This window comes from Dryobates pubescens, chromosome Z, assembly GCF_014839835.1.
Source record: "Dryobates pubescens isolate bDryPub1 chromosome Z, bDryPub1.pri, whole genome shotgun sequence".
Taxonomy (NCBI): Eukaryota; Metazoa; Chordata; class Aves; order Piciformes; family Picidae; genus Dryobates; species Dryobates pubescens.
Genome location: NC_071657.1, coordinates 16132505 through 16244650, shown reverse-complemented (window position 1 = coordinate 16244650; position 112146 = coordinate 16132505). Strand labels below are relative to the sequence as shown.

The 112146-nt window shown below is 40.9% G+C and overlaps 1 protein-coding gene across 1 annotated transcript; it reads left to right on the top strand.

Annotated features, from left to right (window-relative positions):
* Positions 1–42801: 42801 nt before the first annotated feature.
* CEP120 (centrosomal protein 120) lies at positions 42802–87631 on the top strand. Its single transcript, XM_009900659.2, has 21 exons — positions 42802–43046; positions 44554–44710; positions 45639–45753; positions 46239–46380; positions 48373–48521; positions 49701–49898; positions 52349–52576; positions 52848–53055; positions 53572–53685; positions 54916–55096; positions 59940–60089; positions 61295–61477; positions 63656–63752; positions 63842–63991; positions 64631–64720; positions 65199–65291; positions 66894–67055; positions 73616–73738; positions 75464–75562; positions 85716–85861; positions 86563–87631. Exons 1-21 carry the CDS (start codon positions 42995–42997, stop codon positions 86801–86803), a joined length of 3078 nt encoding a protein of 1025 aa, XP_009898961.2. The 5' UTR covers positions 42802–42994; the 3' UTR covers positions 86804–87631.
* Positions 87632–112146: the final 24515 nt, after the last annotated feature.

Sequence of the window (112146 nt, the reverse complement as noted above, 5' to 3'; positions counted from 1 at the left end):
CCCTCTTCCAGATCACCTATAAAGATATTAAAGAGCATGGGGCCCAGTACTGATCCCTGGGGGACACCACTACTGACTGGCTGCCAGCTGGATGTGGCACCATTCACCACAACTCTCTGGGCTCAGCCCTCCAGCCAGTTCGTAACCCAGCGCAGAGTGCTCCTGTCCAAGCCATGAGGCTGACAGCTTGGCTGTGGGGGACAGTGTCAAAGGCCTTGCTGAAGTCCAGGTAGACTACATTCACAGCCTTCCCCACATCCACCAGGCAGGTCACCTGATCATAGAAGGAGATCAGGTTGGTCAGGCAGGACCTGCCCTTCCTGAAACCATGGTTGCTGGGCCTGATCCCTTGGCCATCCTGTAAGTGCTGAGTGATTGCACTCAAGATGACCTGTTCCATAATCTTGCCTGACACTGAGGTCAGGCTGACAGGTCTGTAATTCCCTGGCTTGTCCAACCGGCCCTTCTTGTGGATGGGCATCATGTTGGCCAGCTTCCAGTCTTCTGGGACCTCTCCAGTGAGCCAGGACTGTTGAAAAATGATGGAGAGCAGCTTGGCCAGCTTATCTGTCAGCTCTCTCAGCACCCTAGGATGGATCCCATCCAGTCTCATGGACTTGTGGGGATCCAAGTGGCTAAGGAGGTCTCTAGCTACTTCCTCCTGGATCACAGGTGAACTATACTGCTCCCTCCCTCTGTCTGCCAGCTCAGGATTTTTGGTTCTCTCCTGGGGTGAGACATCTTTTGAGTTTTATGATCTGATCCACTCTACAGCAGTAAATCCTGCAGAAATAATTCCACAATTTTCCTTCCTGTTGTAGTTTCAGTAGCATTTATATCTATCTGTCAATAATACTGTCTTTTTCAGCAATTTCAATGTAAATGTGCTGAGTTATCTTCGCACTGTAGTTTTTTTACTATTGTTTCTATTACAGTAATTTCAGGTTTGTAGATCATTGTGGCAAAAAAGAATTCACAAACAAACAAACAAAATGAAACAAAACAAAATCCCCCAAACTAACCAAGCAAACAAACAAACAAAAAAGGCAAACCAGAAATTTCATTAATTCCATAAATAAAGCCCTACCCCAACAGCTAAGTAATTACAGTATGAACAATACTGCCAAAGTTGAATAACGTTGCTTACCCAGTGTATTTTTTATATTCAGGCAAAGGATATAAGAACTGAACTTTTATTCTCCATCTGAGCAGTATCCTATTCAAAAGAATCACTTAACTCCTTCCACCTTCTTAGAAAAAAATACACCAGTATTTTATTCAACTTTATTTAACACTGATTTTAATTTCTGATAGCTTTACTCCTTGTTTTTGTAACCTGTACTCATATAATTTGTTGAAATCATAAACTAATTAAATCTTGAAATCATCAGTTTTAAATTACCAATAAGTGTATTGTAGAAACCTGACAAGTAGAGTTGAAAAAGTAAATCACTAAGAAGCCCTTAGAGATCATAAGTTCTATCTCCCTGTTTCAAGACTGTAATACATTAGTGCAAGCATACGCTTGTCTAATCTTTTCTTAAAAGATTTCCAATGGCCATGTTATTGGGAATAGAGGCCAAAAGTTACTCCTGCCTTTTGTACTATGTCAGTCTTTAAATTTGACACTATAGAAAAAAGTAGAGATAATCAAGGAAAAGCTTCACATATTCTTTGGGGATGATATTGATGTTATGTTGCTTTCCTGCTCTGCCAGAAAGGACAGGCCTATATGTGTGGAAAAAAAGCATGTAATCAATAGTTGCAACTGACCTTGCATAGTCAACAACAGGCAGATGGAACTAAGTAAGATAACCCTTGATCTGAAAGGAACTAATTAAGTTCCTAATCTAAACTCTTTTAAAGTCAGTGGAGAAACTGTTGAAAGTTGAAATGTTGTCAAGCATTGGAGTATACAGAAATTTAGTAATTTCATATTTAGATGTCAGCACCCAAGAGAGCACCCAACATTTTGATCCATTATCTTAACTCTACCAAGTCTTGTGCTAAACCACATGCCTTAGCATCGCATCTACGTGTCTTTTAAACACCTCCAGGGACAGGGATTCAAAAACTTCTCTGGGGAGCCTATTCCAGTGTTTGACAATGCTTTCACTGAAGAAGTTTCTATCCAATCTAAACTTCTTCTGGTACAACTTGAGGTGATTTCCTTCATTTTATCACTTCTTACTAGGCAGAAGAGACCAACACCAACTGTCCTGGTTTTGCTGAGCCAGAGACATAGATCAGTCATAGGCTGCAGGACATTAGCAGTTCTGAGTTCGCCAGAACAGCTGACTCAAGTTATCAAATTTAGTGTAGAGGAGGAAGTTTATTGTGGAATAGAGGGTCTTTTGCCCAAGTAGCCTGTTTGAGCTCATGTCATCCTTCTGAGGACTGCCTTCTTGTATAATGTGCTTGCTGTACCTTTGCTGGGCTGGGTGTAGCTTTTTTATACTTTGTATTGACATTGGTATTGGTTCATTAAATTTGGTTTCATGTCAACCTGTGCATCTACTCTTGCTTTTCTGATTATTCTTCTTTGCTGGTGAGGGGGGGTCAGCAGGTGATCGTGCAACTGCTATAGTTTAGCCCCAGATACAAGCAAACATAAGACATAACTGTATGGTTGTAAAAACCTAATTACAAAAGCACATACAATCCAAGATATTCCAGAAGAGTAAGTAATAGAAGCACACAAGTATGTGTAAACTCAGCAATCCAGAAGAAACACAAAAGGATGAGACAAAGTGCTGCCTATCAACTTCTTTTTACCTTGCCATGGTAAAAAAACCCAAAGGGTGTGTTTGGGGTTAATATCCAGGGAAAATCAGAAAAAATAATTATGTTCAATTCCCTAATAATTTAATCTACCTTCCACTTGAAAAATAATTTTATTCATGTAAAATTATTTGGGGGTCTGGGGGGGGTGTGGGTGGGAAGGAGAGAATATATATGGTCATTTTTTTCTGAAATGGAATGAAAATTGTCATCAGGTATGATTTACTCTCTCAGTATATCAGTTTTTGTGATCTAAAGAACATATATTTCTCTACCATGTAGAATGACTAAGCGCCAATTGTGAAATTATATGCATTCTCACTATTGAGAAGAAGTCATGCAAAAAAATTTAAGACCTGAACACTCTCAAGCATAAGAATAGCTTTTCTTCCACGTGAATTATCCTTTTGACTTTGCTAGGACTGCTTATGTTTTTCAGGCTCAGCAGGATGAGGATTATAATTTTTATCAAATTTTAAAATTCACTGAAGATAAAACCAAGGCAGAAATTTCTAAGTGTCAGGAAATAGCAAAAGCTTGTCAAATTATCCCCAGAATACAATACAGTGAAAACCCACTGAAAATAAACCAGTATCCAGTAAAATGAAGCATACTTAAATTACTGCATTTTCAGTTTTAGTATCATAAGTCAACATTTTCCAGTTTATGTTTTGTTGTCAAAGCATGCTTCTCATTAACATACAGTTCAGCCTTTGATTCCGAGGTATGCAAGTGATCTTGCATAACACTTTAAGCAGAGTTAGAATGCATAGAATACATAGAATAAACCAGGTTGGAAGAGACCTTCAAGATCATCGCATCCAACCCATCAACCAATCCAACACCACCCAAACAACTAACCCACGGCACCAAGCACCCCATCAAGTCTCCTGAAAACCTCCAGTGATGGCGACTCCACCACCTCCCCAGGCAGCCCATTCCAATGAGCAATCACTCTTTCTGTATAGAACTTTTTCCTAACATCTAGCCTGAACCTCCCCTGGCACAGCCTGAGACTGTGTCCTCTTGTTCTGGTACCGGCCGCCTGGGAGAAAAGACCAACATCCGTCTGTCTACAACCTCCCTTCAGGTAATTGTAGACAGTAATAAGGTCACCCCTGAGTCTCCTCTTCTCCAGGCTAAGCAACCCCAGCTCCCTCAGCCTCTCCTCGTAGGGCTTGTGTTCCAAACCCCTCACCAACTTTGTTGCTCTTCTCTGGACACGTTCACCACCCATCAGTGCCAATGGGAAATGTATTATTGACTTCTGTCCCAAGACCTATGTGGAGTCCTAACTACATGTAAATGAAAGGCAAATTATCCTATCCAAGAGATCCATTCTTAATGTGAGGGTGAATCACTTTTTAAAACAGTTAAAGCAAAGGTACCTAGTTCTGACCCTCTATAATCCTGCATGTTTCTCCCGATAATAAACACGATCAGTAAGAGAGTTTTCTTGACATTCCTTGTGTGAATAAAGTAGGAAAGAATGAATCAGGCTGCAAGATTTCTGCTTTTTAAAAAAAGTATTCATAGTACCTTTTTAGTATTTTCTGTGAATTTCTGTATATCTAAAACTGCTAATCAAAGTAAAATAATTTTTAAAAAATAGGAAAGAGATCTGTTTCTATGATTTAACACTCTTATTTCAGCAGTACAAGTTGCCAGTCACATTTGAACATGACTTTAGGTGTTTTAATTTACACTGCTATACCATTGCCATGGATTGAGTTGAATCTGCTGCTGATATTCAATACCATGCTGCTGTCATGCCAGCTTCAAAATGAAAGTGCTGGCTGGAGCGAACTATTATTGGGCTTGAAGTTCAGATTGTAACCTAGAGGCTTCATGTTCTGGTTGCTGCTTTTGGTTTCTGGGTTTGCGGCTTTTCCACTGTGTGGGTTGTGGGTTGGGAGGTGAGGGAGGGTACCGTCTTCTGCTGCTTCTGCATTTTGGTGCACTTTTCTGAGAATAGTCTAAGATAATTGTGCATTTTATCATTTCCTCAAACTTTCTTTTTATCTCAACCCAGTGGGTTTTTTGTGTGCTACTTTCCCTCACATCTGTGTTGGGGGGAGGGGACAACAATGGGCAGGGAGGGGAGGAGGGTAGGTGAGAGTGGGCTGTGTTGACCTAGGACAGTCCATATTTGGCATCCCAATGTACACCTCAAAAAGCAGTCTGTCTTAGCTACAACAGGCAATTTTGCCAGGAGACAAAATGGTTGAGATAACAAGAAGCAAGAAGTGATGTGCTGGGGTCCTGCACATGCTCACTGTGGAGAATGGCTCATGCTCACTTAGGGCAATGGCTTAGAGCTGTGCTGGTTACTAGTGTGCCAGGTTTTATTCATAGCAATACAGCACTCTCCCAATAATACCACTAAGAGATCTGCCCCAGGCCTGTATAATTATGAGTGGCAGGGTGTGTGTGAGAGTATGGACAATTGCCTAAGCTGGTGGTCACCTCCAGTGTTTTGGAATTTCACCCCTGAGCAAGTGCAAATCCTGACAAACTAGTGAAATGTTTGGACAAAGTCTGTTGCCAGCTCAGAAGTTCCCAAGAGACAGAAATCACTGTAATGTGTTGGGTCCTGGTCCCCAACCCATTACACCTATCAAGCCTCATCACTGTTCAGAGTGCTCATGGGAAAAAGAAGATCTCTGAGCCTACAGAGAAACCAACAGGCATGGCAGTTGCACCAGAGAACCAGCCTGTGCCAGTATCAGCTGCCTCTGTACAGAAAAAGAAGTATACAAGGAGAGCAGTGTGTCTTGCAAAGGATAAATATGAATGAAGATCACCACAGGAAAAAGAGAAAGACCCTGGGATGCTTGCTCAGTCTTCATCTTTGGCTGTGGAATATGGCCAAGGAGAAATGCTGGATGAAATTACTATCGGGCCCCAGCAGTGTGAGGGAAGCTTCTCTTCCTCCGTACAAGCCTGTGTTTCACCTGTGGAGGAACTGTCTCAGGAGCACCATCAACTCAAAAAGAACATGTTCTGTTCCCCATCTGTATGGTCCCTTGTTTCAGCCATGAGGACCAGGTGCTCTCCTGTCCAAGGGAAAGAATCTGGGAACTACACACCATGGTGTACCCTGTGGTTTTACTTATGTGACCATGGGGAGAAAATGAGGAAGTGGCATGGAAAATCCACTTCAGTCCTAGCTACTCAAGTACATGAATTTCAAGGAAATTCTCTCCTGAAGAACATTACCCCAGTTTCCAGTGGAAAGTCACCCAATAAAAGCAGAAGAACTGATACTACTTCTGATCCTCCTGAAGGGAGTCCCAAATCATCTTCAGAAGATGCACGTGAGTTCACTCAGAACTAGAGATGCCCCACCTCCAACCAGATGGAGGAGAGTGACAGCTGGGTTTATTGGACCATACGGATCCAACGGCTTGGCAAGTTGAACCCAGAAGAGTATAAAGCTTTAGTAGATACAGGTGCATAGTGCACTCTCATGCCATTGAACCACAGATGAAACCCATCTGTGTTCTGGTGTGACAGGGATACCAACACCTGGATGTATTGGAAGGAGAGCACGGGAATGCAAGCCAGAGTTTGCTTTCACTTAGAGAGGTGGAAGGAGTCACTGGAATCAACTGCCCCAGGGGTGGAAACAGCTCCAGCATTTGGATCCAGACTGTACTGGAACAGGGTGGATCTCCAGAGCATTTTTGGTGAGAAGTCTTCTGTATACTGCAAAGTGATCTCATTTTGAGTGAGAATGGACAGTAACTGATGTATGCTGTGTGTTCTTTGATGTTAATTGCTGCTGGGCATGATGTAGATGGTATAGAGTAAGGGGTGGGTTACGTCTAAATCTGCTGCTGTTATTCAAAACCATCCTGCTTCATACCAGGTTCAAAATGAAAGCGCTGCCTGGAGCAAAGTATTATGGGGCTTGAAGTTCAGATTGTAACATGAAAGGTTTTCTGTTCTCCTTGCTGCTTTTGGAGTGTTGGGCTTTTCTGCTGGGCAGGCTGGGGATGGGAAGTGGGAGAGGTCACTGGCTTCTGATGCTGCTTTTGCTTTGCACTGCACTTTTATGCAAACAGGCTAAGGTGATTTGTGCACCTTACAATCTCATTAAACTCTCTTTTTATCTCAGCTCATAGGTGTTTTGGGGTTACGTTCCCTCAGTTCTGTGTTGGAGGAGGGCAGGTGTGAGAGTGGGCTGCACTAACCCAGAACAATCATTCATTTAACATTTTACCATTGAACACTTAGTCCAAGAAAAGGACAAGCACCATAATATCCTAGAAACTTTCAGAATACCTAGTAATGGAAGCTTCTAGAATTTGAAATAAATATATTAAATTCCAAGATATATACTTTTTACAAAGTAAGGCCTTATTGATTTTCTGCAGAGATATGTTTGGTTCTTGGAAGTATTAACAATACAGCAGAAGGTATTAACTTGAGAATTCAGACAGTATATTTATACACCCGTGAGGTGGAAAAATATGGAAGTCATCTCACAACTCGGTATATAACTAAAATACATATGTCTTGGGAGCTGTGCCCTTTGCAATCTAGTTATTGTGGTTGCATTCCAGTATAATCCAAATTGATTCATTCTATTTTTTTCAAGGTTATTTAGAGGATGCAAACAAAACAACAAAAAAAAAACCAACCAAGCACTGCTAAATTTTCCTTATTCAGAACAGTAAATAAATCTTATTGATTTTTACATGCCACTTTTAAAACCTAGTACCATTTAGATTTAAGGCAGTGGTGAAACTAAAATCTCTCATGTCAGTAGTGTGCTAAAGAGATGGGCAAAGAAAAAATAAGAAGTAAATATTCCAAAATAAATCATTAGGTCTTTGGATATAGCCCAACTTAGACAAATTAAAAATGTTTCTCTGATACTGCAATAAAAGGAAGAGCAGAATCATAAAAACATAGAATCATAGAATTGTTTAGGTTGGAAAAGACCTTTAAGATCATACAGACCAACCATGAGCCTAGCACTGCCAGGTCCACCCCTTAGACATGCCACTTAGCACATCTATATGTCTTTTAAATACCTCCAGGTATGGTGACTCAATCACTTCCCTAGGCATCATGTTCCAATGCTTTAAACCCTTTCAGTGAAGAAATTGTTCTGAATATCAAATCCAAACCTGCCCTTCTGCAACTTGCAATGATATCCGCTTGTTCTGTCACTTATAACTTAGGAGAAATGGCCAACATCTACCTCACTACTGTACAACCCCCTTTCAGGTAGTTGTAAAGAGAGGTAAGGTCTCCCCTTAGCCTCCTTTAATCCAGTTCCCTCAGCCCTTCCTGACAGGGCTTGTTCTCTAGACCCTCTTCCAGCTTCATTGCCCATCTCTGGACTTACTCCAATATGTCTTTCTTGTGTGAGCCCCAAAACATAGCATGGTACTCAAGGTGTGGTCTCACTAGTGCTCAGTACAGGGGGACCCCCATATCCTTAGTCCTTCTGGCCATACTTTCTGATACAGGCCAAGATGCTTTTGGCCTTCTTGGCCACCTGAGCACACTGCTGGCTCATATTCAGCTGGCTGTCTACCAACACCCCCAGGTCCTTCCCCAGCAAGCAGCTTTCCAGCCACTCTTCCGCAAGCCAGTAGTGTTGCAGGGGTTGTTGTGACCTAAGTTCAGGGATCCAGCACTTGACTTAGTTGAACTTCATTCACAGTATCACAGTATAACCAAGGTTGGAAGAGACCCCAAGAATCATCAAGTCCAACCTGTCCCAACAGACCCCACAACTAGACCATGGCACCAAGTGCCACGTCCAATCTCCTCTTGAACACCTCCAGGGACGGTGACTCCACCACCTTCCTGGGCAGCACATTCCAATGACAAACGACTCTTGGTGAAGAACTTTCTCCTCACCTCAAGTCTAAACCTCCCCTGGCACAGCTTGAGACTGTGTCCCCTTGTTCTGGTGCTGGTTGCCTGGGAGAAGAGACCAACCCCTTCCTGGCTACAACCACCTTTCAGGTAGTTGTAGAGGGCAATGAGGTCACACCTGAGCCTTCTCTTCTCCAGGCTAAACAATCCCAGTTCCCTCAGCCTCTCCTCATAGGGCTTGTGCTCAAGGCCTCTCCCCAGCCTTGTTGCCCTTCTCTGGACATGTTCAAGTGTCTCAATGTCCTTCTTAAACTGAGGGGCCCAGAACTGGTGCGGCCTAACCAATGCAGAGTACAGGGGCACAATGACCTCCCTGCTCCTGCTGGCCACACTGTTCCTGATGCAGGCCAGGATGCCATTGGCCCTCTTGGCCACCTGGGCACACTGCCGGCTCATGTTTAGGCAGCTGTCAATCAGTACCCCCAGGTCCCTCTCTGTTTGGGAGCTCTCCAGCCAAACCAACCCCAGCCTGCAGCTCTGCATGGTGTTGCCGTGGCCAAAGTGGAGCACCTGGCACTTGGACTTGTTAAATGCCAACCCATTGGACTCTGCCCATCTGTCCAGTCAGTCGAGGTCCCTCTACAGAGCCTTTCTACCCTCTAACTGACCAACATCTGTTCCTAATTTGGTGTCATCTGCAAACTTGCTGATGACTGACTCAACCCCCTCATCCAGATCATCAATGAAGATGTTAAAGAGGATGGGGCCCAGCACTGATCCCTGGGGGACGCCACTGGTGACTGGCCGCCAGCTGGATGTGGCACCATTCACCACCACTCTCTGGGCTCGGCCCTCCAGCCACTTCCTAACCCAGCACAGAGTGCTGCGGTCCAAGCCACGAGCTGACAGCTTAGGCAGCAGTTTACTGTGGGGGACAGTGTCAAAGGCCTTGCTGAAGTCCAGGTAGACCACATCCACAGGCCTCCCCACGTCCACCAGCATATCATATCATATGCTTACTGCAGAAGGGGTTGGACTAGATGACCTTTGGCAGTCCCTTCCAAACCAAGCCATTCTATGATTCTATGATATCATATCTTTAATATGATAAAGGTGTTAAAGATATCATGCCCCATTACTGAGCCCTGGAGAATGCAACTTGTGATCAGTTGTCAACTGGATTTTGCTCCATTCACCACCACTCTTTGGGCCCAGCTATCCAAACAGCTTTTTACCCAGCAAAGAGAATGTTCAAAGCCATGATCAGCCAGTTTTTCCAAGAAAATGCCATGGGAAATGATGTCAAAGACTTTACTAAAATCTGGGTAGACAACATCCACAGCCTTTCCCTAATCCTTCTCCTCTCTTTGTCATACAAGGAGGTCAGGCTAATCAAGCAGGCATGTATCTAGTGGAGTGTCACAGTCCAATTAAGGGTGATTTGGCAGAAGTTAAAGCCCATTGCGTTCCAGCAGAGGCTGGTTGCAGCTGAGCTTAACTTGATTGATGTCCAGTTGGACCTTTAATGTGACTAACTTCAGTATCCTCAGGAACAGAATTCAGACTCAAAACAGAGTCAAGTGTCTAAAAGGATTTATTAACAGGCTGCAAAATTGATACCACAGTGGTCGAGTGGTGATGATGCAGTCAGGGAAGGGAGCAGGGCCAGGTGGGATAGCAGCTCTCTCTCAGGTGCACACAAAGGCAGGGAGGCAGGGCACACTGGTGAGCACAGGTCACCAACTCCTTGGGGACAGGCAGGCACACAGGGACAGCAGGCAGCAGTCCCTCCAGGTAGTCTTCCAAGCAGCCAGACACAACAGTCCCCAGGTAGTCTCTTTTATCCTTCCACATCTTGCCGCCAAGCAGTTGCCACCTGTCCTGAGTGGCCAGTAAAGTGCACACCTAAACTATCTCCATGGCCCTCAAACCTTCCTGTCTCTGGGGCTTCAACACCTACCTCAGATGTTTCTGCTGCTTTCACTACCAGGGAGTCCTAAGTCCCACCTAGGAGTCTCCTGAGTTCAAAGCCTCCCACTTGACCCCAGGGGCCAAGTGCCAAGCTCTCCCATGCCAAAACATTATCCCCAAAGACTTCCCCAACAATGTTGAGCCATGTACATATTTCGGTCCCTTACACCACCCTGTTGGCTCAGCATAGGTGGGGCTCACAACAAAAGGTGAGACAAGTACACAGAACAGGAACTATTATACAACATGAAATGCATTATGTACAATTGCAAATGTAGCATCTACTAACAATATAACTCGTTTAACAATTCACACGGTAGCAATAACATTTTTAAAACAGGGATTCATACTGAAGTTCAGGGGCGGAATCAGGGAAGAAACAGGGAAGTCACAGGGATCAGGGGATGGTTGGTTACAGGGAGAACATAAACAGGAATATAAACAAGAACATAAATCAGAAAAAAAAAGGACAATTTCCAAAACACCCCCAACAAAATACAGTAAAGCTACAGTTAGATAAAGAAGAGCAATAAGTACATTTACATACTCCATATTAGCAATAACAACGCAAATAATTTCGGCCTTCATGCTGTCTACAGTCTGCTGTCACAGTGTGCTGGAGAAGAGATCAGCATGCACAACAGGAATGCTAACTTCCACACCCCCTTTGGCTTGACAGATATGTATTTGTTTGATACTTAAATAAACAATAACATGTCACATATTCCATTTATGTCAATAAGCTCTCCCACCCCATCACCCAATATTAGACATATTAAAAAGTCATCTGGAACTCTCTTTTTCCAGTTATGGCCTTGATTTCAACATGCATCTCAGAATCATGGCTGAGCTACAGAGGGTGATAGCACCTGTGCAAGGCTGGAGTTGCACATGCACAAACTCCCATACTCCTTGCTAGTATCTTCTGTGGGATGGGATTGCACATGCACATTCTCAGACCTGAATCACAAGGTGTTACCACTCAAGTGGCAAGAGATGGCCAGTGCTAGCAAGGACAAGACCATCGTGGACCTGTTCCCAGAGCTTTCCAAGACACCAGCAAGTCCACTGATGGTAATGTTTCTCCTCTACAGTACCATAGCCAGACATGAGGGAAAATTTCCTAACTAGGCTGTAACACTGCAATGCTTTCTCACCACCACCACCCACCAGAGAGGAGAGGCCTAGATGAGCACTCATTTGCCCTTCGCAATAACCAGTGAGGTTAGTACTATTGAGCCCCTGAAGTTTCTTCTACCCTACATGGTTGATTCAAAAGACATCAAGGTTATTTTCTTTTCTGTAATTTCTTCACTTTCAGGGAGAGAACCCATATTGTTCGTCACACCACTTTGCGGGGAGATGTTGAGGTGGTCAATCAGAAGCAACTTAGAATGTTAGTTTGTTCGTTGTTAGGTGTCTTGATTCTGCTGTTATCCTTATTTTGGTTACTGGCCTTTCCTGTTGTTTCAGTAATTGTTGTAAATAAGTTGTTTCCACAGTTCCTGTTAACGGTTAATTCTTCACACACGTGTTACAATAAAGTTTTGCTATTTATAAAAAATCCCTTTTTTTATATATGTATATCTCCACTCCTAATAGATCTATTAGTCAAAGACGGGGAAGCAAAGCAAAAAGGCAGCAGAACTATATGATTCTAACAGTTACATGTTTAGCTGGCTTCACAAATCTGACATGTTTGATTCCATCAGGTGAAGTCACAGTGACAGCTTGCATGCATTCACCACGTTTTGGATTAATTGGACCAGACATAGTATAACACAAGGCAAAAACACTAAGGCTGCCAAGACACATAACACATAAAATAAGAGTCACTTTAACCATGGTGCTACTGGTAGTCAGGACCACAAATCAGCATCCCAGACAGTCCATGTCTGAATGGGGACATGGGTTAGTTTTCCGATATTCATGGTCAGTTGTGTAACCGCTTCACCCATGTCACAGATTTCCAAACAACAATTAGAAAAATTCAATTTCCCACATATTCCTCCCTCTTCAGCCAATAAGTAACCCAGAACCATGCAGTGTTGCAGGACTGCAATGCGCATCTCTTGAGATTGTTGATTCAGGAGATCTATAGCAGTGGCAGTTTTGTTGGAAATGATTTCCAGAACTGCTTGCAAGCGCATTATGCAGGTTATAAACTGGTTGCCAATTCATTAGGATTCCAAGTGGCTGGCTTTCAGGTGGCCATCCATAGTTTCCCCATTTTTGTGTTCCACCTATTTCAACCTGGACAGTCCGCTCATGTCATGCAGCAACTTCATTACACAAATTGTCATAGACTCGTACTCCTAAGTGGGGACTCTCAGCTTCCGGAAGAAAGAGAAACAGAGGCCAGATGATTCCAATATAACAAATTCCTGACCAGTTCGCTGGTAGCGTTGTATAGACAGTACCCACAAATCCAGTAGTGCCCCTTCTTAGCCTTAGCTCCTTCAGCAAAGGGTCCAACTGCAGTTTTTGAGTGTTGCAAATAAGTTGTATTATGGTCTGCTAAAAGGCTAAAAAAAGGTGTTATTATTCCTCCTCATCTGACTATGTGTTTGCCTGGTACAATACCAAGCACCCATGTAATTTTTCCATTCACACATTTGCATATAACCTCAGCCATTGGGCGACCAAGCATCAAAGGATTCATTTTTGTTTGACCAAAATCCTAAAAAATTCCTACTATGTCCAGCTTTATTAACCCACTTCCACACTTCAAGACCAAGCCTTTCATTAATCAACTTATAGGCAAGTGTCCAATGACATCAGCTCCTCCCTACACTGACTCCTCCTCCTTGTGTGTTTAAACAAAATTTCCCTACAGCAGGCAATTGAACTGGCCATGTTTCATTACTGTCCCAAGTGATGGTGTTGGTCTCACTGTAATTGCTCATGATCCAGGCAATACCAAAAGACCACAAATTCCCCTGGGTATCACACCACTGCCTACCTTTCAACACATCTATACCAAACTGGTTAATCTGAAAAGTCTCTATGGCCACCATAGTGTTAATGGGGTCCAGTAGCCATAGTGTTACCAGGGTTATAGGCATTGCCTGCGTTTATCCCAGGGGAATCAAAACTATGAGGTTTCTGGATGGAATTGAGATTCCACACTTTTCTGCTTCAGTCTTTATTAGTGCTGTGATCTGTGCTCCAGTATCAATTAAAAAGGTTACTGGTCTTTTCCTTGGTCTTACAGCTACTGTGATTAGAGCTGTTAATGAACATCCATCCTCTGTTTCCCCTCCCCTCTCACTCCCAAGGGATGGAGGGATTAGTTTCCCGATGCCTTCTTTTCTCCAATGGACTTTCCAGTTTCTGGGTTGGGAGCCCATCCATTAGGTCCCAGTGAATGCCCTTATGAAGCCCTAGCCACCACCATCCCTGCAGGTTAGGGACTTCTCTCTGCCAAAACTGTTACGGTGCTGCCCCAAATCCTGGCCTTCCCCAAATGGTGGTCGCTCAGTGCTAGCCTGCTCTGTAGCCCATACAGCCCTAGTTTCAGTTCTTTGGGGCAGACCACCAACAGGATCATATTTCCTTCAGAAATTAATTCCTGGGCTACTTCCCCCTATGTCCACAGCTATCTTCCTGACTGCTGACTATCAGAGGAAGCTATTTCCTCTATCCTTTCTCCCTCAGAGGCATTTAAAATCCTTCCCTGTAATTGTATCCCGATGGGTTTGAGGGAATCTGGAAGTCTGCAGATTAGAGGGGTCATTCTGTCTGGGTCGACAGGCATCATCATCAGAGAGCTCAGCTTGCATTTAAATTTCCACTAGTACATCAGTTGTAAGCCGGCTGCTTACCGCACACTTTCTACCAGCTGATTCACCATGCCTGTTATGGCAGGGGGATCTCCTCTTTCCAAGGGATTTAACCCTCCAGCCCAATGTAAAACCCTCTGTGTCAAAGACCAAGGGGACTGGTGATTACCAGTAGTTAGAAACACTCCTGGACCCCAATATCCCTCTGCCTCCTTATCTGACAAGAGAATTCCACCTCCTCCTATTAGGAAAACCATAAAATACAATTTCTGTTTCCTTTGCAGTTCTTGCAAAGTCTCTTTTTAACTTTGCCAACTCAGTTGCTGTAAATGGCACTTCCTTGGTGACAACCTAAGGGTGTACATCGTCACCGTCCTCATATATGTACTCTGTTTTAACCAGGGAATACCTGTGTGGGGTATTCTAGATGGTTTCTTTGCCTTCTGCAAATCTGCTTGTGGATACATTTGTTTATTTGCCTTCCCTGAAGGCTTCACCTCCCTTTGTGGGTCTGTCTCCCTTAAAAGCTGATTCTTAAGTACCTCTTTAAATATTGCCTTTTGTTCCCTTTCCTCTTTTAACAACTGCTTTCCTCTAATTGCTCCTGCAAGGTCTTTATCACTAATCGATTGCTTTCCAATTGTTCCTGCAATCTCTTCACGCAGTTTGCAGGGAGTCAATTTGACAAAGTCGTTGCTCTCTCTCTTTCATGGCTTCAATTACACTGGCCCCCAACACTGCACAAATTACAGCTTTTCCTTTTCCCAGGTTCACCCGAGCCTCTTTCTGTAATGCCCATATCCTATCCACCACACTCTGGGGTTGAAACCAATGGACTTTGGCCCAATGTTGTCCCTGAACCGAGGGACGGCATTGGTCCATCTCTAAAAGATCGTACAATTTGTCTGTCTCATCAGCTGCCTTCTGGGCGGCCATTGTTTCTAACACAACAGGGGCAAATTCGTCCTGTGGAGTCCACACCTTATTACCCAATAGCCCTTCATCCACAGGAGGCCACACCTTAGTTAAACAGTGTCACACTTCAATTAGGCACCTTCTACTCTGGGGCAAAACTTCCTGAAGGGGCCACACCGTAATTTACCAAGCCCCTTTTCTCCTTCAGGATGACACACCTTAATTATGCACCTTCTGCAATTAGGTGGATTCTACTCCGGGGGCTGGAGGGACACCTTAGCATCCACTGCCCCCTATTCACCCCTCAGGACGTTACACAAGCACTTTATACTGGGGCAATATCACTCCTGGGAGGGAGGAACACCTTAGTACCCAGTGCCCCCTATTCACTTCCAGGAGGGAATAGGCAAATTAGACAGTTTCTATTTCCCAAGGATCCTGTCCGTGATGCCAGTTTAAATGTCACTGTCCAATTAGGGGTGAATTGGCAGAAGTTAAACATGTTCCAGCAGGGGACTGGATGCGGCTGAGCTTAACTTCTGATTGATGCCCAATTGGACCTTTAATGTGACTAACTTCTATATCCTCAGGAACAGAATTAAGACAGAATAGAATAGAATAGAATAGAATAGAATAGAATAGAATAGAATAGAATAGAATAGAATAGAATAGAATAGGATGGGATGGGATGGGATGGGATGGGATGGGATGGGATGGGATGGGATGGGATGGGATGGGATGGGATGGGATGGGATAGAATAGAATAGAATAGAATAGAATAGAATAGAATAGACCAGGTTGGAAGAGACCTTCAAGATCATCGTGTCCAACCTATCATCCAACACTACCTAATCAACTAAACCATGGAACCAAGCACCCCATCAAGTCTCCTGAACACCTCCAATGATGGTGACTCCACCACCTCCTCAGGCAGCCCATTCCAATGGGCAATCACTCTCTCTGTGTAGAACTTCTTGCTAACATCCAGCCTAAACCTCCCCTGGCGCAGCCTGAGACTCTGTCCTCTTGTTCTGGTGCTGGTTGCCTGGGAGAAGAGACCAACATCCACCTGTCTACAACCTCCCTTAAGGTAGTTGTAGAGAGCAATAAGGCCACCCCTGAGTCTCCTCTTCTCCAGGCTAAGCAACCCCAGCTCCCTCAGCCTCTCCTCATAGGGCTTGTGTTCCAAGCCCCTCACCAACTTTGTTGCCCTTCTCTGGACATGCTCCAGCAAGTCAACATCCTTCCTAAACTGAGGGGCCCAGAACTGGACACAGGACTTGAGGTGTGGCCTAACCAATGCAGTGTACACAGGGAGAATGACCTCCCTGCTCCTGCTGGCCACACTGTTCCTGATGCAGGCCAGGATGCCATTGGCCCTCCTGGCCGCCTGCTCACACTGCAGGCTCATGTTCAGCCTACCATCAACCAGCACCCCTAGGTCTCTCTCTGCCCAGCCACTCTCCAGCCACTCTAACCCCAGCCTGTAGCACTGAATGGGGTTGTTGTGGCCAATGTGCAGAACCCGGCACTTGGATGTGTTAAATCTCATGCCGTTGGATTCTGCCCATCTCTCCAGCCTGTCGAGGTCCCTCTGCAGAGCCTCTCTACCCTCCAGGAGATCAACTCCTGCCCCCAGCTTGGTGTCATCTGCAAATTTACTGATGATGGACTCAATGCCCTCATCCAGATCATCGATAAAGATATTGAAGAGCATGGTGCCCAGCACTGATCCCTGGGGCACACCACTAGTGACTGGCCTCCATTTGGATATGGCACCATTCACCACCACTCTCTGGGCTCGGCCCTCCAGCCAGTTCCTAACCCATCACAGTGTGGTCCCATCCAAGCCATGGGCTGACAGCTTGGCTAGCAGTTTGCTGTCCACAGGCCTCCACATCCACCAGGTGGGGTCACCTGGCCTGCATTAGGAATAGTGTGGCCAGCAGGAGCAGGGAGGTCATTGTGCCCCTGTACTCTGCATTGGTTAGGCTGCACCTTGAGTACTGTGTCCAGTTCTGGGCCCCTCAGTTTAAGAAGGACATCGAGACACTTGAACATGTCCAGAGAAGGGCAACAAGGCTGGTGAGAGGCCTTGAGCACAAGCCCTATGAGGAGAGGCTGAGGGAACTGGGATTGTTTAGCCTGGAGAAGAGAAGGCTCAGGTGTGACCTCATTGCCCTCTACAACTACCTGAAAGGTGGTTGTAGCCAGGAAGGGGTTGGTCTCTTCTCCCAGGCAACCAGCACCAGAACAAGGGGACACAGTCTCAAGCTGTGCCAGGGGAGGTTTAGACTTGAGGTGAGGAGAAAGTTCTTCACCAAGAGTCGTTTGTCATTGGAATGTGCTGCCCAGGAAGGTGGTGGAGTCACCGTCCCTGGAGGTGTTCAAGAGGAGATTGGACGTGGCACTTGGTGCCATGGTCTAGTCATGAGGTCTGTGGTGACAGATTGGACTCAATGATCCTCGAGGTCTCTTCCAACCTTAGTTATACTGTGATACACCTGATCATAGAAGGAGATCAGGTTGGTCAGGCAGGACCTGCCCTTCCTAAACCCATGCTGGGCCTGATCCCTTGGCCATCCTGGAAGTGCTGTGTGATTGCACTCAAGATGACCTGTTCCATAATCTTGCCTGGCACTGAGGTCAGGCTGACAGGCCTATAATTCCCTGGCTCATCCAACTGGCCCTTCTTGTGGATGGGTACCATGTTGGCCAGCTTCCAGTCTTCTGGGACATCTCCAGTGAGCCAGGACTGCTGAAAAATGATAAAGAAATACCCAATTTAATGAAATGACAAAATTGATGAAAAACTCCCCTTATTACAATTGGCTGGAATGCAGGAAGGGGCAGATGGACCTTGAAGAAAGGAACATCAAACAGGAACTGGGATTTTCTGTGAAATAATTCTGTCATTCTTAGATAGATAACCTATGTATAGGTAGGAAGCACTGGGGCTTTCTGTGAAATATCAATGTACCTCTGTCATTTTAGATAGGTAACTTTTTGCATGTAAACATGTACTGAAACCTCTATTGGTACACAGGCCTTTGGGAAAGATCCCCGTGTCCAGCGCTGTAATAAATGCATAATATGTGAAACTTACTGAGTTTCTTATCCTTCTCTAAATCAGTACTACTGAGCATAACTCCAGGCAGAATCAAAGTGGAAGGCTATACATGGCACATTTACCTAAGCAAATCCTAAGCTTCTAGCTCATAAGGGACAGCTATGGTTTTTATCCAAAATACTGTTTGTCACCAAAAAAAAGTGAATCTTTTTATAATACAACTAAGAGGGAAAAATTATGCCAGATTGTGTGTTGTGTGCAGTTATTTTTGACAACCACTATAATTGTGAATAGCACTTCTAGCACTGTCAGGCTAATAAACTTTCCAGTGGCATGAAAGAAACATATGCTTGCATACAGTGTACAAGTTAATTTGCAGCTAGCTTTGGACCAGTATACCAGTAGTTGATGTCATGGTAGAGCCAAACAGGCCCTGCACAAACCCAAACAGACCCTGATGTGTTTAGGCATGGTCCCCCCTCCTCTCCTCCTTCCTGCAGAAAGGCAGGGTAATGCAGGAAAAAGAACACAGGGACAGGACCATGCATGTCTGGTAAACAACTCTTCTGGGATAAGGACATGTGTACTGGCCACTGCTCTTGCCTGACCTCTTTCCGCCTTTTATGGCCACAGGCTGGCAGAGCCCCTTTTCATTGGATATGTGCTGGCTTCAGTTGCTCTATCAGCCCAATTGAGTCTTGGGCAAAATATATATACAGGCTGATTTCTAGTCACTTTGCCTTGCTTAAGCTTTGCCTTGCTTAAGCTTTGCCTTGCCTGAGCCTACTTGGACCTGTCTGGCTTGAAGTTGCCTCAAGTTGCATTGCCTCAAGTGCCCAGTCCAGAGCCTGGGATAAAGCCATGAGCTTACACACTGCAAACTACGAGAGAAGTCATGAGCTTAGGAGCCAGAGCCAAGCCTGTTTTCCCTTGTGACCAGAATTCTGCCGTGCCTCAGTTTACTCAGGACAAAGCAAACACCTGTCACGTTGAAAACAGCCCGCGGTCTGCTGAAGCCAGACCAGCCTCAGGACCGCGTGGCCTTCCTGCAACCAGCCAAACTTGGCTCATGAGAGCACCCCAAAGCCTCAACAGCTAATAACAGCAGCACTCCCCACTTGGATGGAACCAGCTGTGAGTAACTAATTCTTTGCATCTTTGGCTTAAAGGTTCTTACCAAGTCTTCCCCCACTGTGGCCAAGTGCCATTTCATTCCTGACTCCTGAGGGTGTTCTCTCTCTCTGATATTCCTATTGGTTTGCATAAAATTGTTAAAATTGTTATAGTTGCATGTACATCCCATTGTAAATATATATTCTAACTGTACACTGAACCTATTTAATAAGTTTTGGCAATTTTCAATGTTAATAAAATTAATATTTTTATTAATATTTGCCATATTGTTTATAAATTAAAACTATATTCCTTAACAGTTGATAAAAGGCTAATCATGTAATGCAGCAAATAATTTTACTATTCCTGCATTTATATACTGCACAAAATTTCAAAAGTGATTTAGCTTGTTAAAAAGAAGGCAGTTGTTTCATAGCTGTACATTCTGTTGCACTACACTCTTCCTCTAATCCACACAGCTATAGTAAGAAGTCTTTGAGACATGTCAAAGTGAGTAACTAAGTCAGGCTTCTGGTTTCTGTGTCTTTATAGACTGGTTTCATTGAACACAAATGTCTTTAGTTCCAAAGGAAGGCCAAGAACAAAATAAATTTTTCTCTTTGGGTATCTCATGGGGGATTTCACTCTGTGTCCATCAGTGGAGTGAAAGTCTTTGATTCTGCCATACTGGTGATGGAAGATGTGCAAAACTTATGAGGATGATGGTGAAATATGCACATAAGGGATTGAAATCTGTGGACACTCCATGCAGCAATATAAAAAAAGCTCAATTAATGAGGCAAACAATAATACTACTTTCTCCACAACTTTGAGTTTCAATGCACCATACAGCCTCCAGTGGCCCACACAGAAATGTTTTCAGCCTCAAGCAGGATCATATTGTGAGACTTCTTTTTAATGCAAATTCAAGATGAAATCACAGAATCACAGAAAACATCCAGTTAGACAATACCTCAAAGATCATCCAGTCCAGCCTTCAACCCAGCCTTGAAGGGTCAATACTAAACCATGTCCCTAAGCACCAGGTCCACATGCTGCTTAAACACCTCCAGGGACAGTGACTCCACCACTGCCCTGGGCAGACCATTCCAATGTTTGATAGCCCTGTCTGTGAAGAATTATTTCCTACTATTCAGTCTGAACCTCTCCTGGTGCAGCTTGGAACCATTTCTTCTAGTCCTGTCACTTGCCACCAAGGAGAAGAGGCTGTCCCCTTCCTTACTCCAATGTCCCTTCAAGTAGTTGTAGAAAGCAATGAAGTCTCCCTTCAGCATCCTCTTCTCCAGACTGAACAGCCCCAGCTCCCTCAGATGCTCCTCATAGGCCATGTGCTCCAGGCTCTTCACAAGCCTCACTGGGCTTTCTTTGGATGCACTCCACTACCTTGATGTCCTTCCTGTAGTGAGGGGCCCAGAACTGAACACAATATTTGAGGTGCGGCCTCACCAGTGCTGAGTACAGGGGGATGATCACCTTCCTGTTCCTGCTGGCCACAGAGTTTTAATACAAGTCAGGATTTCACTGGATTTGTTGGCTACCTGGGCATTCTGCTTACTCATATTTAATCGTCAGCCAGAACCCCCAGCTCCCTCTCAGAGTTGCCACTTTCCAACCATACATCCCCAAGTCTGTAGCTTGCCATGAGATTGTTGCGACCCAGGTGGAGGACTTGGCATTTGGCTTTGTTAAATGTCATACAATTAGCCTTGGCCCATCAGTCTAACCTGTCCAGGTCCCACTGCAAAGCCTCACTACCCTCTAGCAGGTAAATACAGACACCCAGCTTGGTGGCATCTGCAAATTCACTGAGTGTGCACTCAATCCCATCATCCAGATCATTGATAAAGATATCAAAGAGGACAGGCCCCAGTACTGAATGTTGGGGGATGCCACTAGTAACTGGGCACCAGCCAGACTTAAGTCCATTCACCACCACTCTTTGGGCCTGGCCATCCAGCCAGTTTTTCATCCAGTGCAGAGTGCACTTAACCAAGTTTTGTGCCATGAGTTTCTGAAGGTGGATGCTGTAGGAGACAGTGTCAAAGGCTTTACTAAAGTCCAGGTAGAAAGTGTACATGGCACTTCCCTCATCCACTAGGTCAGTCACCTTTTTGTAGAAGCAGATAGGACTAGTTGGATAGGACCTGCTTTTCATAAACCCATGCTGACTGGCCCTGATCATCTGGTTGTCTTGTCAGTGCAGTGTGGTGGCACTCAGGATGACCTGCTCCATAACTTTCCTGGCACTGAGGTCAGACTGACCAGCCTGTAGTTCCCTGGATCATGCTTCTGGCCCACATTTGCCAGTCTCCAGTCAACTGGGACCCTCCCCAGTTAACCAGGACTGTTGACAGATAATGGTGGGTAGCTTGATGAGCATACTTGCCAGTTCCTTAAGATCCCTTGGCTGAATCCCATCCGGTCGCACAGACTTGTGAACATCTAAGTGGCACAATAGGACATTGATCATCTCCTCCTGGATTGTGGCAGCTGCTTTCTGCTCTCTATCCCTATCTTCCAGTTCCAGGAGCTGAACCATCATGGAGCCAGTGGTGTCATTGACAAATACTGAGGCAAAGTAGCTGTTCAGCAGCTCAGCCTCCTTAATGCAACAGTAGGTGTAGGTTCTCCCTAGCTCTTCTTTTATTGTTAACATATTTATAAAAGCTCTTTTTATTATCTTTAATTGCACTGGCCAGACTGAGTTCTAGTTGAACTTTTGCCTTTCTAATTTTCTCCCTACATATCCTTGCAAGAGTCTTGTACTCTTCTTGAGTTGCCTACCGCTCCTTCCATAGACAGTAAACTTTCCTTTTCTTCATGAAGTCTACCCAAAGCTCTCTGCTTATCCAGGCCAGCCTTCTGTCCTGCAGACTCATCTTCTGATCTGCAGGACAGCTTGTTCCTGTGCCTTGTGGGATGTGCAGCCTTCCTGAACTCCCCTGTCCTTTAGGACTGCCTCCAAGTGATACCATCAACCAGTCTCCTAAACAGTCAGCCCTCCAGAAGTCCAAGGATTTCATTCTGTTGTATCTTCTCTTCACTGACAACTGTAAATATTAATGATTATTCATAATGGCATATTCTCTCCCCTCTGAATCAGTTATAACTAGTGCTATAATGTGTTATGATTGTAAGGAAGCTATTAATATTCAATAGGTGGAACAATTAATAACAATATTAATAACTTTATTAACCAAAAAAACCCCGTGGCATACGTGGGGATTTAAACAAAACCAAAATGGCATCGACCACGTGGAAGCTACAGGAACACAGTTTCACTTTCTGCTGGCATTTGCAGCTGGTCACTGAGGCACATTTAGGATTTATCTCCGAAGGCTTTGTAGCCAAAAGCCTTGTAGAAAAGAGGTTCTGCTGCTGCAATTCTTTGCAGTGGCACTTGTCGCTTCTTCCAGTAAAACGAAACCGTCCCGGGGACTCAGATCCTCCTAGGTTTCGTCTCTCCGCGCAGCAAGATGTGTCCTTTCTGCCCTGGGGCGTTACAACACTCTACAGCAAGGGGTCTTTGCAGTCCTGTCTGGGTAAACTGAAACACAGCTCAGATTCCAAGCGAGGCTTGTGATTCCTCCCAGAGCTTGGGCAATTGCAAGGCAAGGCTCTGACTCTTTGGGCTGGTATTTATAGAATTCCTGAGACAATAATGGCCAGTGACAACAAAGATTGAGAGATAAAAACCTGACACTGTAACCTATAGAATGAGTCCTCTTCAAACAAGGCCAAAGACACCCATACCTGGCCCACCTGGACTCCAGGGCATGTTCAGACAAGGCTGGGCAACGTGGGCAGTTTTATGAAAAAACAGACCTGCTGGCTCCTGCCCCATCATCTGGCTCAGTGCATTTTTGAGGCTTTTTGTCCCCTCAGGACATAATGTAACACTTAACATGGGTGAGATGTAAAATAATTTGAATATTATGTTGTGCTACGTTTTCAGAGTAACGTATGCAATCCAATGAAGCCCATTAATAGTCACCAGTAGTATTTCATAGAGTCTGTAGAGCTAATAGGGAATTTATAAAATGCCACTTTGCTGAAAATCAAAGATTATTTCCCAAAAATCTATGAAAAATACGTCTCTCTGTATTTTTAAAATATTTATAATATACCACTTTATATGTCATTTGCATTGCAGTTTTTCTGGCTAACTAAATATCCATCTACAGTGCTAATCAGGAAGGTATTCATTTCACATTCCACATTGTTTTGTAGTATTTATGCACGTTGTTGAATTGCTTCTCGTTTTCACAATGACAGCACTTGGTGAAAGTTTCTGAATGCAAATTTTGTGTTACATTGTAATGTACTGGCAAATACAATAATTTATGTATGGCCTATTGAAAAAGACGATCATACACACAAGCCATAGACTGATCTTTTAAAATCTGTCTCACATGTATCTGAAGACAGTCTGTGCTGTATTGCTTTATGCCATCTGCAACAAATAAAAGAATAACAACATATGTCATGGTTCCCCCCCCAGTATCAATACAGGGAGATGGGACTGAAAGGAGTCCTGTGCAGAAGGACCTGGGGGTATCGGTGGATGAAAAGTTGGACATGACCCAGCAATGTGTGCTTGCAGCCCAGAAGGCCAACTATGCCCTGCACTGCGTGAAAAGAAGTGTGGGCAGCAGGTCAAAGGAAGTGAATCTGCCCTTTGACTCTGCTCTTGTGATGCCAGGAGACACTGGAAGAGTGGAAACTGCATTAAGTGCCTAACAGAAAAAATATTTCCAGCATGAAAAAATAGTACTATTAAACTGTTTGGGTGACTTCAGGGCAAAAATACACATTTTATAATTTCATATAAATAAAACACAGAATTTATATATAGTCATGTATTAATGCAAAAAGAACGAATTTTTAAGTTCTCTTCAAAATAATTCAGCTTTAGCATCTGTTAACTGCCCAAGATTTATCATGAACTCAAATTGCTGATCCCAAATACATCAAAACTCTGTCAGAACCACTGGGACTGCCGTATATTTTATCATTTGCTCAATCATTAGCAAGCTGCACCTTAATTAACTTCATATTGCTCTTCAAAATCAAAGACTAAGAAATTAGTTATATACTGTAAAATATGTTAGTTAATAATCTTTATAATCTTAACACAACTTTGGGCTAAAAATACCAAATCCAGTTGAAATTTCACACTACTTTTAGATTTCTTTAATACCTAAACTAGTAAATTAAAGATATCCATATTGACAATTTTCTCTTAGCTGTCTACGTTTTATGCAATAAACTTTATATTTAATTTTAAAGTATCACTGTTGAGAAATTTTCTTAAGTGTATTTTTTCCTGAGTGATTCAGACATTTTATATCATAAACCTGAGAACCAAAATACAGGTAATGTAGTTCTTGTAGAAGTGGAATGCTTCTTTAGAAGTCTAATTTGGAGACTATTCAACATGGTAGAAAGAAATCAATTAAAATAGTGAACACTAACCTAGGTACTACATCCACATTATAACAACACAGAAACAGGAATATACCTGTGAGCCACTGTGGCTATGTGCCTGCTTGCTGCTCTTGTGACACCCATGGGTTACGTGGGTCTGGTGTCAAGGAGGAAATTCTTCCCCTCAGGAGAGACAGGTATTGGCAAGGCTGGACAGGATGTTTCCTATGCTCCCTGGTCCAGCCACTATGCCATTTGAAGAGGATGAGCAGAACAAGGGCTCATGGTTGTAGCAAGCCATTGAATAATGTTGACACCAGCTCTGGTAAGGGAGCATCGCTTGCAGAAGGAGTGCTTGAGCCTTGTAGTGAAGGGCATCTCTCTGGCTCCTACCAGGGAAAGGCTCTACTACACTCCTCCAGCCTGAAAGCACAGGCAATGTTGCTTTCAGTAAACGAGCTACCTGGGTACTTGTGGCAGAGCAGAAGCCCCTGGCCAAAGTCAGGCTGTGACCCGCCTCTTGACCCTGCTGTGGTGACATAGGGACCTTGCTGCACAGAGTCACAGGGAGAGAACTCAGCAGGATGTCCCAGCTGTGTCCAGTGCACAAGAGTCCCTTGCCCCTGGGCACAGGGACCACCTCAAGGCACACCCCTAAGTCCTTCCTCCTGTGTGGCACATGTCACAGCATTACCACTGAGCAACACAGCACCACCACACCCAGGCAGGATAAAAGGGACATGTTCCTATGCCCCACTGTGGTGGTTTGAAAGGAAAGGCTCTGCTTTCCCTCCCCCACTGAGAAAGAGACCACGGCTAAACCCAGTCGGAGAAATGAGAGTATATTGTACAAGGAAACAGATTCTATGTAACACAACAAATACAGGTATTTTACAATATATACAGGAATATACAGCAAATAAACTCAACCAGAAACCAGACCCCCCACAAAGGGGGCTTCCCCCTGTGCCCCCTTCACCCCCCTACCTCCCTTCTCCCCCAAAGAGGTAGAAGAAGAGACGAGAAGGGAGTTAGTACAGCAAGCGGAGGCCTATGTACAGGGAGTTAGTTCTTATCTTTTGGCAAGAAGCCCAGAAGCAGATCCAGCCGAGAGGGACAGCGAAGGAAGGAAGACTGAGAGAAAGTTCCCAGCTCCCCCGGGTCCAATCTGACCTCCCACAATCCTACCAATGAAATTCGTTTAGAAAACCAAAATATTTTACAAACATTTAGCCAGTGTGCCCCTTTCTTAAAGGCACAGCGTCAAACGGCCACACCCACTGTCAATATGTCAGGCTGAGCCATGAGGACAGAGCTGTCCAGGGCCACCCCACAGCATGGAAGAGTGGGATTTATTTGAGGGTCTGAGCAGGGAAGACTTAAGGCAGGATGAGGCTGTTGGAAGTTCTCTGCTACAGCATCAGCTCCTGGCAGGACCATGTTCAAAGCTGTGTCTGCTGGATGGAAATCCAGTTTTATCCTTCTGTCAGGGGATGGAGACAAGCTACTGGGGAGATGAGAAGTGCCAGGAACATCAGGAGGTGAGCATGGCTGGCAGGCCTTTTTAGATGGATAGTAGTGGCAAAGGTTGCCTCGGTGGAGTGCCAAGACCATGGGAATGCATTCTTGGGACTTCAGGAGTACTGCAGATGTCACTGTCTCCTTTCCTTGTGGAGCGAGTGACAATGGCCCTAAGCAATGGTCTGCAAATATGTTGCCAGAGGTCTCAGAGCCAGCTTCTTCTGCCATGGCTTTGCAGCACCACTAGTGACCCGCCAGGCATGGGAAGGATTCTTGCACCCATGGCCAATCCATCTGAGTGCTTTTGCCATTCTTGAAGCCCCTGTGATGGATCCAAGTTGCAGGAGGGAAGGAACCGGGCAGTGGTGGCATCCCCAATAGATGTGTGTTATAACTTAACAATATTTAATAATTGCAGCACAGGTGCATTCAAAATGGCATTTTGCAGCAAAAAGATCAGCTCCACTCTGAATCATCTGGGTCTTGGGCATGATTAAATCACTTGAAAACAGGACGCATGTGCTTTTTCTCTTGTGGCATCATCACTGGAACTGGAATACGTTGCTGAAGAGTATTTCTCTGTTTTGAAATTTGTGAGCTTCCTCCATGCTTTGCCTTTCAGGTTGCTGCACATGGATGTGCTCCCTCCACAGCAGGCTGCAGGCAGATTTGCTGGAGCTTCTGTCATGTTGCAGTATCATAGTATCACAGTATCACTAAGGTTGGAAGAGACTCCAAGGATCATTGAGTCCAACCTGTCTCCACAGACCTCATGACTAGACCATGGCACCTAGTGCCACGTCCAATCTCCTCTTGAACACCTCCAGGGACGGTGACTCCACCACCTCCCTGGGCAGCACATTCCAATGACGAACAAAAGTGAAGAACTTTCTCCTCACTTTGAGTCTAAACCTCCCCTGGCGCAGCTTGAGACTGTGTCTCCTTGTTCTCGTGCTGGTTGCCTGGGAGAAGAGACCAACCCCTTCCTGGCTACAACCACCTTTCAGGTAGTTGTAGAGGGCAATGAGGTCACCCCTGAGCCTTCTCTTCTCCAGGCTAAACAACCCCAGCGCCCTCAGCCTCTCCTCATAGGGCTTGTGCTCAAGGCCTCTCACCAGCCTGGTTGCCCTTCTCTGGACATGTTCAAGTGTCTTGATGTCCTTCTTAAACTGAGGGGCCCAGAACTGGACACAGTACTCAAGGTGCAGCCTAACCAATGCAGAGTACAGGGGCACAATGACCTCCCTGCTCCTGCTGGCCACACTATTCCTAATGCAGGCCAGGATGCCATTGGCCCTCTTGGCACTCAGCTCCTCTGGGGTTTCGTCTCTCGGCCCAGCAAGACGCGTGTTTGTCCTCTGGGCTTTACAACGCTAAAGCAGTGAGGGGTCTTTGTTGTCCTGTCTGGGTAAACTGAAACACAGTTCAGCTTCCAAGAGAAGCTTGTGCTTCCTTCCAGAGGGTGGATAACTGCAACTGTTCTGTAAGGCTGAATCTGAGTTTGCCTTTTGAAGTGAAATTCACAGCTTGGAACAGTGCAGGGCTTCTTCATCTGAGTGATAGTTCATGCTGTGGACTGTAGGAAATTCTCCTGCCAATCAGGAGTTAGAGGTGGGCAAATCTGCTGTTCTCACAATGGGCAATCAGCTCCAGTACAGCTGGAAGAACAGCATTTTGCTCCACAGCTACATCACCCGGGATAGCCAGTTTAAAGTCTCTTTCCCCAGCAAAGTCCCTTTTGTGTGGCTCGCCAGTCAAAATGAGTGATGAAGTGGGGGACAAAGCAGTTTCACCCAGCTTGGCTTTGCTGCCGCGCTTGCTTTTGGACAATGAATTCCCAGTTTGGGGCAAGCAGCAGTTGCTTGCAGGCTGCAGTGGCAGGCTGAATGGTCTGGGACTTGTTGAAGGTGCTGCAGACATGCATGGCCGGGCAGCTGAATAAAAATCGGCTTGCTGCTGTGGCTCTGTGCCTGGAGTGGTCAGTGGAACCAGCTTAAAATCTATTTCCCATGGTGACTGCTCCACTGGGGAAGATGGTTCACGTCTGAGCAACGCAGGAAATGCACTTTCCCATGGGCTGTGAACAGAATTGTTTTCTGGTTCTGTGAATCCTCTTAAGGAGGCATTCGATTTAATGTGCAGCACTAATAAATCAAAAAGTCTCCTGTTCTGTGCCTCTGTCATTTCTAATTCTCTTTCCAGATGAAAAACCTTTTCATCATGATTTTTAAATTCTTTTAGCATCTGCACAATGCAGGTTCCCATAATAACAGCATGTATGCTGCTGGGTTCACTAGCATTCTTGGCTAACTTCTCAAGAATGAGTTCCAGATTTCTGCATTTTCTTTTGCCCAGTCCAAACATAAGTCTGTAATTACATATCCAAATTTCTGTAAAATATACACGATTAAACACCCTGTTGCTTGTTGAACCATTGTTATTATTAATATTTAATACTTGGCAGACCAAGTAACAAAAATATGAATAACTTTGTTAATAACTTTATTAATGCAACCCCCCCAAAAAAATATTAATAAACATTTACAGATTTGTAGTGTTCAGTTGTGGTTGGTTATTTACACAGGGAATGGACAATTTAAACTGTTTGATTAAAACCAGAAATTCAACAGTAATTTAAATTAGGAAACAGACTACTCGGCAAAACGCCTGCTCACCCATAAGGGGACTCTATGCAACAGAACCTTTCAAGCAGAGACTCAAAAGAAAACTAAATCTGCCAGATTTACTCACAGCTGTGCTGCTTTTAGTACACTATCTGCCTGGGCTGATTTGAAATAGCGCAGGAAAATAAAGCAAAGATGACGTCCACTGTGCTAGATGCTGTTGCCAGGGAAAAACCTCCCAACTTTGTAGCTTTGCTTCTGAGAGGGATGTACTGATAAGAGGGTCATTGCCACCAGGGCTTCTCTGGGCAGCTCCTTCTGTGAGGGGAAGTTCCCTCCTGTGTGGTGCATGCAGGCAGCTGGTGTGGCTGGAGGTGAGCTGCAGCTTAGGGTCATTTGCCGGTTTGCAGGGTGAGACTCATGGGTCTTCACCAGCTCTTGTCCCTGCAGCTTTTGGCTATAAGAGGCTTTTTCAGCTGTAACCTTGACAGCAGCTTTTGTTGACTTTTCAGGTACAGAACAAGGCCTTGTAGCTTATTTTAATGAAGTCCAAAGATAATCAATAACCAATGGTAAAAAAGATTGGAAGATAAAAACACAATACCTTAATCTGTGTAACTGATTTTTGCCAAACATGGTCATACACACAGACAGGCCAATATGTGTGTCACAAGGTCAGACCCATGTGCAACATGTGCACTTAGCTTTCTGGGACCCCAGAGTATGTCCAGGCAAGTCTGGGCCATGTGCAGGTCACTGGACTTACAGACTCCTAGCCCCATTGTCTATCTTGAGCCAAAAAATCCCCCAGAGGGAGGGGGAAGAGGGCGCCCGAGGCTTGACCTACTGGGACATGTTCTGCAACTGTCCTGGGCCTGTTTGGCCCTAACACCACAGTGTGACAACCCAGTGGGCCTGGCAGCTAAGTCTTCTCATGTGCTCTAGTAACAGCCCAGCTTTGGTGTCAGGAATTTTCCCCCCCACGCAGATGTGCACTGGTCCCTGGATATTTTTCCCCTTCTTCTGTAGCACTAAGCACTGCCCCTTGCCAGGGCTCTTCTGGGACATTTTGGTTACATTCCTGCCTACTGTTCTTGCAGTGCCAAGATATCACTAGTGTCCTGGGGCTGCAGTCAGGAAGAATTTCTCCTCCCCCTGGCCCAGGGCACATCAGTCCCTAGGGTGTTTTTTTTTCCCTTCCTCTGCAGCATTGGGCACAGCCCCTTGCCAGGGCCCCTCTGGGCCATTTTGGCTGAGTTCCAGCCTGCTATTCTTGCAAGAACAAAGACACCACAGGTACCTTGCATCTCTCAAGAGATGCCACTTTTCAGCTGTCCCTGGAAGCAATAAAATGTGGTCTTCTTAATGTGTTTGTGTCCTGTGTGTGCTGGCCTCAGCCAAGGAGCCTTGTCCCTCTAGGAGAGATTGGTTGATTACCTGAGCCTGGCCTGCAACAAGGTGTCTCAGCAGCCAGAGTGCAAAGCATGCTAAGCCATTGTCTCCTAGCTACTCAGCCTCAGGGATTCACAAAGAGCTGCCTCCAGCACGTGATGCTCCACACACCTGTGTTTCTTTCCATCCAAGTCTGCTTATACACTTGCATGATGCACTGGGGATGGGGGCAAAGCCCCTCTCACATCATTGTGAGACACTCCCCTTCTGTGCCACTTGCTGCTTGCAGTAGGGCAGGAGAGAGGGGAACAAGGAGGCCAAGATGGAAACAAGGAGGTCTCTCCACAACTTTTCCACCCTGGAGCACTCATGATTGTCTCATGCAATGAACATGAGCCTTAACCCCACTTTTGCAGCTCAATACAAGGCAGCAGCTGATGAAGGGGCTGCCCTGCCTTCTCAGACCAGCTTTTCTTTCCAAGGAACTAGGTCCCAGCTGGATCTACAGCATGGAGCATCAATACAGTGGCATCTGCTGTGGTTTGTTGCTTGAAGCATTGCACTGAAGTGTAGCAGCCCTCTGTGTGCCAGTGGCACTGTTTCCTCTCTCCAGCAGCAGCCCAGGCCTTGGCCATTCCTCAGGAAGATGACTCTGCAGAGGTGTGAGGCTGAACATGGTTACTAGTGATAAGCTGTGAGAGAGCAAGATGAGGTTAGAGAGACAGCATGCTAGTGAGGGATTTCACTCTGCTCCACGATGTACCATATACCATGAAGCAAATTTTGAATATTTGTGCACTAATACCTGCAGTCTGAAGAATAAGGAAGAGGAGCTGGAAGCTTAGTCTCAGAGCTACAACAACACTGGCTTAAGCAAGGCTTGCTGGGCAGAGTCCTAGAACTGGACTGTGGTGATGGACGGTTACAGGACTTTCAGAAAAGACAAGCAAGACATACAAGGAGTGTGCAGCACACCGTATAAAGGTGGAGTTGGATTGTACAGGGCTTGCAGCTGAGGATGACATGGTTGAGAACCTCTGGCTAAGGATTAGGGGAAAAACAGATGTTGTGGAAGTCTGCTTATAGGTAACCCAGCCAGGATGATGACACTGATATATTAGTCTACCACAACAACACACACCTCCTAATCAGTTGTTCTTGTCCTTATGGGTGACTTCAGCTTCCCAGATGCTAAGTGAGAGTGTCATACTGCAGACACAAGGAGATCAAGGAAATTCCCAAATCATGGTGAAGACAACTTTTTGGTATATTTGGTTATATATTACCTTAGTAGGCAGCAGAAAGCTATGTCTTTTCTTTGGTGTCCGGTGATGCAAGGGAATGGCTTCATGTTAAGGGAAGGTCAGGCTGGATATTAGGAAAAAAGGTCCTTCACAGAGAGGGGGTGTGGAGTTGCCAATCAATTCCTAAGATTTTAATTACTTGTTGTACCACCTTGGCTACAAAATGAGGTCCTCTGTCTGAGGAAATAGCAGCAGGTACCCCAAAATGAGGTATTATTTCTTACAACACTGCTTTAGTAACCTCCTGTGCTTTGTTTGTGCAACAGGGATGTGCTTCCAGCCAACCAGAGAAGGCATCAGTGAGTATCAACAGGTACCTGTATTCCCCCTTTCTTGGGAGCTCAGTAAGATCGCTTTGCCGTTGTTGTCCTGGATAATTTCCTTTGCTTATATGTCCCAACCTAACTCCTCTCATTACCATGGGGTTAGCCTTAAGACACACCTCACATTGTCAAGTTACCTGTTCTACTGTGGTGTGTAACTTTCGTGCTGTACACCCCTGAACCAATTTTCCATACAGGGCTTCTGTTCCCCAATGAGTCTTTGCATGTTCCATCTGAACAAAAGCCCAGAGAAGGTTAGTAGGTATGATTAACTTCCCATCCAGTGTTCTTCCCATCCGGTGTTCTGGCCCATCCCTTTCCTATCCTAATCCCTAAGAGGTCTTTGATTAATTTCTGATTCTCTGTGCTATACACAGATTCTGGCTCTTTTTCTCAATCGACAGTTTACCATCTGGGATCAAAACAAACTCTGCCACCTTCCTCCCATCCTTGGCCACCCTTTTACCTGTTTCATCTGCCAGTCAGTAGCCTCTTTCTTGACTGGTATTCCCTTTTTGCTGTGCTTTGCAGTGCATTATGGCTACCTTACTTGGCTTTTGCACTACTTCCAGCAGCCTCAGTATTTCTTCTGCATGTTTAATACCTTTTCCTTGAGGTGACAACAGTCCTCTTTCTTTCCAAATGGCTCCATGAGTATGTACCACCCCCAAGGCATACTTGGAGTCAGTCCATATGTTCACACATTTCCCTTGGGAAGGCTCAAGGGCTCTTGTTAGTGCTCTTATCTCTGCCTTTTGAGCGGAGGTGTTACTTGGTAGGGCTTCTGCCTCGATTACCTCTTCTCCTGTAGTTATAGCACACCCAGCTTTTGTTTCTCCCTGGATCACAAAACAGCTTCTATCAGTGTACCAGTTATGGTCTGCCTTTTCCAGGGGTTCTTCCTTCAGGTCAGGTCTGCTGGAGTAAGTAGCCTTAATTGTTTCCAAACAATCGTGGATAACTGCTTCTCCATCACCTCCCTGAAGAAAAGAGGCTGGATTGACAACAGTATTAACTTTGATTTCTACATCATCCTGTTCTACTAGGATGGCTTGGTATTTGAGAAATCATTGTGGAGACAACCAATGTCCCCCCTTGGCTTTGAGAACAGCAGAGACAGTATGTGATACTAGGACTGTGATCTCCTGTCCCATTGTGAATTTATTAGACTCTTGAATGTTAATTGCAACTGCTGCCACAGCCCTCAGGCATTATGGCCGTCCCTTGCTTACAACTAGCTAACAGCCAGTGAAGGAACAAAGCGAGCATAAGGTGTGACTGTGAGCCCCACCAGGAAAATGGGACAGGGTGGGAGTTACCCAAGTCCCGGGAACTGGACCAAAGTGGGAGTAAGAACATACTCCTGGACATTCCTCCAAAACCACTCTGTTAGGGAGGATGTTGTCAAAATGGGCAGGAGGGTCTTTCCTGCACCCGGGGAAAAGGACTCACCCGTACGGAGATGAAGGAATTCTAAAACGAAGGTAAGGAGGCTGCGATATCAGCCTCCGAAGCTGCTCCGCCCTCATGGCAACTCAGGAACGCGGCGCAGTGCGGCGTGGTGGCTGCCAGGGAACGGAGAGCGGGCAGCACGTGCGCGGGAGTGCAGCGGTTGAGTGGCGGTTTGGCAGATTCGCTGCATTCAGCAGGGTGTCCGCTTTCGGCCAGGGCGGGTTGTTTTCTTCCTTGAGCTTTCAGTTTTGTTTCCACATTTAAACATGTTCCTGCGGGTGGGGGACTTTAACCGGGAGGGGGATCTTCTCCTTGGTGCTGGGGGTGCTGCTAGGAAGAGGCATTGCGGGTTGTTGGCTGGGTGGACGAGCTGGGGAGAGACGAGGCATGACCAGAGACGGTGGCGCGGGAAAGGAGGCTATGCGTGCAGACAGCGCATCTGCTGCCATTGCCCGGTTCCAACCTACAGACGGGTTCACCTCACCCCTCTTTTCAAGTGGCGTGTTGGGCATGGGAGCATGGGCAGTGTCAGTCCTGTGGGACGGGCCCTGGCCGGGATATTCCGCAGGGGGGATTGCGGCGGGGGGGAGGGGCTTTGCTTGTTACCGTACTCCGCTGTATGCTGCCATGGGCCCTTGCGTGTGAGCACAGCGGGCCGAGGGCTGCCGTGAGAAGGAGGGGGAATGCGAGACCGAGGCTGCAGCAGAGGGTCTGCCCGTCTGACCTCCGGCCAAGCCTCGGCGACCACTTGCCTCCCTGCCTTGACGCCCTGCGCCGGTCCCCTAGCCTCCTCTCGGCTGCAGTGAAGATGGGGTTTTCTTGTGGTTGGGCTGCATCGCTCTTAGGATGCTCCATCTGCTGCCGTGTGGCAGGGAATCCTTCCTTGCATGGGAGAAGTAGGGAAAGCCTGGGGTCCTAGACTGTGGGAGTTCAGGGACCATTGGGTTAGAAGGGCAGAGCTGCCTGTCTGCTTCTTTAAGAAGTCCCAGTATTCTGATACAAGCTGGCTTGTATTCTCTGGGAGGTAGCTTTGGTAATGATTGTACTTTATGATAGATTATAAAAACTGTATAATAAAGGGAATTAGAGAGGTTGTCCCAAGGGGACTGAATAGAAGTAAAGCATTTGACGATAAACAGGGTGAAGAGGAAACACCAACGGAGTGGCTACAGAGGCTGAGGTAAAATATTCCACCGGCCAGCAGGTGTTAAAGGCAAATTTTGTTATGCATGCATGTCCAGACATATGAAAGAAATTTTAAAAGATGGAGGACTGGAATGGCTGAGGAATGAATAAATTATGATTGTGGACAGGAAGCAGGTCATTCTAAGAGAGATATCCTAAACAAGTATTCAAGGTTAGCACAGGAGAAAGACAGGGGTGTTGGGGGCTCTACCTCTTGGTGTCAGAACAGAAAAATACTATAGTATTAGGGGCAAAAGGGGAGGGCTGGACAATATACTATATTTAGAGAAGGGAGGCAGGGACTGAAGCCCATAATTGAGTCATGAATTGTTTGAACCCTGTATGTCACCATATAATACCCTCATTTTACCTTTCAAGAAGAGTACTGACAAGGTTTTGAGAAAGTTGGGAAGGATTTGATGGGTCCTCACAGTTTTTGGATGGTAAAAGGTTTAGTGGATATGTGGTAATTGATGGGATAAAAGGGAGACATGCATTTGTAAAATCTGAAGGGAAAGAGGAATGCAAGTCTAGGGCAAAATAGAATCAAAAGAAGTGGCAATAGTACATCTGAATGGACACCAGAAAGGAATGAAGCTAAGGGAAATCACATAGCTGACAGAGAGGCTAAGGTGGCAGCCTTAGAGAAACCTGTTAGAATATGGGTCTTAATACCAAAAACTAAAGGAGTGGAACAATTTCCCATATTTTCTCCTGAAGAAGAGAAAGACACAAAAAAGACTGGGGGAACCAAGACAGCTGAGGGGAAGTGGGTATTGCCAGATGGGAGACAACGGTTAAATAAAGCAGTTTCTCGAGAAGTGCTTTTGCAGCTCCACCAGAGCACACATTGGGGAACATAAGCCTCATGTGATCAGTCTTTGAAAAATTATGGCTGTACTGTAATATAGGCTTTGGCAAAGTGATTGGTGGATTGCTTTATGATATGCCAGAAGGATAGTAAAGAGGGTTATGGGAAAAATGGTTCCTGGAGGAAGACCTCTGGCTTTTCAGGCCATTCAGGATTTTACCTAGTTACCGCCAGTACAGAGATGGAACAAATAGTCCCATGATACAGATTGTATGAAGGAATTGATCTGGACAGGGGAATTCATTTTACCTCCAGGTTAGTGTAGAATCTGACCCGTACACCTCATGATACCCTCAAAGTTCTGGGAGGATTGAGAGGCTGAATCAGACTTTAAAAATAAGCAATATCTAAATTGATGGTTGAAACAAGACTCCCCTGGACAAAATGTTTGCCCCTGGCCTTGTTGAGGATCTGGGCTGTCTCTAAAATTTTAGCCTGGAGAGTGGGTAATGGTGGAAATATGGAAAGAGGATATGTTAAAACCAATCTGGGTGGGACCTTTCCAGACCCTATTGACTATGGAAAACAGCAGTTTGGACAGAAGAAAAAGGGTGGACACATATGGATTAAGGTTAAGGGCCCAGTAAGGCCCCCAGAAGAGTGGACGGTGGAAAGCCAAGGGGAACCTTTAAAACTAATCCTCTGGAAGAAGCCTCTTATATTCATGTTAACAGTTAGAGAAGAGTTTCAGAGGAGCAGGATGCAGATCAAAAGGAAGGGTGGAAGTGCCTGTGGTACCCCAACAAAAGCTGTGGATCTCAAGTGAAAGGTGCTGGCAGAAGCAATGACAGTGCTGGCCCCACTGGACCTGCTTGCCCTATTGGTGCTGCTGGTGGTATAAAGAGACTGGATCTGGCTTTTACTTCACTGATTGAAAGCAGAGTGTTGGTAGCCAGGAGTCAGCTGCACAAAGCCAGACAGGTATTGTTGCTGGGCCCTGCTACAGTTTCCTTTTAGAGGCCTGCAGCCCTGTGGGAAAGACACACAGAATGGCTGCCTTGCAATAATCTAGCTACTCATGGCTATTAAATGGTTTCCTAAGATGGAGTCCCACTCCAAGCAACCCAATCTCTAGCGGTGGAGAGCAAGAAGTCTCTCTGTTGAGCAGAAGAAAGCACCTTTGTTCTATCCCATTTAAATCAGGTGCTATATTAGAACTAACTTAAATACTGGTGGTTGAAGTGGACACTGTCAGCCTATGTTCGAGGTGGGGGAAGCAAAAGAGAATCTTGAAGGGTACTGTTTGTTTTTTTAAAGAGTAGATTTTTGTGTGGTGTTCAAATAAAGAGAACTAAGGTAACAAAGTGAATTGGACAGTGTCTCAATCTAACAGATGGATCCAGGAAATAATGGCCATGTGCCAGTCCAAACCTGGAGGGCATTCAACTTTGCTATGGAAAATGGTGGACTCTTGATGATTTGAAAAGTGTTATGTTAGTAATTGCTGGGTTTATGTTACTGTTAATTGTTTTACCCTGCATTATTCACCTAGTAGGTTGAACTGTAACCATGCTGTCAAGGCCTCTGCTACAGAGGTTCTGAACTTGGAAGTAAGATGCTTGTGCTGCTGCAACAAAATAAGGAAGAATAAAAAAAGAGGGTGGATTGTGATAAACAGAGATATGGGAAGTAATTTTGCTTTAGCTAATTAGGGTATAGGCGAGCAGGAAGAACGTGAGGGTCCACCTGCAGGATGGAAGCCAAGGGCATTTTGTGTAAGGGACAACTGCATAGCAGCACTTGAGGTCAAGAGTTCAACCCTGAGGCTTCATCCACTGGCCACCAGAAAGACTACCACCTGACATGCAGTGGCAGGATCCAATCAAGACGTTGTGTGGGAAGGGGTCCTGTAACGAGAGCAGGTTATAAAGCCCCGCACTGGGGGAAGGAAACGTGTACATGTGGGAAGGCATGTACCCAACACTATAAATAAACCTTTAACAGACTGTCCCTCAATGAAATTTTTAGGAGAGTGAACATGTTTCTCACACCATTGGATGTAAAAGGAAAATAATGATAAGGTCTACATAATTAATTGGATTGCTAATGGGAATATGTTGCTTCTGCTTGCAACTTTCCTTTCTCCTGTGGCCTTACCCAGGGTATCTTTGACTACTGTGTGAGGTAATGGGAAGGAGGAGGTGAGAGGGGCCCCTGGATCCATCCTCAGGGGGGTCTGAGGAGTTTCTGTGTTGTTTTTAAATTGTACATATATGTAGTACATATATTGTGTATTTTGTACATATTCATTGCATTTCATATTTCTAGATTGTAGTTTGCTTGTAAATACAGCTTCATTTGCTTCCAAAACCTTCTGAGCTAGTCTGGCAATTTTGCTGGGGGGCAATTCTCCAAATTAGTTGGGGGGAGTAATTTCAACCCTCTACATTGCTGAACTGTAAACTCCCTGGGACCTATGGTGTTTTCTTCCATGGACCCCTTTCTAAGATCTACACATATTGCCACAACGAAGTCATCACTGCCTTAATGACCAGTCCTAGCACACTTCCAGTATTCTGATCTTCAGAGCTAGAACAATCCTGTTACTTTTTGTAAAAAAACAGATGTTAGATACATACTCTCCATATTTTGTGCTACATACTATATAACAAAGACTAGATTCTAATTTAATCCTCTGTAAGGACTTACTATACAGATATAGAGTTCTTCAAAAGTACATCCTGGAATGTAACTTGTATCACGTGATGTTAGTGTCTCAGCCACCAATATGAACTTGACATTAATTTGGATTTCTTCTATGTACCTGAATGCCCCAGAATATTAGTGAGTTTGTCATGAATTAGTATTCTGCATCTCTCTGTGCAGGATCTTAGAAATGTATTATGATAACCAATGTAATCTCCAAGTTGAAAGGTGACTGAGTGCCATTTTCTATTAATGCCGTTCCCTCAAGGGAAGAACAGCACTTCTTGTCAAAAGTTGTTTATTAAATAGCTACATTTCCTCACCCATTTGTTAACACCTAGTTTTAATCTTGCAACTTTTTATAATTAAACTTACATTGCTACTTATGATAAATCAGAAAAGTTGTTGCACTAAACATATTTTCCTTTTTCTTCACTAATGTCTAAAGAAAATGTACTGTGTAGCCTTAGCACAGACAAGCTGATCCAAACTCCTGTGCAGCATCCACGTATTCTCAGAGTTCATGTTCTCTTGTTGTTCATTAAACATCCTTCTACCTATAAGATGGTTATCCCATCAAGTCTAAATAAATTAATTAGATGCATATGCCCCATTATCAACAGTGGATGGGTTCTGAATTAGGCCATTAGTTTAATTTTGTGTTTATTAGTTCTCTCAAGATGCACAGAATTTCCTCTGAATGAAAGAGTGATGAGAGAAAACTGGTGATATATGAGATCCACTCATTATTAATCACGAGGAAATCCTATTTACTGAAATTATTTCAGTTTAAATTTCAGTCACAGTGTAACCTTTAAGATGTCTTAGCTCTAGCCTGGTACATTAAAACTTTGAAAAACATAAATATCTTTGAGAAGATGAGATCCCTGAAAAAATAGAGCCCATGAAATATGCTCACTTTTACTGAGCTTTTTTTTCTTGGTTGGTTGGTTAAGTTTTCAATAAAATGCTGACTGAAAATTTTCCTCATTCAAAATAATTAGGGTTTGGCAATTCTTGATTCTTCAGTATTAACAATATTTACTGGGTTAGCAGTGATAAACCAAATAAGAATGTACCAGTTTAAGGCATTTTAAAAGGCTGTTAACCATATTCAGTCTCAGAAATTCAATCACAGACATTTTCATAGAGCATCTGACCTGATACTTTTAGTGAAAAGGGCTGGAAAGAAACAGGAACTACCTGTTACATTAGATGAACAGTCCCAGAAGCATCACAAGACAGGTACACTTTAGGGAGGTCTAGATATATTCCAGTATTATTCAGGATGCTCTAATTTTTTGAATCATAGAGTTCTAGATAGTCCTAGCCTTTAAAAGGTAACAAAGTCATTGCTTTTGTACCTAACTTCAGAATCCCCACTGGATACTTTGCATTCATTTTTCATATATGTAACTGCACCTTTCCTTTTCAGATCCAGTTCTTCTAACAGTTGTGGTGAGTTGCCCCTGGCTGGATGCCAGGTGCCCACCAAAGCTGTTTTATCATTCCCTTCTCCAGCTGGACAGAGGAGAGAAAAATTTTACTAAAGGCTTGGGACTCAAGGACAGAGAGAGATCACTCACCAATTACCATCACTGACAAAAGAAACTAAGCTTGGAGAAAATGAATTTAATTTAATACCAAAGAATTCAGAGTAGGATAATGAAAAATAAATCCAAATCTGAGAACATCTTTCCCCCACTCCTCCATTCTTCCCAGGCCCAATTTCACTCCCAGGTTTTTCTACCTCCTCCCACAAGCAGCACAGACAGATGGGAAATGGTGGTTGTGGTTGGTTCATCAGACATTGTCTCAGACACTCCTTCCTCCTCAGGGGGAGGACTCCTCACATGCCAGCAAGGGGTGCTTCCCACAAGAGACAGTCCTCCACAAACTTCTCCAACATAAGTCCTTCCCAAAGGTTGCAGTTCTTCCAGAACTGCTGCTGGCATAGAGTCCTTCAGAAGCAGACTGTTCCTGCAGCGTGGGGCCCCCACAAGGTCACAAATTCTGCCAGAAGCCTGCTCCATTGTGAGTTCATCTTTTTTCACAGACCCACTGGGCCTATCAGAAGTCTGCTCCCCATGCAGCTTTCCCATGATGTTACAGTCTTCTTCACACGTGGGGTCCTTCACGGGCTGTAGGTGGTTATCTAATCCACTATTCACCTCCATGAGCTGTACAGGGATGGCCTGCCTTGCCATTGTCTTCACTATGGGCTGCAGGGGAACCTCTGCTCAAGTGCCTGAAGCACTTTCTCCCCATCCTCCACTCATCTTGGTGTCTGCAGAGCTGTCTCTCACATGTTCTCGCTGCTTTCTCCAGCACAGTTGTGCAGCTTTCCCCATCCACTTCTTAAATACATTATTTCCAGTGGTGCTATCACCATGGCCTTGGCCAGTGGTGGGTCTGTCCTGGAGTCAGCTGTCACAGGAAGACACAGGGGAAGCTTCTGGCAACTTCTCATAGAAGTCAGGCTTTGTAGCCCCGATACCAACATTTTGCCACACAAACACAACAATTTTCTAGTTTTCATTGATAGCACTATTCATCACTACACTTCATGTGACTTAGGCATTACAACAAATGTTGCAGTGACATCTGCGCCATCTGGCTACATGTACTGCAGGTCAGTGTTCTCCATCTTTAAAAAGAACCTTCTTAGGTTGACTCTGTTTAAAAGGTGGGTTTGCTTTTCCTGAACACACCAGGTCATGCACAGAGGATCAAAGATTCCAGTTCTAAATTTTGCCTCAATGAAAGTATTTTATATCCTTCTCTCATATTCAACCTCCACGTAACGTATGTTATTACTGCAGTCCTTTTTTATGGTAAGAGAAACAAAATATTTAAGGATGCTTCCAAAGTATTCCAGAGTGCAACCAAATGACCACAACCAGAGTGACTCAAGTTATCTTTTTGGAACACACATTACACTTCCACAATTTAAATCCCTACTACAAAGAGATACAGCTACCATGAAGCAGGATGCTGGAACTTAAAGGGTAATTTAACCCTGTTTGAACTGTCTATCACCTATTCTCAGCTATGCACATGAAGATGCTATTCTAGCTTGCTAGAGGTAGCAAGAGGGCATCTCTGGAGGTAACATAATATGTTGTGAAACCTCATGGCATTGTAGTAATGCCATACTACTACCAACTGACTGCTCAACTGATCCGTAGTGGGAAATACAATGTTCCCAACTTGAGCAAACTATAGAAGGCACGCCTGATGAGAAAGGAAATATTGCCTTGAGTGGGGTTAACCATCAAGTTATCACAGAACAGTTAGCAATCTCATCACCCTCCAATCTTATTTGAAAGCTCAATCCCTGGCATTTAACATAAATACACATTATTAAATAATAATTCCAAAGTAATATTGTCTGTATATATTCTTATTTGGGAGAGGGATGAATATGTAAGACATGCTAGGTCTAATATTCAGTGTCTTAAATTGGCTTGGCTACTAGAATGATGAAGGGCATGCAGGGATAGATACTTAATGTGTTGATAAACAGAATGGTCAAAACCTATTGATTTTTAAAAAGTCTTTATTTACTGATACAGTAGGTCATTCTGCATACAAACTGCAGCACTCTCAGACGGATTAAACTCATGTAAATCACCAGATAAAGGTATTTCCAGGAATCACACCTGGAGAAAGCAATCCACCTCTGGGTCATCTTTGAAAAATACCTACAACCTGGTTTGCAGAAGGTGTGTCAGAAATTTACAAACTTGGACTATAGAGTCTTACCATACCAAATGCAGTGTTACATAATAGCAATGCCACTACAAGAATCACCAGCCACAACCTAATTCAACCTGATTCAACTAAAAAATAAGATGCATTTAACAGTGTAGAACCACTCCTGCATAACAGCCTTGCCCTCTTCTGATGTCTGTAAATCGTAACTCCATCACCACTTGTAAGATGTTACTAAAACACAAGCATTTTGTGTCAGTGCAGTTTTTGCTTCCCTATCTTACGTAGACAAAAATTTCTACGTTAAAATTTACCTTTTTCACAAATTACAAATTTCTTTAAAAAAAAAAAGACGATTGTAAACATAAATTGGGGGGGGTTTGCCTCACAGTCAAGGCAAACGTAATTAGTGATGCCAGAGGTTACTATACCTGGAGACACTTCGTATAGAAGACAGAATACCTTAAAGAAAGATCTAGGCACAACAAAGCTGCATTTTGCTGGAACTGGATTCAGATAGTCCTATCCTGACAGTGTTTGCTGCGTGAAAACAATAACCAAACATCGCCGTTCTAACAGACTGCACGTACCGATGGCAGGTCAGCGTGCAGAAGTTAAGGGCTGCACCAAGCAAACATCGCACCTGCTTGAAGGCATCCTCAGGCTTTCCTGAAACGCCGTTTCCAACCTAGAAAAGAGACAGATGACGCTAAAACAGCGGGGGCGACTTCAGAGCCTCAGCCAGCACAATACGCAGCAACGTCCAGCCCGCGGCGGGGCGGGGCGGGGCGGGGCGGGACGAAGCTGGCCGGGACCGCTGAGTCCCGCGCCGGAAGCGGAGCTCTATGCGCCGGGCGGGGCTGCCGTTGCCAAGCGGAAGTGCGGCCGCTGCGGCGGTTGGGGTTTAAAGGCTCCGAGGCGGTAAAAGGGTGACGAGTGGCGGCAGAACGGGAGAGCTGGTCGACTTCTTGTATAGTTTTACGTCTCGAGAGCGGTTGCATTTCTCGGTCCCTCATCCCAGAGGTTCCTGGGCGGAAAGGGGAGATGGTCTCCAGAGCCGCCGATCGACTACTGATCGTCGTCTCGGTCCTGGAAGGTAAACGGGGGGACTGGAGAGGTCGCGGCCTCCCTGCTGTTCGTTGTCATCTCCGTCTTGGGCATAGCATGGGAAGTGATCGCTGCCTCCAGATGTGTTTCTGTGATGGAGTAAGCGGGATAAGCTAAGTTGTTGCTAATGAACAGGTTATGTTACTAAAGCTGTGGACGTACATGTCTTAAAGTCAGTATGGACGACCTCCGGTTTGTTCGTGGAAGTGTTTAGCCAAAATACTATTTTAAGTAATGAAAGGGTTCTTCATTTTCTGGGAAAAAAAATAAAAAAATCTGTTTGTATTGCAAAACCCGCCTCACAGCCGCGAAAGTTGTCATTTAAACCCCATATCGCTGCTGTTCTAGTGGATGCTTTTGCCACCATTCCCTCTGAATCAAGCCTCTAGGTAAGAAGAGACATCCCTGCGTCTTATCTAGTCCTCACTGCTACAAGCAGCAGCATCGCTAGCCCTTCTGTACGAGCTGCGGAGGCTCCGTTCTCGCTGGCAGGCTGTGGAGTCTTTTCAGCAGGGCCTCACTTCAAAAAAGCTTTATACCTAAGCATTGGAGTCCGACCAGTGTCTTACAATGGGATCATTTTATACATGTCTGCCTTTTCTTCTTCTTCTTTTTTTTTTTTTTTAAGAAGCATTCTAGTATTTCTATTGCCTATTCTTAGAAGTCTGCAGTAAACTTATAGCATTCACACACATCTTGAATACTACCTAATCATTCATCATTTTGAGTTTGTACAGATTATACTTACTGAGGTGTAATTAGCGTGTGGGTGTTGGGATTTTGTTTGGGATTTTGTTCTGGTTTGGGTTGTTCGGCTTACTTTGTTTGTCAAGTAAATCCAATTATCTCTCTCTCCTTTTATTGGTAACTTTAAAATAAGATCCTGTCATCTGACATGCATCTAGCCCATCCCCACACAGTGATACATGTAAATTTAAAAAAGTGTTCCGTTTTATCACTTAAGTTATTAATCAGAATGTGGGATGATGCTGAACCCAGGACAAATCCTGTATAGCTTTAGGCAGTCTACTAATACAGCAGTGATTTAAAAAAAAATTATTTATTTTCAGCAACCAGTAGTTGGAGAAACACCTTTCACTGCTTGGCTTTTGCTGCTTTGATATGGGACCGTGGAAAAATGTGCAGTAGAAGCAAAGCATGCAGTCTTCCTCTCACCTGTTCACCTGATCTATTCCACTCGTGGATTTCCAAAATCAAATCACAAAATTTGCCCAGTTTTTTCCCCTCCTTGTGCTTTGTGATTTAATGTCTTTCTGTTTCTGGATGCTTCACTAACAATCTCTTAACGTGTTATGTTCTTCCTCCTTACTTCTGCATAATAGGAAGACTTCTTTTATATGCTATGAAGAGCGTAGCTTTAGAGTAAGCATGAGAAAGATGATAGGGTAAATGTATTTTTATGTAATTGACTTATGGCATGTCTTTCCTTTTTGTTGTTGTTAATGCTATCACATGGCAGTTGCACTCTGTTACAGGGCGCTATTTTCCAAAACGACCCAAGTACATGCTCGTAGTTGAAGCAAAGTTTGATGGTGAGCAGTTGGCCACTGATCCTGTAGAACATACTGATCAGCCAGAATTTGCTACGGAATTGGCTTGGGAACTTGATAGGAAAGCGCTTCATCAGCACAGGTAATGTAAGAAAATTAAATCTAATTAAGAGACAAAATTTGATTTTGCTGTACTTGGTGTTTTGTTTGTGTGGGTGGTGGGGTTTTTTGGTTGGTCTTTTGGGGGTTTGGTTTGGTTTGGGGTTTTTGTTGTTTGTTTGTTTTTTTAACTCTTTGTAGCTGTACACTGATCTACCATAATGTTGCCACAACAAATCAATGTATGTACATGGCAAGGAAAGTGTTTAATAATTCTAAAGGGTATGTTTTCACACTGTTGAAAATGCCCAAAAGCGTACAGTAAGTTAATAGGGCTTGAACTATATAGTTCAAGAATTGGAGTCAAGCTTTCCTATATGTAATGTGACACAATTAACTTCAAGCCTGAAAAACATGCATGAAATATTTTTGAGACTGTCAAATAGAAGAGCTGAGACAGTCACACTTTTGGAAACCTTCTTCATTTGGTTTTAACTGACAGAGTTTTACATCCATCTTTTCTAAGTAGTTAAGAAGGCTGTATTAGATTTGATACTTGTTGAGAGAAAAATGCCTAAATGTGCATTATGCTAGACAGTTTTGTGTCTTTTGCACAGATATCTTTTGCAAGCCCTATTTTTAAAGATACCTTCAAAACTGAAATTGCAGTTTCTTGTGAGGTGCAGTGCTTGTACATAGATGAGAGTGAATGGATTTGTCAGTAGCGTTTCTTCATTAGGATTTGAGGCTCTATGAGACGTCAGGACACTCCTCTGAGAAAACCAATCCGCTTGTTTGTTCTCTGATTTAGTGATAAATTCTTAGACATTCAGTATGAATTTGTTTTCTGACCTACTTCAACTAGTTTTGTAACAAATACACTTTGAATGATTGGTATGCTCAAAACTTAAGAATTTTAACTAATTGCAGAGAACTTTTATAATTTGATTTCAACTGATTTGCTGTTTCAGGCTGCAGCGTACACCTATCAAACTCCAGTGTTTTGCTTTGGATCCTGTGTCTTCAGCTAAAGAGAATATAGGCTACATTGTACTTGATTTAAGGGCTGTGCAGGAAAACACCCAGGTATGTTATCATGTATAAAGTCTGTAAAAAATATCTTTTGACAAGAGTACTGTTACGGGTAGTAGAATTTGATTTGAGGAGCAGACAAAACTTTTGAGTCTTTTTGACATCACACTTCTTAAGGATTTATGGTCCATATAAATTACTGTACAATTTTAGTTGAGAACTTGAAGATTCTTCTAATGAAGGGTCTCCAGTGTATTTTTCTTGCTTACCTGTTTGCTGTATATATCACCAAAAAAAGAGTATATTCAGCCAGTCATCCAGGAATCGTTCTGTAGTATCTTTTAGTGTAATAGTGCACTCACAATAGATTGCAATTTTGGAAAAAAAACAAAACAAGGTGTATTTCAGTAGATGATGAAGTAGAGCTGCCAGAGTAAACCTTCTTTTTCTGTTACAATATTATGTTATTTTAGTAGGGTTTTTTAAATGCCTTTGGTTTATTTTGTTTGACTGTTGTTTTTTCTTTTAAAATTATGTAGGCACCAAAGTGGTATCCTCTTCTTAGTAACAAGTACACTAAATTTAAATCTGAAATACAAGTAGGTGTTGTTTTGGAGACTGATTCAAAAGCACTGGTTGGTGGTTTTAAAGCAAGAGAGGCACCCCCTAGAGAAGGGAAAGGTAAGTAACATAAAATAAGAATATCCCTCTCTCTGAATTAAAAATGCTGCTGTGCCAGTTCAGCATACCTCTTGCAGCAAATGTGTTAAGTCTCAAGAGACTTTAATTTCTTTGCATTTCCAATGCAACTTCTTCACAGCTGTGTGGTGGGTTAAAATTCCCCCCCAACATTAAATTTGCCAGACCAGCTCAGTTGGAAGCAAATGGAACTGTATTTACAAGCAAAACTACAATCTACAATGAAATGGAATGAATATATACAAAATACACAATATTTACAGGTATTTACAATGAATAAACAGCACAAAGACCCCCCTGGCCAAAGACCATAGGAGCTGCAACAGATTCTCTCCCTTTTCCTGCCTCCCCCTTATGCTGCTGTACAAAAGGGACAAGAGAACAGAGCAGAGACACATTAGACTTAAGCAAAACAGTGAAGCCAAGATCAAGCAGAAGCCAGCAGAAGCACAAAGTTAGTATCTCCCAGCCTGAGGAAGTGAGAAGAGAGAGGCTGTTTTGGTACAATTAGTTTAAGTCTCTTACTCTCTTCCAATGGGATTGTTTAGAACTATGTGCCAGGGGAGGTTTAGGCTGGAGGTTAGGAAGAAATTCTTCACAGAGAAAGTGATTGCCCATTGGAAAGGGCTGCCCAGGGAGGTGGTGGAGTCACCATCATTGGAGGAGTTTAGGAGGAGTCTTGAATAGGATGCTTGGTTGCATGGTTTAGTTGATTAGGTGGTGCTGGATGATAGGTTGGACACGACGATCTCGAAGGTCTCTTCCAACCTGGCCTATTCTATTCTCCTTTTTACACCCAATAGTAATTTATTTACATTTTGCTAATTTCTGTTCAAGATCTGTGAAAAAAATTTAAAGGCATAGCCTAAAATTACCACAAGCTGATTAATGTACCTTGTGGTAATAACTTCAAAAGGTAGTTGTGTTACTTTGGTATGGGCTGATTTGCAAACCAACTCATCTTTAAATTCTGAATCAGGGACACAGTCTGCTCCTATGGGCATTATACTCGTATTTCAGGGCTTTAGAAAGTTCTGTAACTAAGTAAGGAAGGAAGGAGCTTCTTCAGAGAACACAATTTCAGTAGCTTGGGCTTGGAAGTATAAAGTAGTTGGGTAGGCAGCTACTTTTTTTTCTGATGGGATTTTAATCTAATTTTAATCATTGAGTACTTAATCCTGCTCTATTGATATTTTTGTAGCAACATGTACTTTAAATGAACTGCTGGCACTTATTCCACTTCAGGATTCCTTTGTACTTTCCTCTCAAAAGTAATTAGTGAAAAGTAGTATTTGAATTCTGATGGGGTTTTGATAATGTAAGTAGGTGTCTGTGTGCTGTGTTTTTCAGTAATTTTTTATCTGTAATTTTTAAAGCAAGTAAGTATCTTGAAACAAATCCTTGAACTTGATTGAAGAGCACCCCCCCAACCCATACAGATTTACTTTCCCTCTTGATCCCCCACGTAAAAGCTTATGTACTTAATTTCTGAAAACCAAGCATCTGTAAAACCAATGGAATTTCTCCTACTTACCTTACAGTAATGCCTCATGTTCCTGCTCTGTGGCTAACTTCTTCACAATTCTAAGTTCATCATCTTCTCATCCTAATCTATGGCTGTGACTTTGCAAAGTCAAAGTGGTCAGTGGCAGCAAGTGTTTTACAAGGCTTCTGGTCAAACTTTGGCTTGGTTAAGACAGTAATGAAGTTCTAGCATAGTCTTCAAAGTGTCCTCTGTGCCCATTGATTATAAATTAATGTAATTTTTTTTTTTGTGGAGTTGTGTGTGTGCGTGTGTATATATATATATAAAACAGCTTTTTTGTTTTGAAATGCTTTGGTACCAAGCATCAAGATCTTTGTTTGTAATTATCGCTTTCCACACAAAAAGGTAAAATTGCAATTATATATAAAATTCCTGCAGCAATTGATAAAATCACAAGTTACTTAATTTTTTTTTTTCTTCCCTGTTAGCATTTGTCCATCTTTCTGGACTAGACCCTGAAAGTATTGTGCCAGTCTTGAATGAAGAAGAGGGTTGTCATCAAATTGGACCAGCAGAGCACTGCAGAGACTACTTTGTCTTGTCTGTAACCATTGCATTTGCCACACAGTTGGAACAGGTTTGGTTCTTTGCTATGTGTAGTTTTTAAGAAGTAGTATCCTACATTTGTATTTACACCATCAGATGCCTTAATTTCTATTTAGGATTTTTTTTTTCCGCAGAATTTTGTTGCAATAAATAGCCTTGTCACATACTGAATTAATACATGTTAATTTGAAATTTAAAACTTTATTGTTGTGGTTACATGTCCAATTGCAGATGAAAGATCAGAATTCTTTGGGTGCACCAAAGCTGCATTTGCTTTACACACTTTTTATGAAGTGCATACATTTATATTGCAATAAAGCGTAAAACGTGTGGGTAGAGATAATCCCGGTTTTCCGTGCGGTGCCCTTGTGCTGAAATTATGAAACACCTTTCAGATCAGAACAGTAGAGCTTATATGTTGCCTAAGGGAAAGACTTATCAGCTTGGTTGAAGTGACATGCTAATGTGATTATTTCAGCTTTAAATCTCAGCTGCTATTTTTATGCTGTACTGTACTACACTGCCTAATTTAAAATATAGATGTGACCATTTACTGTGAAAGTCACAATTCCAAGACAGCATTATTTTAGTTGATCTGTAACTAATAGCATATAATAAACTTTTCTCAGTCTTATCTTTTTTTGCAGAGAAAGTAATTTTCTGTGTCAGATCTATAGGGCCTTGTGAAATAAATTTACTGTATCAGTCTGGGGTCACTGGTGCCTTTTTAGGCATTTAACTCAATAGTTGCAGTGGCTACATGATGAAGTAGATATTTCTGTCTGTTCCAGTCTTTTATTCAATCACATAAGTTGATATGGATTAGATACTGAGTGTATAAATCTTATTTCTCCTATAAATATTTTGTGGAGGCAATGCTTACCTCTAAATATTTGTACAGTTCTTGATATTGTTTAATATATGGTATAAGTTACAGCCTTAGTGCTGATAAATCTTAAAGGTACTTCAGAATGGGTTGTTTTGCTCATTATTGGTATATTTGTCAAGTAAGACATTTTTTTATCCATTTTGGATATTACTATAACTGTATTGTGTAGTGCAAACTGGGGGTTAAAGCAGCTGCTCAGAAGGTTGAGATCACTTTAAGCACTTATGTTTCCAAGCTAATGTGTAAGGATTACTGTAACTGTACATTAATGTAAGAGATACATTCCTCTTTGTCATGTTGTTGGTTTGTTGGTTTTTTTAGCTAATTCCTTGCACAATGAAGCTTCCTGTACAAAGGCCTGAGTTTTTCTTCTACTACTCATTACTGGGAAATGATGTCACAAATGAACCTTTCACTGATTTAATTAATCCAAACTTTGAGCCAGAAAGAGCTTCAGTTCGAATACGTAGTACAGCTCATGTCCTTAAAATGTATCTTTGTGGACAGGCAAAGTTGCAGGTAAGCTGTTTCTTCTCAAATGTGAATGAAAATAAAAGCAATAGAATGTGGCTTTAACTGAAATTTGGAACGGTTTTCTCTTTCCCAACCTAGATTGTATTACAATGTTTTTGGCTCAAATATAAATTATCTGGCTCATACATGGGAAATCCTAGCAGATGGAGTTCAGTCTCTTTAGTGTAGTCACTGCAGTAAGATGGGTTACATTTCGTGATAAAGGTATTGCTGAAACTTGATATTCCCAAGGAGCTAACATGGCATTCCCAAGAGCTTTGAGCTCCAGAACTTGCTCTGTAATCAGACCATCGGCAACCCAGAGTCCCGCTTTGTTCTGCCTGCGATGACCTTGTGCACACCAGCTGCTCAGGTCCCTGTTGTCTACATTATAAAATCACTGTGCTCAACACTCACTGAACAGTAAGGGAAGTTTGGCTTTTTTTTCCCCAGTCCTTAGCCAAATGCTATTTTAAAATATGCTACAGCTGTACTTTGGCAGTTTTGAGATGTTCCTTACCTTTAGCATTGCCTTTAAAGATGTTGAGTTGCTGGAACATGTCCAGAGAAGGGTAACAGCGCTGTTGAGTGGTTTGGAGCACAAGCCCTGTGAGGAGAGGCTGGTGATGTTTAGCCTGGAGAGGAGAAGGCTCAGAGGAGACCTTACTGCTATCTACAACTACGTGAATGGAGGTTGTGGACAGGTGGGGGTTGGTCTCTTCTCCCAGGCAACCAGTACCAGAACAAGAGGACACAGTCTCAAGCTGTGCCAGGGGAGGTTTAGGCTGGATGTTAGGAAGAAGCTCTTCACAGAAAGAGTGATTGGCCGTTGGAATGGGCTACCCAGGGAGGTGGTGGAGTCACTGTCACTGGAGGTGTTTAGGAAGAGACTGGATGGGTCACATGGTGCCATGGTTTAGTTGCTTAGATAGTATTGGATGATCAGTTGGACTTGATGATCTCAAAGGTCTTTTCCAACCTGGTTAATTCTATTCTATTCTAAATTGGGGACAAGGTTTAGTGATGGAGTTGGCAGTGTTAACTTTGTGGTTGGACTGAACGATCTTTAGAGTTTTTTTCCAATCTAAATGATTCTAAATAGTGGGTAGTATTGAAAGTGTTTATGGCAATCTCTCTGTCTCATAGAGATTACAAAACAAGGCGCTCTTTCTTTGAGGATAGTGTGGTGTTTGTAGTAACATAGCTGGTAAATAAGACAGTGTTAGTTACAGAAAGTCCTGGATATAGGCTTTTTAGAAGTTATTTTTCTATAAACATGTGCAGATCATTCTATTTTTCATATGCAGGTTAGTTTAAGGCTGTTTCTGTTCAAATCTTAACGTTTTGGATATTTTTATTTTGACTTGAACTACTTTTCTAATGACAGTTTTTGGAGGAACATATGCAGTGGTGTGTTTGGAATTTTATCTTAGTCTGTAGTTTTGAAATGTAGTATTTGTTAGAGCATATATCTGTACACATACAGAAAACTTATGCATGTTTTCATCGTTTTAAAGAACAACTTTTAGAACAAGTTGTTTTGAAGTCGGATCCACATCTTGATGTACTGTTTCTCTGAGTTCTCACTCATCTTCTTAAAATTGAGGATATAAGATCAGAATACTGTATTTTGACTTTTAATAATTTTTTTTTTTCCTGAAAATGAGGAATTTAATAGTAAAATGTGCCAGCTGCTAGACTGGGGAATGTGTATATATTTAAATGTGTGTGCATGTACATATACACACCTAGCTGTAGATATTAGTGATTGATCTTTTTTGCATTTAAGTCTTCATGTTTCTGTAATAAATATTAAGGACCAGCATACAGTGTTCAGTTCCATTCTGGCACATCAGAAGTGACTCATAAGTTAGTAAGTTTGAAAGAGTAACTCTTAATGAGAAAAATTTATTACAGTATGTTGTTTTTAACATCTGTCTCTTAAGTATACAGATCTTAAGATGTGGAAGGAAGAGCAAGTTGAGTCAGGTTTTGAGAAAGCAATAATGATTCTTACCAGGAATTGAGAACATGGTTGACTTAAAAAATTCTTGCTGTTCAAGTGGAGTCTAAATATATGTATGAAGGCTGAGCATTTGAGTAACTTTACCTTGCAGTCATGCATTTCATATACCCATGTGTTAGGGGCAAGAATCTCTTCTGTGTGAAGCCTCAGACTATTGAATTTGTCTTCCAGAAGGGATGATAGGCCAGGTCCTCAGTAGGACAGTGCTGTGGTCTGCTACTGTTCTGTACTGGGCCAGTTTACTCAGTACTGGAATTTTGTAGCTGTTTTCATACTGTGCAAGCAGTTATTCTCAGGATACAAGGACTTGACCAAGGATGATCACTTTGTTGTATCACTGTTGTATTTATGCTCCCTTTAGAGGGGAAACGGGCAGTTCAGGTGGAAATGCACATGGCAATTACTTTGTAGCACTCTTGTATGTATACAGATCCATCTGTGCTGTGGGGACCAGTCTCTTGGAAGCACTGAAATACCCTTGTCTCTACTTCTGAAGAAAGGAAATGTGGAGATTGATCAACACCCTTTGGCAATAGAAGGAGCATTTACCCTTGTTCCACCAAATAGGGCTAAGCAGAAACTACCACAGTTGCCTTTGGATATGGCTCCTACTGTTGGGGTATCTGTGACTCTACAGAAGGAGGGCTTAAGTACCCAGGTATAGTTTACTTGTTTTATTGTTTCTTTAGTTTTACATGAACTTGTTGCACAGTGTCATGTTAAAATAAATAAATAAATTGGTATTTCAGAGTTACATTTGGTAGTTGAGTATGTAAGAAAAAAACAAAACCAAACACCTGAATAAATAGTTGCTGTAATTGCTTTATTTCTTTTTTATGTCAGAACAATACCTAAAATTATAAAAATGTTGTAGACAGAATTTTTCAATGCAAACTGTGATGATAACAAAACTGTATTACTTCATTCAGCCTTTAATTCCCACAAATGCTCCAACTGAACCTAAACAGCCACAGGAGAATGTTCTTCCGCTTAGTAATGGAAAAACAGAGGGCCTGAAACAGAAGTCACAGGATGTCCTATCTAAAGCTGACCACTCATCTGCAGCAGAAGGTGAAGCAACAGAAAGTGAAGTGGAGAGCCTGAAGTTTGAAGAAGGCACGAAACTAAAGAAAAAGGGTGTGTGGTATATCTTTCTTTTTCCCTGCTTGTCAGGTATCATCTTGCATCATATATATTTGTGGTGATAAATTTGCATAATACATTATTTACATAAGGAGATTAAATGTTGTAGTTGTGGTGGTTTTGGAAAACACTTGGAAGGACTGTAGAGGGGATTTGGTGATGTGTAGATTACAAGTGACATGGATGGTCATCAGCTTGAATATTAATCCCAAAAGTGTTTGAAGCTGTATGAATTTGAGAATGGGAAGGTTCAGTACCATAACCATTTAAAAAGTCTACTTAGAATACATAGAAAGGAGATGAAATGGTTTAATGCTCACATTCCTTACATAGAAGAGCAAGGGAAATGTGGGAATTCTAAGATTTCTAAGGATTTTACTATGTGGTTAATAAATACTTTGAATTTGCAGTTAAGAAATTTAGGACTGTGCCTTTTTTATTAATAGTAGTATTAATTTTGTAACTCTTTTGGTAAAATGTAAACCAAATTTATCCATTTTTATCTATCAGGGCTTATGGCTGATTCTTGCCAAGAGGTCAACAAACAATTTACTGAAGTGCTTCCAGGTTTCAAGTCTCAGACCAGAGCAAAGTCACCTCTATTGTCAGATCTACAAAATTCCAGTAAAGTACAATTTATTGAACTTAATACATTAAACAAAATTTGAACATTGTAGCAGCTTTAATGTTTTGCAGTATACTACGTGCAATTTTTGTTCTCTTGTCTCTGTGCACCTTAAACTTGTATTCAGCCATTTCATTACACCTCACAATCTAGTAACGTATTACCTGAATCAGTGAAAATCATTTCATTGCTGGGTTGTGTTAACTAGCTGATACTGAAGTATTACTGAATTATTTTAAAAAATAGTTAATGCAAATAAAGCATTTCAAAAAACAAGCAGGAGAAAAATAAAGTCAATGCTAGCAGTGATGTAATTCTTTAAAAAGTACAAAAATGGGAACATTTTAGATAATTATGAACAAAGAAAATCAGAACTACTAACACTTAATGCCGTTGAGTTCTCTGACAGTTTCTTTAACTGTTTGCTATCTTTAACATTTTTGAAGGACACCTGTTGGGGATCCTGCCTGTAAAACTTGTAGCTTGGTATTTTATTCTTTGAAGGTAGTATTTGGTCCCAGTGCAAGAACTTCAGAAGTCTGGATGTAATTGGCAGGCACTCACTGTAGCTTCAGCTGGCTAAATTACAAAATCAGTGTCATAGTAGCTAGGTTCTGATTAAAGGGCATAAGCAGATGTGTTTACAGACAGAGCATTTTAATTTACTTCATAAATTAAACCTCAGTTGATGCTGCCTTATGTGAGCACCATAACTGACCTAGTGCTCATTCTTTTTTAGTGTGAAACTAAACAGGTTAGTTAGTTTGCAGTAGGCTTAATTCAAAGCATAGGAAGGGTTTTTTTTAAGCCCACCCCTTCTACATGCCCTCAAGTTGGCTAGGAGAAATGATATAAACTGTTGAAACTGAAGTCTTATAGCATGCTTCTGATGAATTTAAGATCTTACTCCAAACTTTTATTCCGTGAGATAAATTTAAATAGCTTTGAAGGTAAATTAAAAAAAAAAGAAAAATATTACAGAATCTTGTAAGAAGATTTAAAGTATTTAAGTACATTGAATTGGGGTGTGTGTGTGTGTTGTTTATTGTTTGTTTTCTCTTTCTCCTTTGGAAGTAGAACTATTTTTCCATACCATTAACTTAATAAGGAATTGAAATGTGCAAGCTAACCAGTGCTTGCATTTAAATTGAGACCTGTATTTAATATGTTGTCATTTCAGGCAGAACAAATCACTAAATGTGTGCACAAATTCTCTTCTGTCTTTTCAGCTGACCCTAATGGTCCAGTAGCAGCATCTCAACCTATCCCTGTGCATGCATCCAGTTCTTCTGAGCCTGTGTCATCACAGAAAATTGTCATTCCAGCAGCCTCTCACCATTTTTGCTTTTCAATAGACTTAAGAAGTATACGTGGTCTGGAAGTTGGTTTTCCAATAAATTGTATTTTAAGGTATGAGTTATTTTTGTGGCTCTCCTTCTCAGTAATAGCAGTCTTTTCAACACAAAGCCTTCATTATTTGAATGATTTCTGGCAGTATGCTACCTTTTATGTAGCTGGTTTTCAACAGTGAAATACTTTGGGATGTTTATCTGGCTCATCACTAAATTTGTGCAAATTACAGCATTATAGATAGCATGTAGCATTTCACCTGTGCTATAGTTTATATTCAGTCTCTCTTGAATGTCTGACAATACAGGTCATCATTCAGTCCTTGGAAAAAGAGGACTACTTGTATTCTTTCTTTCTGGCTGTCTTTCCAATTGATTGAAGGGGGAATTTCTATAGCTTTCCATGTCTCAATTCAGTAACTCCCTGTAGTGTTTCGGTAACTTCTGGTTTGTGTGTGGCAGTTAATCTAAAGGAAGTACATTCTGGCCTTAAAGTGAAGAACCAGTGTAGTATGTCCTACATCTTACTGAGGGATAGTATTAGGGTTTTTTTATAGTCTTTGCATACAAGAAGCATAGTGAGAAGTAGCTCCTTTTGTTACATTAATTTTGTGGAGTTAATAGACAAGCATTTTGGATATGCGAGTTTTGTCCCTAAAGCAGAAGTAGAAAACTGCCAGTGCTAGTCTGAAACAATTGCTTAGAGATTAAGTTGATGGCTACAGGCTTTTCAGAAAAGACAGGCAGGGAAGAAGGGGTGGAGGGGTGGCCCTGTACATCAGGGAGGCACTAGATGCCATTGAGATGGAGATTAAGGATCATCAGGTTGAGTGCCTATGGGTGAGAATTAGAGGGAAGGCTAACAGGGCTGACATCCTGGTTGGAGTCTGTTATAGACCACCCAACCAGGAAGAAAAAGTTGATGAAGCATTTTTTAGGCAACTTAAGGCTGTCTCAAGATCGCCTGACCTTGTTCTCATGGGCGACTTCAACCTGCCTGACATCTGCTGGGAACTCAACACAGCAGAGAGGAGACAGTCCAGGAGGTTCTTGGAATGCATGGAGGACAGCTTCTTATCCCAGGTGCTGAGTGAGTCTACCAGGGGTAAGGCTATGCTAGACCTCCTCTTCACCAACAGGGAAGGGCTGGTAGGTGATGTGGTGGTCGGAGGCTGTTTAGGGGCCAGTGACCATGAGATAATTGAATTTTCAGTATTTGGTCAAGTTAAAAGGGGCAGCAAGAAGACCTCCACTCTGGACTTCCGGAGGGCGGACTTCAGGTTGCTCAAGGAACTAACTCAGAAGGTTCCTTGGGAGACAGCCCTTAGAAACAAAGGGGTCCAGGAGAGCTGGGACTACTTCAAGGAGGAACTCTTGAAGGCACAGGATCAGGCTGTGCCAATGCGCCTGAAGAGGAGCTGCCGGGGCAGACGGCCAGCCTGGATGGGTGATGAGCTTCTAAAAGAACTAAGGGAAAAAAAGAGGGTGTATCATCTTTGGAAGAAAGGTGAGGCAACCCATGAAAAGTTTAAGGATGTTGCTAGGTCTTGTAGGAAGAAAATTAGGGAGGCAAAAGCACATGGAGCTTAGACTGGCCTCTGCTGTGAAGGACAACAAAAAGTCCTTCTATAAATACATTAATAGCAAGAAGAAGGGCAGGGACAACCTCCACTCCTTGGTGGACACGGAGGGGAATGTTGTAACAAAGGATGAGGAGAAGGCAGAGGTACTTAACACCTTCTTTGCCTCAATTCTTACTAGCAGGACAGAATGTCTTCCAGACAGCTGGCCTGCAGAGCTGGCAGAAGGAGTTAGGGAGCAGCATAGTCTTCCTCTGTTCCAGAATGGGGTAGTTGGTGATCTGCTTAGCCATTTGGATCCCCACAAGTCCATGGGACCAGATGGGATCCTTCCCAGGGTGCTGAGAGAGCTGGCAGATGTGCTGGCCAAGCTGCTCTCCATCATTTTTCAGCAGTCCTGGCTCACTGGAGACATCCCAGACGACTGGAAGCTGGCCAGCGTGGTGCCCATCCACAAGAAGGGCCGGTTGGATGAGCCAGGGAATTATAGACCTGTCAGCCTGACCTCAGTGCCAGGCAAGATTATGGAACAGGTCATGTTGAGTGCAGTCGCACAGAACTTGGAGGATGGCCAAGGGATCAGGCCCAGCCAGCATGGGTTTAGGAAGGGCAGGTCCTGCCTGACCAACCTGATCTCCTTCTATGATCAGGTGACCCGTCTGGTGGATGCAGGGCAGGCTGTGGATGTAGTCTACCTGGACCTCAGCAAGGCCTTTGACACCGTCCCCCACAGCAAACTCCTGGCCAAGCTGTCAGCCCATGGCTTGGATGGGAGCACACTGAGATGGGTTAGGAACTGGCTGGAGGGCCGAGCCCAGAGAGTGGTGGTGAATGGTGCCACATCCAGCTGGCAGCCAGTCACCAGTGGTGTGCCTCAAGGATCAGTGCTGGGCCCCATGCTCTTTAACATCTTTATTGATGATCTGGATGAGGGCATCGAGTCCATCATCAGTAAATTTGCTGATGATACCAAGCTGGGGGCAGGAGTTGATCTGCTGGAGGGTAGAGAGGCTCTGCAGAGGGACCTCGACAGGCTGGACAGATGGGCAGAGTCCAACGGCATGAGATTTAACACATCCAAGTGCCGGGTTCTGCACATTGGCCGCAGCAACCCCATGCAGAGTTACAAGCTGGGGTCAGAGTGGCTGGAGAGCAGTCAGGCTGAGAGAGACCTGGGGGTGCTGGTTGATGGTAGACTGATCATGAGCCTGCAGTGCGCCCAGGCAGCCAGGAGGGCCAGTGGCATCCTGGCCTGCATCAGGAACAGTGTGGCCAGCAGGAGCAGGGAGGTCATTCTGCCCCTGTACACTGCACTGGTTAGGCCGCACCTTGAGTACTGTGTCCAGTTCTGGGCCCCTCAGTTTAGGAAGGATGTTGACTTGCTGGAGCGTGTCCAGAAAAGGGCAACAAGGTTGGTGAGGGGCTTGGAGCACAAGCCCTATGAGGAGAGATTGAGGGAGCTGGGGTTGCTTAGTCTGGAGAGGAGGAGACTCAGGGGTGATCTTATTGCTCTCTACAGCTACCTGAAAGGGGGTTGTAGACAGGCAGAGGTTGGTCTCTTCTCCCAGGCAACCAATACCAGAACAAGAGGACACAGTCTCAGGCTGCGTCAGGGGAGGTTTAGGCTGGAGGTTAGGAGGAAGTTTTACACAGAGAGAGTGATTGCCCATTGGAATGGGCTGCCTGAGGAGGTGGTGGGGTCGCCGACGCTGGGGATGTTCAGGGCGAGGCTTGACAGGATGCTTGGTTGTATGGTTTAGTTGATTAGGTGGTGTCGGATGATAGGTTGGACACGATGATCTCGAAGGTCTCTTCCAACCTCGTTAATTCTATTCTATTCTATTCTAAGTTGTTGGTGGTGCTAACATGAGAGAAAATCATGGGAGCACTTTGGAGAATAAGCAGATGTTAGCTGGGAGGTGAAAGACACCTTATTTTATCAACTCATTTGTTTTGGTTTAGGTTTTCGTTAGGAGTTTAGGATCAAAAGTTCATCTAGGGATGATTGTGTCATTTAAGAAAAGATAAAATTCCTGTTCATGGACTATTAATTAGTGATGACAAACATTTTTTACCTTTTTCCCTTTCCATTAGGGCCCTTTTGGCGCACCTGATGAAGCGCATCTTTTAAATGTTGTTGCGGTTTGAGAGGGCTTACTGTTTGTGGCTGTAAAAATGCATCTGCGTTTACTTTGAATTTGTTATTCTGACAGAGTTTTTGTTCAATAGTTTTAACTGGTTACTCATCTATTTGTGTGTGAAAGATTCTGGAAGATCAAGCTTTGCTTGAACTAGAGTGAGAAGATGGGGTTGGTGTGGAGGAGTGGAATATTTTAGAACGTAATATATGTTGATTGCATCATTAACAGTTTTCTGTGTAGGCTGTAGTATTAAATAGTATGTGGAAAATAATATACAACAGGTGGAATTCTGCCACATAAAAGTTTTTTCACATAACATTCCAAAATGGAATTTGTTTCAAAACAGTGACAATTTTGCTGTTTCATGAACTTCAGTTTTTGCAGTTGGTGATGAATATAGCAAGAAACTGAAGTGGAGAAACACCTAAACACAAAAGCTGAGAAAAGCTGCAGGGTAAAAAACTGTATTTTCACTGTATATTGTGAGCATTATTTTGTTCAGATCCAGACAAGTTTTTCTGCACAAATAGTTGATGTATGGAAGTGGCAGCATTTGATGCAGCATTTATTTCACTAGTAACTTAGCTGACAGTTGGCATCATCAATTTGAGCGAAGTTCAAGAGGTTCTTGGCCTCCACTTTATAATTTATCATACACTGAATTGTGCTAGTGAAGTAGTTCAGGCCACACTGTAAATCATATTGGTAAAGCAATTCAACTTTCCTTTTAGTGAATTAAACTGAAAATTTCAGCCATATTTAAGAATTTAAATGGTTCTGATGCTACATATATGTATACTTAGTTATCAAGTGTTGTGTGTTGTCTTAGCTGTAAACATAGATCTTACTCTTTCCAAGTGGTAATCTACATATGAATATAATACTTCTGTCTCCAGTTTCTTTGCAGAATTTTAATAAAGTGAGCAATTATATGAAAGATTAATTTGTGTACTTGTGAGCATACATATTATCAGAGCTTTTTTTTTGGTCAAAATAAGAGCAAATATAAATGAAGCTGAAGTAAATGAAAACATGAATATTTGAGAACTAAATTCTAGTTATGCAAATTTTGTTAACTTCAGAAGTCATGTCTGGGTGAAAAATGCTTAGACTGTTTATCTTGTTGTTGGGTGTATATAAAATGTATTGAGTTTTTAACTTATTTTTCTGATGTTTTCATTAGGTACTCATATCCATTTTTTGGCAGTGCAGCCCCTATTATGACAAGCCCTCCTGTAGAAGTCAGAAAAAACATGGAAGTCTTTCTTCCACAGTCCTATTGTGCGTTTGACTTTGCAACTATGCCTCATCAGCTTCAAGATACGTTCCTCAGGTGATAATTTAGATTCTTTTTATCTTAGTTATACTTTTTCTATTTTCATTATTGTTGTTGTAAATACAGTCACAGGTTTGTATTTTTTACAGTGTGAGAATTTATAAAGAATCAAAGTGCTGATGGCCAATGAATGTTTAGTATATTGCTTTTCCAGTTTCTGTAGAGGAACTTACATTTGAAGTCATGGAGTATAAAAATTTTTGCTTTTATCTGTTGAGTGCTTTTCAGGGATCACTGCTTATCGAAACAAATACTCTTCCTCTAAGTTGTTAAATTAATGGTTGGTAGTTGTAAGAAAGTATTACTTCAAATGACATAGGTAAGGGTTTGTTTTAATGTATGATGACCAATATTTTGGAAGGCACAGCAGTATCTAGGAAGCAGGGTGCAGTGTTTAGGGTTGTCAGACAATTTTCCCAGTAGTCTCACCAGCTTTCGATAACTAAGATGTGAAATAATCATCACCTCTTCTTTCAAAATACTATTGTCTTGAAGGAGGTGTATTGTATGAGTGGTGGTGACTAGAATTTATTCATAGGTGTTTATAAATTATAGTATCACAGTATAGCTAAGGCTGGAAGAGACCCCAGGGATCATCAAGTCCAACCTGTCTCCACAGACCTCACAACTAGACCATGGCACCAAGTGCCACGGCCATTCTCCTCTTGAACACCTCCAGGGACGGTGACTCCACCACCTCCCTGGGCAGCACATTCCAATGACAAACGACTTGCTCGGTGAAGAACTTTCTCCTCACTTCGAGTCTAAACCTCCTGTGGTGCAGCTTGAGACTGTGTCCCCTTGTTGTGGTGCTGGTTGCCTGGGAGAAGAGACCAACCCCTTCCCTGCTACAACCACCTTTCAGGTAGTTGTAGAGGGCAATGAGATCAACCCTGAGCCTTCTCTTCTCCAGGCTAAAATTACAGTCTTGGTCTGTTAAGCTTATTCGTTCAATCACTTTTACTGCAGCAGTATTCTTTCTATAAAGTGAGGAAAGGAATGATAGTCTCACCAAAGTAAGCAGGAGATACTAAGTCAGTCTTCTGAGTGAGAAGCAGTAAACCTGTTTCATTTTTTTGACAGCTGTGACCATCACTGATTTGGAAAGTTGCTTTTAGAACATGAGGTCCTCTTCCTAAGTGAATAGGAATGCTTCCTCTTTGGTGTTGATGCCTGACACTAAAATAACTTCTTTGTTTCAGATTACCTTTGCTGGTTGAACTGTGGCACAAGGATAAAACAGCTAAAGACTTACTTATAGGGGTGGCAAGACTTCAGCTTTCAAATGTTTTGGCTTCGGAAAAAATGCGGTTCTTGGGTGGTAATGGTGAACAATGCTGGCGTCAGACTTGTAATGAAACAGTCAGTGTCACAGCAGCACAAGGGTAAAACTGTTTAAAAACAATTACTTTGTAGCAAGTTATGAAAAATTGTTTAATTTCCCTGAAAAAAGACAATCATCTTCTTTTTACCTTTTTAATAGTAAACAGGCTGCAAGAGTACTGCAGTGTGAGGGTGGGAATAGGTATCCAAGAGATTAAAAGTTAAATTGGCACAGGCACGTTGTACAAACTTACCTCTGCTACCACCAGAAGCTTTGTAATAAAAGTTTATATAAGCTTCACAGACAGATGAAAGTTGGACAAAATATTACTGGTGCACTTTCCTGAGTAAGTTACTTAATAATTACAAAACAGAAAACAGTGAAGACTCTCCATAGTATGCCTTTGGATGCAGCTGTCTTCAGTAAAAGTTAGGACAGATACACATCCTTAGAGTGGTTTTCAGTTTCAGAATTATACTCTGTGATAGTAGTAGGGGTTTGAGCTTCTATACACCAGAAGGTGCAGTGTTAATAGTTAATTATGTCTGAAGGTAAATGTCCATTTACACAGAGAAATTAATTTTTTTTAATATATATGTATATATGAAGAAAATTAATTTGTAGTTGCTTCTGTCCTGTTCTTGATGCTAACCATGAAAGCAATCACTGTCTAGACCTTTCTCAATTTCTGTGTGATAATATAACTCAATTATGACCTTAGAAATGAATAACTTAACTGCTGCTAAGGCTGAGGTCAGTTTTAAACCTCTAATCCTACAGAAAATGAAAACATGACACTTAAGGAACTACAGGTTACTGACTCAAGACTGATATACTTCCTCCTATATTAATATAGAACTTCTCTGCCTTCTGTTTAAACTTTCTTGTATAAAATCCTGCATTCCCTGATTCTGTGGAAAATCAAAATTGTGAACCTTAATGTACAGCAAGTTCGTGATAATGTTTATGTATTACACAAAAAATAACCACTAGATGGCATTCTCAAAATGTGGTCAGGTGTCTGTGGTGCTGTGGGTGATACCTTTCTAGCTTTGGTCTATTGGTGTAGTATTTTTACACTGCTGTGTTGAACTGACTTTATTACTCAGATTTGAGGCCTACTATTTTGAATCTTGTTTTGTTTTTTAATCAGTGACGGAAAGAAAGTTGTAAGAATTTAATGCAATAATTCGTTAACCTCTGTGAAGTACAAATGTTTGTTGTTTTGGTTTTGTTTGGTTTTTCTCCTTGCAAATAACTGTAGAAGATTGCACCTTTGTAAGAGTATTTTAGTGTTGCCTTTTTGTAATTGTTGGAAGAGAATTTATGTGAAAACTACAGCCATGGTAGTTGCTGCTGCCTTTAGTTGCAAAACCTAATTCTGCAGCTTCCAGGTTTCAAGTGGTTGTAATGGCTATTGCATTACTGAGTAGTTATAACTGAGCTTATAGCTAAGTTTTGTTTCTGACCAAGTATAGGTTTACACTATAGTATACTTTCATGTTAGACTACCAATAACTTTCAGTTTGACCTATTCATATTTCTTGTGTAAATATCTTTATGTGAAGTAAACTACCTTTGTTTACTGCAATTTTTTCGATGATTAAAGATGAGAAAGCCCCAGACAAACTGATTTCTTAGGCAGAAACTGCACCTAATTTCAAATTATTTAATTAAAATACCTGTTATCTAGACATTTTTTGACTGTGCAAGAGCAAGTAGTTGTTTAAACTACAAGTGGCAGTTCTCTGTGCTGGTGTCCAGAAATGTGATTTTTATTAATCCAAGAATGTCTTACCACACATTATATGCCCAGTAATTTGTACTGCGGATAGCAAGTTGCTGTTAGCGTTTAAAAACGCTGGATTACAGAAATTCATCCGATATCTTACAGTGATGTCAGCAGGATATATTCAACAGGCATAATTGCTAGAAGAATTTAAGATTGCAGGCACAATTCTGGATCATTCTCCTGTTACAGGGAAGTGTGGGTAATAGTAAACTTAATAGGTTCTCAGTGTTAATGTCAGAAAGCTTTCAACAGCTTTATGAATCAGTCCCCAGGTTAAAACACTATATATGGGAGAGCATGTTTCATCACTTTTGTAGATAACTATTTAGAGTCTGAGCTCACATGAAACCTTTTAGCACTTCACCTTTGTTTGTGTGTCATCTTACAATTAATTTTCTGTATTTTAAGGCAACTTCCATTAAAATAACATTCTAATGCTATTTATAGGTCAGGCAACAGAGTAGCAGAGATTTCATATGCTATCACTTTGGAAGACTACGGACTTGTGAAAATACAAGAAGTTCTGGTGTCAGATTCTTCTCAAGTAAGTTTTGCATTAATCTTATCTATTTCGCTTGAACACTTCTTTGAAAAATGGAGTTTCCAGTTAAAAATTCACTGTTATTGTATCAGTGTGTAGGTGCTGGTCATCAACGGCATGTTGCTCACACTCAGCCTCATGCCCCTGAAAACCATCCACAACCTCGAGAAACTCTTGAATACAAAGCAGCACTGGAGTTAGAAATGTGGAAGGAAATGCAAGAGGACATTTTTGAAAATCAGGTTACTCTCTGTTCACTTTCTAAACCACAGGACTAACTGAGAAGTTTCAGCAAGATCAGTGAGAGGAATATTAACTGCATTGTTCTTAACTTTGCCACTGTTTCAAAAAAAAGCTACATTTCACTTGTATAGAATATTTGAACTTAACATATACCCAAACAAATATCTTCCATGATTTTAAGCAAGAAGGTTAATTTTTCAAGTGACTGAAATAGGTGCTAGATAGTGAAATACCTAACACCTCCTTCACAACTTACTGTTTACATTAGACACTCAAGAATCAGATTATTGGCACTGTATTTCTTTATTTTTGGCCAAAATTTATTGCTGTGTTTCAACTCTTGAAGTTATTTGAAGTGTTGCATGCTTCTTTTTAAAAGATACTGAAAATCTAGTGTCTGTTTGGACATTTTTCTCAAACTTATACTGTGTTGTACTTAAGGATAAGAAATATCTTTCACTATCAGAATCACATCCTGAGTTATGTGAGTCAGTGTACAAAACTTTATTTTTTTTGTAATTCTTCTCATTCAAGGCTTAAATCTTCTAGTATTCTTTTCTTTAAAGTTGCACTTCCAATGATTTTGATTTGATTTTCTGGTTTGGGGATGTTATTACTTTTTTTATTGCTTTTAAAAGCTTAAGGAGAAGGAAATGGCTCATATGCAAGCACTTGCAGAAGAATGGAAGAAAAGAGACAGAGAGAGAGAGGCATTAGTGAAGAAAAAGGTAAAGAAACTCTTGTTACATTTTCTGAAAGAACCATTATAAATCACTATAAAATTTGACATGGTGTTTCTTAACTATATTGTAGAACAAAGGGTCTGTGATTAGTCTTCATAGCTACTGGCATGTGTACGTCTAGTCTACAACAGTATGAAAAAGAAAAATAGTCCGCAGTCGCAGAATACATGTTAGAAATCCTTGCTTCCCTTGCAGGCTTTTTAATTTTAATTGCCTTTCATTAGCATGGTCAAAAAGCACTTCTGCAACCTAGCTGTGCATAGTAACCTGTTAGCCTTTGTTATATTGGAAAAGACGACTACCATGATATCCTCACTAAGACCTGAAGATCTTCATTATACACAAATTTCCAAACAAAAATCAGTCATACTTTATACCACAGCAAGAATTAGTTCTTTGCCTGTCTAAAACGTTTTATATTGCAAAGAAAGCTCTCTTTTTATTTTTTTTCTTTTTCTGTTAGGTAGCAGAATATACTGTTTTGGAAGAACAACTTCAGAAAACCCTGAGAGATCTAGATAAGCGAGAACGACAGCTTTTTAGTGCTGAATCAGAGGTAAAAAGTGTTTGCTCATTTTAAACAGTGCAATTGTGTGGTGGAGTCACCATCACTGGAGGTATTCAGGAGGAGACTTGACAGGGTGCTTGGTTGCATGGTTTAGTTGATTAGGTGGTGTGGGATGATAGGTTGGACACGATGATCTTGAAGGTCTCTTCCAACCTGGTTTATTCTATTCTATTTCTGTACAGTTGTGACCTGCATTTAAGAGCTGCAATAACCACACCTGTACTGATACACAGAAGCACTAATAATTTAAGCCAGATTTTGTTACAACTACACTTTTTTTATGGAAATGGAAGTTGCTAGAGTTACAGAACTGTAAATTTGTATAACATTAGCATCTCTCAATTTCAAGTTCAGTATTGTCAGCTGAATACTGTACGAGTGCCTTACTTTAGACAATTCCTAGATTTAACCATTGGAATAGGAAGTGACAAAAGGGACCTGAAAGAAACTGCAGTTGTCCAGGTTTCGTTACTAGTAGCTTCCACTGTATCTAGATCTTACTGAAGATGAGGAAATGGGATGCCAAGTCCTCAGGGAAGCCAGTCATATGAAAAGAGAAAGAAAAAATAAACTGCCTATTTCTATATTTCAGAACAAACTCAGTTATATAGGTAGACTTCCATGGTGATTTAGCAGTGCCAACAATCTTTTTTCTCCTTAGATAAAATTTTCTATCTTATTAGTCTTTCCTCTGCTTGTGAACAACATTAAGAAAGCTCCTAGCACTGAGACTGACTAGTTGAATCTATGTTCTGTTCTGTACTTGGCTTGTCTGTACCCCTCAGGATGTAGCTTGTGCTGTAAATAGTGTCTGACTTTACCTTTAACATGTATGCAAAAAGTCTGATGATTAGGTTCAGCCAAATGAATTTCAGTCTGACTGAAGTGTTTATTTTGAATCTCATACATGTTTGTCTCAACTTGCTCTAAATTTAGTGAGATTTTGACCTAAGGGTTTAGATATAATGAAAAAAAACAGTGGATTCCAAGTGTGTCTAGACAAAATGATGTAAAGTTCATTTAGCAATTACAGTTTGAGAAATGGGCCATTTGGAGAGGCTTCTACGCAGCTAGCAGTTACTGGGCCACTAGCATCTTTCCAGAGAGTTCAGATTTGTCAAGGACTCCTTTTCCTGTTTAGCTCAATGAGGAATTTATTCAATATGTTCAGTCTGAATAATGCAATCTTCCTTCATCTACAGGCACAATGGCTGCTGCCATTGTGACTTTACTGTATCTGCTATGAAGAGGTATATTTAACATTTTGTGTGTAGTAGAAGGGTGGGTATAAAATTTGCCTTTAGCAATCCTAGGTAGAGAGTACATTAAAGATACAGATCACTCCTTTATTACAATAGTCAAGCAAGAGTGTGTGTGTGGCCCAAATATAGTCATTTGTAGGTCATAAGTTAACTGAAATCCAATAAAAGAGTACATAGCAAACATGTAGATAACAATGGAATTTCTATTGTTTTATTTCTAAAATGAGTATTTTATTTTTTTCTGTCATGATTAACAGTAACAGTTGTAGGAAGGGCTCTTTGAAACTTATGAACCTGTGGGTTAATATAAATATGTCTCACTTCTAAGCTTCAAAGAGTAAAGAAGGAGTTGCAAGCAGAGCATGAACGCAGTCTGCAGGAGCTACAGGACTCTGTGCGGCGAGCCAGGGAAGATTGTGCACACCACATTGAGCTAGAAAGGTCAAAAATCAAACAAGTGGAAGAAGACAAGCTTCGTTTACAGCAGCAGGTAAGTACACATATGTTTTCTACCTCAACCTTTGTGATGAGGTTAATTTATTAATATGAAATATTAATTATATAAATATTAATTATTAAAATTATCAGTAACCGATGAATCACTATTTTATATACCTTTTTTAGTGCACAATTGTGAAATACATCCCATAAGCAGTTTAGTATTTATAATTTGGACCCAATTAGAACATTTACATTAGTTTCTATTGATATAACGAAGGGTGCAATTCTGCCGCTTGTTCACCAGGTGGCAACTCGACGGGACGTTGGTGGCTGCCTAACCCTATACAGAGAGATTACAATGCATCAGAGGCTTGAACTGGAAACGTTATGCTGCTAGATGCGGGTGCTTTGAACTGAATGTTAGCAAGTGGAGAACATGTGGAAAATACACTGTGTCCTTTGTTTGTAGCAGGCTGCTGTCGCCGGGGCTGGTTCCTGGGCTGGCCCGAATGGCAATGTCGGGGGCAGCCTTCTCCCTCCCACAGGAGCAGAGAGGGGACAGAATGTAAGCTAGCTGGTAGGCAGGTTCCCTTTTCAGGACTCAGGCGGCTTCCTCCAGATGGCAGGGAGTGGTCCTGCGGGAGCAGGGCCTGTAGGGTAGGTCCTGAGACAAGGTCAGCCCTTGTGGTGACGACCTTTGGGGCTGGTGAGGACAGCCCCAGGGAAGAAGTGCGGCTGCACAAAGTGGCAGCTTCCCCTTTGCTTGTCTCAAAGGAGCAGTCAGGACCCTCTTGGAGCAGTCCCAGCTTTGGAGCACAGGGCATGAATGGTGCTCTAGATTTCCCTGGGGTTCACAGGGCATGGAGCAGCAGAAGTGGTGGCTCCTCTTCTCTCCCACAATGGTGGGGTCACACAGGCATGTGGCTAAATGCTGGTCCTGCTCTGTGCGAGCTGGTATGCATGCCTGGTGGCTCATCAGTCTGCTGCGTAAGGCAGAGACAGGCATTTGGACTGCCACACTCTGCTAAGTCCTTTCCCCAGCAACTGGGCAATCTTACCTGCAGGGATCCAGTCCTCTTGAAGGCACGGCAGGCTCTTCCAACCGGTGAGATTGGCAATACGATGCTGTAGCTTCTCAGGCTCTCAGGGCTGAGGCAAGACTTGATAGCAATGAGCTTAATAGCAAAGGGTATGGCATGAGCTTAGCAGCTCAGGGGAGGAGAGAGGACAAAGAGAGAGGTCAACTTGTTTACAAGTTGGGGTAATACAAGTTTCTTGAGGCTGGATTTAACCAGTGGGCACACTCGTAAACAACTGGCTTCAGCATATAGAAAGCGTGAAGCTAGAATTATGCCCATACTTGGTATTAGCGCAAGCATCCTGTGCAGTGGGTGTGTGCAGTTGTTTGTGCTTCCTGGCTAACACCTTGGCCTTTGTTCCCCTCAGGAAAGGAGAGGGATGTGTCCAACACGCTGGGACAAGTTTCAATATCTGGGGCATAATTCTGCATGTAATGTGCCTTTCACTACAACCTTTTACTCATTTAAGCAAGCTCTTTTTTTTCCTTGTAGTAAGTATACAAAGCTGAGTAATATTTTTTGAGACAGGTGTGTTGTGGCAACTTCATAATAAATATTTCATATCTGTTGTTTAATGAGCATCTGTTGTTTAATGCTGGGATCCATCTCTCTAAGTCTTGTTCAGTAGTAGGGCCAATGTCCAATGCAATGGTTATAATTCTGGAGGTCATCTCTAACCAAATGGAAGAAAAGAGGGTTCTCAGGAGTAGCCAACATGGATGTACCAAGGAGAGATCCTGCCTGACTAATCTGATAGCCTTCTACAAAATCATGACCAAATGGGTGAACAAAGAAAGAGCAGTGTATATCATATACCTTGACTTCAGTAAGGCTTTTGATGCTGTCTCCCATAAAATCCTCATAGAAAAGCTCAGGAAATGTGGCATAGATTGGTCCATGAGGTAGGTTAGAAATGGGTTAACAACAGAGGTCAGAGCGTTTTCATCAGTGGCACAGAGACCACCTGGAGGGCTGTGGCCAGTGGTGTTCCCCAGGAATCAGTACTAGGTCCAGTTTTGTTCTATATCTTTATTAACAACCTGGATGAGGGGATTGAGAGTACCCTCAGCAAGTTTGCTGATGATACAAAACTGTGGGGGTTTGGCTGACATCCTGTTAGGCTGTGGTGTCATCCAAGGAGATAGGGACAGGCTGGTGAGCTGGGTGAAGTCCTTATTGAACTTCATGAGGTTTGCCAAATGCAGGGTCCTGCATCTGGGCAGGGATAACAGGCACCAGTACATGTTAGAGGCTGCCCTGCTAGAAAGCAGCTCAATGGAGAAAGACCTTAGAGTCCTAGTGGACAGTAAGTTCTCCATGGGACAGCAGTGTGCCCTTGTGGCAAAGAGGACCAATGGTATCCTGGGGTGCATCAAGAAAAGTTTGTCCAGCAGGTCTAGGGAGGTTCTTCTCCCCCTCTACTCTGGTGGGACCACACAGGGAATGCTGTGTCAAATTTTGGGCTCTGCTGGAGAGAGTCCAACAGAGAGAGACACGAGGATGATTAGGGACTTGAGTATCTGCCCTATAGAGAAAGACTGAGACTGAGAGGCCTGGGGCTGTTTAGTCTTGAGAACTTAAGAGCTGGGGTTATTCAGTCTGGAGAAAAGAAGGCTCTGAGGAGACCTTATTGTGGCCCTCTAGTATCTTAAGGGGGCCTAAAAGAAAGCAGATGTGGGGCTTTTTAGGGTGTTGGGTAGTGGTAGGACTAGGGGAAATGGGTGAAAACTGGAAGTGGGTAGATTCAGATTGGATGTTAGGAAAAAGTTCTGTACCCTGAGGGTGGTGAGACACTGGCAACCCGCCCAGGGAGGTAGTAGAAGCCCCATCCCTGGAAGTTTTTAAGGCCAGGCTGGATGTGGCTCTGAGCAGCCTGATCTGGGTGTGCCTGCCCATGTCAGGGGGATTGGACCTTTCGGGTCCCTTCCAACCCTTACCAGTTCTGTGATTCTGAGAAGACTGAGAGAGGATCTGATCAATGTCTATAAATATCTGTGGGCTGGATATCAAGTGGAGGGGGCCAATCTCTTTTCAGTGGTGTGCATAGTAAGAACAAGGAACAATGGGTACAAACTTGAACACAGAAGGTTTCACCTCAACATGAGGAGAAACTTCTTTACAGTGAGGGTGGCAGAGCACTGAAACAGGCTGCCCAGAGAGGTTGTGGAGTCTCCTTCTCTGGAGATTTTCGAACTCACCTGAATGCATTCCTGTGTGGACTACCCTAGGTGAGCCTGCTTTTGGCAGGGTGGTTGGACTTGATCTCCGGAGGTCCCTTCCAACTTCCAACATTCTGTGATTCTGTAATGATTTTATTTGCAATTTGACTTTCAGAGTTTAAAAAACAATTACAAGCATATGTTGCATATGTTACATGTAGAACCTGTCAGCAGTATTCATTACAGTAACTTAATAAATGGTTAGCAATCCAATCTATCAAAACATCTGAGTAACTTTACAATTAAGTTCACTTCATTCTTCCATTGCAAAAAAGTATTTGTTTAGTAGTGTAGGGGGAATTATGTTATTGTGATCCTCTGTTTTGAAAGTAAGTTCATTAAACAGCAAAAATTTGGACTACATTATTTTGCCCTGTTAAGGTAGCTTTTGCACTTAACAACAAGGCTAGTCTAGCTATTTTTCTGTTAAAGCATCATGTAAAATTTCAAACAGTGGAGCTAACTTTTTCTGCACAGTTTCAATATTAGACAATTTATTCTTAAATAGACTAAATCTTAGTAATAGGTGTTTTTCAAAGTACTTGGTTTATGTAAATTAATTAATTACTTTGGTGCTTTTAATTTCTGATACGTCATAGTGACACTTCCACAGTAGCTCTGACAAACTGAACTGTATCTGCCATAGGTATATTTCTCTATTAGGAAGAGCTATTCTGTGGTTTTTTGGCTGGTACTAAGCTACTTCTTTGATGTCAGCATATGTTAACTACAGTACAGTGAACTTTTCTAATGTAGCCAATAAAAATATGCTTCTGATGTAGAAGAATCTATTTTTGGTTCTTCTGCTGAACAATTATTGAATTGAGATGAGCAATTGCAAACTGCAGAATGCAGGCCTCTTCAAAATGATAGATGCATCCCTTCTGCATCATGTATGGGTTGTTGGCTGCTACTAGTTGTGTGTTAGTGCAGGCAAGACGCCCAACAGCTTTTCAGGCTCAAGCAGCCAAATGCCACTACCTAGGAGCCATCTTCCAAATCAATTCTTTTAGGTCTCACTAACTTTAGCCAGGTTACATTGCCATCACAATCACTTTTTTCTTTTCCCCCTATTCTGAACAGATATACTGTATCAGACCAGAGATCCAGTTAGCTCAGCATTCTGTTGCAACTATGGTTGAATTTAGAGCTAGATTTAGAGGGAAAAAAATATGAAATGTGTCAATGACAAATTCAGTCATACCATCAAGAGTTATATGAACCTTCAGCCAGAGGCAGCATTTCTTACTTACTAGCCATTAGTGAAAACATTCTTCATGAACTCATCTGATCCCTTTAAAAAAATACTATTGTTTTTAGCATTGCAACATCCTCAGGAAGTGAGTTCTAAGATTTAATTATGTGTTGTCTGTTTAAAAACTTATTTTTGTTCATTTTAAGCTCTTTGCATACTTACGAAGACTCCTTTAGGGCCTGTGCTGCATAGGGTACTGTCATACTGTCTTTCTTCCAAACACAAGCCCTGCTGTGTTTTATCTTACTCTGTATGAAGGTCTCTCCATCCAGTTGATCATCCTGTCTTTCTCTTTGCTGTTCCTACTATTCTGAACGATTTTCCTGCCCCAGTGTAAGGTGGTTATTAGTGCATATTCTGCATAAGACAAGCTGTTTTGTTTTGCATGGCAGGATGTGGAGTAGGGGGTTGTTTCCTTTCGAGTCTCAAAGGTTCCCTTTGTAATGTGCACAGGCAGAAAGTTCCTGTTGCTATCAGTTGTGATGGGCTCTTTTTTTACCTTTTTGAGTATATTTAGTTTATGCTTTGGTTTCTTTAACAAGTAATGTTCTAGAATAAATTAATAGTTCGAAACAGTATGCTTTGACTTACTCCTTACCTTTTAAAGAGATGTGTCAATACACAATTTTGTGCAAGAGCCCCAAAGTATGCACCTTGAAGAGCATCAATCTTACTTCCTGAATAAGAATGTGTTCTGTATTCCTGTGATTGGTGCAGTTGCTTAACAGTCAGCAAACCTGAGGTCTCATGAGAAATTCAATTTTTTAAAGTGTTTTCACAACCAAACAAGAAACTCTAGAAAGAGCTGGCATATTTCATGACTGAAAAAAATTAGTTATTACTGTCTTTGTCAGTATCATGACTGTATGCTTTGAAAAGCAGTTCTTAAATGTGGAAGGCAAGGAAAGAGAGCATCTTTTGTCCAAGTTGACTGTTGCACTTATGTGAAAAGTAACTGCAGTGAACTGCATCTGTGTATGGCTTCTTGGGAAGCACCTTTGCTTTCTTTTATCAGCTGTCTAAAGATAATTGATGAAAAATACGAAATTTTGAAAGAAAAATGCAGATGACCCATTCAGGAGTATTATAATAGTGATGTACTATCAGAAGACTTTGTTGGCTTTGAAACAGAAATGGATTGTCTGAAGCAGCTGCACCAAGTGTTCTAAACTGTTGCATACAATGCAATGGAATATTTGCATCAACTAATTGGACGTATATTCAAGTGCAGCATTTGTGATCATATTCTGTGATGGAATGCATCAGTTCCATGAAGTGTATTAAGGTAGTAGAATTAACAGAAGAGGAACTTAAGCTACACTTTCAGAAAACATCTTAAATTCTTAATAATATGATGTAACCACAAAAAGCTGTTAAACATTTGACTTGCTTAATTTCCTTGTGCAAAGTAGTTGTGCATTGGCATCATTTAAGATTACCCATTTTAAGACAAAAAAGCAAAGCTCTCTGTTTTATAAAATCCCCATGAAACTGTGGCAAGACACAGTGAGGGCAGAGGTACATAGCACTTAGTCATTAGTCACTGTAGTCTTTCAGCTTCAGCTTTTCGTCTAAATCGTTATTTGGCTGTACAAAGTATTAGTTGTTTCCTCTTCCAGACATTTCTAAATAAGTTATGCTGTTGAAGTTGAGTAAGTAATAAAACTCCATATAGTAGATAACTGTTGGCTTTCTTTAAAAGATGTGAGTAAATCTAAATAGCTTTGTTTTCTTTGTTCTCTAAGTTGCCTTAGAAATGTGAACAGCAATGTTTATAAATCTGAATCTTCTGTATATGAGCACAAACTTGTTTCCCTTTTTAGTACTGAGCAAAGATGCTTTTTTTGAACATCCTCCTGTTAAAACATTGCTGTATACCATCATTAGGAAATAATTAATTGTGAATGTGTGGCTTTTCATGTCTGTTTTATATTGGTAGTTGACAGTAAGATGTTCGTTCCAGGGATTAAGGAGTAATTGAGGTTCTGTAACCTAATTCTTGGTCTGTGTATGCATTTTTCTGCTAACTTTTAGAGTATTTTTGTCTTTAATTTAGCTTTATGAAGCAGAAAATAAGCATAAAATTTTGGAGAAGGAGTTCCAGCAGTACAAAGAACAGCAAAGCAGCAAACCAGAAATCCAGCTACAATCTGAAATAAATCTTCTCACTTTAGAAAAGGTATCTTGTATTTTTCTAGTCTTTAAAAACTGTCACAGTGGTCTGTGCGCTCGTAAGGGAAATGTAAAATAAGCTTGCTTAGTAAGGTAGTTAATTTGATAATTTTGTTTAACTTTTTCCAACAATTTAGTCAAACTTAAGTGTTCAGACACACATAGGGCAAATAATGGCCTTATTTCTATAGAGGAAGCAATAGTGTTAGAGATAAAGGCAGAAAAAAACCACCTATATATTTTAATTGCAACAATCATGATTTGTGCTGGAGACTCTTAGCATTCTGTTCATAAGACTAAATATGAAGATTTTCCTGTGAGGGTTAATTTAGACTGGTGTTCCATTGTGTCCACTGGTGATAGCAGTAAAGAAATAATAGGAATGTAATACTTGGAAATTGCTAAGGCTGATGGCTAAATGCTCTCTAGCCCTGAACACAACTGTGTGAGGTGAAAAAAAAAAATTACTATTTTTTAACTGTGATGCAAAGATTTTCATGTTCTTACAGAATGGAAAGAATCAGGGACATCCTGGAGCAGCCAAGAATCAGGAGTCCCTGAGCAACCAAGTCTAGTTGAGAGATGTCCCTGCCCATGGCAGGGAGGTTGGAGTAGATGATCTCTAAAGTCCCTTCCAATCTAAGCCATTCTGTGTGATTTTAAATCACTGTCCTAAGTTGACTCCTTAGAAACCATACATGTCTTCAGTAGAAGATATTTTGACTACTTAAAACCACAGATAGGGGCATTTTATGTTCAGATTTGTTGTAAGTTTTAAGTCAGATTGACAATGTAAGATGAAACATTGGACCAGGCTTCTTGACAAAAAAAAATGCACACATTTATATGGCCTGTCTGCATCTTACTATATGCTTGAATAACTTGTGGAGATGCAAGTAAATGAATCAAAATAAGTTTCTGCCTCTACAAACCTTTTAAAATATTAGCTTAAATACTACATTTCCTCCTCTTTTTAAATTTTTGTTTGGTTGGTTTTGGTTTTAGTTAAGATCTTCCCCAATTTAATGGCAAAAAATATTTGTCTATTTAGAAGAAGGTATCCCTGTCTCCGAGTTTCTAATTAAATCCTTCATTATTCAGGTTACTCTGTGTGTGCTTCATAACTGTTTTTATTTTACCTTTTAATGCTAATCTTTTTTTATACAGAATGCAATGCAATTTTTTAGTGTAACTATTTAAGAAAGTCCTTTAGAAATGTAAGATCAAATATTCACATCACATGCATAGTTGTTTTTTTTTTAAGAATGGTATGAACAGGCATTCATTTCAGAGAACTGAATGTAGCACATATCTTCCATCAGCTGCAGAACAGAAAAAATCTACGCACCTTTTAAAGGCAGGCTTTATCCATCCATGTTTCTGTTAAATTTGTGTTTATAATCTTACTTTGGGAGAAAAAAAAAAAAAAGAAGGGGGAGGGGTTGCTAATTTGAGAATCTAAATTTAAAGGTTATGTCAGCAGATTTAGTGCTAAAACCAAATCTTTTTCTTTTTGTATAGACTGCTATCCAATAAATATAAGGCTATATTTTAAACAAGAAAATGTTCATGTGCCATAATATTTATGTTATATGATATAACAGCTTTAGATGATGTTGTATGTTGCTCTACATAAACACTTTCCTTAAACCAGACCTTTTGTATATACACGTCTTTCAGTGTTTGTTACTGCTGTTACTGCCTCAGCTGATATTATTTTAATTACTTTTAGGTTGAACTTGAAAGAAAGTTAGAGTCAGCTACCAAGTCAAAGCTTCACTACAAACAACAATGGACAAGGGCTTTGAAAGAACTTGCAAGATTAAAACAGGTACATATGTTTTATTCCCAACTAAGTTGAAGTAGTGTTGGAAGCTACTTATAAATACTGTTAACTACTGGCAGGTTTTTTTTTTTGTCTTTGCAAAATTAAAGCTTTGAGATACTTTTTACAAAAACGAAAACAGCAAAAGTGATACAAGTTTGACATTCAACTCAGATCTGCAAAGAAGGTTAAGAGCAGGTATAACTCAAAAAAGAGAAGATTTTATAAATCTTATTCCAATATTGATCAGTCAGTGGATGTAGAGAAAGTGTTTAGTTCATAACACTACCATTTTGGTCAGTTACAGTCCTAAATCTGTGGTATTTTGATTGTAAAACAAACAGTAAAGATGAGAAGCAAATCCTAGTTTTTAGAAACAATTCTGAATGCTGTGTAAGCTGAGGTAAAATTTGAACTGAAAGTGAAAAACTTCTGCTTTTGGAAATCCTAATCTTGTACTAATGTGATGTGTTTTAACAGAACTTGTGTGTGTATAGCTACAGTCATTCACAGATGACTTGAAAATACTCACACGAGTAGCAGCTTCATCCTCACTGAATCCATATGCCTGGGGTTTTTTTGTCATCACCTGTATTTCATGTATTACAGTAAATATTAGCTAAACAGTATATGCAAGATTGGCAAGCATTTCCCTTGGCCTTGATAAAGAGATTAGTAAATCACTAATCCCTGTTGCTGAGCAAACTATGACATAGTCAAAGCTTCAGAATTCAAGTTTAGCAGATTTTTTTTTAATTTTTTTTTAATAAGCTCTGTTCACACCTAATTCCTTCTCAAGGAAGAGTGGTGGTTTGTTTTGTTTTAGGTAATGCCCACTGTGTGGGTACTTAGTTTTTGGAGAGTAAGAAGCTAAACCTACTCTCTCCTAATGGATTATTACCTTTCTTAAACTCTGTTTTTCTTTTCAAGATAGTGAATGTGCTATGTAAGCACTATTAATAATTAAAGATTTATCTTTATTTGCTGTCTTCAAATTGGTCCTTTTTGCCTAGTGATAAAATGAGTCATGAATTCTCATCTTCAGTTTCTGAAATATATATGCTGGACAGGGTGATTGAAGGAAGATTAGAAATCTTACCTCTGATTAAAATTTCTTCATCAGCAATGAAATGTCCACGCTTTTTTTTTTCTTACTGCCAGATTTTAAAGTTTCTGTAGAATAAAAGAGAAAGTTGTTGCTTGCCAGATCAACTCTAATTTATATGACTGTCAGGTTTTTATTGTGAATTTCACCATCACAGACCTGATGATACGCAGTTAGTAACACATGTAGATGGTTTTCGCTAACCCTCCTCCTGAGAGTCAGAACCATAAAATAAGTTGGCATGTACAGTGAATTATGCTACCTAAAACTTTTCTACTATAGAGCAAACCCTTTCAGAGTAGTTTCTTCTGCTTTTTGTACTCCTGTGCTTCATTTTATACTTAGCCTATTGATAGAGGATTTAAGTGACTTTAAGGAGCCAAATAAAAGTTGAAGCAGAGCTGATCAAAAACCATTTACTGTGTTTTAAATATAAATTTGGAAACTGTTGCTTCAGGAATTCTAGATTTGCCTTAGTTCAGATGATTTGTGCAATTGTGCATAGTTTGACCAATTTATTGTTTAAATTGGATTAGTACCATGTTAATTTTGCATTGCCTCTGGTGAATAGCCACAGGGCTGTAATCTGTGCCAGTAATTTGTCACACCAAAGCTCTCTAGAGAACTATACAAAACATTTGTATAGTGAGGATTAGACGCTGAAAGCCGTATCTTAGATTGTTAATAAATGTTAATGACAAAACCCAGCTGGTAAGTCTTGGAAATGAGATCTAATGCTTTGTGCCCACTGCCAAAAAAATGTTTAAACAGAGATTTCCATTACTCAAAGGTGACCTAGTACAGTCAATCTGCGAATTAAAGAAGCATAATCTACAGGCTAAGCATTTAGTAGAACGCTCTTGTGATTTGCAACCATAAAAGTCAATGTTTCCTTAATTAAAATGTTTCCTTTTACTTTGGAACTAGTTCTTAGCACACATCTGTAATGGTTTTATATTTTGCAGAATGAGATATGCAGTACATAACTTTAAAAAGCATGGGAATGTTAATAGAAAATACTCTAAACTCTTCTCCATGTCTGGGATTTTGAATGCTAAACAGTGTCATCAGGAACCAAACAAAAGATCGAATATACATGAGGATGTATACATCATGCTTACCTGTGCTTACCAAAATACAGGAGTTACTTGAATTTAAACACAGTTTGTAAAGTTGACTGAACATAGATTTCACCTAGTTTATTTTTGTTCCCCTCTCTTTCGCTCTGGTCTATATTAATATTTCAATTTTTTTATGCTCCTTTTAGGAAGACAAAACTGGCAACAAGTTACCTACATATCTATGCACCTGGGTAGATTTTCCAGAGATTTCCAAAATTGTCTTTCAAATTTTGCTGATCTAGAGTTTTCAGTACTGCACAAGTGAGACTTCTGTAGTATTTACATATGAAAAAATGTATCAGAGCATAAACTACACAAAATTGCCTACATGCCAGAGATCTTAAATGGTAAATTCAGTACCTGTCTGAGTTCAAAATAACAAGTGTATCAAAACAAAAAACAAAGCTGGCAGAAATGGTATTTTCAGCAGTTGATAATCTCAGTTATAAACCAGAAAAACAAAATCTCAAAATGTGCATGCATACATCATTCAGTGTTCTGTTAGGAATATCTTTTTAAGTCTTTTAATATGTTAGTGCCCTACAGATCTATGAAATCCTGCATTGATGCATTTGTTTTAAACAACACAGACTGCACTGGATGGCATTCTGTCTTGTGCACCGTCTTGCTTATCCACTCGGTAATTAATTTGATTAATTTATAAGTAATTTAGCCAAGGATAGGATATAAATCTTTGGGTTAAAAAAAAAACAAAACAAAAAAAAAGAGAGAGAGAGAGAAAACAGTTGGAGTTCCAAGTCTTAGTTAAAAACTGTGTCTTGAAACCATCCAGGCCCTCCTACTGACTTGTCAGCTCTGGGTTATTTTCAGAAAACTTTACTTGAGTTCCTTAGCTTCAATCGTAAGTTTTTCCCACAGACTTGCATGGTATGTATGAGTGGGGGAGTGAATAGTGGCTGCTATTTAGCCATTGTTTAGTCTAGTGTGTGTATGTTTACATCTCTCTTTTGGATTTATAGGCAGCTATGGCAAAATAAAGATTGTACTTCCTTGATTGAAGAGCCTCTTAAGTAGAGCACCTAGTGGCACATAGAGATTTTTTTTAATGATCTGATTATAATAGATATTTTGAGGGGGTTTTATTACTGATTAATTTTTATTTATTGCTGATGTTCCTGTAGTACCATAGGTTTGAAAACACGATTGAAGCTCCTAAAATGGTATTCCATGTCTCACACACTACATAAGAGATGCAAACTATTGAGGAAAAGTAGTAAAACATAGTAGTAAATGATCTAGTTACTTGTATGTGGCTTTGTTTAGACTGGTTTTGGCTTGTGGGTGTGTGTTTGGTGGTTTGGTTTTTTTTGGTTGGTTTTTTTTTTTTTATGGGGATGTAAGAGTAGGATGGCAAAATATCAAATTAGTAAGACAAAGGTATATTTGTGATACGTTTTACCAAGGGGAAAATGAAAGACAGTGTGCAAAAGGCGCAGCGTGATTTGCAGTTCTGAGAAGGTCATTGAGGAGATGGTACCGTGGCCAACTGAGAGCATATTGCAAAAATACTTTTCAAAGTGATTTGCAGATTGTGCTCGTAGTTCATCTGTAGCTACCTCACTGTGGGGTAGTGGCTGTTGATAATTAGGTAGTGATACAAGAGTAGTTCTGGGTTACTCAGGGGTTTATTGTTTATCCACAAAATTGCTGCTAGTCCATCAGCTGATAGTTCCAAAATGTTCTCTTCCCTGAAATTTAAAAATATAAAATTCTAGGATTTTAAAACAACCTGACTGGCTACAGTAAGTAGTTGGGAATAAATCTGAAATGTTCATTATTTCAGGATATGTTATAGGAGCATATTCCTCATGGAAATTTAAAGTATGTCAGAATGTCTGAGAATTCTAAGCATGTAACTATGCATGAATGAAGCTGTGTACGTTTAAAAAATACTTGCTATTCAATTAACTTAGTTTTAAAATATACAGACTAAAAGTGGGTTTTAAAATGTTAGACTTTTCTTTATTAGTACCATAAATGTATGTGGCTTTATTTTATTTTATTTTTCTCATTTTGGAAGATCGTACTGTAAATTCTGCTACATTTCAAGTACTGCTATGCCGTAGAGTTTGGTTCCTTCTCTGCTCTAAAAAGCCCAGGTGCTTGTTGTCCAATGGATTGTTAAACTGTGAAATCCACTGGTTTTTTTTTCCCCATCATTCTTAAATGTCTTTGATAAAATGGCACCATTTGCATCACTGTGATGATATACAAAATATATATAAAAATGTGTGTGCTAATTCATTTTATATAGTTGAATTCAAGATTAGCATGCCCTACTTCTTATCAAACATTATTTGCTGTTTTCTTGTATTGATGAATTCTTAGAATATGGATTTCTGTTGCTTTGCCATGAGTGGTATACATAAAGCAGGCTTGCTGCTACCCACCCTGCAAATGGTTCTGACATACTTTTAAAGGATTCAAAGGATAATGTTGAGAAAGACACTTAAAATCAGAGTGCAAAGTGTGTAACATTACAGACAGGATCCATCATAAATGAATCTCAGTAATGCCTTCTCACTTTCTTTCATGTCTTTTTTTCCTCACTGTCTTAAACTGAACGCTATGGAAATCTTGCCTCAGAAAATGTTGATTTTTATTTTACTAATTTAATTCTCTTGTAATTGCATTTCAGTATTGAGAGTCATGATGTGGCATGCTGCAGAAATTCTTGACTTCCATTATTACAGCAGTGAAAATAATCTCGTCTTTTCCCTTACGCCTCCCAAATATGGAAATGCCAAATATTTGTCATGTTTGCTTCACATTATTAGTAATCAAATTAAATTTCTAGTCACATTTATCTGAAAGGAAGTACTACCCAATGATAACTTGGAGACAAACTGTACTGAGTTTTTCTCCTCTCTGGAGAAAATAATGTAGTGCTGTCTTTATTCAAACTTACTTTGCTACAAATCCATGGATGTTCTCATGAGCAGTAAGCATGCTCACTAGTTACACTGATTTTGTAAAATAGTTTTCGTAGACACTTTTCCTAGAGGAAAACATCAAAAGGAACAGGAAGTGAACAGAAGATGCTTCAGGAAGGCCTTGCTTTTCCAACATCTGTTCTTGTCTTTTTCATCATTCTCACTTTTGTCCTTTTGGTTTTTTTAAACATCACTAAAGATGTTTATTCAGGAAAAAAACACACAACTTTATGGTTTTCAAACTACTTCAGTAAAAGCTTGAAGGACCAAGGTACTAAACAAGATCCTTTCTGATCAGTAGGAATGCATTGGGAATATTCTGTCTTCTTCCTGATCTGAGCTTCGGACTTTGTTCTATTAACCTTTAGTATGTGTCCTTTGTCCAGTGTATACTTTTTCTTCAAGGCTGTTTAAAGTGCCTTTCTCCATTCTGATTAGTGTTACAAGCATGTTGCTGTACAGCAGAAACCTCTGGATCATTGAGCTTCCCTGCCTCAGTGACCTGTCAACTTGTTATGAAACTTGTAGCCCCACGTGCTTCTTACGGCCAGCACAGTTTTGTCTTTCCTCTGAAGCTGCAATTTGAAGAACAATGTCCAAATATTTTCTTACAGATCTGAGTAATACACTCCAAAAATTGAAGGACTGGATTAGATGATTTCTCTTCATTGGAGTCACAGTGATTTGGTTATTTGCATGTATTGTTTCATTATAATCTGTTTCATTTACTAGGCAGGGATGTAATTTTCTTAAGGCCTGTTAAAGCCTTACTGTGCTAGTAAACAGTGCTACTGTGTTTTGCATTAGTTTTCTGGTGTTAAGTTTTCAGATTGTTTGACCAACATAATGGTCAAAAAATTCTTTGAGACACAAATTTGACAGAGTTACATTAATACTCCAGTGTCCCATGGCAGTAGTGCTACTGTTGAATGGCACAATTATAGCATGAATAAACTGAACTGCAGAGCAAGAAGATTTTTTCCCAAAGTTAATTCGTTCATCGCTGTCTGCAGCAATGCACTGAACTGAAGCTAATTGTATCTACAAATCAGCATAGATAGAAAGGCTAGAAAAGGAGATAATGGCAGTAAGAAGTCCTCTCATCTGTAAAAGATTTCGATTACTTTTTTTACATGATCTAAAAGGAAGGTGTCAGCCCCATTCTCTACAACAAGGGATTGGTTTTTTCCTACAGATGAGGCAATTTGTTTGCAAATTGCATCCTTTTATAATTTATTATTGGGCCTCCAGGACTCTTAACACTGTTAGATAATGTTGATCAACAAGAAAACCAGGTTGTAGTGGACAAATCAATTTCAAAATGACAGCTTAGATATTCAGTCTGTACTGTATCTACTACAGAGATGCATAGCAAATTTCTTAAGACTTCATGTCTAGTCAGGAAAAGTAACCAGTCACTAGACTGAATTACTGGATTCTTCACATACAGGACCAGACAAGTAGAAATTGCCAGGCTGCTTCTACATGTGCAGGTCAACAACTCATCTCAGAGGCTAAATAGACCTTAATAAAAGAAAGTTAGCTTACTCAAAATTTTAGGTCTCATGTTTAAGATAGTAATCTCAATGGTTTTGTTTCCTGAAACACAGAAACTTCATTTTGAAAAGGTTTAACTTAGCCAATCAAAGGAGAACACCAAGAATGGTGACAGTCTCAAGAAGAGGAGACTCAGGGGTGACCTTAATTACTCTCTACAACTACCTGAAGGGAGGTTGTAGAGAGACAGATGTTGGTCTCTTCTCCCAGGCAGCCAGTACCAGAACAAGAGGACACAGTCTCAGGCTGCACCAGGGGAGGTTCAGGCTGGATGTTAGGAAAAAGTTCTATACAGAGAGAGTGATTGCCCATTGGAATGGGCTGCCTGGGGAGGTGGTGGAGTCGCCATCACTGGAGGTTTTCAGTTGGAGACTTGATGGGGTGCTTGGTGCCATGGGTTAGTTGTTTGGGTGGTGTTTGATTGGTTGATGGGTTGGACGCGGTGATCTTGAAGGTCTCTTCCAACCTGGTTTATTCTATGTATTCTATGTATTCTAAATATTAGCCTTCTAGATTTTGAGTAATTGAGATAATCAGATTTACTTACACTGTCACGTAAGGTGTACTGTTTTTATACCAGCATTTTATGTTGCTACCAGCATCTAGCAAAACAAGCAACTCAAGATTAGTATAATTATCAAAATAGTTAAAATAATTCTATTCCTCATGATAGCCCATGGTATACCTGGAGTTTGACTTTACCCTTTGAATACTCTTGCCTATCCAGATATATGGAAACCAGAGAACACCATTGTGCTATGTACTGGAACTTCAAACACACAGCAAACAATACAAAAACCACCCTCTTTTTTTGTTAAATACTTCAACAGTACAATTTGCCCTGTAGCATTATACAAATATCTGTCTTAATTCAAAAGGTGATTAAGGAGCTCCTAATATTTTTGGTATATTTAAGTGATTAATTCTTACTGTTTTCATAACCTGATTCTAGTTGGAATATACTGTTTTGACAGTCAGTGCTTTTCTTTTGATGGGGAAAAAAACCCAAGCTAACCAACCTACATGAAGTACCAGTCTAGCCCGTACAGAGGCCTTCAGTAGATACCCAAGATTTAGAAACTCAGGTTGCATATATTTGAATATTCCCCAGCTGTTGGCAGCTGATTAGTTGTGATGATGAGCCGGCAGTTTCATTCCGGCTGTCTTGTTTAACAGACATCAGTGAATATATTCTTTATTTCCTTTTCAAACCAATTCTTTTTATTCCCCCCCCCCCCCCCAATTATATCCCACTTTCACATCCACTTTTTTTCCCACTAAATTATTTTGTACTGGCAGCAAACTAGTGACTCCATAGTGACTTACTCATTTGTGAGTATATCAAAGCATAGATACTTGTGGCATCTATGGTTACCTTCTTCATATTATGGAATTTATCAATCGCTATCCTTTCTCTGGTCTTCTAAACTTGTGAGTAATCTAAGAGGACTTTTTCTGTAAGAGCTTGGTCTTGTGTTTCGATGTATGAGGTTTCTTTGGTGTGGTGGTTAATTGTGGATTTGTTGTTGTTTCAGGTTTGGTTGGGGATTTTTGTTTGTAGTCCTGTGGTCAGGTGGTTTATTTTGGGGGGATTTTTAAGGTCACACTAGTGACTACTCTTTTTACAGAAGCTGAATTTCTTCTTCTTGATGTACCTATATGCCTGCTTTGGTTTTACAGGTTCAACCTATTTCACCACTCTAGAATTAAGTCCTGCTGATATTTCCTAAATAATCCTAAGGCCTCTGTTTAAAGAAAGAATAATTTTTTTAAAATGGGGGAATAGTTATTCTGTGGTGTCAACACCAATTTTACTGATGGATTATACCTCCAGTTGGTCTTGAGATTTTTGTATTTGAATTTTCCTAGAACTCCAGAAAACTCTGGGAGAAGTACCTGCTGGCCATAGTGACCTGTTCGTATTTCCTACATGTATTTGTAGATTACTGTTCTAAAACAGTCTGAGACTGTTCTTCAGACCTATCCCACATTAAAAAGGGTGCCTTTTACATAGGAATGTTGTAAGAATTCTTGATGGGGAAGGAAAGATAATGGCCTTATTTTCCCTGAGTGCTTATTCATGCTTCAGTCATCTATCAGCTGTAGACTCTCTGGCAGGATTCCTGATTCTGATTTTATTGTTACTATGTATCCTTTAAGAAGTTGTTATTCAGGTTTTCTGTCCTGGGTCACTGCAGTTTTAATATTAACTTGCCTGGCTGGTGTACCCAATTTAGTATAAAAATTAAGTACTTTGGGGTTGCATACGTGCTATGGTTTCTTACCAAATACTTGTGTTGAATTGGTTAACAATTAGGTCCATTTTTATACCAGTTTCTTGCAAAATGATGCTTGGAATTGACATTCAGGAGATTGCCAGACCGGGCTGTCCCAGGTAGTATTTGGGTTGACTAAATAATGAATATGCTCACACATCAAATAAAATTGCCCTTTTTAATCCTATAATAAATAGAAAAATGATTGTATTAAGAATCTAATGCTTCAGGTGAAAGCAGTGTCAAAATTGCAAAGGCAGCCTTGCACTTCACAAAATGTCTTGCATGTTCTGCCTCCCTGTACTTAAAAAATCAGAAATGCCATTTTACTTCAGGTCCTTCTTCTCATTCAGAGTGTAAGACTGATGGGCTTGAGATAGTGCATGAGGTCAACTGGCAGGAAACGAAACAGAAATGGGACTACACTTCTCATTTACACTTCTCTACACTTCAATGTCACAAAATGGTAGTGGACTCAAACCCTACTTTTGTTACTGTGTCTGTGTAAAACTTAAAAGACAACAAAGTAAAACTTAGAATATTGACATTTGATTGGATCATATCCACAGAATGTGTTACCTTAAGGTCTTGCATAGAGCTAGATGAATGTAAAAGGAAAACTGACTAATGTTTTGTTTTCAAAGCTTTTTTTTTTTAAACCAGAAATTTAAAAGTTAGTTCTTGAGACTTTAACACTGGGTACTATGGGGCTGAAGATGGAATTTTCTTGCAGCTATTTAGTGGTTTCAGTGGTTTTTTATTTCTCTGAAAAGCTGCAGTTTAAATACTGTGTAGCAATGGAATAAATCCCAGTGTCTTGAGCAGTTCTGCAAGTAGTAAGTTTTATGTATACCAGTTGAAAGGGTTTGTAACATTTTTGCTCTTTTCTTAATAAGAAGATATCTGTAACTTGGCTTCACTCAGTCCAGCCTGGACAAGTGTACCGCAGTTGTGATAGTTGCTGATTTTACTGCCTTATAGATACCAAAGCCAAAACTTTCCATTTAATTCCTGTGTTTCTACTAGTGCTGAAGATTTAATTGTCGTGACTTCATTCCTGAAGGTTTGCTCATGACACTATAATTAGCACTTTTACATGTAATCACTTAGTCAGCTGAGTTATGTCTTCATCCCTTTCCACATTAGCGTGAACAAGAAAATGCAATGGCTCACCTTAAAAAGCAGCAACAAGAGCTGGAGCACATGAGGTTGCGCTATTTGGCAGCAGAAGAAAAAGAGCTGGGGAAAACAGACCGTCAGGAGCTGGAGGATATCAGAAATGAACTTAACAGGTATAAAAGCACTTGTTAGAGAGTTTTTCTTTCTTTCTTTCTTGTTTTTTCTTCAGCCTGCCCTTTCTTGGCCATTTGCTCCAAAATAGGAAGTTCAGTTAAATCAAGGTTATAATTGGCTGTCAGTCCAATGAAAGAACATAGTTTTTAGTGTCCCTTAGGTAAAGATTGTTCATTTAGGAAATGCAACAGTACTACAGTGTAGAAAATCTGTGTTTAAAGTCACTATGCACTGTTTTTTGTGTTACAGTCATAGCTGTACTTCATCAGACTATTTTTGTATTTTAACCTTTCAAGTCTACGTGTGACTTCAGCATTAAGAAAAGAAAGAAGCATGTACAACTTATGTTCTGAATACATTGATACTTTGAATATGCCTAATCTTATCCTCCAAAAACTATCTGCAGTAATGTTCTGTATGCTAGACCTTTATTTGAATGCTGTTTGGAATATCTAAGTAATGGCCTTGGTAGCAGATACTATAGTTGCATGGGCATATAGAAATGGTATTGGTAGAATTTAAGTTTATATTAACTTTTTTTTGTAAACTTGGTTTTCCCTAGAGAAAGCATAACTTGTTAACTTCTATAAATTTATTTTATGAAGTACTTCAGCAGGTCAGTAACATAGAGATTTAATATGAAAATAATCAGACCTGTATTTAATATGGTTTTGCTCTGTTTCTGTTTTATCAAAATCAGGCTAAAGCAACAAGAAGAAGAGAGAAATCAATTGCAAAATGGTAGAGATAATTCTGCTGGTAGAGTGGACTGTCTTCATTCTAAAAAACTAAATGAGGGTATGGATGATTATCTCTCTCGTCTGATAGAAGAGAGGGATACCCTGTTGAGAACGGGAGTATATAATCACGAAGACCATATTGTAAGTGAACTTGATCGTCAAATCAGAGAAGCTATTGCGAAAAGGAACATCACTAAATAAAAGCACTCAAAATTACTAAAAAGAGCCAAATTTGGGCAGGATAAGAAACTTTAATGAACTTGTACTACTTACCAAAATATGCAAGATCATGCTGATTTTTCGACGCTTTTTTAATCTCTCTTTGAAGTCGGTGTAAGTATTTGCAATGTGTTAAGTGAAGTTTCATGGGGATGATGGCGCTTTTTTAATGATTTTATACTTATATGTATATATGTGTAAATATATTTATCTTGTGTACTCTTCTTTCTGAAATGTTTTCTACCTCTATGCATCACCTTGACTAGGTTTATTTGTAATATTTTTAATATTCATTCTAAGATTCCTGGTCAATACTGTCATAACTTATTTCCATTTTTGAAAAAGATCTTGTCATGTGGACTAGGGAAAAGTGGCACCAGCTGTGTTTCCTGACAGAGCTCTTAGTTCTCAACCAAAGTGCATCATAGATCAAATGTCACTTTTTTACTAAATCACAAAATAATCAATTTTTGCTTTTAACTGTAGCTTATATAACTAAATTCTGTAGTAAATGAGGGGAGGAAACTCTTAAACCTTAAAAACTGAAACTGAATCAATTGCTAAGCTAACCCAATTGTCCAGGGTGAAAATCCCTTTGTTGCCCTAGAAGTTTTGCACATATGCCTGTAATGGTGAACCCTGGAGAGCAAATACCAAGTTCAGAAGTATACATGCTTTCTTATATCAATCCTTAATGTAGAGAGATACTTGAAGCATTAATTGAGTGAATTTGTGCACTTTAAATTCTGAGCACATACATAAAATTACAGATTTCTAAATGAAGATGCTTTACTTAATCAAGACCTAACCACTTTGTGGAAATATGAACATGGCACAGTCTCAATGTTAAATGTCAGAAGAGAAGTTCACAAGAAATGTTAGTTTGTGCATAATCATAGCTGAAAACTGTTGGCTTCCAGCCTTCATTCTGTTTCAATGATTTTGAAGTTATTTGTGTGGAGGTAGCTAATGCCACACTGTTCTTTCGCTAGGCTTTTTTGTCTCTCCTGTAGGCAAAAATGTTTGTTCATTTGAGTGCCAAGTACTGAAAACATCTTAGGATTTGTTTCTTTCAGAATGAACAAAGGTAACGATGCAAAAATGACCCTTTTTTACCTTTATTTTTTATTTTACATAAATCAGAGAACTGATGGACATGGCTGTATACGTGTAGTAATTTTTTTTTTATTGTATCCGGCTTTGTCTCTAGGTACATTAGTTTTGCTCCTCCCTTTCATGGCTGTATCTCTTGTTAAATAAACTATTCATTTAGGATCCTTGAAGTTTTAAACAAGCTGTATAAACAGAGGTCATATTCTGTGAGGAATTATCCCTTTGTAAGATACGCTGTTGTCATACCTTGGCCACTTGGCTGTATTTTTCCGGTGCTTACCAAGATTGTTTAAGTAAATAACACTTTCATAAATCCAGTACAAATTCATGAAAAGTAATTTTACAGTATTTTTACATTATGGCTTTATCATATCACTGCTGCATCATCATATGCAATTATTATTGTAAATGGACTGGAGAGCACCTATCTTGACAGGAAGCCTTGCCTCGCAGATTTTCTTCAACTGCTTGCTCACTTGCTGGAAGTGTAGTTTCTTCTTCAAACGCTGGAGGGTGCCTTAGACCTAAAGATCACAAAGATTGTGTTAACTGAATCTTTGCAGCTGGTGACTTTTTTGAACCAGCATTCTTTGACTTTTCAGGTGTGTTGCTTTATGAAATAAAATTCACATTTGAAGCAAATGCTAAGGATTTTGTGTACTATTTTTTGACTATGTATTTGAAAAAAGATATAATATTTTGTGTACTGTATCTGGTAATATGACAGTCTTCAGTGCTTGAATCTTTTAAAATTGACAAGTTCACTTCCAAAGTTAGTTTTGCTTTCTAGTTGAATCTCTTCCATGGCTTGTAGAGACAATGGCAGTCATGTTGCTGTGGGTTGTCATGTTTTCAAAAGATTTCTAGTAATTCAAACTACTGAGTAAAACAAAAGGTAGAACTTCTAAAAACATTTATAAGCCTGATAATTTAAGCTATTTGCATCTATTTTGTCATTTGAAGGGTCACTGCTTACAAACTGAGGAGCACAAATTTTATGATTATTTAAAAACTGGTTTAGCGTTTTTATTATGTTATATAGGCGTTACTCTTAGTGTTCATCTTTTGTATTAGAATGAGAAGACTAATGAAACTTTAAGCGTAATGTCTTGGGTTTGTTGTTGGGTTTTTTCCCAGCACAATTTGTCTATGTTTTAGTGTCAAGCACTCTAGAAACAAAATCCATGCTTGTAGTAGGTATCTGTAGCAAAGATGAGCTCGATATTACTCTTTTTATTTAATAAGAAAAACTGGGAGGGGGTTCCATTTCCCTTTTTATTGCCAACACCCCTAAAAACTCAAACAAATAAAACCATGCACACACATTTTATAGCTATTTAGTGAGAAGACCAAATACTATTTTAAAAGTATCAAAATCTTTTAATATTTTAATATCAATCTCTTTGTGGCAAAAGAAATGCCATTTGAAACAGATTCATGAGATAATGAGCTCATTTTAATTTGCCCAGCATAGTAAGATTGATGGAAATTAAACCCATGTTTACAGGTTCAGTTCTAATGCCATACACCTTAGAAATGGGAGAGGAGCAGTAGCTAAACCCTCCTTGCATTCTGACAAACTCCTGCTATCAAATTTAGTGCACCCATATTTCATTAGGGAAGTTGATGGAATTATTTCAAAACAAGTACTCCTACCAATATGTTTCTATGATCCTAAATGCCTGTATAAAATAGTAAATGGAGGGGGTGTGGGGGCTGGGGAGAGGCTGTTCTGTGTCAATTCCATGCCAAATCAATTCCAGCTTTCATCTGCCTCGGGCCCAGAACCTGCAGTTGGCTTTAAATAAGGAAATTGTATTTGTCCAATCCAATCTTTTAAATGAAAAACATTAGCCCATCTGAAAATGAGGGTATTTAGCAATTCCATTTTTCTGATAATCTTCAGGCAGAGGATCCCCTCCTGTCTCTGCGTGCTAATTATCTTGCAGTGGTGGGAACTTACTGTTAGCAATATTTACTAGTAAAGAGTTGCCTAGTATCTAGTACATATTTAAAAGCCATGCAGCAAATCTCTAAGTAGTATGCCTATACACATGGATAGGAAGCCTTAGCTAAGATATTGGAGAACTGTTAGTAAGAAATGGAGCTTTTTTCCCCCCCTCTGATAATTGTTAGACTGAATCAGAAAAATTGTCTCCAATGTCGTATTTATTTAAGCAGTGGAATATATTATGAAGGAAATATGACAAATTATTTTAAAAAGATGGCACTGTTTTGCTTTGGATCTGTACACAGCTGAGTTATTGATCTTCCCAGTATGTTGTTTCTGGCAATGAAGCTATAACCACTGTTTCTATAATATTTTAGCTGTTCTCTAATGTTTTTAACACTAATACACTTTCCAAACTGCTGTTGCAGAAAGAAGGAAGCGCTCTTGTGTCTGGCAGTGAGCTTACAAGTATTCACTCCATGCAATTTCAGTGTTCTCCCTTCCATCCACTGAGATAAACCTTAATGCACAACTGAAGAACGGAAGTCCTTTATCATATCTTCTAAGTGCTACTGAAGTATTTATACCAGTTATTACATATTTATGCAATTATTTATTTTGCTACTGCTGTGCCTAAATGATCATGACCTGTGTCAAGGCTCGGATAGGCAGCACTAGCCCCGCTATTGTTAAAGACAGAACTGTAGAAAGGCGGCTGCATACTTAGATCTCATTTCATTTGTTTCTCCAGGGGGTTGTATTAGTAGTGTTTTCATTAGAAATGTTTTTACAGATGTCGGCTATCCAGATATGAAGTCTCGGTGGTGGAGAAGCAGTCAGGAGTTTGGCATTCAGAACAAAAAGGGGAAAAAAAAAAAGTCCACTTTGAAAGACTAATTTATAGAAAAATAATTTACTGATTTTTCTGGTGTATAAATGTGCAGCAATCTCATGGCAGCTTTAATGCAGAGTAATTGAATTCTTGCGAGTACAGTTATTTTCTATTCTTAACTTGAAGAACTGCTACAGCCTGTCATTCCCCATCACTGAAGACTAAAATAGTCCCCATTAATAATGCTTCCAGAAAAATGACACCCACTGCTTTGTAGTCTAGTACTATTTCCCTCCATCCCCCCCCCCCGCCCTGCAGTGAAATACTTGTAGTAGTTTGACAGCGTTTTAAACAATTTATGTACTTACTACAGAAAGTTTTGTTCTAACAGTATAGATTATAGATTCTCATTAGGTGATTGTGGAAGAATAGTGTTACAAAATGTTTGACCAAAGGATTTTGGTAACTGGTGCAGTTACCAAGAAGTAAGTACACTGAAAAAAATACAGCCTCAAAATTTAGAGTGGTTTTACTGGGGCAGTTGGAGGCTAGCAGAATAGCCCACAGCCTAATGCTGTTTCAACTGTTATTGGGTGTTACACTTATGAATAAAGACTGTAAAAATTGTTGTTGGAGGACTATGATTTACTCAAACTATCACAACTTTTGTTATACAAATGTAAATAGGGTAGCAAAATTAAATTATTGCGTTCTGAGTTGAGCAGGCAGTCAAGCTAATAAATTTTTTTATAGACTTCTAGGTTTAAGTGGTCATGGTAAGTCTTCAACAGTTTTGCATTTGTTTGATAGCTTAGAATAAGTGATAGGGATTTTTTTGTTTTGTTTTTCACCTCTGGCAGTACAGAAAACAATTTTATTTATCTCGTGTTAAGAGACATTGGTTGTACAGGACACCAGACCCTCAGCATGGGTGCCTGAGAAGGCTATTTTTAGCAACAAGATTAATATTGTAATACAACAGGTCATCTAGATCAGGACTGAAAGGTACTATAAGCTATTACTTGCTTTATCATCAGACACGCATGTGTGAAGGTTGAGTCCCATTCATACCAGTCATGAAATTAACGTGATACTTGTAATCCAAATAAATAAGACAGCTTAATAGTTTGTTCTTACAGCCAGCACTTCTGCAGGTATGTTTTCATGAATATCAGTGCGTATTTCTTATAAAACACAGACCCTGTCTGCCTCTCCAGGAGCTGTTCAGATGATGTAGAAGACATGTTGTTTGGACATTTTTGATGCTTGTATAACAATAATGTTTTTACTACAGCTTCCTGAACATGGATGCACATAATTGAGGGCACTGCCATTTGTCAAAAAGCTTGCACACCTCAGAAAGATGCCTGTGTGCCTCTAAAGTTTTACCTGTGTCATTTTACCACATCTTGCAAAACAGGGGGGTTTTGTTTGTTTGTTTGTTGCTCCATAACCATATGTTCTTGCATTTATACAACAAGTAAATTAAATAGTCTTTAAGTTTTACCTGAGAATAAACATTTTTATGCTACTGATTCCCATTTTGTTTACATACACTGTTGTCAGTGCAGGTGGCTTGTGGTAGCCTAAGAGGAAACAGGCTTAGCAAGTGGAATCTTAGAAAGTATTATCTCTCTGACATAATGTAAGGGAAAAGAAATGTGTTGCCATCCTGACCAAAAGCTTATGTTGCAGTACTTGGTGAGACATGGCAAAATCTCTCCTGAATAACTCCTGAAGGGTAAGCTGAGGGTTGGGCACAAAGTCTGTGTTTTCTCTGCCCATCTTGGTTATAGGGGTGTTGAGTGATCTTGAACAGGGCTCTGGGCCTCCGCTTCCTATCAGCAAAATGAGAATAATGTGGGAAAAGCTTTTCTGTGTAAGTGGTTCAGAAACTGCTTTAAACTCAGACTATCTGCACTGGATGTGGTTCTCTTAATGCCCTAAAAGGGGTAGTTACTAGCTTCTGCTGGGATGCTTCTTCATCAAATGAGTACAACCTCTTTTTAAATTTCAGTCTTCTGGCTAATTACCAAGTCATCCAAGAGCTTTGGAAGTAAAAAAAAAAAAAAAAGAAAAAAAAGAAAAAAGAAAAATACTCTTCGATCCTTAAGTATAGCTCTTAAGTTTCTAGGAAAAATAAGGGAATCCAAGGCTGCAGCCTTCCAGTAAAGGCTAGGTTAATCTTGTTAAGAGATTAATTAAATTAGATCACTTGCTGAGGGCAGAAGAAAGGCAAAGTATCTGAAGTTTTGGGCTTGCCTTGAGTAAGGCTCTATGTGGTATGGGGCAGTACTGTCTACTTTTATGTCTCTCTTGGTCAGATGGTGATTCCTCATTGTACTGATGCTTTGATGAATGCTAGTTGATGCTTGGTTGTTACAGCTGTTTGGAAAAGAAAAGGTCAAGCATTGTTTGCCGTGTTGTCTATTGAGCAAATAAGTAGTTGCAAGGGTTTTCATGAAAACTTTTATAGGAAAATCATTCTGTGACTTATTAGTATTGAAATACTAATAAAAGCAAATCCCTGTTATCCTAACAAACTTGACAGATACTATTGAAAATGAATCTTGAAGGTGGGGGGAGGCCAGCTTGTAGCAAAATAACTCAAATGCTGAGAAAACATTTGGCTGCTGCACAGCAGGATGCCTGCACCCCCATATCAAATGTGAGTGTACAAAAGATGGTCACAAATTCTCCATCCAAGTCTGCAGCTTAGCATGAAAACTCAGGACCTGACAGACCATAGGGGGCAGTGGGAGTAGAAGTGCTTCGCTGCACTTGCCATCACAGGGAAAAGACTCTCTTACTGCCACTCTCAAAACCTGAATCTTTGCCCGTATAGTAACAAATCCCCTTTGTTTTGTTTTGTTGTTCGATTGGTTTTGGCCAAAGTAGACTTGCCCCATCCCCACAGTCTTTTTCTTATTTTTTTTCTTTTCTTGTTATCCTGTGTACACATGGTGAAAAGACTAGCTGATTTCACCAGCAAACAAGTAAGTTGGGGTGGTTTGCTGAAAACAGAATCTAAAAAAAAATGTTTTGTAATTAAGTATGAAGAGAGATTATGTGTTACTTTGTATGCTTTATCTTGAAAGCAATCTTGACCAGGCAATTCTTTTTAAAAAGCAGCATTTATAGAATTTTTTTTTTTCTTTTTAAGACAGCTTTATGCATACTCATGCAGTCTTCCAGAAAGATCTGAAGGGGGGGGGAGGGAAGGGGGTGTTTAGTTTTCTTTTTTCCCCCCCCTTCCTTTCATGCCCATTGAATAAGTCATTCACAATATCTGTACCATTACTCCTGGAAATATCCCACTACTATAAAAGGAAAGTATCTTAGCTTCTTAGCTAAAATAAATGCTTGTAGAATTAAAAAAAAAAAAAAAAAAGACTGCCCATGTCTTGCTGCTTATTTTACCATTCAAGTTTCAGATAAAAAAGTATTTCATACTTAATGGAATGCAATCTGTTACAGAGCATGGACAACATACCAACTTGTGTACCACAAAATAACAAACTTGTATGAGTACAGGCAGGACTGCTGTTTATACTGCCAGAGTCAAACTTTCAGTTAGATAATTTTTGGCAGTGAAAGCGTCCAGTCTGTTACTTATACACCAGTTAATCCTGACTGAGAGAGGGGGGCAAAAAAAAAAAAAAAAAGTCCATTTAGGACCTTTAAAATCTTAACTTAGCTTTTATACTGTGGTAAGAGATGATTTAGGGCATGTCACATTAAAGACTAATTCTTAAAGTCTTCTGTGTCAAGCATTACGTCTTTAAATGCTGACACTTTTTACACAAAAATTTAAGAATGAATACTGACTTGAACCATAAAGCAACTTTAAGTGGACTTAGCTCAAAATGTGCTCTAGTTAAGCTTACAAAAGAAGATAAACTAGTCATTTAGCATCTGCTCTTTTAGTAGAGGAACAAGGGCTGTGATGAACAACAGCAGTATGAAGTACTATGCTTACGCAGTTTAAACATACATATAAGTGTATTTAAACATGATGATGAAGAAGGGAACATGGTCAAGAGAATCTGCCCAGGTGTTTTATCCTCCAGAACATTTTAAATTATCCTCTGGAGCACAGAGCAGTATTTCAGTGGCTCAGCCTCCAGATTATGTAATGTCAATTTAGTAAGAAGAAACAAAATACTCTCTGGGGACATGAGAGGTGATGTGTAACCTGGTTCACAATATCTTCCATTTCTGTTTCTTTTACCCTTACAAAGTAAAAACAATGAAACAAAACCCTACCGTCATTTAGATGTTGCCTTATGAAGATTTCTGTAATCTTGTATTTATTCATCTAAGCCTCATAAATACATATTTTTAAACCACCACAACCTTGACTCCCTTTTTTAGCTCCATTTTTGTTATCACAGTATCTGTTTTAATGGCTATTAAGCTACAATGTCCGTACCTTATCTTTGTCAGTTAATGTATCTAATTCCACCATCCCAGAGGGAATAAACCTGAAGCTAAAGCCTGCAATATATTAAAGAATCAAGAACGCTTATGCAGAACAAACAGAGGATTTAGCTTGGATAAACAGCAGAGAGCTCAGTGTCTTTTATGTCCAGAGCACAGGACTGGAAGAAGAAAATGACTATAAATCATCCCTGTGAAACAACATAACATAAATGTTGTATGTTTATTTTAAACTTTATACACTCATTTATCTGGGCTATAGTTCAGCTTCAAAAAGTGCTCTGCTGTAATGAGGTACTGAGACTAGCAGTGATCGAGAGTAAAATGATATATGGTCTTCAACCAGAATTTGCTTATGGGAAGAATGGAAAGCACTTAAGCAGACACCAAGTATCTATAGCTAGTAGATCAAGCAGGAGGATAATGCAATAATAACAAAAAAGTTGATAAATTTTTTCCTGTTTCTCTTCAAAATATCACATTTCTTGTAACGTGACATTGTTTTGAGAGCTAAGCAGCCAACAATTTATGCCTTAATTTTCACACTTGAATAAAGGCTGATTTGTTGTCAACGTCCAAGGTATGACATGTTGCTCCACCAGACTTCTATTTAAAAAGCAGACTGAACCTTTGTCTGGGCTTGCATTCCAGGGAGAAGCACTCTTTAAAATGTGGCACTGTTTTTTCCTCTCTTATACCAAGCACTCCTGTGAACTCATAGCTGGTAATGCTGAATTTTTTACTTATGGGCAATTGAAGAGCCGCTGATGATATATTTACTGCCTAAGGAGACAGACAATACAATACAATGCAGCTTTTGCTGCAGAAGTTTTTTTCCCCCAAGTACTTTACACCCTGGAGTGTCCAGAGATGAGCCTGAAGTCTCCCAGGAGATGTTAGCATTTGGCCCGAGAGGCACCCAAGCACCCATCAAGAGCCAGGACAAGATTTAGCTAAAAGGTCACAATTACAAATGTACCCATTCAGAACTGATTCCACAGTCGTGTGTGTGGACCCAGCAATTCCCACCACAGCATTTTCACATATTGTTCCAATGGCGTTTGGGCATATCTTCCTCTGTGGAAATACACACCATGGCACAGGACATTCCACCCAAAACTTGGGGAAAATCTCTTTGGCAGTGGTAGTTTCTGCTGTACCTGCAGGTGCTGTCCATCTCCCTGTCCGCTGCACACGAAGATTTTCAATGGTTCCTGATAAATCTGTCACTTTGATTAAAGTCCCAAGTCCTCAAATTTCTTATGACTTTCAAAGCTGATCTAGTGGCAACTTGAAGCCTAAGCTGCTCTGTATTACTAGTAGCAATATTATTTCAGTTTTCAGGTCTTTAGATTTGGTAGTGGTTCATGAATTAATTATTAACAAGCTAGTAAACCCTGACACACCATTTGCACCTAGAATTTTTTATTTTATTTTGTGGCCCAAGAAGACAAAGCTCTGTACAGATGGGGCTGCCTGAAGTGCTGTGTCTGTTGACAAGAACATCAGAGGTGAAACCTTCTCTCCCCATTTCCCTTTCACAGTTGGCAGTACCCTGTAAAACAATGCTGTAAAGAGTACAGGCTCATAAATACTTGTATGCCTGTACAGCCCCGGATGTTTTCAAGCAAATATGTTTATTATGTCAATTATGATTAAAAAAAAAAAAAAAAAAAAAAAGACTTATTCAATAATTCATAATGGTTTCAGAGCTGCTGGAGGCCAGTACAGCACGCTTGACTTTAGATAACTCATAAGTGTAGATTATTTCCATGACAGACTGAAATTACTCTCTGGTGAATATTTATTTGAGCTTTAATTTCCTTGTTAACACAGTATGTTCTAGAAAAGAAGATGACAGTGCAATTGTCTTCCTTATGCTGCTCTCCTGAATGGAAGTAAAATCTCTGAGAAGCCTGTCCTAAAAGCGAAGTCCTAAACATTTTTACATGCCACTGATACCAGAGCAAAAGCTTGGCAATTTGTTGGTGGCTGAAACCATTTTGTCAGTCTAGTATTTGGGTGTAAACAGACACACCTCTACAAGGAATAAGGAGGGCTGGATTTCTGCTGTCCTCATGGGAGATGTTGCCCAAACCCCACATCCGTCCTTGCAAGATATACAGTGGGTGCCCAGGACTGCCCTGGCACTGTTGCAGGTGACCAAGGCACCTGAGAGAGGGCTAGGATGGGAAGGAGCTCCCCCGCCAGGGGCAGCTGGGAGATAGGACAATTGGCAGGGAAGATCCCCATCCCTGCTGCACTAGCTGCCATCATCAGACTCCTCCAACCTTCTTCCCAAGTGTGGTCCATCCTCACAGGGCAATGACCTGATCCTGCTCTGCCCTTTGCCTGCATATGGCACATGCTAAAACAGAAATTAAACCAATTACCTCTGGATTTTCCACATCAGAGTAAGGAAAATGTCTTCTGGAGAGCAAAAGCCAAGCAGCAAGGTCTTGGGAGAAGGGGCAGGAGGCAGCAGAAAGAAAAGAGACCTCCATATCCAAAACCTGGACCCACAGCCCTAAAGCAGGCTGATTTCCTTTTCTTTTTCCTTAGGTAAAATAGTAAGTTTAAGATGTGTTAAGCATGGATCTATATTCCAGCAACCCAAACATTTTAACATTGTTATGATGGTGCTTGAACCCTGCAGAAAGCATTTACAATACACAGAGGAAAACATTCAGGAATCATGTCTAGGGTAGCTTCTCTATCTTCTTGTTTAATTTTTGCAAGCTAAAGGTTTTGAATTTATTAACAATGCCTTTCTATTGAAGATGTATTCTGTAATTCTTAAATGTGAAATTGCTTTATTAATTTAATTTTGCACATGCAAAAAATATGCAACCATGGGAATCCAGAAATACAGGACTGGTTAAAAATAAACCTTGCTCTAACACCAATAAAAGCTAGCAACAAATATTCAAAAACTTGAACTCTGTACAAATATTCAAGAAAGCCACGTGGACTCTGGCTAGAGCCAAGTTTCTAGGCAGAGATGAGTGACAGCAGAGCATGCCTCAGGCTGCACACTCCTGTTTGGAACCAGGGTTGTCCATGAGCAGCACGGCTGAACCATCAGATTCTGGAGTCCTGCAGTGTGGGTGCATGAAGGCTGTCATGGGCATTCTCTCTTCCTGCATCCATGCCGCCATGCCACAGTCATTCCTCCCCAGCCTGCCATGCTGCTTGCCCTAAGGCCCTGGCTCCCCACGCCATCGCAGACAGAGAGCACCCTTTTGCTTTAATCTCTTAAGAAGTTACTTATGATACGCAACTAAATATTTAGTTGTGCAGAGGACAGCTTGTCACAGACAGCTTTGTTGCTAATGTATACAAATGCTGGTATGGCGCTGGCTTCCTCCCTGCGTACACAGAGCTACACACACACTGACCACAGCCTAAATAAGCTGATTTATTTGTTTCAGTTATTTGATAAGTGCATCATACCTCAAACCCTAGGAAACCACTTTAGGAGGATTATAAGTTTTATGATGTGAAAAGATTACCCTGAGTGTGCTGAGCAAAGTTTATGTTATATTACATTTATATTATATTATATTAGGGAGTCTGTGCAGGAGGTGAGACATTCACAGAGGCTGAGGAAAGGGGGCTTGATAGAGAGAAAAGGGATTTTCTTAGCTGCCAAACTGCTTGTTGGATTTTTTTCCTCTTTTTTTTTTTTTTTTTCCCATTACAAGAGTTATAGCCCAAAAGTTGTTAAACTTATGACTCTCCTCTTCAATGAGAATTTCAGGATCTGCACTTTTTAAAAGTAAGGAACAATTAGTTCACTGTCAAATGAAGGGAGGAGAGAAGGAAAGGTTCAGGGTTACATGAAAGGGGGAGCTGCTATGCTCCTTCTGAAGGGGGGGTCTGCGAACAGTGGGTCAGCACAGCTTCCACCTAGAGCTCCCTAAACACACCACCCCAAAGTACATCAGGCCAGGGAGACTGTTGCAAAGAGGACACCCACAGAGGTGACGATTTCTCACCCAGTCTTTCTGAGGGCTGCCTGATCACTCTTTGACCAGAATGCACCAGCTCTGGGGCAGCTGAGGTTCCAGAGGGGTCGGCTTTACTTGTGGCCTTAAACTAACGCTCCTGTCCTCATGCCATGTGGCTTCTCTGGGCTTGCCGCCAGTGTCATGACATGACAGAGAAAGGAAATAATTCAGCTTTTTTACTCTTCTTCTTTCATGTTTTGCACATGCTTAGGGAATAAGTGTAAATAGGAGGAAGGTTAATTGGATAAAATGTGTGTTTCCACTCACTGTTTTTAATGGAACAGAATGACACAGTGAATGTTTGATGTTGCACTCTGATGATGTTCCTGATTTAACAGAGATGTGGAAATAATAGAGAAAAGTGAACAGCAATGGCAAAGGGAGACACAGTGCACAGACTCACAGAGTTTTGCTGATCTCAGAGGCTTTGGTGCTAGGGCAGCACTCAGGGATAGTGCCTGGGGGTTTTACTTTCCCACAAACACTCCAGGTTCTGCCTGACCCTATCCCCTCCACCATGGCCACTGCACAGCAGGGTACTCCAGCCTCATGGCCCCAGCCATCCCCTCCCCTGCCTCCCCCCACCACATGCTTGGCCAATGCTGCCCTGCAGAGCTGCATTAAATAAAACACTTGTGCCCAGCACCACAGGGCCCACGGTACTCCACTGTTACTAGAGAGGCATTTATATTACATTTTGTCTCCTGCGTCTTTCATAAGGGAGTTTTTATGTGTCACCAGAAAATACTGGGTAACACACTTTATTAGCCTCATGATACTGGAGCCCATCAATACTTGTCGAGGCCTGATGAGATCATGCTATGACTGTTAATCAGAGCGAAGGAAGGAGGTGAAAGAATGAGAAATACCTTTAGGAAAGAATCAATTAGAATAGTACTGCAGGTAAGCATGCAGTACAGATTTTAATGTAACACATCAGGCAGCTGTTCACTGAAGTTTAAAACTAACTCCATGTAATATCAGGCATGCTTTTTTTCAAGAAGAGAGGAAACACTGCATTAGCAGAACACACGTGATCAGCAAGTGGATCTTTCAGCTATTATCAGCCACCTTAAGACCCGTTACTTAGCAAAGCAGTTAAGTGCACAGTTAGCCTTAAACATATGGAGTGTTGCTGGGACAGTCTCTTTTATCCTTCCTTAGGGTAAAAGGTTTTGGCTTTAAGAGATTGCCCGGCGTGGCTCAGCGTTGATTACTCACGTGAAAGGGGGCTCTTGCCTTGGGTTTTTCCTTTTCAGTGAGGATTTCTTTGCGGGGGAGGAAAGTGATACGGTTTTGTCTTCTTTGCATCTTATTTAAACCTCAAAGCAAGGACTGGCCCTGCTGCTGGAACAACCATGAATGCCTCCTGGGCAAGGTAAGAGATGCACCAAGATCACCAGGATGCCTTTAGCAGCATGGCTCCAGCTAACGTTGATTTTCAAAGCTCAGTACCATTGCTTTATGCTGACAACATACAGTCCCTCTTTGCTGTATTTTTGCATCCTGCCCAAGGTCAGGGGAGGGTAAGCTTTTTGTGCCAGAGAAGTGGAGGTTGAGTGGTTAAACGACTTTTTGTCAGACAGCAAAAGAAGTCTGTAGCTTAAATGGCAGTGTTGTATCCCCCTAGACACTTGTTTGGGTTCCTAGGAACTGTGGTCAGTGGGAAAAGCCCAAGGCAGTTTGGTGACACCCAGGGTGAAAACTGTATCATTTACAGAACCAGTTTTGCACATCAAGCTGAACATGGAACAACATGCTCAATGATTTACATCTATCAAAGTAACACAGGCCATATTGATGACAGATGTCAGACTGTTTAGTGCTACCAGCCTACGTAGAACTATTTCTGGTTTAAGAAGCACAAATATCTGGATTTTGTCCTCTTCTTACTGGTCTGGTGCCACATTCAGAATTTCAGATGGGAAAAAAAATGCGGGAAGAATGGGATAAGACCTTAGTAACTCTTACTTGCAAGGTGCTTGCAGTTCAACTCTCTAAACACTTCCAAGGACAAGAATAGGGCTTTGTTTCTCATGTTTGGGCCCAGCAGCTGCCTTTCATCTGTGCAATTTCAGTCTTGATAATTTTTCCTCTTGGAAAAGAAAAAAAACATAGAAATGCTACTATATTGTTGTCAGTACATCAAGGTCCTCCCCTATTAATCTGGATCCTAGAGATATCACATTGGGAAACACATGGGTGCCTAACAGGCCGAGCAGAACAAATGCAAAGGAGAGAAAGAAGCCATACAGAATAACACATCCTGATACAATAGCTCTCACAGGCAAAAGGACACAATTGAATGATTTTGGAGAGCCCCCAATGTTGTTTTAAGAAAATCTCATACAAAACCCTTGATCTGGGCTGTGTCAGCACTTCTGAGAGATTCCCTAGGGACTTTTGGCAGAAGGTACCTCTTCCACAGTTAATAAAGTCTCTATATTCACAGTACAATGAATGAGCTCTTACGAATATTAGATACAACATCAAACTTGAGACTTTCATTAGAGGGGAGGAGTAGCATTTGAAAAGTTCTTTTTCCCCCCACTTAAACTAAATGTGTGTGCTCAGTGAGTATAAAGAGAAGCAGAAAAATCTCAAAAATATTCCACGTGAAAAAAAACACCAAACTGTAACAATCACAAATCAGCAGATGCTATTACAAGCCAAGTATAATTAGTTACACTAAAAAGCACTTGCTTGTATTCCTGAGTCAGGGAACAGAAATAAGTGAATCTCGATGAGATACAAATGTGTTTCCCTGTGACCTCTAGGAGCTGCTTATCCTTCTGGCTATCTGTATTTCTGGCCTGCTCTGAAACAACTGGAACTATACTTGTAGAACTTCCAGGGCTTTCCTGAAACTGAAGCAATGCCAAAAATCCACCCCTGTGCAAGTCCTGATATAAGTGAAGACTGCACTGGGTACGGTTACAACAAAGCTGTCAAAAACCATAAGTTTACTGCCCATTGATTGCCACAATTCCTACAGGCCCCATGAAATTATTTTAAATGGATATCAGATACAAATCTGCTTTGCTCAAGACAAAATCCTGTTCTCATAGTTCACTCCTATTCCATGCAGAACTATTCCACTTACTGCACATGATAAATACAGGGGAAAAAAACATCAAATGTGCCAGTTTGGGTGGGACATGATATCATGATCATATAGCCTCATTCTTGTGTATCAGAGGGCTTTACATTTCATCTAGCAGTGACTGGATAGGGCCCAGTAGCCTCTTTGGCCAGAGAACATTTGCCTTGGCTAAAGTGCTTCTTACAGAATGGCTCTTAAACTTAATTTGAGGGTATTAGTTTGGGCACTATGCATCCTGTTTGCCCATAAACAGATCCTGCATATCTTTGCTAGGATGACAGGAGGAGAGCTCTTCAGCTCTTCAGAAAGGGTCAAACCTTGATGCAGCCAGCAAGAGGCAGAAAATGTTTCTAAACCCGAGTGCAAATAGTTTTTTCTATACACTTCCATAAACCTTCTGGGCTCTGTAATTTGCCATTGGCTTTGAGCTCCAGCCTTTTACTGGGGATGTGTCTTGGCTTGGTCTCATGTTTCCAACACTGGAAGCCAAGTTTTGAAACTGTTGGGTTGACTATGGGTTAGACACACTCTTGATCCAACTACAACAGTTCTTGAGTCTGTTTGTTCTGATTCACAGTGAAAACAGTCTTTCAATGGCTTTTTGCAGTTTTTCCTCTTTTCCTATCAGAAAAAGAAATAAAATCAGTTACTTCAAGCGGCTTTGCTTTATCATGAATTTTGGAGCCCTTGTGAACATATGTGGCTCTGACTTTTTTAACACTGATATTTCCAGAGCTTTGAGATAATTCTCCACCCTCATCCCCAGTCAGTCTTACATCAAATGAGTATTCATGTGAACAGAGTAAAAGGTGATGTATAAAATCGAGACTGCACAATGGTCATAAAGAAATAGGAATGTGTGCAACAGAAGTAACAGATACATATTGATAATGATGGAAAGAGTGAGAAGCGATGACTGCCTTCCGTATTTGTAAGAAGTTATCCCTCCTAATCAAGGCAGCGAAAAACATGACACAGATTATTTTTATTTAGAATGTGTGATTTATTTGTCATCAGCAAGGGAATCCAGTGAGATGGTATTTTAGTTTAGGTTATTTTTGGTTTGATTCACAGGAATCTTCACACAATTTTGTTTTACTTTATCTGGACCTCATGAGACACCTCCTTGTGTTCTGTCATTGTCACACATGTTTTTTCGTTTTTTCTTTTCTCTCAGCTGATAGGCCTCTATTTTGTTCAGCCCTCAAGGCTGATGAGTGTACTGGTACCAAATTCAGCAAATGGGACTTCCTGTGCCCCTAAAATAAAATGTAGACAAGAGTCAAATAATGAAAGATTTGCCACCTGTGTCATAGGGTAAGCGTATTTTTAGTCAAATAAAAGATATATGTATGTACAAAATATGTATATGAATTTCTAGTTTTTTTACTGGCTTGTGTTACTCCTTTCATTTTTGCCTGTCTAATAATACAACAGTGTTAGTTTAAAGCTAACTTAGGAAAATATGTAACATCAGGGACTCATAACTTTTTATACTTCTGGGAACTTGCTGGGGCATTCAAAGTGTTCCCACAGTTAGGTGGACAAAGTGTCTGCTAGTGAGACATCACATGGCAACTTTGAGATGCCTATCACTCATCATGGTGGTTTTCTATTTTTTCCTAACAATTCATTATATCTCTTGGGAAAGTTACTGTACCTTAGAAAGCTGTTGGTGGGGTGGAATGAGGTTGTTTGGAATGGTGAAAGGAAACTTAAAAATTTGACCACTGTCTCCACTTAAAATACCAAAGACATTCTGCACAGGTTTCCATAGTCAATCATCCTCATCAGTCAGACAGGTGCTGCTCTGGTTTGCCCTCATTTAAATCAGGATGTGTGTGCAATTCTCATTTATTTGTCAGCTTCCATTGGGAAGTATTTGTGTAGAATCAATGGAAGTCAGTAGGTAAACTTAAATATTTGCAGAGGCTACATCTAATGAGATCATTCAGGCAGCTTTTGATGGTAGGCGTCACAGTGACAGGAATGCATCTCTGGAAAAAATGGATGAAAGTATGTTCATAAACATATGCACCCTCCTCATACACTCCTTCTCCATTCTGGTCATAGAATCATAGACCTGCCATAGTTGGAAGGGATGTCAAGGATCATCTAGTTCCAATCCCTCTGCCATCGGCAGGGACACATCACAGTAAATCAGATTGCTCAGAGCCACATCCAGCCTGGCCTTAAAAACCTTCAGGGATGCGGCTTCTACCACCTCCATGGGCAGCCTGTTCCACCATCTCACCACCCCCATGCTGAAGAATTTCTTCCTAACATCAAATCTGAATCTATCCATTTCTAGTTTTGCTCCATTCCCCCTAGTCCTATCATTACCTGACACCCTAAAAAGTCCCTCACCAGCTTTCTTGTAGGCCCCATTACAATATTGGAAGGCCACAATTAGGTCTCCTCAGAGCCTTCTCTTCTCCAGACTGAATAGCCACAACTCTCTCAGTCTGTCTCCATAGGAGAGGTGCTCCAGCCCTCTGATCACCCTCGCAGCCCTTCTCTGGACACCTTCCAGCATGTCCAGCTCCTTCTTGTAAAGGGGGCTTCAGAGGGCTGCTGGCTACCCCTCTCTTGGTGCAGCCCAGGATACGATTTGCTTTCTGGGCTGCAAGTGCTGGTTGGCAGAAACTCTGCTCCTGCATGGGCATACAAGGACAGAAATGTGCAATGAGAATGACACTGAAGCTGGCTAAAATTTAACTTCCTGATATGAATAAAACTAATGGTACTCTTTCAATACAGTAAAAACATGCAGAGTTGCATGCCAAGTTGTGCGAGGTCACATTGCAATGTGTCAGCCGTAACGATTTTTAAGGAGCCTGTTTTCTTGAGTAATAGCAGTTGGAGAAATGCACTTATCTGAAGAATGAGACCATTACAGGTTTTTGTAATCTAAACCTTAGCAAAAGAGCAGTTCCTTGATACCTGTTTTCCACTTCACTGTGACTAGGACACATACACGGGGCTAGATCCTGCTCAGCTCACACAAGTAGTCCACTCAAGTCAGTGCTGACATAATTGATGCTGTGTAAATGTAGAAGATGGGTTTAGTGACTCCGCTCAGCCTATGCAGGAGAGTGCATAGGTGCAGGAGAGTTTGCTGTTTTCTGCAAACAAATATTGGTAGAGGTGTGCCTGTACACATGTAAGAGGAGAGACAATTTTAGGGATGGATCCTGCCAACCACAATTTATTTATTTATTTATTTTGCTGTATCAGCTCAAACTGTGCATGGTTATGTCAAAGTTTGCTGATGGGACATGATGTAAAGCTATCCATAGTGTAGAAAGCAGATACCACCTTTTGGAGTTTTATTATCTCTCCTACACTCACACACAACACACACCATTAATGGGCACCCTTGTGTTTCACAGTAGCCTGGGGGTGGTCACCAAAAGCCTTTCAGGTTGCTTCTGAGATTGCTAGAATTATTTACCCCCTTAACTTTTCACTGCTGGTTGTTCAGACCAGTGAAACAAAGCTTCCATCCAGCAGGGCTTCTTGCTACAGGTGTGCATGAAACCAGCTCAGTTTCCTCAACTTTGGGGAGTACTGGAGCTACTTTACAAAACCCCTTTCCATACAGAGCTACAAGAAGAAGAGGTAAGCAGCATCTGGGAGATAGTGCAGCAGCATCTGACCTGACCTCCTGCAGCCAAGAGGTCGCAGAAGGACCAGGAGATTCCTCAGCAGGGCACCTAACACCCTCACCACAGCATGTGGTGCTGCCTTTAGTGACTACCCAGCTGGCCTGCCCATAGGCTAGCAAACAACATAGGGATCTGTGAAGTGTTTCTTAAAGATTCTATTAAATACTATTATCCACAGGAAGCCTTAGAAAAATCTAACACTACATTCACTTCTGAGATATAATAAATGTAAGGTCTTTTTTTAAAAATCATTTTAATGCGATCATTTGTTGGGCCTTAGGGTAAAATTACATTTCACAGCTCCCTTGTTCCCATGCTATGTTAAAAAAGAGATTGATGTCTGAAATTTCAACTGTATTTGTCTTACAAATTTGTCCAGCTCCCTGGAGAATAATTGTCTCATATCATTTGAAGGCTGGTAATTCCTTTGAAATGACCTCTGTGTTATAATTACAGCAAGAGTACTAGCATGAAGCTAGGCAAAGTGAAAGTTAATGTTCTTGGTTTCTAGCTTTGTTATTTTTATTAAACTGTCCCCCTTTAAAAGAAATACCTGGAGATATGGACTCTCACTCAAGAAGGCTTTTTGCAGATAACATACAATGTCTTTTTTCCTGCAGAACACTTACATGCATTAACAATTATATGAAGGTTACAATGTGTTCTTAAGTCATTGTGCCTTTCTGGAATATATTAGCAGAATTGGATCTTTTAACATATAATTTGTCCCAGGATTATTTATTTTATTCCACTTCAAATGTTTTGATTTTTTCAGAATATATATTCAGTCATGTCTTCTGTAGTTTTTGTCATGATACTGGTTTGAACTAAGAATAAACTAAATATACGTTCTCCTTAGGAACAAAAAATCCTGTGGAACTGGGAAGAAACCTAGAGAAAATAGTGAACAGATCCAAAGGCACGGAAAATTAGATGTGCACTTGTAACGAAACAGGCAATGTAATTTGGTGTACCACTTTGTCCTATTTGTGCTAGTCTCTGAGGACCACTGGAAACTGCTTCCCAGACCTCAATGCTGGGGCTGCATGAGGGGGTACAGAAAAAAAGCTCTCCTTGCAGCCACGGCTGCACTCTCACTGCCATGCAGGCATGGGGATGTAGAATTACTGTTGCCATTATAACGATTTACATGATCAAATCCTGTCTGCCTCAGCAAAGTAATAAATACCTCAGAATATACATTATAAGGCCTATTCTTTTCTTGATTTACAAGGTCAATTACCTATACTAACCTCTATTAATGTTGGTGGGAATTTATTTTATAAATCTTCAGCACATTCAGAAAGGACATGGGAGTTAATCTGGCATGATTCTTCTCTCTAGGGGCACAACCAGCATCCTACTTTCTTCAGCTCTACTCCTTATGCATATATTTTGGGTGATACTGGCAGGTAAAAACACAGCTTAGTGAATCATATGGGGCTGCATGGTTCATTTAAAATGTAAGCACAGACTCTGCCTAATACGTTTACTGCATTAGTTCTAAAATGGGAACATTTATCAATTGCTATGATAGCAGCTGGTATATTATTGGTATTTTTTTAGGCTCTACCCACTATGAAACTGTGATATCTTATGGTGGACATTCATTATTTATTAGTGGATAGGTTTTCATACACAAAACAGTCATAGACCAGCTCAGTTACAAAACTATCAGCGCTCTAAACATTGGAGCTCTCAAACATTAGACTTGCTCATCTTCAGCATTAAATGATGTAACTGTTTAATAAAAGCTAGAAATAAATAATAGCCCATTTTTCCTTGGACTTGCTTGAACTATGTACTTCTTCAGTGTCCTTGATCATTTTCTTTTGTCCAATGAGCAAAAATTCAGAATTGAGACATCTGAAGCTTGCTAATGAATCTTTAGGGTTAGCCCACATGACCCGATGCTTGTAGGCAGCAAGAAAGTCTTGACTGAGGTTTCAGCATCTGAGTTTGTATCTATTTTTTTTTCCCTCTGATGATCCTAGAGGATTATTCTTAGTTTCCAGGATAAAAACATATATATTTACATTTTGGGGGTGCTTTAAAGCATATGTGGTTTTTTTGCAACTTAGGATAGAAGGGACTCAAATGTGTGTCCTAAATGACTTAGAACATTCAGAAATGCATAGGCACAAAGTCACTAAAAATAAAGCTTCCCAAAGTCCTTTCAGTCAAATGATTGGATATATTTGTAAAGCAGTCTTGCATGGAGGCAGTCTGGTGACAGAATTAGAGGAAAATGAGAAACTTTGTTGAAGCATAATGAGAATTAATGTTTTGGCTGTTGCACTTGATGGATATGTTGGAAAAATAGTTAAAGTGCTTGCTGTGTTAATGTCAGCTGACATAACAATTGTTTCCAGAGGACCAGACTTCTGAATCCTCATATAAAGCACTGGGGAACTTGAACAACACAAAAGAATGTAAGTTTTGGAGGGAAGGGGGGTCAGGGGAAGGAAAGAAAAACATTATATAAGTTTAGCTACTTCCAGCTCATTTTTCCCCATAAATAATGAATGTAAGGGTGTCTCAGCAACAACCCAAGCCAAATCTGAAGAGGGCTTCAAGTCTTGAGTGTAGGAACCATTCTGCACACTATCAAGCCACAGTGAAAGGGTCTTTAATCCATGCCTGTAAGTACTATGTTGAAATGAAAACTGGTTTATAGGATGAAAGGTAATAAAGACCTTGGGAAAAAAAAATTTATCTCTTCACTAGCTGAGGATTACTGCTTTCAGTGAGCTCAGAGGAGCCAAAAACAGTGCAAAGAGGCTGGTGCTGTGCAGGGAGGAAGAAATGCAGCCCTGACCTTTTTCTGCAGCATGAGCCCACCACTGCATGGAGGAGAGAGAAAAGGCAAGTAGTGTCCCTCAGTCGTTGCAGCCTCAGGGGCAAACACCCGCTATTGTCAGGTTTTCAGTCTTCATCTATGCTAGAGTGTGCTTCAGCACCCTAGCACCAGCACCAGCCATGCCCCAGGGCCCCTGAGGGCTCCCAGAAATCTTTGTAATCTCCTTTCTGTTAGGAAATAAGTCTTTTCTTTCTTTCTTTTTTTTTTTTTTTTTTTTTTCTCCCCTAAGTACATCATATAGTTCAAGATGCTACAGAACAAATTTATTTGGTCTGGACTGACTGGTGTTTGAGCTGGCAACAGCCCACAGAGGTCCTCTGCTATAGTTATCACGTTGCAAGCATTCATTAACCTCCCTATATTTAAAAAATGGGCAGAAAGTGTGTAACCTTACCAATTTTTCACAAGAATAATCCAGAAATCGCACACATTTTGCTGAAGCCACATAGGAGCCTCTGTGTCATTTCTCTGGAACTGTTTGTGTACTGTGGTTGTAGGGGGATCTAAAACACAGGTTTTGTGCAAAGAGGAGCTTTGTAGCTCTTGCATCAACTCCAGCATTCAGCTCTTGTGATCCAGCACAGCTGAGAAGGGAGTTTTGATGGGATGACCCTTGGTTCCCACCCTCGACTTGGGCTGTGATGTGCAAGATTGTTCTTCCAGTTTATTGCAGTGGCCCCTTGAGGCAGCTGTGAATCACTGTGAAATAGAAAATGTCCTTACTGAATGTTGTTTGAAAGGCCTGACCTAGTGAGGGCAAGTCTTTCATTACAGACTTAAAGTTTATTCTTTAAAGCTTTCCTGGTCTTTAGACATGGGAACTCTGTAGATTGCTACACTCCCAGAGTGCATTTTACGTGCATAAGATGGCCTTCTATCCATTTTAAAGTAGCCAGATTCATTCCTGAAATTGCTTAAATTGCCACAACCTGTATCTCACAAAACATTGGTTCTGATTAACCCCAACTCCATTGTTTTGATCATGGAAAGTGTTAACCATTCCTAAGCCTCATTGCAAACTTCAGAGAGGTTCACGTGCCCTGTCTCTCTCATATCCATCTTTCTTCACATGGGAAACATGAGAAAAACATGAGTCTGTTTCCTTGCATAGGAAACTTCTGGAAGAACAAACTCTAAGGTATCCTTTCAGTGATTCCACTTACCAAAAGTGGAAGATCATTCCTGTTTGGCAAAGGTCCCGCTGAATGTCATGCTGTTTGCCTGTTTTCTACACTGTACAGGTTGAACAAGAAAGGCACACCCATGCTCCTACCCCATGATCCCTCTTTCAGAGGAATGGCAGTGGCTGTGATGGTGTTAGATTTCTGAAGCTGTGAGTTCCCCAGGCTACCATCAGAGACTCTCCTGAGGCAGAAGTTCAGGAACAATTTAGAAATTATAGAACAGATCATAGAGCTATCGTAAAGCTTTCATCAGTCAATAAAACAGGCTTTTCGTTTCATAAAAAATTACTCCAACTTTTTTGTCTTATAAAAAGAATATTGATGCTGGAACCCTGAAAACTTTGTCTGAACTTTTATTCTCTCTGCTTCTCTTTTAATTTCCTGTTTTTCTTTTCTTTGTATGTGGTGAATGCTTTCATGATTCGCTTATGGGTGAGGTGCCTCAAACAACACCTCCGTGTTTCTATCTCCAATTTCCACCAGCAGGTCACCAGGCAGCTGTGACATCTTAGAAGTGGTAAGAGGGATGTCTTCATTGGGCATATTTCCTCCAAAGGAGAGGGAAAATATGAGATTAATTGTGGAGAAAAAAATGCACTTCAAACTAATCTAGAAAGTAGTGCATACAATGAATGATCATCTTGCTGGAATGAAAATATCCTTTCTGTGAAGTCTTGCACAAGGTGCTTATGTCAGGCTCCAGCCAACATTTTTTGCCATAATTTCCCATTTCAATTATTTTCTCCTTCCAAAATGGAACCTAGAAGCTGATTGCCCCTGTGCCCTGCCTTGTGTTGTGCTACAGCCTGTAGAAGTACTATTGAGGCTGGAGCCCTAGGACGATGCGCGGGGTGTATACATTGTGATTCTTTTATTCCATGAAGACATCATTCAGGACATATTTAGATATATTTTCCCAATGTCTGTAAAGTCGAGGCTTGTTGTGATTTAAATCTTTTTTGTAAGTAGAAAATCAGTGTTTGTATCTGGCAGTTGGGTGTCTGCTATGAATGGCTGACAGTGAACGATTAATATGAGAAATAATTACAGAAAAGAATTACAGATATTTTCCTCAGAGTGGTGCTGCCCAGCCAAGGCAGAGAGCATCTCATGTGGTTTGATTACTGTTGCACACGCATTTTGCAACAGCTAACACAAGGATATTTCATGCACAAATGCTGCTCAAAGTTTTGCTCACATAAGTATTTTGGGACTACCTGTCAAGAAGCTATCTGGAGAAATCAGTATTGGTCCATGAACAAAACAAACCAACCAACCAACAAACCAACCAAACAACCAAACAAACAAACCCCAACAACACAACAACAACCAACAAATTCATCACATGACTTATTCACAGCTAATAATTTGGCCCACTCCATCTCTATCTTTGCACAGGCAATACTGTGCAGCAGCTGACAGCTGTGGATGTGATGACAGTCAGGAAAACAGCTCTCTGCAGCATTGTCCTCTTCCCATGACTCAAACATTTACAACTTTATAGTAAAGGATTAAAAATTATTGCTGGGCAGTTGATTGAAAGTTGCTGTACCTGTTTTCAAAACGTTGTAAGTAAAAATTGATGTGATTTTGAAAATGGAAAACTGTTGTATGAAACTCTTTAGCACCAAGAGAGCTTCCTGGACTATGGCCATAAGCTGCATTTGTTCAAGTCAATTTTGCATTAATCAGTGTGCCTTGAAGATTACGTCCTATGTTTTTTTATTTAGTGGGTCATATATTTTAAAAAATGCCTTTAAGTGTTTTGATGAAACATTAAAAATCCACTGTAATGCCTAGGTGGCTGACAGTGTTAATATATAGCAGGTACATTTGGCTTTGCAGTTTATATAATCTAGTGGAGATGCTTTATTATTATTTATTTTTAAATTTTATCACCAAAGATCCATAATATCTGAAAATCAAATTTATGGTACTTGCCTCCTATACCTTCAAAAATATTAATGAATGTTTTCCAGTCACTCAGCCACAAAATCTAACTTCTTAAATAAAGTTTTCAACGAGAAATTATATACATGATCTGCTTTCCTTTTTGCTCCACCAGGAGAGTCTGCAAATTTGCTGAGACAGTCCTTTGTTACCTACAGGGCACATAGTAAAAGAGTGCTCAAACATTTAGTGGAAATTAAAAAGTCAGATTGCA

What these genes read in the sequence shown, in the direction of transcription:
- CEP120 (XM_009900659.2), top strand. Translation starts at nt 42,995, where the DNA reads ATGGTCTCCAGAGCCGCCGATCGACTACTGATCGTCGTCTCGGTCCTG. An exon ending in CTGTGCAGGAAAACACCCAG is followed by an intron (nt 45,754 to 46,238) that starts GTATGTTATCAT and finishes AAAATTATGTAG; the next exon opens with GCACCAAAGTGGTATCCTCT. An exon ending in AACTTGCAAGATTAAAACAG is followed by an intron (nt 75,563 to 85,715) that starts GTACATATGTTT and finishes TTTCCACATTAG; the next exon opens with CGTGAACAAGAAAATGCAAT.